At 51.2% G+C, this 121896-nt stretch overlaps 1 long non-coding RNA gene across 1 annotated transcript; it reads right to left on the minus strand.

Moving 5' to 3' along the window:
- Positions 1-4740: 4740 nt before the first annotated feature.
- LOC143144003 (uncharacterized) lies at positions 4741-121064 on the minus strand. The gene is made up of 2 exons (XR_012991319.1): positions 120562-121064; positions 4741-4765 (listed from the first exon to the last, which is right to left on the minus strand). It is a non-coding gene; the product is annotated as an uncharacterized LOC143144003 (long non-coding RNA).
- Positions 121065-121896: the final 832 nt, after the last annotated feature.

Genomic DNA, 121896 nt, shown 5'->3' on the forward strand with positions numbered 1-121896 from the left:
GCTAAATATCTTGGCCCCCCAAGGTCGACCGAGCGCGATCCCTATCTGCTCCGTCGCTCGTGTCCTTTGTCGTTCGTGGCTCCACCCCCTTCTTTGTCTACCGCCTTCCGCTACGGTAGAGTCTGGACTTTGAGTCCCCGAGTACCCCGATAGGTACCCGTACGAGAATCGACGCTCTTGTACGGTCGTATATTGCAACGCGAAGAGTATGTGTACACTTTTGTAATTAATCGTGGACAGTTAACTCCAACCCATTTATCTTCGCGAGAGTATCGAATATCTCGCATCGTCTCTCGCAAGCGTACGCATCAGGCTCCACCCGTTCTTTGTCTCGAGCTTTCGTCACGGCAGAGTCCGGTTTCCAATTTGATACGTATTCATAAGAGTATCGAAACTTTGTATCGTCGAGCGCATACTCTTGTAAGCGACCGTATACTTTGGACATTCGCTCCGCCCCTTTTCTTACCCGAAGCTTGTTGCCGGTAGAGTTTGGGGTTCGATTAAGTAGCTACGAGAGTGTCGAAATTCTTGCGTCGTCCACAATGTCGCGATACAGTACGATATTGGAATCTTGCAAGCGATCGTACGTATTGAACGTTAGCTCCGCCCCCTTGCTACGAGAGGTACTCGTAGCGTTGCATTTTACAATGTATCTGCGCTCTTGCAACCGATCCAGGTCGAGAGGAGGGTACCCGAGCCTGGTAGTGGGGACAACTCGGCGATGGTTTCGAGCGGTCAGTTTATTCGGCTCGATCGTTTTCTCGAGCAATGAATCTGGCCGGTAGAAGACGACAGGCAGCATTTACGCGTTCCACCGGGTTTTCCTTTCGACCGGGGAGATTTCTCGTTCGCATAATTGACGCTGACACGGTTAACCGACGGCGAGCGTAAATAATTAGAGTTACGTCCGCGTGACAAACGACTCCCGATGATACCGCGCGACCCTCGCGGCAATATTCGCGAACCGTTCGGGAACGAGCAAGCGCGCGTTTTAATACACCGCACGACGACATTTAACGTTTCCACGTACCCGCCGCGTAACGAAGTGGCCGGTTCGCAATTGGCACGAGGCACACTTTTGGCGAAACAACGCCACGTAACGGTGCCGAATCATAATCTTCCGCGTGTCGCGAATTAGCGATTAACGGATTCGAGCCCGGCGCGCAAATACTCGTTCCATTTAATTCTTGGCAAACTTCTCGCGTACTCGCGATACAATGTGTTACATTTGAAAAGGTCGAAACAAACTGTCGGTTCCGATCTCGGCCAACAACGATCAAAGCGACAGCCCCGGAGGCAGTTTTTCACGAGACGTTTACGTTCTACGAAGCGTTGATACCTCGAAGTTTATAGTCGGCTGGACCGCTGACGGCCGAGGACGCTCTCGGCTCGAAGAAATATCGCTCGCGAGATTAAACGGGGTTCTAAAATTACGAAGCGTGGATACGCGTCGCGAGTGGAAGACTATAATATTCGTACCGACGACAATGGACAGAATTTTCCATCCGAGATTCGTACGCGCGAGGACGCGTTTAAGAGCGTAAAGGATCGGGCTCGGGGTTTCGCTTCGATTCCCCAAAAATTCGCGAGGAAAGAGAGATCGTTGGCGACGAAGGTAGAAAAATGATCCTCGAGAAAGGTAACCCGTGTAATCCCGCGATACGCTTACGGAAAAATACCGGGAACAATGAACACCGGGGTAACGTGGCTTCGCGAGACCCGTGGCAGTTTTCAGTTGGCGAACGCGATCGAAACAAAGTATCTTATAGTCACTCGGCGGACGTATGTGATGCGCGTGCCGAAGAAATGCACAACGCTCGTTGTGTTTAGCGAAGAAAGGCCGGTGCATGTAGCCGGGAGGACGTTTGTATGGCAAGACGATGGCAGCTCTATCGGCATTACCAATTGTGAACGCCGCGGACTTTTATTCTCTCGGGCAGCGGATAGCCGCTTCTTTGAGGGCTTAAAAAAATTCCGGTATCCGAGTCCGACCGCCTCGCCCTTGCCTTTCCTCTAAGCGGTCCAGGAACCTCCAGCCTCTCTCCGGCATGTGAAATCGATTTGACCAAGCTGGATTACCGAACGAGTATTTACGAAATCTGTTCGAGGCGTTCCGGGACTTGGACCGTGGAGATTCCTTCGCCCGTTATCACGGATTCTTGTCCTCTACGTTACTCACGAGTCGATAATTTGGTAAAAAATTCTTTCCCCTACCGGTGGAAAATGATCCTCGTACCTCGTAACGATCTTCGCTACTTCCGAATCGATAATTTGGTAAGAAAATTCTTTCCCGGTGGAAAATGGTCCTCGTACAGTTCTCGAAGAAAAATAAACCTCGTACCTCGTAACAATCTTCGCTACTTACGAATCGATAATTTGGTAAAAAAAATTCTTTCGTACCGTTCAAAGAGGAAAACGATCCACCGTTTCCGCTTCTTCGCGAATCGTGGACTACCGTTCGCTCGGTCGATCGATCGCCGTTTCGATTTCTCGTATTTCCCGTTCCGGAGACCAGCGACGCGACTCGCTCGCGCGTGAAACGAAAGCCGAGAAACGCGTCGAAAATCGGTCCACCGGTTCCGATGAATCGCGATATTTCTAACAAAGCCCCGAAAACGCAGGAGTGGCAACCGCGTGGCACCGGTGCAGCAGCGTCGGAGACCAGGGGGACTGCCGGATGATTCAGCGCGGTTCATTACTCAAGCAGCTTTTTACTTTAATCACATTAATGAAGCATTTAATCTCGCCGCGTGTTTTACAAGCCGGCGGTGTGTGGCCTATCTCGGCTGCGTCGTTGACGAGGATTTCTCAGCACTCCCCCGTGATCCTCTCGCTCTCTCCCTCTTTCGATCGTCCGGGTTCCTCCTCCTCCTCCGGCAGTTCTCTCCCCCGTTTCTCGTCCTTTCACTTTCATCCATCTTTGGGTTATTATTTTCTTGTTCTCCCACCCTCCCGCGGTGTCCGCTAATAACCGCACCTCGTTTAGGCCCGTTTACACCTGTAGGACCGTACCCAGCGTCCTTTATCTTACTCCGGCCCGAGCACGCACCATTACGGTAATATATTGTATTACAGGTGCTCGGCTTTATGGTCCCCTTATCGCCGCGCGAGTATCGGACGGAGGTGTAATCGAAATCGCTATAAAACCGGATTTCGTATCGACAGCTGCCGCGGCGGCGCGCTCGGGGACACTCGAGGACGCTTCGACGGCTATACCACGGGCATGCTTGTAAAATTGGGAACCCGGCTCTGGATGGCTCCTCTTTCGTGGCGCCGAGCCGACTAACGACCGGCGACGCTCTTACCGGTAAACTTTGCCCCGGACGAATTCGTTTCATCGGTGTCGTAACACTTGACCGATCGCGTCCTATTACACCGAACGCCTACGAACCCTACAAGACACTCGCGCGAATGAAACTCACTCTCGACGACAGATCGAGAAGAAATCATTTCGTCGAACGATTCGTAAACGCTCGTCTGTATACATCGGTGACTCCAAAATCGGTAAAGTACGTCGTACGAGAACACGTCCCGCCCACTTTACGCTTCGAGTTGCGAAGAATCGAGGAAAATGTTCCTCGAACGGTCTCGAACTCGTATCGCGTCCTTTTTCGTAAATCTTGGAACGCGTGTCTGTCGTTTCGAGGGAAACGCACACGAGAAGCTTGCACATCTGCACCGTACGAGTTTTGCAACGATGCAACGAGTTTTGATCGATGGGATTTGTTCGTGGACATTGGATAAAAACAAAACGCGACGGATGTCGGGACAATCGTCGTTCCGGGCACTCGGAACTTCTTCGATTCTTCGTAACTCGAAAAACAAGATTCGCCGGACACGCGTTCGTAAGATATTTTTTACAAGTTTCGGCGCGTGGATTCGGCCCCTGAAATACGGACAGGCATTTCCGAGTCGTTCGGTATAAATCGCGCGATATTAAGATCGAGAAAAAAAGCCAGATTATCGATCAAAGTACCGTGTCCGCTCGCGAACGACTAACGAAGTAATCGAAAGACTCCTTAAACAGAATCGAGAAAGATCGTTTATCGTTATCTTCGATCGTGCAGATAAATAACGTCGAGAAGTGTTCGGAAACTGGACGAATGCGTCGTCGTTGATCCGAGGCGGGAAAAGGTTGGTCCGCGGGGAGGACAATGTCGCGTCCTTCGTCCGCTTGGACGATTACGCCAGCTTTGCGTAACGTTTCCGCGGTAGCTGTGCGTTTTCCAGCTCGCGATACGCGTCCTTCGTTCTCCAGCCGTTGAGCGCGCGATCGAGTTCCGCGGCGCGTTGAAGAATCATCCGCTCGAGAAACGCGGGAGTAAACTCAAAAGGGATAAACGTTGTTGTCGCGTGTGCCACCTCTGCCCCCCTGAACAACCCTCCTCTCTCTCGATAAAATCTGGACTCATTGTACCGAGACGTACGATAAATTCTCAACGGCGCGCGGTGAAATTTCGTAAAAATAAAACGGAAAAAGTAGAGAAAAAAAAAGAAGAAGATGTAAGAAAAAAAAAGAAAGACACCCGCAGGAAGCGGATCGCGGCGGCAACGGCGCGGTGCGGCGCGGTGCGGCGCGACGCGGCTTGGGCACCGCGTTTCTAGGGTTTATTGTTTCCCTGAACGAGCCACGGGCAGAGAGGCTCCGCGTCCGCCTCTGACATCGCTCGTAATAGGTATACAGTGGGTTGCTTACATTATGCCGGGAAAGGAAGATGCACGCATGTGCTCCGCGAGGGCCCCGGGGCGGTGCAACGTCACTTACCTGAAACAATAAATTACATACCGTTACGTTACGCGTACGTATTATATGCGCATATATAGGTAACTGACTGATTTACGATCTCCTCCGCGTTACGTGCGCGCGTACATGTGCTTACCAGCCGCTCGTGTGGCGGCGGGAGCACCTGTACGCGCGTGTCTACGAAAGTATCTAGCCGACACGGGAATACGTCCTTCCGTCCGGATCACGCGCCACGAGAAACCATTTCGAACGGTTTTCCATAGCTTTTCGAGCAACTTTCTAACCTATATTCTCACCGCGCGGTAGCCGGCTAGCCGTACCCACCTTTCCTTCGTTCTCCCCACCCACCCCCTCCCTACGCGGTTCTTCAGCGCGCGCGAAACGGGCCAACCGCCTCCCGTTTAGGTCTGGGTCAGGTGTTTCTGGTATCTCTTTTCTTTCCCGCGCAAGATGGCGCATTTTCCTAACGTTTCACTGTCACGGACGTTCGTACGCGCGCGATTCGACGTACGCTCGCTTCGCCGTGATATCGCCCGAGACGAAATCGGACGAGACGAAAGCAGAGATTCAAATACGGGTCTACGGTATGCGGAGACCTCCGCGCGGGAAAGAGTATCTGCTACCGTATGCCGTGGAGCAGGAGGGAATGCCCCTTGGAATTCAGATTCAACGATTTCGAATTTTTTCGAGAACCGATCGTTTCGTCAACGGACGGGTTCTCGTATCGCGCACGGGAACGTCCAATGGCGTCGCTATCGCGGAAACGGAATTTATGAGTGAAACGACGAGGTTATCTCTCATCGTGAACTTCACTCGGGGACAATCTTCCCAAGTACGCGCAGTAGGTAGGTTCGCCCGTAGCGTCTGGCCCGCGATCGAGTACCGTGTTGCGAAAGGGTCGAGTCTCAATTATCCCCCTCGGGACATACGGATACCAGAACCGTGTTTCGCGTACTCGTAACCTCCTTTTAAAATCTTAATCGTACTCCCTGTACCCGGCCGGCACCTCTCGTTTGCGTTGCTCATCGATCGCGATTACGACCTTGGGATCGACCGACATCGATTCGGTAGTCGATGTCGGTAAAACGCTTACGATTTTACGTACAGTCCGGACTTCGAGACACCGAAACGATCTGTGAGAATCTGTGAGAAATTTCAATGTGTTTACGAGCTAGCCAACTTCTCGATTTTTCGACCGACCTCGATAGGTTCTTTAAAGCTGCACTTTCGGAGCTACGCTCGACACTCGCTGTTGCACCATATTCCAACCCAGACCTAATCCCGAGACCGTACACCGAAGAGCTTAACCTCTTTAACGACAACAAAGAGACCAAATGGTAGACTAGACCGGGTTTGCGGAACACTGTTACATAATTTTTCCCGACGACACACTTTCAAAGCCCTCCACTGAACGCGATCCGTGCCTCGAGAGATCGACTTTATTTTCCGCCACGCTTACGAAATTTTCCGTCAACGACGTTCGACGGAAGCGCGAGAATTTTCCTTCGATCTCGTGCGGAAAGTCTCGCTGTTTCCCGAGACACGTTGTACGCGAAAGAGCTTGCTAGGATTTTCGAGGAGCGACGGTGTTACCGGCCGAATGCCGACGAATCCGCGAAAATGCGCGCAAGGTAAGGTCACGTTTCGCTCGAGCGATCGTCGTCGGTATCCGGAGCGCGGCCCAGCATCCTTGCATTCTCATTGGTCAATGTTGAACACCCGCTCGCACTTACCGAGTCCACTGTGCACGTGGTGGAGGCTTCGATCTGCCGAACATGCCACCGGGTCTACCACGACACCAACACTGACGCGTACCGTGGCCGTATCCGTGTAATTTCGAAAAAAAAACACCGAGCTGGAACCGTATACCGAGACACACCGAGGAAAAACGTTCACGCCTATCGACTAGCCTATTCGCGACTCGGCCGATAATCACGGGCCAAGCGCGCACCAGAAAACGAGCAGCTCGTGGATTCGGAACGGGATTACCCCCCAAAACTTCACCAGCGATCTTTCGTAGGCGGTAGTTTCCTCGACGATGCACACGAGCGCGTAATCGATCACGGTGGAACGTTATCGGGACTCGCGAGGAACCGGCGAGACCGATCGCGCGAACGGAACGATTTCATCGACAGCGACGATAAACATTGACGGCACGGAGAAACCTCCTCCTCGTTGTCCCGGTAGTCGTCCTGGTCCTCGTCCTCGTCCTCGTCGTCGACGTCGTCGTCGTCGTCGTTGTCGTCGTTGGTCGCGTGGAAAGAAGGAAAAGGAAGAAGGACGAGGGAAAAAAAAAAAGAGCGGCGCGAGACAGACTGGAGACACCGCATAAACCTTCCCGACCGCGAGCCGCCACATAAATATAATAGGGAAGGTAAGGCCTCGTGATGGTTGGTCGGCATTGCCCGCCGAACCGTCACGGACTCGGCACGTCGTACGGGTAGGGGGAATTCGCGCGGGGGTGGGGTGAGATGGGTGGACGTGTCAGGGGCAGAGTGGAGGACGAAGAGGGAGGGCAGCGGTGGTCGACTCCTCTCTCTACACGGTGCAACACACGGCGGCGTGAAACACGGGGAAACGGCACGAATGATCGATGGGATTCTGCGCCGTTGCAGGCATGCCATGGGTGTCCGTTCCCCACTACCTTTTGCCAGTGAGCTCGACGCGACGCGCACACCATCGAGGGGAATCCCCGCTCTTCGAAGCCGACGAGCGGCTCGCGCCGTCTGGTGGGGCGGGCGCACGTGGTCACCGCTAACGGTTTAACCGCTCGCGGCACAGATGGCGCGCAGGAACATCGCGATCTCGCTGCCATCTCATCGAGCAGAGAGGAACCTGGTCGGTAAAAAATTCACTCGAGTTTCGACGAACGGACGAAGCGATAAAGGGATTGGCGGGAATCCGTTGGCATACGTTCCGCGATTGTTTTCTATTCGCGATCCGAGTGGCTGGCGTTCGAGGAACGATCACGGTTGGTCGTTAACGTCCGCACCGAGCTACGACTTTGTCTCGAGAGTGGCTCGAAGTCGGTGCTCGGACCACCGTTCTCGAACTCCTTCGGTTGGCAACGCAGATTCTCTGGTTCCTCACGGTGCGCGGATCCAGGGGAAAAACCGTTCCCGGGAAGCGTTCGCGAACGGTTCTTGCGGCAATATAATTTCGTTGGTAAAGGCCGGGGCAACGAAAGGGAAATCCAAAGGTCGATTCCAAGTGCGCGCGAAACCGACGCGAGCGACGCTGAACCGACGAATTAGTCCGAAAAATGCACAAGCAACGATATCCCGCGACCGTATTCCCGAGGTTGTTAAACTTTCAGCTCGAGCGGCGCGCACACGGATACGGTGGTCCGGCCACGTTTTCCACGGACCGACGTAACCCAACGAACGAATCTATTTGCATACAAATTGAAATTTTCGGTTTCCTTCTGGACCCCCCAGGTCTAATGTTTGCGCGAAACAACGCGTCGGTTGCGCGCGCGACGGAACACACGGTCCGGGCCGACCCGATCGGGCGTGTGTTTATTACTTGCGGATGCCTGTCACAATTCGTCAACCTAATTGCGGCATTGTTAAACGACTCACGATCGGCGGTGTCGTGCATGCGCGGATTGTAACGCAGCACGGGCTGCGTGCCGACGGCGCGGCCGGGGGACACTTCTAAAATTCTCAAGGCGAAATTTAGTTACGCGACAGCTCGCGCACACGCGTCCATAAACCGGGGACGCGTCAAGCATTCGTGAAACGCGATCGGAGGACCACCCGCGCGTACATACTCGATGCTCCTTCCACGCACCGGTACGCCGATCGATGTCCGCGTCACGACGCCCGGTGATCGCGCGCCGCGATCAAAATTCTCCGACCGAAAGGTGCGCGTAAATATCCCGCACCGGATATTTTCGTACGCCGAGCGAGAGTCTGTCAGCGCGACGCGAATTCGGGAGAGGAGGGGAGGAGGGGGGGAAAAAAAAGAAAGAAACGAAAAAAAGGTAACCGCGGCACCGAAAGAACCGGCTGGAAAAAGAAGGAATTTTCGAGCGCGGTTGTTACACTTAACGCAAACGATAAATCGTCGGCGAAAGAAACGGCAGAGTCGTGGCGCGAATGAAATTAATCTGGCGCGAGTGACGGCCCGACCGTGGAAGATTGAATGCCTGAAAGTACTGAAATTCCCGAGAACACGATCGTTATATAATTAGTCTCACTCGACCACGCAGTGGGTAGTATCGCGGCACCACCACGGGGCATTGTACATTATAGGACGAAAGTAGTGCAAAGCACGGCAAAGCAATTGATCAATATAGCGCCAACAACCCCTCGTAACCACCCTTCTTCAGCTTCCAGTCCCCGTCGTCTGCCTCGACCGCCCCCCCACCCACCCACAACCGCCCCTTAACCGAACCCCCACCCGCCCTCGCGCTCCCCGAGTCCCAACGGCGCAGAGAGAACGCACCCCCATAACAAGTTTCTTACTCATCTTTTTCGTTCAATAACTCTCCATCCAAGATGGCCACCGCGGTCGTCCCTCATTGGCTGGGGGAAGGGGTGGTCGCAGGGGTCTGTACGGGGTTTGGGTGACCCGAGAGGCGAGGAAACCGAGAGAGACCGAGAGAGGAGGGGTTGGAAGCAGTGACGCCATCTATCTTCCGTTGCCTTGGCTCGGCGTAACATAAGGCAAGATAAATTGCGGGATCTCCCGGGTTCTTGAACCTTTCTGGCAAATTGCATAAGAATATCCACCCTCCGCCCCACCCGGTCTCTCGCCCTTCCCACCCCCTCCGACTGCCCTCGCGGCTCCAATGGAATTGGAATTAACTCGAATAAATCACCTCGGTGGCTCTGCACGGCTACGCAGAGAGTTGCTCGTCTCTTCGCTCGAAGGAGTTCAAATTTCTTTTACAACGACGAGGCGCTCGGCTACGGCTCCCGGTACTAATTCGCCGCCCGTACGCGGCAATTGTTACACGCCGGAGCGCGCCACGGTCGTAATTAAAAGTAAAAGCGCGTCCTACGATTTAAAGCGTCGATGCCGGCGAACTGCGAGCGCCGGACCCACCGCCAAAGAATCGAGGACCAACCAACCAACCAACCACCCCCGCACACCCCACGAACCCCACACCCCCCACACGTCGAAATAATATCGAAATTTCCCCCGTCGATTTATAACCTCTATTCGTTTTATAACCATCGACGACTGTTTCTTTTATTTTATCCGCGTAAACGATACGCGGGGGCAACAAATATATTACCGTCCCGCGTTTCTCGTTTATCTCGATTTGTCGGCCACGGTTATTAATTTTTCGAAACAATGGTATGTGTAATCTAAGGCTAAACACCGCGCAGCTCCCGGTGTTTATTTTACACTTCGGAGGGCGCGCCAATTGCCTTGGCAAACATCCGTGTAAAAACAACAACGTAATGCTAAATAATACGCTTTATTTATGGGCCAATGAAATTTCGCATATTTCACAAAACTTCCGCCGAGCAAATAGGGGGTATTATGTCACGGCAATTGCAAAGGCGAAGAGTAAATGGAAGATAAAACGATCGAAGCGTTAACTGTTGGCCGCTACGAGAGTCATAAAGCAGTGCCGGCATCTGGCGGCATCCGCGAGAACAAACGAAACAACGCACCGAAGACGTAGTATTGTGTGCGCGGGCGCATCATGGTCCATTGATCGAAAGATATTGCGAAGCGTTGGAAAATCGGCGAGAGACCAATTTTTACATTCCTTGCGTTCGTTCCCTTACGTTGCCCGTCGTCTCCGTACGTCCGTTTAACCGCGACGACGAAAAAGAGAAACGATCGATCGTTATCGAGGTGACACGACTTAATCACCACGATCGTGATTCGACGTGAAAGAAGACTTGGGGTGGTGTGTCGAATCTCGAAACGTTGGAAAATCAACGTCTCCGTCGACGAGACCGGAAGCAACAGCGTTCCCCGCGTATTACGCGACCTTGCGTCGTAACGCGCGTACACGGATACCGAGGAATCGTTGTCGCACGTGTCGCAGTTACGAATTCCATAACCCTTCTCCTTGCGCACCTTGCACGATGTCTCTATTGCACGCCACTTGGCGATAATGCCCCCTACCCCCTCCCAGAAACCCTCCTCCCACCGCCGCACCGACTCGGTCGCGGAAAGCGCGGTAGGGGACCGGTTATCATTGCCGAGTGGTTGGCTTTCCGTATTGCTTTCCGTATATTGTGCCAGGTCAGTAAATCCGAAACCGAGCTTTACGATTTGTTTACTCCGCAGTGGGTTATGGGACCCGGTTATATAGCCATAGGTATGCGGGGGCCACGTGATCACGGCCATAAACGCGTCTGTTATGCGCTCGTAAACCGTGAGAGCCCCACTCGACGCTTGCCGCTCTACCGGCGGTTCTCCCACCACGATAGACCATCGTAAAACAAGCGTTTTACGATTGCTGCCTATCGCTGATGATACCGCCACCGTGCGGCCAGAAGTACTTACGCCGCCATCCGTATCGCTGCCGCGTACTATCGCCTTCCGTAAACCTGTTCGCACCTCTTCCACCGAATGCTGAGGTTGACGGTGCAATTGGTATCGACGTTTCTCGATACGCATCGAGTTCGTTCGATTTTTCCAACGCGAGGAACAAACGACCAAGGATTTCGGAACGTTTTATTTCTTCTTTTTTTTTTCTTTTTTTCTTTTTCGTTTCACCGACGCGTCGATCGACCTGTGCCTCTTTCGCGACGTATCGCGCGGTCCCATCGACTTCGTCAAGGTCCGCGAGGTACTTGCGAACCCCTGGTCAACGGAGGTCGAAACGAATTCCGAACGGTTCTTCGATCTTTTCGCGCGCGCTACACAGCCTGTTTTCGTACACCTATTCATACCGAACCGACGCCTTTGTTCTCCCAGTATTATTCCTACTATCCTCTCGTACTATCGAAGGGTAACTATTGTCCACTTTGTTCGCACAATGCGACGCTATAAATTTCCTCGTGTATTTTTCCTACTTGCATAAATTTTTCCCGATATTTAAATCCCACGATGAACGAGACAGGGAAATATATCGAAAGGAATACATTCTCCGTAATTGTGCGATATCGAGAAGAACCGAAGTGCGCTCTATTTTTTTTTCGCAATTTTTCCGCGGATACGATGCTCGTACGTAATCGACGCGCGTCGAGAAACTCGAAACGTGGTTGAAAAAAAAAGAAGTTCGGTAGGGAGTAAAAATCGGTCGAGGTTCGGGTTGGTCGGTTTCACGGGATCGGAGCTCGCGCGATCCGCGTAACCGGAGCGCGGTATCGAGTATCAAGATCGGCGTAACAGTTTCGCGTGGCGATCGGCGCGCCCCTGGCGGCGCGTTGTTCGATCGACGCGAGCGGGTTCTCCGTATCGGCGATGACGCCGCGGGCACACGGCTACGTCACGGGTCCGACGAAAGCGTAGAGCCCCTGACGTCATCCGGTCCCCATAGAGAGGGACGAAACCGGCGACGCCGCGGTTGTGACGTAACCGAGCCTAGGAGAGAGAGAAACTCCTGCCAGCCATGCTGCCGTAGGTAGGGGAAGGAAGAAAAGGGAGCCATTATAGAAGGGGCGCGACTAGGCTGAATCCTCCCCACCGACCGGTCGGCCCACCGAGGAAACAGCTGTCAGCTGCGTGGAGTTGCGGACCCTGTCGTCTCACCCACCAACCCTCCTTGCCCCGTTACTCCACGTGCCTTCCGCTGTGTGCGCGCCACTCTCTGCCCGCGTGTTCGTTCGTGCGTCTCCGCTACGACCACGGTTCTCCTGTGTTCCGTGCCGAACCCATCCCGCGCGCACACACTCGCGGCGGTGGTGGCGGCGGCGGCGGCGGCGGCGGCAGCGGCAGCGGCGGTGGTGGCGGCGGTGGCGGCGGTGGCGGCGGTGGTGGCGGTGGCGGCGGCGGCGGCCGACCCGCCAGCCAGCCACCCACCCCCGATGTTAAAATATTCCGGTGGGCGAGCGAGCGCGGGACGGGAATAGACCGGGAGAGTTATGGCCGCCTCCGAGACTCAAATAACTCTTTAATCCGCGGGCGCGTGTACGCTCTTCGCGCTCCTTTCTACCGCGCGTTCCTCCGCTCGCCCTCTGTGACGTTCACTCGTCCCCCGATCGCGCTGCTCTCTTCTCTCGTTCTCTTCTTGCTCGCTGTCGTCGATTTGCCCCGGCTAGAGGGCCGCCGGTGTGTCTATTTGCGGCACGAACACCAACCAAAACTGACCCGTGAACATTTCGAACGGCTCACCCGCCCGAACACCCGCTCGCGACTTCGGCCCTTTCCAGCTACTCGACCATCTCCTCGCGGACTCGACCTCCATTTCTTTTCCAGCCGGTGATCATCGCTCGTGAGATACTTATTTACGTTACTGCCCTCTAGAAATCGGTTAATCGGGTTCTCTCATCGCAGAGAGAGACTTTTTGTTATCCGGAGGATTCTCAATCTTGCCGCGTTTTCGGTGGGTCGTTGTGATCACCGATCGGTGGTGTTAATTATTTAGAGGAAATCATCGGACGATCGAGAGTCTTCTTAAGAAGAAGAACAATATTTACCATATTGTAAGTACGAAACGAGTACAGCGTGGAGATGTCGTTTCAACGAAGCAAATACAGTCTTCCAACGAAGAGTACTTTCCAGGCTACGTTTTTCTGCATCCTGATAGAATTTATATTCCGGTTGAGATTTCCCAGGGAATTTTATTTACCGTTCCCTTCCTTGGACGTAATTTTATCGATTTAGTGCCAGCCAAATAACGATTCGTTTCAAGAATGTAAACTTGAAAAATTGGGACGACGTCGCGAGATGGAAGGAGAGCTAGAAACGGAGGATAGTGGAGGTTTCAGGGTTGGATCGAGTACTCGTGTACCGAGCTGCGTGAAAAAATGGGTTCCATAATCGAGGTTCTATAATAGACGAAAGTAAAGTACGTTTATATATTTTACAGCGCCATTGAGACGAATATCAAAAATATCTCCAAACCTGGAAAACTGATAAAATAGCCAGAAACGGTTCGTTGTTTGAAAAAAGTACCCGAGTGGTAAAGTTACCTCGGTAGCGATCACCAGCATCGGTAAATATTATTCGTCCGTGTCGAGAATAGAGATCGCGGAAAATACGTCCTGTAATCGAGTGCCAAAAGCAGATAAAGTATGTTTATGACGTGCAGCGGGAATCGTAAGTACGAAATCCAACGATAGGTATGCACGGAGCGCGGCGGCTTGAGGACTCCATCTTCGCGATCGTAACTTTTCGTTTCAACGTTGCTTTGTACTCGCACGAATGATATTTACGACAAACTTGGCAACCGTAATACGCGCGTACCTCGTCGGATAATATGCGTCGAGCGGAGAATCTCGAATCAAGCGTTTGTTTCTTACTGGTTGCGATCGATGCAACGAGTAAATGCAAGGAATGCGCAAATACGTAAGAAACGAGACGCGATCGACGAGTTCCTTGTCGATGTTAACCTCGAATTAAAATTCTTAACTTTATCCGCGAGTATTGATCGTACATTGTATTTAGGATTGAAAAATTTTCTCGCATTTGTCGAGTACATTTCGAACGTTGCTCGATCCGTTTGGCGTATTTCGACGTAATTTCTGGATAAAATTCTTTACCGAAAGATCGATTTTGATTCGAAAATCTACGAAACAACGGTTTCGTACGAAGCTCGCGCGGTACAAAACGCACGATCCGACGGTATCCGAACGTCCAGCGTCGCTGAGCGTCGAATTGAACATCCAACGGAATTATTTCGGTTCCGTCCGTTACCTCCGTGTAGGAACGATCGGTGAGGAATCGTGGTATTGTTGAAAAAATACATATAATTTAAACAAACAGTAAGCGAACCGTTCGATATTTCTGTCATACTTGTTCCTTTCTTCGGGACACGGTTCCGAGATAAAGACTTTCTTCGCGAACAATTAAACACTATCTCCATGGTTAACATTCTAGGTTACGCGTTACTTGTTATGCGCACTGTTATTACACCGATAAAGTGGTTCGCTCGTCCGTACATAGATCGATTTGCATAACCTCCCGAAGAGTTTACTCGCTCCCGCGTGACGTTGCCGATTCTTTTTTTAAGCCCGGTAACAAAAATACCGCGAGTTATTTTCGATGATTTAAAGTCCGAGAGAACTCGGGTAGGGAACGAAGCGCCGGCCGAAGCGTTCCTAGCGTGCTCCGGGCGGAACACGCGCGGCGTCAGCTTCGATAAAGAGACATCAATAAGCCGAAAAAGGAATACGAGGGACGCGGTTGATCTCGATCGTTGATCTCGATCGGCCGAGTAACGATCCAGATTGAGCCGCGCGACACGAGGATACACCGCGTGGGCACACGTTCGACCGTACAAATTTATCGGGGATTAAAAAATTCCGTAGATTCCGTACTTGGTTCGCGCGCGGCCGCGAGCGTAACGCGGCGCGATGCGCTCGGTGGTAATTAAATGCAACTCGGACCCGGCCGCGTCGTTTTTTCTCGTTCGCGTGCAAAATCGCGAGCGAGTGAGCGAGCACACGTCCCGAGGCGTGTGCGCGTCCGCGAGCGCGTGTCGGTGCGCGCGGGCGCGCGTTACCGTGTCTGGGTGCACGCAAATTAAATATCCGAGCCAGTTCGCGTGTAAGAATACAGACGTTCGCCAGGGCGCCAGAAAGATATATCGTTCCACCAATTTGTTCTTCGTGAGGAAATCCATTATTAGGCGAAGCACGAACTTTTGCGACTAATTGCGAGCGTTGTGTGTGCAGCCGTGCGCTCGCGCGCGTACGCGAGCGCGAGCAAGCGAGCGAGCGTTCGTTCTTTCGTTGGTTCGCTCGCTCGCTCGCTCGCTCGCTCGTCCGACCGGTCGAGCAGAAACATTCGCGTCGAACACGAGCGAGTCGCGCGTGCAAGCAGACCGCTCGCTCGCGGACGCGTAGACGCGAAAATAATGTATATTCATGGAGTGTTTGCGACGTTAATGATTCGTTCGCCGATAAGTGACTGACAATATTCCGTTTACGGATACTATGCGATCTTTATCCGCTCGATAACAGACTCGGTTGTTTCTTCGTGTTCCGTTTCAACGTTTCGTGCTTTCGCGTGACCTTTGATAAGACCCTTCGAAGGTTGCCACAACCGAGATCCCGGTTCCGGAGATCCTCGCGAGTTACGGACTACTGTGTTCCGGACACACCTCCCATTGTGCGGATCAAACCCTTCTATCGTGTATTCAACAGCGACGGTGGCTCCTACAGGGAACTCGATACTCTCTCGTATCTACGATTAGGGGAACGAGAGATGTCGGTTCGGGACATATTCGGGACGCGTTTAAATTGTCAGAATCAGCGACAAGCCCGATATTTTCTCTGTTTCGTACCCGCGACGATTACATTAACGAAATACGCGCCCAAGTTCTGTGTATTTGGTACGTACTCAAACTGTCGGGATTAGAGATCCTCGGGAGTCACGAATTATGTGTATTCGGGACACACCTTCTATTCCAGGGAACAACCCTTTCTGTCTTGTACGTGTCAGCGACGGTGACTCGTACAGGGAACTTAATGTTGTCTCGTGTCATACACGCGATGATTACGAGAAGGAAATGCACGCGTCGGTTTGCACGTAATACGTACTCGAACCTTGGGGAGCAAAGGTCCTCGCGAGTTGAGAATCGTTGCGTTCAGGACACACCTTTCATTGTGTGGATCAGAACTTTCTATCTCGTAGTAGCCAACGATGGTGATCCATGTGGATAATTTAACATTCTCTCAATTTCGTACACCTAAATGATGTTTGGGAGCAGAAAAAACACGTGTCAGTTTGCACGTAATACGTACTAGTACTCAAACCTTTGGGAGCGAATGTTGTCATTAGTTGAGAGTTGTTGCGTTCAGGACACACCTCTCATGATATGACCTATGCGGATAATTCAAGATTCTCTCAATTTTGTACACCTAAGCGATGATTGGGAGCAGAAAGAACACGTGTCAGTTTGTACATAGTACGTACGAGTACTCAAACCTTTGAGAACGAAGGTTGTCATAAGTTGAGAGTTGTTGCGTTCAGAACACACCTCTCATGATATGACCCATGTGGATAATTTAAAATTCTTTCAATTTTGCACACCTAAGCCACGATCGACAGAAGAAAATACACGTGTCAGTTTGCAAATAGTGCATATTGAAACTGCGCGAGAATAAAGGTCCTCGCAGGTTAAAAATTGCGATCGTTCCCTTCTATCGTGTACTTGGTAGCGATTGCGACTGGTACGGGAAGCTTAATATTCTCTGAATTTCGTACACGAGACGATTAGGAGAACTAAAAACATGTGTCGATTCGTATGTAGTACAAGCTCAAATTGTTAGGATTAGAGACCCTAGCGAGTTACGGATGGCTGTGTTAGGACACACCTCCCATTGTACGGATCGATCCCTTCTATCGTGCCTTTACCGACAATGGTGGCTCATCCGGATAACTTTATTAGTAGAGTTCGTACACGAGATGATCAGGAGAACGAAGAACACGTGTCAATTTCTATTTAGGACATACTTAAATTCCAAGATGGAAGATTCTCGTCGGTTAGAGACTGTCGTGTTCAGAACACGCCCCCCGTATGAATCAAGCCCCCATGTCGTGTATTTACTAGCAACGATGTTTCACACGGGTAACTTAAAAAAAGGAGTCTATCCAAAAACCAGAAAAGACCGAGGATAGAATCAAGATAACTCTACACTGTACGTACGGAAGATATATCTTTCGAAATTGTAAATCCGTCGAGAAACTTTTGTTACATTTTCCACGAGTCTGAAACCGTAAAAAAATAACAAGCTCGTTCAATTGAACGTAACTCTCGTGACGGTTAATATTTTTCCAATTAAATTCGGACAGAGTATTCGGCAAATAACAATCCGTGGACAGTGTCTATTTCAATCGGTCGTAGTTGTTAATTTTCCAGGAACGACGAGGTTGAAGAAAGGTCGAGGTTTGAAAATTCTAAATTAAAAATCGAATCTCTCTGCGTAGATTCAATTTCGTGCGATCGGATGAATAAAAAATCAACGCGTTCGCTGGTAATTGGTGTATCGCACGGTAAGATGTTCACGGGCGCGATACTTTCGAGTTCCCAGCGAGTGCAGCTCGCCGATTGTTTATTTTAGCGCGAAGAGCTCGAGCACTGAGTCACTTCCGAGCACAGGGTTAATTTTCGCCGCGAACCTCGTGAACACGTGTAGCCCGGGTGCCATCGAGAAACGCGTAAGTAAACACGTTTCCACGTACAGGGTGAGTCAAGAATCCTGTCGGGAAATTTACGGGTACTCCGCGTCTGAAAACCGACGATAAAGATCCAACGGTCGCGGATCCTAGAACCGTGTTGTTTTCGAGGCTACGGCGTGAGTTACGCGCGCGGCTTCGAAATTGAAACAGGAAGTAGAACGTACGCGCGAGAACCTCCTCGAACGATTACGTCCGACCTTCCCTCGATACGAAAGCGTACGATACGAGCCGAGAAATCGTACGACACGGCTTAAGTAATCGCGCGATACGGCACGAGTAATCGTACGATGCGTGTTAAGAAATCGTACGACACGATTGAAGAAATTGTCTCGAGAAGGTTCGTGGGCGTCCGAGACGATCGATGACACGATGTATCGACGCCTATGCGACTACCATTGGAGGCCATTTCGGACATTTGCTGGGAATCGATGCTTCGAATTAACCCCGGTGCGTCTTTTCGACCCACAACGTCCTCGTAATATATTCTTCGCGTATAATTAAAGCCATCCTAACGGACGAACCTGCACGTCCACCGGTTGTATCGTAAATTTACAACTCGAGTTCCGTGCATTCGAGACAGTCTCGACTGAAAAACGTCGAGTGTACAACCGCGGAGACGAACGCTTTTGTACCGTGATGTACTTTGGAAACAAACGGTTCAAGGCCGAGTGTGACAACTTTTTTGTTAAATTTTACGACAGCACCGCTCTCGTACGATCGTTCGAGCGGCAACTGGACACCGGGCCGAGATCGTTGACTTCGCTGGACGACCGGAGTGCAACTTGTAACGTTTGAAGCTAATAAAATTTTCAAGCAAAGCGAGCTGTAATTATTTAACGACCCTCCGACCGGAACTTAACCCCACGGTCCTCGTTCGCGGTGAAAGAACCACGACGACCGCGATAACGTTGCTTTTATTATTTAACGAACGCGTATGGACGAGGAATTGCGACATCCTCGGTGCAAATTCGGCATCTAGCCGCGCGATAAATTCCCAAGGCCTTTCCAAAGAGGCGGTAACCGTCTCGGGCCAAAGTCACCGTGGTTTTTAGCCGGCTTGAACAAGAAGAGACCTCGGGGCTCTCCGCTAGGAGTCAAGGAGGAAGTCGACTTTATTGCCCCCAGGTAAACGCGCAAAAAGTGGCAATGGACTCCTCGCCGCGTTTAAAAAAAAAAAAAAAATCTCCCGTCGATCGTCGTGCCAGCGCAAGGACGAACGACGCCGCGTCCTGGCGTTGCCAACGGCAGATAAGCGAGGCCTAAAAAGGCCCACCCTCGAAATCCTCGCGGTGACCGGGCCTTCGAAGGTCAAACGGATACGCAACAGTCGCAACGATGAACCGCAGCCCGCTGTAAAACCATAAATCTGCACTTGGCACTTTTGTCCCGCTGAAAAAGGCAGAAAGAAGCGCGCCTCCCGACCGAGGAAAAAAAGTGTCGTGAGACTCCTCAACTAAACCGAACTCGAAGTCAAGGAACTCTGCAGAGGCGTCGTCTACCCCGGACGATTATTCGAAACGTTTCTGAAAAGACTATTCGATGGGTATTTCCTACGGTTGGAACCCACGAAGGAACAGAGTTCGGGGAACCACGTTCGATGGTCCTTGATCGAATTAGGATATTTTCGGAGCAGGATCGAGACGAGTCGTAGAGCATTCTACACGCATGGGACGCTCTATTTTCAAAGTATACAAGGTGTATCGTTGTTTGGACTATTTACTTGGGCGATGGAAAGAGGATATGCACGTTTGACTTTATTTCAGAGTTGTAGCCATTTTTGTGCTACGCTGACGACTCTATACAATGCTCGGTAAGTCTTGGATCAAGTCGATCGACTTTGATAAGTCTTTAATTACTCCATTTCGAACACTTTCCATAGAGATTATCTGGCTACTGGGGTACAAAGACGGTTGTGACTTTGGAAAGAGGTCAATTAGGTGTATGTTTCTGTGAATTGTTTCCATGGGTTTTATAGTCCCTTTCTATCGCCAAAGTACACGTTATCAAACACCCTGTACGTCCCTAATTTTTAACTTCCGACCAATTTCGAGTACAGTCGAAGTACATGGATAGGAGTGTACAGTGTACAGTGTTCGAGATCAATCTTGGTGCGTTCCTCGGGTCTTTTTCGACCCATTGCGACCTTACAATGTATTACATTCCTACAATCAAAGATGCACAATTGACGCGAATGGAGATTTCTGCATCTCGTTAGTCTGCTCGTTGCGTTGCAAAGTTAAATGATACACGTTTGACCCACAGACTTGGATCGTCGAACGCAAGAACGCTTTGAGGTCGAACAACGCGACATCTTAGACGCGCACTACAGACAGCGAGCTACGTTGCACGATAAAAAGAAACTAGCGATAAAAAAAGGCACCTAGAACGAAGAATCGAGTAACAGAGTGCGGCGGTCTCGCGCGCTACCATTTTGTAAATGCGTTTTGCCCATCGTCGTCGCGCGATATCTTGGATCTTGTAGCGCCAGATGGCGTTGCAAACGTTGCTCATAAAAATTCAAGATGTCCAGACGGAAACAACCCTAACCAAAGAAAAAAAAAAAAAAAGAAACCACAGCCTCCGAAGCCGGATAGTCGAGGAAGCGGGTACGAAAGTTTGGAAAAATCGTAGGAACCCCGTTTCCTGGAACAATTCCCGAAACGAATTATCGAGCGACGCGACGATCGACGCTTCGAGGCGTCAGATTCGTCGGTATAAATCAGCCTCGTCGACTGACCGTCGGTAATCAAAGGAACGAACGAACGAGTCCGGGGGTCGAGATAAGATACGCGAGCGGGACGAATATCCCCCGGGGATAATTATTTCGCTGCACCGGGGTCAGGTAAACTTATCGCGATGGAAGATAATCAAATCTCGAAAGACTTTTTTCGGTGGGCCCCGGTCCTTCCAAGGTCGAGCCGAGCCCCGTAGTCATAAGCGAATGAGGACAACAGTCGGTCATCGCTGCGATCGTAAATCAACGGTTGGCGTTTTTCGGCTGTGCTAGGCAGGCCAAAAGGGCAAAAAAAAAAGAAGGAAAAAAAACGAAAGGAAGGAAAAAAGGGAAGAAAAGGGAAAAAAGAGAGGAGAAAAAGAAAGAAAGGGAAGAAAAAAGGGAGGCGTCGGGGCAAAAACTCCGTCCGCTCTGTCCGGGCTTGTTATAAGCGGTCCTCCGGTTAGCCGGACGGCGGTCGAGCAGTGGGGTGAGGTGGGCCTTAAAGGAGTCTCCTCGGAGACGGAGGGAGAGAGCGAAAAAGGGAGCGAGAGAAAGAGAGACCGAGAGGGAAGGGAGAGGAAAGGGAAACGAAGGGAACTTTAGCAGGAACAATGCCCAAAGTCACGGGGAAGAATGCGGTCCGTCGGGCTACGAGGATGCACGAACTGACTTCGTGGGTGCCCATTGGTCGCCCATCGATACTCTTTCCACGGGAAGACACACGCGCTCTTCCCAGCCGGCGACAAATACACCAGAGAATTTACTGCTCCGCCGGCCGTTACGTCATTTGGCCTCTTTCAAGTCAACCGCGCTGCTTAAACTCTTTGTTGAAAATCCGCTGGCGAGAACTCGACGCAAATGACGCCACGTTGCTTAACGTTTCGCCCCTTAATTGTCGAGCTCGAACGGTCTCGTGCTCGTTACTCGTACTCGATCGCGGTGTCGTTGCACGAGCGCGTTCTTTTCCGACGTCGCCCACTCTCCTTAGGAAACTTTCCAAAAACTCTGAACGACGCGAAAGCTCGCCGGATGCTTCGATCAACGATCGAAGGTGGTATCCGTGGATCGAGTCGGTGGTAATCGTCGTATCCATCGCGCTCGTGTTCGACGAGGGAGGCTCGAGGATATTGGGAGGATATCGAGGCCGTGTCGGAGATCGTCGAGGACGAATTGGTGAAACGGATCGAGCCGTTTGGAACGTCGAGCAGGTAATGGAAGCCATCGCGTCTACGAGATCGCTGTCCAGGTCGGACGAGTCTCGCGCGGCCCGGTTGCGTACTGGTGGCTTTCGTCGATGCTGGTGAGTTCTCGGGGTCTTTCTCGACCCATCCCCCGTTCCTCCACGATCGAAACTATCGCGTACGATCGGATGCACCTCCGATCCTTCCGTACGATAAAACGAAACGAGTTCCGCGCATTCTCGACCCAAAAACACCGAGCGTACGGTCGAACGGGCCTCGAAGATTCATCGTATCGATCGTTTCGTATGCGTGCGCGTGTGACTCGTCGAAATACGGAAACACTTGTTTTTCACCGTATCGTGGAAAATCGTGGCGCAGAGTTGCCGATACCAGGGAAAACGCGTACGAATGTTACGCGAGTGCGTGCAGAGGGGCCCGGAACGAACGTTTCGCGACGTCGTCGCCTCGATCGTTTCGTAGAATCGCGGATCGATAAACAGCGCGATTGTGCAATTGGCTGTATCCATTGTGCTCGTTTCAGTCGCGGTGCTGCTATGAATACAATAGAGGCGCTCCGTGAACAAGACGTAAGCGGGCTCGAGACGTCGTAACGACGCGTACGGGGAAAGACCGGTAGCGGGAAAATCGTTGAAATTTTCACTGGGAAACGTTAACGAGGGAAGTACGGTGTTCGGGGTATAATTGTCGATTATCTTGCCGGTAATTGGACAGTGGTTCGCTGCCTCGTTCCGACGGACGATCGCGGAACGTATCCGCGGCGAAGACTTTGATACGCGATCGGGGACAAAGGTGTAAAGATTGTCAATTAGGACGTAAATAGGGGCATCGGTGAACGGAGCTGTCCCTGTAATTTCATCGTTCGCGACTCGTCGTTAATGAGCGCGATCATCGCGATTGTTAACCATACCCCCTCGGTAACCTATCATCGGCGAGCGAATTACACGAATTATGGGAACCCCCGTGGAACGCGATGAAGTCGCGAGAGCAGACGCGGACGATCGCGGCGGCAACGCGTCTTTAAGCGATACAACCAGAGAGAATTACCGTGGTAGCGCTAATGTCACCCTCCCGGCCGAGATAAGAACCATCTTCCGCCCTCTTCGCCCTACACTCCGCCAGAGCTCCGTTCCTCTCCTTCTTCTTTATTCTTATTTCGCGTCAGGACCCGTCGCTTGAGTTACGACCGCGATTTTTATTATTCGCGTACACCTCCTGCTTCTCTCCCCTCTCCTCCTCCTCTCTCTGTCCCTTTCGAGCCGTCACACGACCCTCTTTTTCCTATCTGCTCGTAGGCGCCCCGTGGAAAACTTTTTCCAACGAAAGAAGAAACCAGAACGAGTTCTCTCGCCGAACTAGCACCCAAGGGATCGGGCGGCAAATTGATACCTCGAATTCGGTTCCAAGTGGCGTAATTTCGCGGGTTTCGCGCCCCCCGTGCCTACCAATCCTAGCGATACGTAATTTTCGGAGTCGAGGAGGTGAAAAAGAGACCACCGGAACGAGAGAGTTCGTTTCCTTCGATTCACGGCGAAATTGACCGCCGAAATAACTCGACTCGTAACGAGTAGTTCAACGCGTTCTTCGCGTCGAGTTGGACGATTCCGTGTGATTCGAGACGGTACTTACCACTTTCGGTAAGTAGGGGACGAAGGATTCGGTTTTTACACAGTGGAGCCACGATAGCCACGGCTGGAACCAATCGTGGAGACGATCGATCGAACAAGGAGCTCCACTCGCGTGGTTGTAAAGAGAAGACTCGAATGTCTTTCGTCGATTTCGAGTTTTATTCTTGTCGAACTCGCGTTGAACTTTCGTTGGAAAAACGACTCGAGAACTATCCTTGCGACTGCCAGAGGACAGAGTTTAATGCCAGTTCTCGATGATTCGAACATAACGAGAGGTTTGACTATTCCGAGTCGAACACCGGGTGATGGTGCAAACTAGGGGGTAGAGTCCCAACACCTGGCATACGTAGCTGGTATGGACTTGACGTTCCATTCGTCCACAAAATTGTCTGTCTCTTTCCAACGAACTACTCTCGAAATTGGGGTTCTAATTTTACCGATCGGACAACACTAAACGAGGTGTGCCTCGAAATTACTCGAAATCTACCCGATTCGAGTACCCCGTACAACTCCTTAAATAGTGTTAAAAATATTCTTATTCGCAGCACATTAACTCGCAAATTTCCAGAGTTTCTTTTCGTGTCGTAATGTCAATCTTTTTCAAAGACTAAACAGCCACGTACAACTTGTTAAACAGTGTCGCAAATATTTCTCTTTACGTAACATTAGCTCCAGAGTTTTTACCCTTTCCCTCCAAGCTTTCCACAACGACCTCCCACCCCGAATGGTCAACTTTCTCGAATACACGTTAAATATTTCAATTCGCAATATCAGCCTCAAAGTTTCGAGTATTTCATTCCGTTCCGCGTACCGTGACCCCCGACCGTAATTTTTATCGAACGTTTCGAAATTGACGCGCAATCGAGAGAAAAAGAACATTTCGAAACATCGATACTTGGATGTAGTTCGATGGGGCACACCCACTCGTTGTCCCACCTCTAGCCCGTACGTCGATCGTAGAACGACCGTATGCGCGTTACACGATGTATATCGTGTAACTTCTACTAGCGTTCGATCGTACACGCTTGCAGAACGTGTAGAAATAATACACGCGTTTGCAACGCGCCGCGGTGTATAAAGCGGAGACGAATCGGAAAGTGTCGTGCGCTCGCGAACGCGACGCGAGGGAGCGAGCGAGCGAACGCGAGCGTGTGTGTACCACGAGGTTACAGGCAGTAGGCGAGAGGCAGGACAGTGTGGAGGGATGAGGCACACGCAGAGAGTTATGATGCCGCACAATTAGCAGTTCGTGTGAGAGAGATCGATCGCTGCCGAGAACATACATCAACGGTGTAAACGCGGGACACGTATCGCGTTTGTATACGCGGAAACGCGAACGTTTGCGCCTTCACGCACACTCCCGCTATCCGTGGATGACGCCCCGAACTTCGCTAGCAACGAACGCCCAAAAAATTACACATCGCGATCCTTTTGCGATCTTCGACGAGAATTTTTCACGGTGGATGTTTTCGAACTTCCGTGGTTAAACGGAATCAAAATTTTGGAAGTTGTTGCGCTACACGTGACCGTTGCTCCAAATTTACAAAGCGACGAGTGTTTAGGAAATTACATATCGCGATACTTTTTTTTTAATACCGATGAGAATATTTTGTGCTAGAATAAAATTAGGAAATAAAAATTTGGGAAGTTGTTCGTGTTCCATGTGATCGTTGCTCCAAATTTCTAAAGCGACGAGTGTTTGGGAAATTACATATCGCGATTTATATATTTTTTTTTACACCGATGAGAATATTTTATGCCAGAGATTCGACGAAATAAATATTTTGGAAGTCGTCGCGCTCCACGTGATCGTTGCTCCAAATTTCCAAAGCGACGAGTGTTTAGGAAATTACATATCGCGATACTTTTTTTTTTGATATCGATGAAAATATTTTTTGCCAGAATAGAATTAGGAAATAAAAGTTTGAGAGGTTGTTCGTGTTCCATGTGATCGTTGCTCCAAATTTCTAAAGCGACGAGTGTTTGGGAAATTACATATCGCGATTTATATATTTTTTTTTACACCGATGAGAATATTTTATGCCAGAGATTCGACGAAATAAATATTTTGGAAGTCGTCGCGCTCCACGTGATCGTTGCTCCAAATTACAAAGCGACGAGTGTTTAGGAAATTACATATCGCGATACTTTTTTTTTTGATATCGATGAAAATATTTTTTGCCAGAATAGAATTAGGAAATAAAAGTTTGAGAGGTTGTTCGTGTTCCATGTGATCGTTGCTCCAAATTTCCAAAGCGACGAGTGTTTAGGAAATTACATATTGCGACAATTTTTTTTACACCGATGACAATATTTTTTGCCAGAATAAAATTACGAAATAAAAATTTGGAAAGTTGTTTATGCTCCAAATGATCGTTGCTCCAAATTTCTAGAGTCGAGTGCTTAAAAAATTGCACATTGCGATTATTTGTCGATCGTCGACGAAAATTTGTATAATAGACATTTTTGATCTTCCATTGTTAAATGAAGTAAAACTTTTCGAAGTCATCGCGGTCCACGTGACCGTTGCTCCAAATTTCTAAAGCGACGAGTGTTTAGAAAATTACACGATACTTTTTTTTTTTAGCTCAGATGAGAATATTTAATAGCAGAGATTCGAGGAAATAAAAATTTGAGAAGACGTCGCGCTCCCCGTGGCTGACGCTCCAAACTTCGAAAACGACGAATGCTGAAAAAATTGCACGTCGCGATTTTTTTTGTTGTTTACCATCGACGGGAATTTCGATGCAGAATATTTTTGCGTTTCGATTCGCCGGAAACAAAATCTGGAAAGTCGGTGCATGCGCCCCCCGTGGGTGATGCCCCGAACTTCGGAAGCGACGAACGTCCAAAAAAAAATCACACGTCACGATACTTTTTTGACCTCCGACGAGGATTTGTTTACAGTAGATATTTTTACACTTCCATGTTTCGATGAAATAAAAATTGCAAGAGGACAATTATTGTCGCAATTTGCCATTACGAAACGACGAAAGAGTTTACACATTATTCCTTTTATTTCTCTCCCAATTTTTCTTTTTTAAATACCACTGCCGAACTGTCCGGCGACGATACATACCGTTGTTACTATCACGTTGAAAAATTCGACAAGTAGGACGTAAATTTAAATAACGACGTAGTCCGATCTGAACACGCGTTCCAACGCGTTAATCGTGTTAGCCGCGCGTCGTCTCGGTTAATAATTCGGCAAATAAAAGTTCAGGAATCGATGGCATTATTATCGCCGCATTTAACTCGAGTCTTCCCTCTTGTCCCCGGTTCGCGTCTCTCTTCCTCTATATAGCTCGAATAATGGATTTTCGTTTCGGTTTAAATTGCAGCCGACGACGCTGGCACCGTTGCGAGAAAATTGGTTGTTTGTTTAGCGCCGCGGCGATCCGCTCGAGAGGGCCGCGATGATGTTTTGTCAATAGAGGGAGATTTAACTATCTCGCGAAACTCGGCGCCGCTCCGCTAACGTTATTCCGGTACGGGCAGAAGGTGGGGGGTGGGGGGTGGGGGCACAGGGGGGCCTGTTTTGCTTGTAAATGCGCCGGTCCGTCATGTTATCGTTACTTCCGTTTACGCTTCATTAATTTTAATTAATTTCTATAGCCGCTTCGTTCGCCAGCCGGCGATGATTAATTTCGGTCGGCGGTATTATCCCGTATTTTTAACGAATCTATTGTAAATGAACTTTCGTGAATTACGCCGGGAATCCGTGAATCAGCGGCCCGATGTAAAAGCCGAGGCACGCGTGCCGCGCTTACCGAAACGATGGATTTATAATGGGGGCCGAACGAGCGTTTCATCGACGGAAGAAAATAATTGTAAAAAGGTTACGCCTGGAGCCACGATAAACGCAACCTTGACGCTCGAATTCGAACCTCGAATGACGCGTTGGCCGGAATCGTCGTTTAAAATTCGTTCCTTCTTCTCGACGTTTAAGACGAAAACGTGACCACGATTTCCCAAAATTCGAGGCCTCGTTTTCCTTTCTTTTCGTCGTCACCTTCTCCGCTTTCGAACGTGTCACCTTTGCCTTCTCAAATTTTTCTCTCACTCGATGTACAATATTTCTTCTCCCGTTATTTTTAATCGTTTGCGTAATTACTTGGCGGTTTGGTTTACAAGCAACCATTGTGCAAGTTATTCTTCGCGCGACAATATATCTGCGCTTTATCTATCTCCGCAATGAAGAAGCGCGATAACAATAAGCAGACGTTCAAGGACACGAAGACTCGAGAAACAGTCTAATCGAGGAACGGTCGGAAAAATACTTTTGTAACAATATATCGGGCAATACCGCGACCACCGCAATATCTTTAACTTCGAGTACAATTCACTCCGACGTTTTTGCAATTTCGTACGTTGGTCATTACGCTTCGCTTTCGTCTTCGAAGAAAATATTTCTACATTTTTTTCTGGTAAAATCACTCGACCAAGATCTGCAAGGGTTAAATCGTTGTTCGACTTTCCTTCTATACAAAATCGTTGCTCGGAGAAAATTGCAATTACTGTGTTAAGGAGCGCCAAAGAATGCTTCGAACGAGGTACTCGGAGACATCGATACCCAAAGTTGCGCAACGCGAAAGATCCTTCCACGAAGAAAGCAACCCGCTTCGATCGAGGCGATCGGAGACATCGATACTCGAAAGTTACAAAATGACTTCCGATCGCGCGTCTATCGCACCGAATCGTGTTTACGAACCAATAGAAAAACTTGTCACAGAGTGAACTAGTTTCGATCGGGGCGGTGGGAGACATCGATAGAAAAAATTACAAAATGACGCTCCCAATTCTTCGCTCGCATCTTCACGGCGGCGTTGCGTTCGCAAACGAACAGAAAAAGAACTGTCACAGTGTTGAGAAACGCTTCGATCGAGGTGGTCGACACTCGAAGTTACAAAATGACTTCCAATTGCGCGTCTATCGCGTCGAATCGTGTCTACGAAGAGAAAAACTTGTCGCGGTGTTAATGAGTTTCGATTGGAGCGATGTTAGACGTCGATACTCGGAAATTACAAAATGACTCCCAATTACTCTCAATTCGTTCGTTCTATTTGCAAACTCGTAGAAAAAAAACTGTCACAGCGTTAAGGAACGCACTCCGATCGAGACAATGGGAGACATCGATACTCCGAAATAAGAAAATGACTCCGAATTACTCTCCGTCGCATTGGATCGTTGTATTTTCAAACGAATAGAAAAAGAACCGTCGGAGCGTTAAGTAACGCGCTCCGTTCGGAAGACATCGATACCCGAAAGCTACAAAATGGTTCCGTGTTACCTGCTCGCGGCGCGGTCCATCGCGTCGATTCCTCCGGGCAACGAGGCGTCGGTACGTTGAAAGGAGATCCACTCGGTGGAAAATGTCGGTCACTGGTCGCACAGCAAAAATACACTTCGGTACGCGTGGTCGTACGGCGAGTCGAGCGTACTCGGTGGCGTAAAGCGCGCGGGCCGAGTACGCGCGTGTAACGGCAGTATTTCTCAAGGGCGCGTGCCACCGGGCTAAGTTACGAGGCGTTTATGAGCCATAAGCGATTCCACGGGGTAGATAGAGTTACTTAGACGAGTTATTTCACTACTTTCCGTGGCGGATGGCGTCGCGAGTGGGACGGGCCAACGTTGACGCGCGTCTTACGGCAGCCCGCTCGGCTGGATCAGAAGGACCGCCTGCGACTGCCTGATTTACTATGGTGGACCCAACGTGCCATGGACCCGCTCTACCCCCGGCCGCTATGATGGCATTTTCTGACGGGGGTAAAAGGGGGACTGGTTGGAACACCGGGGTAGGGGTTGACGGGGTGGGGCTTACGGAATTGTCCCGGGGCGATTTCGACGCTCGTGTCTTTCACGCGTCGTTGCAACATTTGTAAATAAGAGGAGCTTCTTTCTCCTCTTTCCCAGCTTTTTCTCAATTTTTCGCTTTGCTCCTTCTCACGTGGACTTTTCTCGCCTTTCCCACCAACTTTTCCGCGTTCACGGTCGGCCGTAACCGGACACTGCCCGCGCGAAATTCGACGAAAGAATTTATCGAACCAGGAAAATATTCAGTCTTGGCTACGCGAAGGTCGAATACCGGAGTATTTTTTTTACACGGGTTATCTTGCTCGGAATGTTTCTCCGAACGCGAAAATTGGTGCCTCCCGAGGAGAAATTTCGGTAGACCGTTCCGTTCGGCGAATAGCCGTTTCCATTGGACGGTATCGATCGAAAAAATATTCCGATACGTTCCACCAATCGACCGTACACGCACGCGATCGAATCGTTCGGGACGAAATTAACAGAACGCTCGATACGATTCTATTTCGACGGTGGTTAAATATTCTTGCCAGCAATGCATAAATAAATTTCAAATCGTTCCGATACGATTCGTACGTCGGTGGCTGGACTATTTATTATAACTATAATTTAGTTCGCGGATCGGCGATCAATTTTACGTCCCGCGGTTGGAAATATTTGTTCTCCGGTGGCAAGACTAATTTTCCATAGGCAAATTAGCCGTAACACCGATCCACGTACGGAGACCCGCGAGCGTTTATCGCGTTGCGGGTTTCTAACGGCAAGCGCGGATCCTTCGTTCGCATTTCCCTCGCATAGTTACACGTTGGCAGCGCGCTTTCATTCTTACTTAGCGGCGAGGAAAAAAAAACCAGAAGCGCGACATTCCTGCATTACGTTATCCGACGCATCGCGGCGGCTTTTTTTCCCCTCTTTCTTCTGCCTCTTACCTAGAACCGTTCGCCCTCGTCTAGAACAGCAAAATCCGAGACTCGAAAACAGCCCATTAGAGCTACCCGTTCTACGCGAGACGCAGCGTTCGATCTTTTTATCGCGTTATAAATAGTACATACAACAACCGTACCGTCCAATTAAACATACGACAATGTACAGCGAATGTTCTTCGAAACGGTCTCGCCGGCCATGGGAAAGATTTTAACCCAAAAGGTGAAATCCCCACCTCGGAGGTAAAAACACGAGCCCCGTCGTCGATTAACCGGCCCGAGCTGTATAATAAAATATTGCTCGCGTAATCGGTACAATGGGAAACGATTTAACACCGACGAAACGACCGGTTACGTTGTAAATTTAATAGAAAAATTTTCGATAAGAGATAAAGTCAAGCTTTTCGAACGAGTTCATTTGTTCGAGCGTTCCCAGGCCGACGATGCGCAAAGAAAACCGACAAGCGTTAATCTGTACGAAAGTGTCGGGAAATTTCAAGGTTACGACACGATACACGAGTAACGACGGTCGATTTAATTGACGTTGAACGATATTTTTTCAAGTTGCTTACGAATGTTGGAAAAATTTCACCATTTTCTTTTTTCTTTAGTTCGATCGCGGAAGGAAGATCTTTCATTTTTCGTTATCATCGGACAACGTACGAGCCGAATGGCCGTTAATTACGAATCTACGATAAGGAATTAGCTTTTCGACGTACACGACCGTTACGATATTCTTACCATCGACCGAGAAACGATTCCGTTTTAACCTACTTTGCATTCGCAACGTCACCGACTTCAATTCTTCTCCTATCCGTTTTGTTTACTCGTTATTACGTCGTGCTTCGTTCGGTGCGACAAAATTGTCCTATTCCCGTAAATCCCGGCTCGGTTCGCGCTCGAAGCAATATGGCGGAAGCTTTTCGGCGGGCGACGTGCGTCTTCGTGTTCAATTTGCGACTCGAACGACGACGATCGAATTACGTCGATCCTTTGGAGTTAATATTGTCGTCGCGGCCGTGCAGGGGTCCGTCGTGTATTAGAATATTTAATGAAACGAAATTTATCGCCTACATCTCCCCCTCCCGTACCCCGTGCGCGCACTTTTCACAATTTTCCAAAGTATTAGGGCGGAGTTTCGGGCCACGGCACGGCCTAGTCGACCCTCCCCTGAATAGATTATGGTTGCATGGCTGGTGCCCAGGCCCATGGAATCCAACGACAATAGCCCCCGGGGTGCAACCCTAAGAGAGTCCCGGTAGGTATGCGAGCAGAAGGAGCCTCGCGTAATTTTCCTTTTTTTCCTATTCCGCCGCACGCACAGTCTTTTCACGGGCCGATGGACTCCTTTGCGTAAATTAATAGCATTTATATGCCGATGTCGTCCCTCGCCCGGTCGTCACCCCCCTCACTCCACCCCGTTGGGGTACCCTTTTCTCGCCCCGGAGTGAAAAGACGCGAGCATATGCGCGAGCACCGCTCACAGAAATCCTCGAGAGAGTATTCTTTTTTTTTCTCTCTATTTTTAAACGAACGATTCGCCGCGGAGCATTAATTTCGAACGTTCCCCGTTCACAATGGGAGCCTAATCGATCGAAAATACGGAGCGTAAACAGGCCCCGGTAGGCGCGACGCGTCCAATTTCACTTTTCTACCGGCGAATATTCGAGAATCGTGTCCCGATACAAATGTCCAACGGTTGACAAATTTAGGGACGGATGGTAATCGGAAAAAAAGTAGACGAGATCGTTCGACGTACGTTCGTAAATCAATCCCGTTGGGAATTCTTCTGCGATTAACCGTTCCGGTATCGCGCGTGACTCATTTCTCCTTATTTGTCATACGTGCGTAAACGAAGGTCCTCGGTGACTGGTAACGTCCGTTGCGCCATTATATCGCGAAGGCTGCAAGCTTTGGACGCGGAAACGTTTGGACACTGTCCTACTTGCGCGAATCCGATATTGATCGACGAGGATCGATAATCGTCCGTGGTGGCCCTCTCGCGGAGACCGAGAGGCGTCCTCGCGACCGGACCACCATCGAGAGTTCCGCTATTTCGCGAACAAGTAAGTAAACACGACCAAAGAATTTCTCGTAATCGAGTTTCGTCGATACTCGAGATCGAGAATCATCCCCGCTGTTGTTCGAGCGGTGCGTTTGATTCGATCGGTCGCGAGAAAACGATTCCACGACCATGCTTCGCGTATTGATAATTGTCCCGATTTACGAACTTCGCTGTGAGTCACTGTCACCCAATATTCGTCGAATGAAGTCAAGTGTCTCGCGTGCGTCGATCCAACGGAAAAAAATGCACGCGATGCACGGGGGTGAGTCACTTTTCGAGCTGTGCTTTCGACGAACGTTTCTCGTTCGCTCTCGCGAGTACTCGTTGCGATTTTTTCGTCCACTTTTTGTCCCAAGGGCGAGTCACTTTTCTACATCCGTAAACATTGTACAGAGACACCCTCTATTTTTCGTAGAAAAGGGACGAGACCAGTTTCGAGAAGAATGCCACTCTCGCTGCGCCTTATTTCTGTCCTTGACGCGACTTCTTCGATGTGACCTTTTTCCATACGTCTCTCGAGGATTTAAACAATCTTTTTACGCCAAAAAATAAAAACAGTCGCTCTTTTTCCCGTTGCGAAGATTACGCAATCGTTCAACGTAACGTTCCAACGGATTCCCGCGCAATGGTTACCTGCTTCCTTTACGAAGTAACACATCGAACGGGGGAACGTTTCTTCGAGTACGCGTTACGTGCGTTCGAGTTTTTTCTTCTATTCTGGTCCGAGTTGGTTTTCGGGGCTACCTCGAAGCGTTTCTCGTTCACTTAAGCGGGTATACGTCACACGTGGTCGAGATTTTCCATCACATTGGTACCGTGTTTTCGCGCGGCAACGATCGGGAGATTTTGCTCGATGGAATTTCACGATTCGTCCCTCCCCTTCACCCACCATGGCTCCACGGTCGGTGAGTTTTATTGTTCTACGAAACGAACATCGACGACTCCGTGCCGAAATTATTAGAACGATAAGAACCGCGGTCGAAGTCGATACGAGCGGCACGGTTAATTATTATTCCGCCGAGCAAGATCGCGATAAGAACGAACTGACTAGCCGGTTTCGACCATCGGCATGCGAATTAAGCAATCATAGTCGGCGCAGCGAGCGCGCCATTCGTCACTCACTGTCAACCGAAGTTTCGTCGTGAGCGGCATCGTTCCCCCGTTTTATTAGAATTTTATTTAAAACACTCGCGGTTTCGTAACGCGCCGATGGCTATTCTGCAACGAGACCGTGATTTCCAATGGCGTCGTTCCCGCTCGTTTCGTCGATTTTAATTAACCGAATAATTAACTCCCGTCGGTCACGGGAGCGCGTCGAATCGAGCTACCGGTCGCTCGTTCGCTCTTTCGTTCGTTTGTTCGTTCGTTCGCTCGATCTTTAATAGCCGGTTTTAGGCTCTCCGCCATTATTCGGACCTCCTGCGGTCGGTAGCCAAACGTCGATCGTTCGCGTGTCCCGAGATGCAAAATTCGCGTACTCGTTGCTTTCCCACGTTGAAAGACTTCCATCGGCCCGTTCGATCCTCTCCAACGGCGTTCCCTAAATCCCGTAATTTTCGAATTGGTACCATCGAATCGATTGGAGGTCGTTACGCGCAACCGATCATCATCTTGGATAGAAACCGGCACGATTAAGATGTCGAGAGTCCGGTCCATTCCCCGTTTCTCACGAGCGCTTTATTAAAAGAAAAGAAAAAGATACGAAAAGGGGAAAAAACCGAAGACGAAAGAAAGAGGAGGACGAGAAAAATAAAAAAAAAAAAAAAAAAAAAAAAACACATCAGCTCGGGGCACGCGGTTCGAGATTACGCTCGCGTGCAAATTTTTAATGCGCCAATTACTGCCTCGCTTCCACCGCCGAACCTCTCTCTTTCTCTCTCTTTCTCTCTCTTTCTCTCTCTTTCTCTCTCTCTTTCTTTCTTTTCCTCGGTCTTTCTCTCTCCGTCTACACCGCGCCGTTATAAATCACTTATTTCACCGTGATGGTTTAATTTCTAAAGTGAAACTCGGTAATTAAACGTGGTCGCGTACTTTGCGAAGCCCTATCGGAAATGAGGACCTCGACGCCGCGATGATTGCACGGTTCAGCTGTACCTTCTTCACGGAAAGAGGGGAGCTCGATCTTGGATCTCTTATTCGTCATAGCCACGCGAGATCGACGGTAATGTCGCGTTGAAGTCGCTCGAGAGACTCGATCTTTCGAAAAGTAAATCTATTCCCTTGCTCCGCGTTATTATTTATCAGACCGTGTTATTAATTACCTACCTTCGGTGATAATTCACCCGTCGGTGGAATTTCCTTACGCGCGTCGTTAAATACGAATTTTTTGTACACTTTTTTTTCTTTCCTCGTACCGATTCGATACTCCTAACGGTACTGTACACTTCTCCCGTACAGTTTATCGTTCTTACTACATTCCGTATTAACCTTACCGTTACGGAACTTTGCGTCGTAGATTACACGCAAAATTTTCATACCCATTTCGTACCTTCTGTTTATTTCTATCCGTATTCCACATTTCATCGTTTCCGTTACTTTCTTTTTCTATTCTTCTCGTTTCTATTCCCTCGTACATCGGTGTTATCGTTGGAGATAACCGCGAAACGGCCGAAGGAAAACGATCCTCGAGTCGCGAACTACCACCCGGATCGATCCTCCCCCGCGCGACTCGTCCACTCGAGTGCGAAAACTGCGCGTCCTCCACCCCCTGGACGACCGTGTCCCGAAATTAACCGCAATATCGCGTCAAAGTAACCCCCTCGACTCAATTAGCCGGGCGCATCAATCTGAATTCGCGGCTAGGTTCGCCTCAACGGTTGATTGGCCTCGGCTGGAATTACACCGCGTCAGCCCGTGGTCCCGGACTCGGTTCCCGGGGTGTAATGTTGTTGCGACTAACGACGAGAAACCAGTATATTAACTACTCCGTGTAGCGAAGCCGGCCGGGCTGTCAGACTGGTCGGCTGTGTAGCAGCAGCGCCAAGCAGAAGAGGAAGAGAGTGTTCCGAACGCGGAGGGGTCGAGGGGCTGGGAAGGTGGAAGGTAGACGACGGGGCAAGTAGAAGGGGGGTTGGTCTCTCGGCTTGATATCCTACCTGGCGCGCGGTAATATGGTGGCAGTGCATTACGTAACGGTAAACTCGGTATTCAGGGTTAGGCGAGCACGTGTGTACAACGTTGACGCGCTTTCGGGGGTTACCGGTGGCGGTGGTGGCGGCGGTGGTGGCGGCGGTGGTGGCTCGTTGCTCGCCCGTTCGTATCGCGGCCCGTCGGGGGCGGGGAGCGGTGTACGTGGCGGGGGATGACAAACGACGTCCACCGGTTGGCACCGGGCGCTACGATGCCCGAGATCCATAACTGTCATCGCTTCTGAACTGGATCTGGGAGGATTCAGATTGCCCGAACGCACCTCGCCGACAGGTTGCGAAAATCGCGAAACGCGCTGAGTGATTGAAACGTACGCGCGACGATACGACGGTGATCTATCGTCCGAGACTACGCGCGACGAGATCACCAAATGAACGACCCGGAAAGACTCCACGGGAAACGAAACCGATCCTCTTCCTCGATCTACCTGCCCGGTGGCGTCTTCCGGGGACGATATCTCGCGCGCGATACGCGTCGCGGTTGTTTTTTACGCTGAAGATACCAAACGGGTTCCTTTTAGACAAATTTAGCCAAATTTTGTGTAGATAGTAACGCTCTCGATCGGCCGAACTCGTTTCGTTATACGCGATAAGGAGTATATCCGAACGATGTAACTGTGGGAAATATTTTCAGTTCAAGATTCGATACTGGAACTACCAAAGGGGTCCATTTGACTCGTTGCAAACTTTCTAAAATTGCTCGATTATTAACAGTATCTTCGTTTACAATACTCGCGGACGATTATCGAAATGGACGACCAAAGGTACCAGTAAATTATTTTCTCCTTCCTCCGTCCAACTTCGGTAATACGTATGCGAACCGATAAAAACGGTAAGATCACCGTCGATAGTTTTATCGTTAACACGGATTCGAAAGCTGGGTTAAAAGTTGAAAGAGAGATCGCGAAAGAATAAAAGCGCGGTGACGAGCCCGAACAACCGGGGGTAACCGTCACCGCGACCCTGTTACCACTCTCTCCCCCGTCCCCGAAAGAAACGGGGCTCTCGAATCGGCCCCGCGATCAGATACCGGGCTCGACGGTGAATAATTTTTTTAATTAAATCCTGTTAATTAAATTCCAGCTCGGCGCGTAACGGGGAAGCCCCTTCCGTGATACGACACTATTATTCTCCGTAAGTTACCCGGCTCGTGTAAGAAGCGTTCGCGCGGCCGGGGGCAAAAAGTTCAGGACACTTTCGTCGCTCGGATCGTAAGAAGAGGAACAGGTAAGAACAGGTTGGCAAAGAGGGTAATGGAACACGACTTCTCGTGCGCCTCGGCGAAAGAGCGAGAAGAGGGAAGGTTAGGCGGGAGGGAGGTAGGGGGGAGGGGGTGTACGGAGGGAGGGCAAGTGCGACCGCAAGGCCGCAACCGCAGTGTGGGAAGTGAAACGAGCCGAGTGGCGTAGCTTTTAATGGACCGAGGGAAACAACATTAAGTTAAGAGCAAAGCACGGTGTGAGAATTACACGGAAATAGTCGTGGCCCTCGTGGAAACGGGCCGAAAGCGGGGTGCCGAGCGACCGGAGGTTGCGCGGCTACGATTCATAAACCGCCAATTACCCCGTTGACCCCTTCTAGGACCTCCCGGTGTGCACCAAGGACCCCTTTCGTCTACCCGAATACCCTGGCGGGTGCACCTTCGCGATCGCGGTCGTCTCGGTTCGATTCTTTCCTCTCGACCCGGTCCTCGCGACGTTCCGGACGAACGCGGAACAACGCGAACCGTAGAGGAGAACGAATCGCGGTACCTATTATAGCGACGATTCGAGTATAGGAACGGTAACCGAGATATCGACGGAACAACGCCTGAGAGATGTTCGACGTGACGGGTGGTTAGAGGGGGACGAGGCAATTTATCGAATGATAAATTCCAGGAAGATAGGATCGCGGTTAGATTAAACGACGACTCCTGCTCGTCCTCCCGATGGTTTCTACCACCTATTCCATCCACAATCCCCAAACCAGCGAAATTAAATATAGGGGCCGAATTGCAGTCGCGGCGGCTGCGGTGATATAGCCACCCCTCCAACCCACCCCACCCCACCCTCACCTCCCCACGCTTCTTCTCGCCCACGAAAAAGTGGTTCCAGCGTTTCCACTCCCTCGGCAGCACCCGCTACTTCTTTCGCCCTTATCTGCCACCGCAGACTTTCCCCTCTCTGCTATCGTCTTGACAAACACCTCCCCCTTGTATCTGAAAGCCACTCGGTTCGCCAACCCTCCGATTTAGATCCCGGCCCTATGGCAAAGGCAACCGCTATCGCGCAAAAAAGGCCGCTCTTCGGATAAGCAATAACACCGGGCCTCCGGTATCAACATCCGCTATCCAGCCAATCGGAATGATTTACTCCCAGCTACCGGTCGGGGGAATATACTTCTGGAATTATAACGCGAAGATGCGATTTCGTTCGACGAAAGTAACGATCGAGATCGACTGCATCGAGATCGGGGGCGGACCAGTCCCATCATTTTGTGGACGAGGAAATTCTGGAACCGTCGACTCACGAGTCACGCGTTTCTTTTCCGTTGCCTGGTCAAAATGCGGGATCAATTTTCGTCGATTATTCTGGGCAGTATTGTGTACTTTGAGGACACGACGAACACGAGAGTCCTTAGTCTCGATTTTGCTCTTCCTTAATTTTTGGCATAGAGAGATGTGCGAGGAGAACTGTTTTCTTTTCAATAGAATAAATACGTAATACGATCATTATCGGAGTAGTATTGTGTACTTTGAGGATGCGCGGTACTAATCAGGACGAACACAAGTGTCTTTAGCCTCGATATTGCTCTTCCTTAATTTTTAGTTTAGAGAGATGTGCGAGGAAAACTTTTTCTTTTCAATAGAGTGAATACGTAATACGATCATTATCGGGGTAGTATTGTGTACTTTGAGGACGCGCGGTACAAATTAGGACAAACACAAGAATCCTTAGCCTCGATATTGCTCTTCCTTAATTTTTGTTTCAGAGAAATGTGCAAGGAAAATTGTTTTCCTTTCAACAGAGTGAACACGTAATATCATTATCGTAGTAAACGATACATCGTATTCCTCGTAAAGTTTCCAGCTTCGTGTAGAATCTATTTAGACGCAAACTGGTGCACATACTTTTGTAATTTCGCGCACTGACAATTACTTATAGCGGTTGCTAAACAATCATGCTTATGCAACTCTCCGGACACGGGATCGACCTTCCGGACTATACTTTCCAGATTGAAATTTTTCAATCCATTCAACGCTCGCTAATGGTGTTTTCGTCATACGCGCGACACATTATTTCGTTACCAAACGGTCTACTCTGCGCGCAATATAACACCTCCAACAGAGACGGGCAAAATTTGCCTGGAATAATAGACGACGAATAGATACAGTGCACAACGATGTAAATGTTACGTTCGTTCGAGGGAAGCTGTTATTCGTTCGACTCGAGATATAATTTCAATCCGTGATACAGATTGTAACGTTCGGACGAACGGATCAAAGTTTGTCTTCTGTTCGAAATATTCATCCAGATAAAAATTTACTTCAACTCGAAGAAAAACTTCCCAAGTCGAGTGGACAATAGCGTAAACGAGTCGAGAAACAAGGTCACGTATACGTGAGAACGGCCTGTAACCGGTGGCTGGCAAAATCGCGTACGCGAAAATGGACGTCGGTCTCGTTGCACAGAACGAAAGAAAAAAAAAAGCGCTCTCAACTCTCGGGATTGACGTGCTCGCCAAACGGAGCGTAAAATCTAATATTTACAAAGTTACGACTACTATTTTCTCTTTCCATCCGAGTGACTCGCATCTCGTCAAAAGCTATCGTAACGGTAATAAAGAACGATGTTTCCGCTCTGTACGCGTATCGTAACGCGGGATTATCTCGTAACGAGAAAAACTCGAAAACGGAGAAGCACTCTCCATTGTTTCCGTACGGTACGATGGCCGTCCGAAGCGTAATTCGGAAGGTAATTTTTATCGTAGCAACAACGCGTCGAGAATCGTCGAGCGTTTTTATTCGTTGGTGGAAATTTGGTCGTTTCGGATAAGAATTCCGGTCGTCTCCGTCAGGCGGCCACCGAAGCGCGCAACGATCGTTTTTCTCGACGAACGGTCAACGATGGCGGTGCGGATAAAATCGTCCGGTGCTCGAAATCCAGGATCCACCAAGGCGATCCGGAAGATAACGCTAATTCCGGATATATTCGCACCCCGGGCCGGCGATACGTCGAGGCCACGACTATACCCCGGTAGACATACCCCTTGCAAACCCCTATCACGGGAGTAAAGGGCGGGTAGGTAGAGGGTGGCCGAGTGGTGCGGGTGAGTGGAGAGCGGAGCAGAGCGGAGCAGAGCAGAGCAGCAGCGTGCTGCCCGCACCAGGCGCCCCTTCGCATATTTCACCGGGAATTTACGAGCCTCGATACGACAGGGAAATTGCAAGAATGGCGGAGTAATCTATCTCTCCTTGCCTCCGTGGGCTCTCTCTTCTTTTCCCAGGTTCCCTCTCTCGAACAGTCCTCTTCTCGTTCGTTCGTTCGCTCGCTCACGCCCGCGCCAGCGCCCGCGCTCGACCGTGTGCCCTCTCGTTCTGCCCGTCCGGAAGAACCAAGAAAATTCCTCGATCCGTCCCAACCACCCCGCCACCCCTGTACACCCCCACCACCACCCTCCTCCTCCTCCTCCTCCTCCTCCTCCTCCTCCTCACCCTACGCGCAGATAAAAGAGATTTGTCCTTCCGGTCCGAGTTACCGCACGGCCACCTAATTGTGTTATCGAGATAAGCGGCCGATTCGTTATCCCCTGCCAAAGGATTCCAGCATCGAAGTCACGACGGAAACGACTTCCGCTCTGCCCCCCGGGGAACCGTAAATTCTCATACTTGTCGCGGAGTTTACGGTTCTGAATAATCAATGTCCGGACCGTGAAATAACGTTGGACGACGTTACCGTATCCGCGGCGAGCAGTTTCCTTCGTAACTGTACCGGTTTCGCGAACTACGCCACCTCGAGACACCGTGTTTTCGGGTATCGCTCGAAATCGGTTTTTCGCCACGCGGAGAGGGAGCCCCGACGTAGGAGGCATTGATAAGTTAATTAATTGGGTGGATATATCTCCTCTGGTAAGCGGCCGTGTAAATCACGGACGGGTCAAAACAGCAGGGACCCGGCAACACGTGCTTCACCCTCTCTTATTGCGCAATAATTGCACGGAAGAGTGCCAGGACCATTCAGCCGGCCTGTTTTATCGCTATTTTCCATCCGCATCCTTCAGCCCGCCAAGTGACTAACGACTGATACGCCGTTGGACGCAATTACGCGGAATATATCGGGGCCTCCTAGAGGCGAGACCACTTCGCTCGGATTGTTCTCGGGCGAGAGAACACCGCGGGACTGGATTCTCATCCGTTATGCATGGCTGATATCCACGCCGGCCGGCCGACCGGCGTAACAACGCGCCGCGTTCATTATTGTTGCAATAAAGTAATTCGCCGCTCCCGGCGCCCGTGACGAACAAATATTTCACGCGTTTCATTTCCCCCGGAACCGTCCGACCGACGAATCGCTATGACTAGTTTATCGGGGTGAAAAACTGCCGCTCGTCGCTCGCCGTTTCGTCGACCAGGCCGAATTCGCTCGAGTCTTCCCTCGGCCGTACGTTTCGTCGATTATTGTTGCCCGTGCTTGCTAGACGCGCGAAAATCCACGTACGAGTGGGTACAGTGGTTGAAACAACGCGAACATTCTTTAAATATAGGGTTTCGCGAATATTTTAACCGCTGGCGTCTTCTGGGTCCTTCTAAACCCATCGTGACAGTGCAGTGTACGGTTCTTCGGAAATTAAAACTGCAGAGAGTAGATGCAACTGGATCAACTGGACATTCGGTAGGTTTTTAATTTAGAGATTTTGAACGCAGAGTCGAAAGGATACTTTGAGAATGGTGGAGTACACTCGAGGTCGACGATACGGTTCCGGGTGGTCGAGTTAAACAGGAGCACGTTTTGCTTGCAATCTTTGCGCACGTTTACGAGTATAATTATCGGGGAATAAATTTTGGTAGTAATTCAGGACAGGGGATATTCCTACCAATGATTAATTCAGCAGTGACGAGGTTAATACAGGGTTTGGGATTTCGTTTGCCTTCGATGCAGCTCCCACTTGTTTTAAAATATATTTATGGAACCTGACCCAGACCTAACCCATACTGCACACAGTCGATATTTGAATCGAACGACTAGACTAGCCAAGGATGAATTTTTGTAGCCGTGTGTACGGGTGTATTGTCATCCGTAGAAATGACTCCATTTAGAATATCGAAATAGTCGGTGACGGTAATACGATCGTTCGGGGAATGGTGAGGTTCACCGAGTGCCAACATATGGCCGCTGAAATCATCGTACAACTCTCGTGTTTAATATCTGGAAGCAATTCTATGGAAATCAAGAAACAAATTCTTACGATACGGATTAAATAACCGAGTATTATAAAAAAGAGCAAAAAAATTAATTAGCGAATAATAGATCGAGACGATGAAAGGTAACGATGGAAGAACGACAAGATGGTGACGTTAGAAAAGGTGTAACCAGCTAGAAACCTTGTAAAACGTCTTACGTTTCGTCAGAGAAATTTCACCGTGCTTTCGCAGAAGGTAGATCGAAGGAATGAACCGTAGACGGTCGATAAAGATATAAATAATTACAATCGTGTACGATACAACTCTACTATACGCACCTACTCTGGGAACCGATCGAGAAACACCTTCGACGCTAGCTATCCAGATGACGTTATTTAATATTCCACACCCGTGGGTTATTTTTTCTTTCCGTATTCTTGGTAAGATAAGGTTCGCCGAATAATTACTGGACTTTACATTCTCGTCGCGGCGATCTTAATAATAGATTAACATATGCCTCGCACGGCCGATGGTACGTCGAGCTTCGATTAATCGTATCTGTAAAATAATCGAGTCCCCGCATCTAAGGTCCCGTAGTGGCGTACTCTTCGTTTAAACGGTGAAGGGGACGGGTGTTTCCGTGGTCGGTGTCGATTGCTCGTAGGCAATCTCGTCGAAAATGCGCGGGAACGACACCGTGTATCGACCAGAGGCCCCGATTTGGAAAGTGGTATACGATCGTACGCGTCCAATCGGCGGGTACCTTTTCAAGAAGTGTTCGCGAGCAAGGTCGTGAAATAGGACGCCGGACGGTGTAATTACAACGAGCAGCGAATACGCGACTGCGTTAACAGGTATTACCTAAACGCGGCCGGGTTCATTCTGTTCGCATAATTCCGGTGGATATCCGGAAAGCGAGTCGGATTTCCTCCGTGGCGGCGGTGCCGTTATCTCGTCGTATCTTTGGAAGTTCGAGTCGGAGGCGGTGGAGGAGGCGGAGGCGGAGCGGTGGCAGGAGAGCCGATACACGTCGGCGGAAATAATTACGCGTAACGCGGCGGGTTTCCGCGAATTATATTCTGTCGGGAGAAGAACACGCTTCTGTCGGACCCGGGTCTCCCTGGATGGAAGGGTTAGAGGAGGGACGAAGGGACGAGAAGGGGTTACAGGGGAGAGAGAGAAAGAGAGAGAGGGGTAGTCGGGTGTTCGGGAGGGCTCGGGGAAAATACTATAGGTAACTGTACTTGCTGTACATGGGTAATACATAGACGGAGGAAGGGAACCTAACCCCCCTGCGCCACGGGTTAGCGTGCAGCTATATCTACATAACGTACTGTAGCGTGGCCGCGGCCGCCGGTCGGTTTAATTTAACACAGCAGCTGTAATCCCATCCATTACGGCCGCGGTAATATACGATCGCTCGAGATTCATACTCCGTTTTTTCGCTAATTAACAGACGGGACAAATCGCTCCGCCGATTCACCTCTCCGCCCGGTTCCCGCTACCGCGTCCCGACCCACCCCCTCGTCCATGCTCTTCATTCTCTTCTCGTCCACCGCCGGCAAAACGCTTTGTTTCTTCGCGCTAAAATTTACCCACTGTTTTACACGAGTTTCATTCGGCCCATCATTTTCCCTGCCCGTCTGTCCGTTCGTTCGTTCGTTCGTTCGTTCTCTCGTCGACCGTTAAATCTCTCTCGAAGTAATATTCCGTTATTTAAAGAGACCCCCGCGATACCTCCAGGGACCTTGTACCCTTGGATACACACCATCCAAGGAGATACTCGACGTTCTTACCGAGCGGATTCTTGCATTTTCTTTTCTCCGAGACTTTCCAGCGACGGTTTCGTGCATCCGGGGGAAAATGGATCGTCGAGACTAGCTTGCTACCGTTTAATTGCAGTTTTTGGTTGCACCTTTGCACGGTATTGTTCTTATCTACGAACGGGGGAGGAAACGTTGGGAAAAATTGAACGATTTTGTGCATCGTAGACGCGCAATTATGATTTTTCTTGTAAAAAGTCGACTGGAGGTGATTCTTTGTGAAAAAAGAAGAAAAATAGAAAGACTACAATTTTTTAGATTTCGATTTTAGTTTTCGAGATAGTCGAGTTCGAAGATTAGCTTCGCGTTGGAAGTTTGCTAACGAACGGGATCACAAACTCTTCGCTGCGATTGAAAAGAATTTTCAAAATCAAAAAAGCTTCTTTCTATTCTTTCCTTATTCTTTCGAAACCCCTTCGATTTGGATATAGCTGTCTGTGATATCGAACCGCGCCAAGACAAAGCGCAAAATTTGCTTTCGAATCTGTTCTCGAAACTGATTCTCGCGCGAGTTTGTATCTCGCTCGTAATTAATCACGTTCGTGAAGAAAAGTCGCTGATTCTCGATTTTACGACTCGTTACGCGGCGCGTCGAAAGAAGTCCGACGTACTTTCGGTCTCCACCGTTCTCTGCTCAGGACCCGTGGATCGCCTTTACGAACACCGTTTCTCCGGCCATTAGGGAATTAAAGACTCATTGTACGCGTTAAGCGTCCGAGTATTCTTGCGACACGATACAGGGACCGAGCAATTTTTTTTCACATTCCTTCTCGTAAGTAAAAGCTGTACGACAACGTATCGCGAAACAACTTCGGTATCTACGAGGGTCGTTCCCCGAATAAAGGCACGGGAGATATTTATTTCGGAAGGCTGCGTTTACTTGGAATATTTATCGAAATAGTTTTCCTCGAAGCTAATGTACTCGCGCTACAACCCTATTGGCTGTCGCGTACCAGCGTTGAAAAGCTCTTTTCATCGCTCACGGCGCCGGAGCACCACCGATCATCTCGATCGGTAGACGTCTCTGATTCGTTTCAAGTTTCACCGATACAAGCACGGCTACCATTCGGTAACGCGTTCGACATCGAACGATAATCGCGCAAATATAAGTCCTACGACAGCACCTTTCCGTCTAGCTCGGTGACTCGCTACGAATGGAGTTGCGACATCACTGTGTACGCCGATGATTCGACCTGGACAACAATAGCCACGTCGCGCAACCCGAGTAAGATTTTCAAAAGTACGATCGATCTGGAAACTTGGTACCTTTCCGAAACAGATCACAAGATACACAAAAATCGAATTTAACTAACAGCAATGTCAATGTATCAAAAAAAAATGTTGTAAAGTATTGTACAATCGATCCAACGTGTACTCGACAACTGGCAGCGAGTAGAACATTTCGTCAAGTACACAAAATAGTTGCACTTGAACGGTAGCCATCTTATCTCCGGTTCTACGTTAAAATGAAATTATATATTAATATATTCGGCAGCTGTCAACGAGTAGAACGTTACAAACGTGGTTGGATTCGGTCAATAGCGATACCACGTATCCAAAGACAAAATTTCCAAAAGAATACAATGTTCCCAGATTCGAGCAACGCGGATGATTTTCTTGCGTCTTCCCGATCGAATAATCCTCGCGCGTAAACGTTTCCGTGAATTCCCTCGAAGAAGTTTGCTCGCGATCGTAGCAAGGGACGCTATCGAACCATAGGGTCGGAAGATTCGATTGGATACCTCATCGTCGCGACGGTGGTCGTTTTTCCCCCGCGTCGGGAGGAATAATTAAGGATCACCGATCGATCATTCCGCGCGAGCATCGCGATGCTCGCGGTACAGCGTGCTCGAAGTGGTCGGAATGGTATGAAGTAATAACTCTTCCGTCAATACGGGAGGCGTGACGAACGCGCCACGCCGCCGACTGGCTCTTATAAAAACGTTTCGAAAGAAATAATTAACAGCGCGTTAATCAAGCGACTTGGTCGTTGAAATTGGAATGCGTCTCCGCGGCGGGGCACGGAGGAGCACTCCATTAAGGGGATCCGAAAGGGGAAGGAAACGCGTTGGTACGCATGATTTGTGATACCGTGCAACCGATCACACGCTGCAGATTAATAACAAATCCGGTAACCGACGATAAATCGACGAAATTCTTTCCCCGTCAAATTTTTTCCCTACCTCGAAAACTCTCCGCCTCGAAGTCCAACGGAGTTACGATTGCTCGAAGATCTTTGCACGAAGTAATTAAACAGCTAGAAAAAAAAATCTTATTTAAATACGCAAAGATTTTCTAACGTTTATCGATTCTTGGACACCTTTCCATCGAGTTAACTTCGATGCAGTCGGATTGTAACGCGCGATAATTTTTGACAAGATTCTACTTCGACGTTCGCGATATTACGATAAACTCATTTGTAACAAATGCTCTCTAAAATTAACCGAGCTCGACACCTACGAGTCTCTCGGTTGCACAGTCTCGGTTCGAGTAGTGCACCGCGAGTCCGATTGGTGAGTTAATCCAAACGGGTGAAAATGTACGAAGAGGAAAGGATTTGCTCGTTTCGAGCAATTCATGGACACTTGTGCGAGATCAAAGAACGCGGAGCTTTCGCGGAGCGTATCCAGCTACCGTCAAAGCGGTGCAGTTATCATTTTCGTTCCCATTAACGTCGCGAGATTGTCCGCGGTACTCGATTTCGACTCGGTGAACGTTTCCAAGGAGGGTAGGGACGGATGTTTTCACGTAACGTTGGACATCGGTGACTCCAGGAAACCATCGTAGGGCCGGGCGTCGAGGGGATGAAGGAGACGGTATGGGAGACACGTGGCATTGGGCGACTGCACGGCACACAGGGGACTCGAACTCGTACTCGAACTCGTGGATATGGAGTGCGCGAAGATGAAAGCGGAAGAGGACGAGCGACGAGGGACGCGAGGTGAGAAGGGGATGGCCAGAAAGTGGCAAAGCGAGCCGCGTCTACCGGTTGTCGGGGCCTGCGCATTCACCGCCCGGATTTAATTGGATGGACACCGTCGCGCGGTGCTTAATTAACTAATTAATTTCACGCGGTATACGAACGCGGAAAGATACCGCGACCGAGAGCGGATCCGGTCCCGTTCGACGACTCGCGACCACGGAATCGTACGTTTTCGCGCCATCGGGACCACGAGAGAGTTAGGGGAGGGTTAGGGGAGTCGCGAGTTCGATTCGGATAAACAGGATACAGGATACGGGACCGCGAAAAACTTGGACGATTAAAAGTTCGCGGAAACACACCGGGAGAAGTATGGACAGATTGATATTTTTCGTCCGTCGAGAATTCGGAAAATATCGGCTCCCGAACCGAGATACGAAATCGATGCGATTGCATAATCGAAGCCGATTTTAGCCGCCGAGAACCTACCGTGGAAGAAAAGAAACGATTCGAAACGATATCGGGCGTGTTCCCCGCGGTACGGGGTACTCGAGCAATTTGCGTTCGAATGATTTACGGGACGAGATTCGGTCACACGGAAGTGGACTCCGAAAATAGGCAGAGCACGGCGCAAAAGATTTTTGGAAGGTCGAGACGCGCGACACTACCGGACAGTCTTTCAGGGATTCTAACGGTGGGTCCATTAATTCTCTTTGAGATTCTCTCAAGAGATAAAGACGGTGGAGAGACATTTAGTACGCGAGACATCCGAGTCTTCCATTTTTAGCGAGCGTTCCGCGGATTTACCGTACGCCGAGAAATAACCGCGTTCTTTTCAAATTGGAGAACGCAGAGAACGCGTTCCAAGCGATCATCGAAGATTGTTCCTCGCTCGGATATCGAGAGTCACCGTTCGCTACGCTCGCGGATGCTCAATTATTTTTCATCGATTCTATCCCCGATAAATGGAACAATTAATCCTATTCACGTTAATACGATCGTTCCGAGATAAAGTCCTGTTGAACGCAACACCTAGCCTACCGCCTCCGAACAAGGTGCGCGTCTACAAGGATAGCAGGAAACCGTAAATAACCGCGGTAAAGAGACCGACAGCCCGTGCGAATTTAAAAGCGTTCGTTCGCCGAACCGCGTAAATTCGTCCCGGTTTAATTAAATTTAAACGATTGTCTCGGGTTTCGATCCGAGCGGGCGCGACCGTTCGTCACGCGGCCAAGCCGGTCCAGGGGCCACCGTTCGTCAACGAGTTCCCATAAATCGTCGATATGAACATCCACGGCCGTCTAACCTCGCTACGGAGTTTTCTCTCGGCAATTAGACTCGCAGCCTTTACTCTGGCGTTGAAGAGAAGACGATACGCAGAGCGTACTTTCGGTTTTCCGAGGGTTCGCCGCGCGCGAAAACTCCGACAAGATTTTCATCCCCCCGACCTTGTAAAACGTATGTCCCCGCGGCACGAGAAAAAAGAAAAGAAAAAAAAAAGGAGAGAGAATAGCCTCTAGCTTTTAACGGTAGAGGGAAAAAGGCGAGCTCTCGAGCCGGGGTGAGCGCAAAGGGTGGTACTCGAGGGCGCGGAGACCCGGAGGGAGAGGACGTCGAGGAGAAAAAGTTAGTTCGTTACGGATAAAGGATATACTTGAGCGAGCAAATGAGGGAGCACCTAGACGGAAAAGAAACTGCCGCGAAATTAACCCGCCATCGAACTCCCGCGCAATTTCGGCCGAAGGCGAAGGGATTCGACGAGAGCGACCAAACTTTCCTCGACGATTCGTGTCGAAAGTCGTCGAGATAATTTTATCGTACGTAAACGTTGGGAACCTCGAGCATCGGTAACACCGATACCGTGAATAATTTCGGGATCGATATCGAAGTGCTCGAGCCTTACCGATCGCGGCAAATTCTCCATTGTTCGACCGCGTTTTCTTTTTTTTTTTGCACGAAAACGATCGATCAATGTACGTTCTATCGGTCGTTATTTGAACAGTTCTCTCGTTGATCTTATTTCCTCTTGTGCTAAATTTTTCAACGCTAGACACCGTATTATATTTATATTTTCGATCTAACCGACCGAAGCTTCGGTTAAGCGGAAGACTAGTCTACTCGGAATGTACGAAACAAGTGAAAGAATTTTTCAATCGTACCGCAAGCGAGAGATCACCTCGTCAAGGACGCAAGCGTTACGGACGATCGCATCATCGATCCGTAATCACCCCAGGTCACTTTCCCCGTGTGAATCACGCTCGTGCTTTTATGCCTCCTTCTTCGACCCTTTCGCTATCCAACCCTTTGAAGCGACTCGATCTCCTCCAGCCGCTCTAAAACTTTTTTAATTCTTAACCGACCATTTTACGATGCTACGACAAATTCCAACGACTCGAGTTCCATAGTGGTGGAACCAAGATCGTTGAACACCGAGCGCGTGTTACACACCTAAGCACCCAAGTACCTCGCGCCTATAACCCCTTCGATCCTAACATCGCGAGATATAAATGACGTCGCTCCCTAGCGCAACCACTAGAGGGTTGCACGACTCGGAATAACTAACCCCCTCGTCGTTAACCGAGTCCTGGAGCGACGACTAGACCCAAGACTACAGCCTTCAACAGTTGCGAGGATGTTTTCTCTCGAGCTATTTTAGTTGCTGGACTCCGATACGATTCCATCAGGGGTACCTTGATAGTTGAACGTGTACAATCTGTCCCATAAGAACGTGTTGCCGATATCTTGAAAACTCGACAACCACTGAGGTGGAAACCGTGATAATTTGAACATATACGTTAAGTTTCTTTCAGAAATTGGAGAGAAATTTAAGAAGTTAAACATATATGCTAAGTTTCGTTTCTATCGTTGTCGAGAACGGATCTTTTCGAGACGAGTACGCAAAACGGTTCGAGGCGATTTGCCTGTTGAATCGCCCAAAAGCGTTAAAAATGAGTTTTCCAAGCGCTGCAAAACACTTGCACGAGTCACTACGGTTTGTTAAGAAATTGGTAGGTAGGTACAAGGAAACGTGTATTAAAATTAAGAACTCTAAGAGATCCGATGACCGTATCGTACGTAGAAAAATTGATAAGAAACGTGCGAAGGAGATGTCGAGCTATTGTTGCTAATAGAGAAGATTTGACTATTGAAGTAAGAGCGTACTGGTGTTTTTCTCGCGAAAAAAATTATATTTACGGAAACATCAACGACACGCTTTTACGAGGCAGACCGTACTTGGGAATCGAAACACGATCGGAATCGAACGAAGCATGGAAGACAACGATCGAAGAAGCACGCGCAACACCGCGATTAATTCTCTTTATTCTTGACGGTCTTATCGCGCGGGGAACGACCGATCTCTGGTAGCGATTACAGCTTTCGAGCACGCATAATCGAGTGACCGCACGACGTCGTTTCCCGTCGATCGTTCCTGCTTTGCCCAGAGTATGCTGGAAACGTATTCCACAGGATGGTCTCGTATTGTGCGAAGTGATTCTCTCGTCGGTGGACTCGGGAACAATACCTGTGCGAATGTCTCGTATTTCATGGGTCGTATTGTCATCGGAGGACTCGAAGTATCGGTATCTGAACACCCTAGCGATAATTATCGTGCACTGTAACTGTAATCGGTAACGAACTAAGAAAATTAAGACAGTGATCACACGAGTTGGTTAACGATCGCACTTGGTTCTTTTCTTCGGAAATTCGACACGAGTTGTCGAATTGTACCTTGTCCCGCGAGTTGTCCCAAGTTTACAAACAACGCATAAACTTTTACACAACGAAGCGATCGATGTTGTAACATTTGCAAACGAGAAACTAGTCCTACGCAGAATTATCGTGCTCGATACTAGCACCTTCTTCCGATTCATCGGCAAGAGAATCACCCTGTACCGAAACCCTGAACGAAAAACAAAATGTTTCCTCCCCGATCGTCGTAAACCCGCGGTAACTCAACGAGAGACCTGTTCGATAGGGTAACACGATGCTCGATCTTTTCCCCTGGCTGGTCGCGCGTCGATATTAATGTTCGCGGAATCGGTCCCATCACCGCGAGCACCCATAACAGTCCGCGAAAACGCGGCAAGAAACGAGGCCGTGGATCGATGGCGGCACAACAGGAAGCTCCGTGGGTAGGGAAAGAGAGACGTATGCCGATAAACAGGGAACGGTGGGGGCGGAGTGAACCAGAGGAGCGGAGAGGGGGTGTGGGGGACCGCGTGTACATTTAACTTGACTTATAGAAGTCATTTTCGGATAGACGCTCGGAACGTTCTCGGCCCCGTGAGCGTCGCGAAGATGGCACCGACGCGCGGGGGGAGCCACGATGGGCCACGGGTTCCGGGGTTAGGGGGAACGGGAGGATGGATCGAAGGAGGCAGGCGAAGGAGATGGGTTCGAAAAAAGAAAGGGAGGAAAGCGGGCGATACAGGGAAACAAATCAACTCGTCTGTTGGCTCGTCTCGAGTTTTTAGTGGCGTGGCTCCAAATATTTGCTTTGCTCGTCGGAGGCCGCGGTGTCTGATTCCGGCTCGCAGTAGACGCGCTCGCTCGCGCGTACACACGCACACAGGGAGAGAGACAGGAGCGCTCACGCGAGCGCTTGCGAATACGCTCGCACAGGCTCTGGAAACGCGGTAGAGGAGAGCGAGAACGCCTCGCGCAGCTTCCTAGCTACGCTACGAATCCGCGCGGTTTAGCCAACAAAACCCCACACCAGCCCGGGGCTGCTTTAGTATCGTCGGTTCGAGTTCGAGTGCCACCCCGCAACCTTCTCCCCCTCGCGCCACACTCCCTCCGGGCCACCCCCGTTCGATAGCTGGCCCCGAGAAGTCGCTGCCAAGAATACGCTGGAAACTCGTCCATCGCGAGCATTATTACGCGAAATGCTCGCGATACCGCCGCCGCGTCTAATACCCCACCACCACCCACCCCGACCACCCCACCGAGCGCCACCCCTTCTGGCCAGTTTTTCAACGCGGTCGTCGTTGTCGCGGACGAGCTTTATTCCCGACGTTTACGACCGCGTCCTCGTATCTCTTTAAGATTTGGCAGCTGGACGGCCGCCTGCTTCCTCGGACCGCGTAACTCGTCTTCGCGTATACGCGTGACGCACAACGATCACGACGTATGTACGTTGGGGTGACATTGGGTGTCGATGGCGCGAACGGCGCCAACGCGACCGATTTAATACGCGATCCCGTTAACCTACCAGGGAATCGGTTCCCGGAAAACCTCGAAAGCGTGTCATTAGAACCGGAAAGACGGATGGAACTCGAAGCGACGCGTTCGCGGAAATGGAGATCGCTTCTCGCGTCAACGAGACAGGGAACGAGGACGATCGCGCCACGAGATTCGTGGGGAGAACCAGCCCAACGGGTCGTCCATTTCCCCTTTCTTTCTCTCTCTCTCTCTCTCTCTCTCTCTCTCTCTCTCTCTCTCTCTCTCTCTCTCTCTCTCTCTCTTTCGTTTAAACGGATCGTTGGGTGCGTAGTTCCCAGTTGAAACACCCGCGGGTTCGAGGGTTTCCGCTTATCACGGACAACGAAAATTTCGGTCGCGAATAGGCATCTCTATCGGGGTCGTTCCACCTTCGATACCGTGGCTACGGAACTTTCTGAACCCTAGTGTTCGACGATTGCGAGAAAGTTTACCCTTGGGCCGTTTTTGTTCCGAGTTCGGCGCAGTTTCATCGGGGATAAGATTCTTAGCGAGTGGGAACACGAACAAAGAGTTCTCGAGTACCTAGGACGCTCAGTGTAATACACTATCGATCGAAGATCAGGAATCAAGTGTAACTTCCTCTCGGTAGACACTTCTATCGGAAGATCTGACTCGTAGTAACCGGTCCTCTGGTCTTCAGCAGTCGTTGGAAGTTTGCTCTCGAGTGATTTTTGCTACGCGAACAAAGAGTTCTTAAGTGTCCAAGCTACTCGGCCTTTAACCGCGTAATCGAAGGTCACGAACCAAATTTACCTACTTCTGGTAGCCATCTTTACCGAGCGTCTTCTCGTCGCGTTCTAACCATCGAGAAAAGGTACAAAGAAACCTAGACCGTCCAGTTTACGGTAGTTAGGAGCTAATTTGCGCATGCGTAATTTTTGCTCTTGGAATTCAGGAAATTTCACAAGGCGTAAGATCGTTAGCGAGTAGGAAGAGCGCGTGTTAAGTTCCGCGTCGAAGCATCGATCGTTCCAAAGATCGAATACAGCATCTACGTCCCGTTATCCACCACCATGGAGGGGTTCGACTCGAAACGAGCGTTCCTCTTTTCTTGGCGTCATCGAGAACGGAGGACCCTGGACTCTAATCTTCGGACGATCGCGAAGAATCGTTGCGTAATTTTTAGCCGCAATTCCAGCGTGGATAAGACCGTGGCGCGATCGCGTTGAACTCGAATAATAACTCGACGCGGCTTGATATCTCTCGCACGGTACATCCTTTTCACCCGTTGCATTAACCGGCCGGTTGATGTTTATCCGGCGCTACTTACCTACGAGTAAAGGTACCCTCCGCGCGGCGGCGGCTAGCCGGCCGGAGACGGAGATGAATTATTAAAACGCGTATGCAAAGTTATGGAAATGCGAGCGCAACGAGTCTGCGCGTCGTCTCGTTGTTAAGTCATTACGAGAAATTTCCATCGGGAGTCGATTCCGCCTTGGCCGCCAGAAGCTATTCCTTCGAAGGGATCGGAAGCGATGCGCCGCGGCGAACTCTCGCTTCGATCGGAGTGGAACGAAACGGAAGACCCTGGCCAGCTCGTCCACGAGCAAAAACTACACCAATCGCGAGGATTACGGTTCTCCGTGACCGTTGTCTCCCCAAGAAATTTCCTCGAGAAATTTCCCCGAGAAATTTCCCCGATACGGTGAACGAGAACGGAAGATTTCGAGTCTTAGAGCGGTACCGAGGAGGTTGCCACGAATAATGTCCAAAAGCTAGGAGAAGCAAGGAACGATACCTCGAGGCTCGTACATCGCGGAGGAATTTTTCCAAGATGGTATAAACGGGATCACCAGAGGGCTTCGAACGTCGGAACGATATCCAAGGGGGTTCCCGTGGAAAACGGAAAACGTCCCATGGAGAACGTCGAAGTCGCGAGAAACAGTAAACGATAGGTTAACGCCCGAAGCGACCGTTCTAATAAATTCCAAGCACCTACTTCGCCGAGTGGAAGTTTCGCGCGGCATCGCCGCGACGGAAACTTCGAAAACGAGCCACGGTGAACAAGAATTTCAAGGTCCGCCCGAGACGCGAAAACAATGGCGACTTTCGTTTATTCGATTCCACGGGCGATCCCGTAAAACGTTAAAACCGTCTACGATATATACGGTCTAAAAGCGACGGTGCATTTTTCTTCCGTGCGACAGCGACCAGGGGAATTTTTAACCACGAGAATAAACCCCGACGTGGTTTATTCGTGGTTCCGCGCGAAACTCGATCTATTTCTAATCGTGGCGCGAGGGAATGTCCTTTACCAAAGAGGGGATTGCACGACACGCCTAATTTGCGTTTATTCCTCGGAGCGGTTGCCGCGGAGAAGAATGGCGGCGAAGGGAGCGAGACTTGGCACGGAAACGGGACCGGGAACAATAAGAACGAGCAGCGCGCGCGTTCGGATGCCCGAACGGAGATGCCTCGCGTTTCGAGTTAGCGCGCGACCAAAACGTATCGGCTGGAAAGTTCGCGCGACTTTGTCGCGACAGAGCGCGGCGCGGCGCGGCGCGGCGCGCGCGTCGGACCGAGTCGGTTTATCGCGGAGCGTAAAACGAATTGTCGTCGTTGCGTACGGCAAAATTGATTTATCGTCGCGCACGCGCGACGCTGCCTCTACGCCAACGAATACTTGCTTCTCGTGCTCGATCGCGTTTATTTGCGTAAAATTTATATTTACACCTCGAATCGTTGCGTCCGACTTTTTTCCCGTACTCCGCGATTATGAGCAAAGTTTTCAGTACCTTCCAACAACGAGCGAAAGCGACTGCAATCGTTCCAGATTCTTTCGCGCGTACCGTGGACAATTTTTATCGAATTTCACGCGAGTGAATCCAACCTGGGGAGACTTTAGCGAATTTGCAAATATTTTCGACAAAGTCCTCTCGACGAAGATCCCTCGACGCGTTATCGCGTAATTGTACGGAAACATTCCAGACGGTGACGAAGAAACTAAGCGAACGTCGCTGTTAAGATCAAAACTCGCCGAAGCTGCACAATTTCGAGCTAATTTGCCGGAGAGCAAAAGAACAATTAATCGAGTTGCGAATAAATAGCGAGCGGGTTTGATTTACGCGTATCTCTCTCGTCGAAATTACGCCCGGCGTTGAACAGCTGGTCGCCAAGAATCCCTCTGCGTTCGTCGTCCGCTTCAACGAACCGTTTGAAAAGCCACTTCGTGTCTCGGGAACGAAACAGCGGGTGAGAAACACGCGAAGATCGGTGACCAAGAGTCTGCGCGATTCGACGTCGAAGATGAGGACGAACACTGGCCACGGCCGATAGTCACGTTATATACAGCGGGTAACAACGTGTTCGGATGTCGGCCGAGACCGAGTCAGCGATTTCGACTATCCGTTCTTACCAAGGGTGGCGGTATATTTATTAACGCTTGGCACCTTGACAGCTGCTTCAAGCGCGGACTGTGTCCGAATACCGTGAGTTTGTCTTTAACAAGTCGGCTGACGAATGGGCCCATCGCCGACTGCCATACAGAAATAGAGTCGGCCAACACCGTACACTTTCTTTCGAGGGGAGGATCCTTCTTCCTCCCTCCAGGAGTCTTTAAACGCCTCTGTCCTCGCACCATCGGGGGAAAATACAAATATTTAGAAAATTCGAGACGTTCCCTACCACCACTCTCCGCTCCTTGTCCCGAAAATTCGTAACCCCGTCCGTGACTTCTCCAAGAGAAACAAACACTCGTATCCGCTCCCTATAAGTATTTTCCCTTCGAAAACGCTAAATAAATGATCTTTCCTCTCTCAATCCTAAAAACTCTCCTACACGTTGAATCGAAGTCTCCGTAACGACGAACAATGGCGGAAAGATTCCGATACGAGTTCGTCGGACCGAATTATTTCACATTCTCTGTTCTCGTCTCGCGCTACATAGTTCCTCGTCGCGAACGCATCTTACCTCGTCGCCCTCGGTTCTATTCTTCCGAACGAAACTTTTCGACGCGGTTACTCTCCCAATTATTCTCAATCGAACTCGAACCTTTCGATCACTCCGAATAACCGAAGGAGTATATCTTTTCTTGAAATTTCTTTTCGAAGGATAAAAAATAATTCCCTGAGAGAGTTTGCGGTAGAAACGAGAGACGAAGACATCCCTCCTCGCTTCTCCGCCGGGCAGGTCAGCTCCAGTTGCGTTGCAACGGCAAAAATTTGTCCCGGGTGAGTTATGGGAGTTCCGATTTGCATCGATTCGGTCGAAACCGAGGCTCGAGCAATTCGTTTTCGCGCGGCTTACGCGGGTCTGAGATCGGACGCGGCGCTTGTCCGGCTTGTTGAGGACGGGAGGGCAAGAAGTTTCGGGAGAGCCCGGGTTTATCCGCGGGCGAGCGTCGCGCCGGTGATCACGTACCGGATACACGGGTGGTGGTGGCGGTTGGGTGTGCATCGGCGATCCGCGCGCGGCTACGCGCGGATGTGTTGGTACCGCCGGCGCAAAAAGGCAAGAAGGCAAGTAGCTACACGACTACGGGACCGATCGATCAATGTTGCCGTCCGACGGTAAAACAATACGATGTTGCCTCCATAATTGACGGGAATCCATCATCCGCGTTTCGCGACTTCTCCCCCCACCGGTACCCCGCCTCGATCGCCTCGGGGCCCCGGCCCGCATTTCACCGCGCGGCCTCGATTCCGCGCCCGGAATTTCTGCCCCTCGCGACATGGAAATTTCATATCCAATCAGGACCCGATCGAGAAGAACCACCGCCCGGTCGCCGATCCCCGTTACACAGGGTGTCCCGAAACGATGGGCCTCGACTGGAAGGGTCTCGAAAGTCTACCAAGGATCTGGTAAATCTTCCAATTTGTGGATCGGAAAGTTGTAGAACGGATCGAAGACCTAGGGTCGTAGGTAGAGAGAGTGAGTCTCTTCTCAAAATTTGTTCAAGGAGAACAAAAATTATGAGTTGGTGATCTTTTAGACTTTCCTCTGTGGAGATTTACAGAGGATTGCGAAGTTAAGGATAACAGGAGGATAAGTTGTTCGGAAGTTCTACTTGTCGCGACATGGAAATTTTATATATAATCAGGGCCTGATCGAGAAGAACAACCATTGGATCGCCGATCCCCGTTTTATAGGGTGTCCCGAAACGATCGGTCTCGGCTCGAAGGCTCTCGAAAATCTACCAAGAATCGAGTAAATTTTACAATCTGTGGATCGGGAAGTTGTAGAACGGATCGAAGATCTAAGATCGTAGCTATCGAGGGTGAGTCTCTTCTCAAAATTTGTTCAAGGAGAACAAAAATTATGAGTCGGTGATCTTTTAGACTTTCCTCTGTGGAGATTTACAGAGGATTGTGAAGTTAAGGATAACAGGAGGATAAGTTGTTCAGAATTCCTACTTTTCGCGACATGGAGATTTCATATAGGGTCTTGAAAGTCTACCAAGAATCTAGTAAATCCTCCAATCTGTGGATCGGGAAGTTGTAGAACGGATCGAAGACCTAGGATCGTAGCTATCGAGGGTAAATCTCTTCTCAAAATTCGCTCAACGTGAACAAAAATTGTGAGTCGATAATTTTTTATATTTGTATACTTTGCGCGCGAATACCGTGGAAATCGTACGGTTAAGGACAACAGGAAATTTCATATTCAAACCTTGGGCAGGACCGACTAGAAGGCTCCTGAAAAAACAAGTCAAAAATGTAAAGTTCTAATCTATAGAACGGGAGTTCCAGTAACCAAGAGTTTGCGCTTCTCCGATTCGTTGTGCAATGTAAAAGAAATCGAACATCGTGCCGATATTGTATAGATACTTCGTAAACGAACATCGCAGAAGATGTAGAGTTAAGAACAATGGTGAAGAAAAGAGCATGGAACTGTATAACGGAATCAATGTCCCAGAATTCCCTATTAAAGCTACCAAGGGTTAGCGCTTCCTCGAATCCGTTCATCGTTCGATACAAAAGAAATCGAAGATCACGCTCGAACCGGTGACAAGTTACACCTGCAAACCATTCGCGTGAACGTCACAAATGCACTCGAGAATTGCAAAATTAAGTACGATAAAACGATACTGCTAATTTTCACTCCAACTACTTTCCTACGCTTCTAACTACAAACTCGCGTCGCTGGAGCGAATCGTCGACTCCTTCCTCCTCGCGCGTACAAGATTCAACAACAAGAACAACAACGAATATCGACGTACCTACTTCGCGCAGCAACGAAGAATCATCCACCGTAGGAACCGCGAGACGAAAACAAAGGAAGAACCGACGCGAGAGAAAAAAACCTTTACCCATTGTTCGATAACGGAATTATCCAAGATCGCGGCATTGTTTGTTTAAAATGCGTTCCGCGGCGAGCGTTTCCAGCATCCCGTTGCACCCGCGAAGGGTTAACGGTAGGTGAAAGGACGAGAGAAGGCTCGCGCGATAACGGGGGGAAGCGCAACGGAAGGCGAAGGTACCAGCGCGAAAGAGGGAGGGATTGGTAAGCCCGAAATCCTTGAGCTTAACTAATTCCTGCATGAGTTACGAGCAAGCCGCGGCTAATTCCTAATAAATATTCGGCATACAGATTATGTTAATCGCCGTGGATGCAAATTAGACGGCCAGGGGAAGACGTAACCTATCCCTCGTCAACGCTGGCTTCTTCCAGGCACTTGCTTTTCGGTGAACGTCATCGGTTCGCGCTACTCTTCGACGCAATGATTCTTCTTCTTTTTCTCGCGGATGAACGATCCATCCTCGAAATGTCCAAACGCGTTCGACGTTCGTCTCCTACGCGTTGAGTGAACGTTCGTCGAAAAAGGAAAAACGTCGTATCCGCACAGGTCCGGATCCAGAGCCGCGACAGTGAATTACGCGGCGAGTCTAACGGGGTACCGGTCGGGGCGTCTAAGTGGCAAGTAGGTAAGTAACTTGGAAGTTAGGGGGTTGGAGTCGCCTCCGTGGAGCAGATACACGCTCGCCGAGCGTTGTTCGCCGGCGTTGCGAACGCGCGCGCTTGTACGTACCACGTAATGCGGCCTGGCCACCTTTAGCCGGAGTTTACCTCGGTGGTAAACTCTAGTAGGTACCTACGCCGGAAACTCTACTCTAATGCAGAGTAATGTTGATTTATGCCCGCGTTGGTCTCATTCCGCCCGTCGCCTCCCCGCTTCGCCCACGCCTACGGTTACCTATTCCCGACGCTATAATTCACCGTGCTCATCAGCCGAACAAATATTACGTTTTTCCATTATACGTCGCGAACTTCCGATCAGATACCCCACCGCGCGTCAGATTTCGAACCCGCGATCTTGAAAATTCCGCCCGGAGATTACGCCGCTACCGGAAGAACTGTTGCTGTTGCGCGATACGAACGATAACCGTTTAGGGTGAGTTGGTTTCTTTCGGAAACGGCTACCGTAGCACGCGCGCCAAACACACGGTAACGTTTTCCAACTAGAGCATTCGTTGGAAAATAATGTCGCGGATTTTATGGAGAGTCTTTTTTATATTTTTATTTCGATTCTTCTGTCCAGAATCGTTTAGAGGTCGTATTAATTGGACGATTGTGCGTACAGCCATCTCGCGTAGGAGTTCGTTGTGAGTTCCAAGATGGCCAATCGACGGAGTAGAATTTCACTCGATCGATTGGAATTTTTTTATTCTTTTCTTTAGGTTACAATTTTTAAATTTGCAAAGTTTCTCCAAGCTCCAAACAGTTAAGAATTATTTACCCCGCATCAAGGGCATATTTGAGAGATTTGTCTATACCGAGTGTAGAAAATGGTGCTAGGGATAGTTTGGAAATCGGCGAGGCAATTACAAATTTCGAGCGTTCGTTTTGTTGCTCGTGTTGAATCCGCGGGCGTTCCACTTACTTTTACGTTTAACGAAAACGTGGTCTTGCGTTACCGCTTGGTACGTAATTTATATTCGCAGTTTGTAGGTTAGATTAAAATAACGAAAGAAGTTGCTCGTTCGAAGAAAGGAAATTACCAGCCTACGTCGCAACACCTTCGATCGGCACGACCTGGATTCCAAAAATAGGCGGGGTGTACGTTTTATTCGACCGAATATCGAAAATCCGCGAATCTTGCCAGCCGTCGCAGATATCAACAATTTTTAACATCTTGTTTCAAAAGAGATACATCGAACGCTCTGATGTTATCGTCGGTTAGGTATAGTACTTCTTTATTATCAAATTTAACCATTTTCTTTCTTCGCGTTCTTCAAATTTGATCGATCGTAGCATCGATCGATTTTAACGTAACAATTGCAAACGTAGCACTTTTAAAGAGTGCTGTGGATTCGACACCCACTGTTCTTTCTTTTTCACGAGTCCTACGCCGTGTTATTAGAAAATAAAAAGGTTTTTGGAGACAGCAGAAAAGTGCGACTGCCTTAATAACGTCGACGATACATTGTTGGTTGATGACGAAAATCTTGAAAACAAAACCAGTCCCGAAACATGTCCGCCAAAGTAATTCAGGTAACTAGGATCGCACCTGGTCACGACCGAGCTGGAATCACCGATAAAGTAAACAGTCTTCGTGGCAGAAAAATATCGATAACCGATCGGTGCGCCCGTTGGTCGTCAAAATGTTGTATAAAAAGTACAGAGACGCGAAACGTCTCATCGACCACCGTAACGACCAGTATCGCTGTTCGATCCGTATAAGATTTCAATCTCGATCGTCAATACATTCGTACATCAAAGCGATTCGTATTCGAGCTGAGCGATTTAATCCAATATTCGCTCGCGATTAATTTGACGACGCAAAGCGGAACGATACCCGAAAGTATCTTTTACCAAGTTCGCGAATCGACGATTATTATTTTCGTAGCGCGTGTCACGAGGAGTCTCGTATTCGTCCTCTAGACCCTCGTCGAAAACAATACCAACGATATTTCCACTTGTTTACTCGTTAGCGTGTTCGACGTCGAACGCGAACAAAGACGCGAGTAACGTCTTCCACGAAGCGAAGAGAACCTTGGGCTCGTTCTAGAGGCGAAAAAGTTCCGCAGAGTGAAAAGTACCGCAGCCGTCGCGCGTAATGCGGGCCCGATTAATCGGCCCATCGAACGTTCGCCAGAAAACAACGTTCGCAACGAAGCGTTTAGCCGGTTCGGTGAGATGCGAACCGCAACGATTACCGAAACGAGGTTTTCGCCGAGGGCGAATATGAAGCGACCGTCACGAGCAGCCGTTTTCGAGGCACGGGAACAGGCCAGGTTCATACATATTTGCAATGTGCGGCCAAGATGGACGATATGCAATTGTATGCACGAAAGCATACGCGAACGATATCGCGGAGAGGATGAGGATAGATGTGCATACACAACGCGTGGGTAAATGCTTTATTGCGGGTCCGTGAATATCCTTGCACGGCCGTAGGAGCCCTGTCTATTGGTTGGAAGTATCCGCACACAAGACATAACAGCGCGTACACTCGCGCCGAAACGCGCCACGACCGTAGATAAATCTGTGCACGAGGTGTGGAGTTCTAGGTGCACGTGAACGTGATACCGAAGTTCCTTTCTTCGCGGTGTACTCGAGGAAGTTCGTTCCCCCGGTTTACGTCCGTAAAACGTCGAACTTCGAAACGCAGAAGCGGTGGTACGCGATGTCCCGCTCGAAATAGGCCATCCGAGAGTTACCATTGGTCGTCACCGTGGGACGAAAATGTTCACCGCGCTTGGTTTTAATAGTTTCGAAGAGCGAGAAGCTCGTAGGAAAAATTTCTTTGAATTTTCATGGCCAACAACGGTCTTTCGTTTCAAGTGCCTCGGTTTTGGAACATTTTAAAGTCGCGTTGTCGTAACGAACGAACGAATAACAACGTCGTCGAGTGCAACGCGAAAGAGAAAATATCGACGGTGACTCCTTCGAAGGTTTCTCTATTGGAAACTTTAACCTTTGGAAATATTCAAATTATCCAGGATACAGTTTCCGCGTTCTCGAGGCTAATGGCGACGAGTGGCCCGTTACGCGCAGTACACCCTGTAGAAGTATTTACAGAAGAGAGTCAAGGTAAGAGGAAAAGTTTACTCGGCTAAAATTCGCGACGTGGGCTCGATTTGATAGTTAAATTTGCGTTCGCTCGTCGGGTAGATATTTCATTCGACGATTAAGATTCTAAATTTTTATTCAACGAGTAACGGATAGACGGTTGTTTGTCTTATATTCGTTGCATAAAAATGTTAACCATCTCCGGATAGGGGTTACCGAAAACGGTATTCGTCTCGGTGGATCCCGCTAGAATTTCAATTCGAAGCCGCGGGTTCGCGGGTTCCGTGGCGGCGTTTCTTTCTCTCGAGCGGTCGTGGAAAAATCGACGTACGCGGGTAAGCGTGTGGTATCGCGCGGGAAACGGGTACGCGAGCGTAACGCGCGCGTATCGCGGCACAATACGCGGGAGGATCGAGGGCCTAGCGATACAAATGCATCAGTTTCACGGCTCGTCGGACAAGACAACGAGATTCATGCCCTCCTCATGCATGAATCAACAACCTTTTCCATATTTACATAACAACGGTTGATTCGCAATGTGCGCCGTGTACGCGGGTGGGAGGCGGTTGACAGATTGAGAGTATGGATAGGCTTTATTCTCCCGGAGCGGTCGTCCTTCGGAACGAAAGGGGCCCCGTGGAAGCGGAGGAAGGGCAACAGAGGGAGAAGGAACGCGAGGTTGAAGGGAAACAAACGACGAATAAAGAGATGGGAGAGAAAGGAGGGTATTCCTGCGCCGTGATCCGAATATCGAGCGTCGAACGAATATGACGCGAATGTACGAGCTCGGTGTATACGAGATTCGTCGTTTTTTCCTCTTCGAAAGTTCGCGACGAGGTAACACGAACCGAGACGATGCTCGTCGATCGTTCGTTGAGTCACGGAGGTAGGAGTCCCTCGCGAAGATTTTCAATTTCTTCCTTCGTCTCCCGAACGATCGTTACTTGGTAAAACCTGGCGAGGTCATTTTTTACGAACTCGCGTCCTCGTGGAGATCTACGCGGTGTGGGCACCAACGCGAGGTTACCGCCAAATATTTCGGCCGCTCGAGGCCACCGGGGTCCGACTCCCACGGACCGGCTATATTGCGTTGCCTCGCTCGTCGTCTCGCGTTCCTTTCCTCGATGCCAACGAGAAACAATCCTGGACATCGTGCCGAGAAAACAACGAACCTACGAGGTAGAAAGTGAAATTCGTAATCGGGCGTCGTCCCCACCACCGTTTGCGCCTCTTCGACTCGATTCGTCGTCCTTTTCGAGCGGTCCGTTACGACAGAAAATTCCTCGGCCATGCTTCGCATATTGATAATTGGCGGTTACAATTTTTGAACATTGCGCGAGGCACTAGGAGAGCGACGGAGACAAGCACGTAGGTTTCACCGACCGTTCGAAGACGGACGCAGTCTTTACATCGAGGTAACGTTCTCCTATGAGTTCGTGCGCTTACTCGATGTTTATATACCGTAAAAAATTCTCCACCCATGCTTCGCATATTGATAATTGGCGATCCCGAGTTTCGCACAGTGCGCGAGTCACTGCCGTATAAGAGCGAACGAGACGGGCAAATAGGTTTCACTGGCAGTTCGAAGACGGGCGAAAGTTACATCACAGTGACATTCTCCTACGAGTCCAAACGCGCCTGCCTACTCGAACCTCGGATACCGTAAAAAATTTTCCACCCATGCCTCGCATATTGATAAGTAGCGGGCCCGATTTTCGAACGTTATGCGAAACACTGGGAAAGCGAAGGAGACGGGCAGATAGGTTTCACCGGTGGAAGATTAACGTTGCAACATTTGTTCTCCTTTCTTCGAAGCTCGTGCGTCGAGAAAGATGCGAGAAAGTGACCTCGAGCGGTCAAAATATTTGGCGCCGACTTCTCGATACAGGAATCGCTGTCGATCGATGGCCGTAGGAATCTCGATTCGTTCGAAGGAAACGCGAGGTAGGTGCGACTCGTGTTCGAGGGAATTACTTCGAGCGGCCAAAATATGTAGCGTAAACCTTTGATGCGCATATCACAGTCCATCGACTCGGCACCTCGATTTCTCGGCAGGGAAAATCCTAGAAAATTCTAACGAGACAAAAGAGGTAGGTGCGAAAAGCGATCGCGAGCGGCCAAAATATTTGGCGCGAACCCTCGATATACAAATCGTTGTTAATCGACTCCCGTTGAAAGCTAGATCGCTCGACAAGTATAGACGCAAAGTCCCAACGAAGCAAAGTAGGCAGTAGCTTTAATTCGCGCTCGAAAGAGTGACCTCGAGCGGTCAAAACATTTGGCGCCGACTCCTCGATACACGAATCTCTGTCGATCGATGTCCGTAGAAACCTCGATTCCTTCCAGAGAAACTCAAAATAGGTGAGTCTCGTGTACGAGAGAATCACTTCTAGCGGCCAAAATATTCGGCCCAAACCCTCGGTATACAAATCGCCGTCGATCGACCCTCGTCGAAAGCTCGATCGCTCGACGAGGAAAACGAGACGAGATTCGAGGAGAGTAGGCCTCGTTCTCGGACGACTCGCGCTTTTACCTCGATTAACGCGGAACTCGAAATCAAGGGGGCAAGGGAGGGGGGTGTTGTCTCGAGGATGCAAAAGTTTCGTCGATTCGTTCCTTTAGCCGTGGTCACGGAACGGGGAAGAGCGGACCACCGTTGTCGGGTGTCGGTCGATACAGAAAGTTTCGCGCGGACACGCGAATAGCGAGGCTCAGCTGTCGCAGGTCGAGCGAGCGTTACGTATGCACGCCGAGCACGGGGAGGAAGCACTGCTTCATGCAACGTGCTACGTTGCAGAGGCGTGGCGATGAGTTACGTCCTCTCAGGCCGCCGGAGAGCCTTTGGCTTCTGCGACTACTAACCACGGTCCACCGGGAAGAATTCGGGAACCTCGGGGACTATTCGTCACGACCATTGAGAGCGTGTGCAAGATCCGGTGAACGTACGCGGTGGAACGGGTTGGCTCGGCTACTCGAGAGATAAACGAGGCTGGACGTCTTGTTTCGCGCGAAAGAAACTTTGCGAACTTTCGTCGCGACGAGTCCCGGCCCGGATGCTTTAAAGGTGTTTAGCGATTCGCGAGAAAGGAAGAGAGAAAGAGAGAGACAGAGAGGAAGGGAGGGAGGGAGAGGATTGCGCGTGAGAAGAAAAAAATAAAATCGGAGCAACGACCCCCCGAGTCGACCGAGAAAATGGAAACGTTTCGGTCGGGGAATTGCGGTATCCATCGTGGACGAGCGAAGACGAGGTTACAAACTTTAATCAACACGGTCCGCGTCGAACGACGGAGCTCCGTTATCGAGCTTCGAAATTCGAGCGTGCACCCTCCCGGGGTTAAATATCCAAATAAAACCGTTATTTTTCGCGTAATTAACGTCGCCGCGAAGAATTGGCTTCCCTCCACCGAGGGGTTCGAGCAACCCGAATGATCGTAATTTTATCACCGAACGAGGATTCGATGACCCGTTCGTTGACGCTCGGGCGGGTTTCGGAGCGTCTGGAAATCTCGACGGTATCGCGCAAGTGGTCGTTATTTATTTACCGATATATACACACGCCGGAAGACGTGTAATGGTAAATATAGTTTCCGAGACAAAGTGCCGGCGAATAAATCGTCGGTTTGGACGTCCGAAACAAATCAGTACCGACGGTAGCCGGCCGCGTCCGTGTCGGACACGGGCGCCAAGATTAAGGGGTTGAAAGCTCCAACGCGTTGTATAAATTAGACACTCGGTAAACACACCGGTACATCGAATTGGGCGCTATTTCTTTCATCCCCCGATGCTTCTTATTCCCCCGATATTCTTTCCGTTCGCGAGCGTTTCGAGCGATGCATCACGATCCCGGTCTCTCGAAGAGACTTCGAACACCGCTCCTCCTCGTCGGTGATGGACGACGCGTAACGCAAACAAAATACAAGGCGTTTTATTATTTTTCCGATAGCCGGCAGCAGCTGGGAGCGTCGGTCGAACGGGACGGGGGGAACGGAGAGGAGGGGGGGACAAGGTACCCGCGAGTGTCGGTGTCTCCTCGAAGGACGCGGAGGATGAAGTAATCCTCGTTATGGAACCGGTACGCGTGTGCTCCACGCGAACCATCCACGTGAATGCCTCGGTGCGTAATTTCTAAATACGTTGTTCCCATACACGGGGGAAAGGAGCGACGGGCGGTCGCGGTCGCGAGCGCGAACGCGAACGCGAACGCGAACGCGAGCCGGAGATATCATCGAATCGTTCCAATTAAGCCCCACGAGAGATCGATCGCGAACGCGATCTCGAGGCGATCTCGCGGCGAAAACGAGGCGAAAACGAGGCGAAAACGAGGCGAAAACGAGGCGAAAACGAGCTCGAGGAGAACGGGCCGGTGGTGGGGATTCCGGTGGGTGGAAAATCGAGACAAAGAACGGATACGGTAAGACGGCGATTCGCAGCCGGATTCGGTGCGTACGATGTTTCGGGTCGAGAAAACGCCGGAGGAGACCGGATACTCGCGACGTTTGCGCTGAAACTCGAGAGGAAGAAGAGACCTCGCGATCTCCGTAACGGGTACAACGACCCACGAGGCAGGCGTTTGTTGGTGCAAGTTGACGGTGGTGCGCCGAGCGATATTTTATCGCTGGGCCCCACCGGCCAATATTCGTCCTCCGCGTATCCACCGCGTACCCGCGCGTTGATATATCGCGGCTTTTCGGAGCGCGAACCGACCGCGCCGGCTTCGTGCGAGCAACCGCGCGCATCCGGCCGTCCGCCGCGGAAGACGCTCGCCGCTACCGCGAACACGCCGCGCGATCATAAATAGCGCCGCCATATTTCCTGCTCCGGGCAGGAGTAAAAAATACGACGTTTCTCACGCGACAAGGGGGCGCGCAGGACGCAATTAAATAAAGGATAATTATAACCGCGAATACGGGGGAAGACCGAGTACGTGGGAGGGGAACTCGAAGCGTACCGCTTTCTGCGAACGACGAGACATCAACGCGCGCAATTGCGAACGATCGCACCGAGAATTTCCCTTCTCGTTCGTTTATACGCCCGACGACTCTTGGAAATTACGGTACGGACTACCGTACGGGGAACGATTAAAGTTTCTTTCGTAGGGTGTCAGTGTGTCATCGGACCCCTAACGAACCACCGCAACGTCCCGACGCGAGTCCAGGAGGAAGCGAAACCTGATTTTTTTCGACAACACCGATCCGGTTTGCGGTATCCTCGCGAAACGGTTGCAACGAGAACTGGGATTTTTGGAAGTTTTACACGCTAGCGAGTTCACGAGCGGAGAGTACGAGAGAGACTCTTCCGTTATCGTCCATAGGCTTCATCTTTCGTCCTTGGTTCGTACAGCGGAGCACATTGCACGATCTTCGCTTCTTCGAGAGTGTATGTACAATTTCCCAGCGAGTCGAATCGAAAGGATCTTCGAAGATACCTTTCCAACTGGTCCGTGTAACCGTGATGGCTTCCAATGGGTGTGACGGAGGAGCGAACGAACGAAAATAGGAGAAGAGAGGAGATAAGGCATCCAGCAGGACCTGTTTTTGGGAAATTGGTAACCAATCGTGTACATACAAATCGTAGCTAGGTACGGAAAACTCGCGGGACATGGTCAGCGTCGGTTTCCCTCTAGTAGCGAGTACAGGAGATACCCTGTACTTATCCCTAGAACGCAATGCGTACTCTTCCAATATCGCTCCACGGGAACTCGCTACGCGAAAGTCTCCAAACTTTCCAAATCCCGAGAAGACAGCTCGAGCTGCTCCAACCTCCAAAGTCACCCGAAAAACGAACTCGTAGCTCTCCACGATCTCTGAGAAATCTCGCGACAGAGACCCTGTTTCAACGTCTTCAAACGTCATCGAGTACCCGTGAAAAATCACCGATTTCCGAAACGACGAATCTCGAGGATGGTAAAACGGTGTCAAAGACCAGGTGCGCGTATGACCATCGTCCCGAGGCTCGCTACTACCGAAGCTGCCGCCTCTAAAAGCGATCCCGTTAGATTCAGTTACTCGCGCTGGATCCGCGTGAAAAAAATGGCTCGCTCGCAGATGGAACGGCTCGTATCCGGGATCTTGCCTTATCAGTCGGCGGCCTCGGTCGCGGCTGCGCGAGATTCCCGGGAACGCGAAAAACGGCCACGGCCGGTGTAAACGTTCCCTAAGGTCCCTCGATCGGTCGGTCGGTCGGTCGGTCGGTCGCTCGGTTGCTCGTTCGCTGGTTCGCTCGCTCGCGGTTCGCCATCTCCGCTCGTATCCACCGGCGGGCATGGAAGGGAAGGCGTGACAAGACTGCAAAGTAAAAGGAACCAGGCATAGAGTCACCCGCGCAAGAGGGTGACATGCTGCCGAGCCGGTTACGGGCCGACTCCGACTCAGTCCCAACCGATCGTCCAGGCAGGTGAACATAACCTAACTGCTAACAGAAACCCGCCGGACCGTTCTGCGCCTCGCCGCGTGCACGCGCGCGCGCGCGAGCGAACGAACCGACCAGCGAGCCAACGAGTACCCACTAGCCGGGTCTCCAGCGATTCAACGGTCCCTGTGTAAGTACGATACACCGGCGCGTTTACACGATACACGTGTGCCGTTGCTCGCGAATAATCTCGCCGCTGATACACCGTCCTACGCGGGATGCGGTTAATATTCGTCCCTCGCTCGCTCCGCGGACAGGTGGACGCGGTTCCGATGTACCCCGCGTCTTCTCGGCCGGACCGGACCGGACCGGACCGGGCCGCGAACGCGAGCGTATACGCGCGCGTGTACCGCGTTCTCCCTTGGGTCCGGTTATTAGAACGTCGCTAAAAGAATGATCTACGAAGGACGAGATGTAATTGGCCTGGTAGTACTCGGGACCGGGTGTTGTTAACGTTGATAGCGAGCGTTCAAACAGGTGGACGCGCGGTTCCGTGCCCGCTTTGCATCTTTCCACGGGCCGAGAGCACCGACACGCGCTCACCGCGTGCAACTACGCCGGCAGGGTCCGGTTATTAGAACATCGCCACGTTCGATGATCTACGGAAGGACGGAGATGTAATTGACCCGGTACCAACCGAGCCCGGGTGTCGTTAACGTCGATAACGCGCCGCTCCGAACCGGTAGACGTATCTCGACCGAGCGCTAACGAGCTGAAATCCGCTATCGCTACGCTCGTAAGAACCTTACCGAAACAATTATGTACCAAGTACGAGATGTAATTGGGTTAGTGGCACTTGGGCACGGTGTTGTCGATGCTCGTGGCAAGGATTCAAACGGGTAGGCAGGCCCCTTGACCGCGCTGTGCCACAAAAGATGGAGCCCGCTCTGCCTCGGTTCTGGTTACGAGAACGATCGCGAAAGAATCGACGGTGAAACAATTGGAACGCAATTGTCCCGACGTCCTCGCTTTCACCCGACGTTAGACGACTACAAGCAAACCTCCGTCCCGTGGATCCTCTCCCCGGAACGTTATTGACCCTTCGAGGTTACCTTGTCAACCCTTCGAGGCGCCCGTCTAGCGTTCACGATCGCTGAGGACGGAGTACTTTTTCGCCAGCGTGAATTCTGACCGTTGAACGCACAAGACAAAGTTACGATCGCGATTCTTGTACCCCGAATTAAATAATAGGACAATGTCCATAATCCACGCCGATTCTCTGAACGCGGTCGTAGCGCTCGAAGGGTTACCGGTCGATTGGACGGGGATGCGATTAGAATCGATAGTCCGATGAACCGGAACAACAAACGCAACACCGAGCCAGGAGTCTTCCGATATGGAGCAATTAGGGCCGAGTCGTCGAGGCGGTCTTTCAACAGAGATCGGACAGGTGTAGATTCGGGCGTACCTTGCAATTTCGGGCGTATCCCGTTAAAGGGACAACCTACGAAAGACCAAAAACGTAATTGGCTTGGCACCGCACGGATAGGATGTCGACACGCTCGATAACGAGTTTGACGATGTAAATTGAGAAATTACCGCTCGGTGTAATTTCGGTGTTGCCGCTAGTGTCGCGAAATTCTCCCGGAATTCCGACGATACTTTCCCGGACGAGGCTACGAACTTTGGATGAAAGCGGTTACCGTTTCGCTTCGGCCTTCGACGCGTTGCTGGAACAATCCACCAAATGCGAGAAACAACTTGTCCACGGGACGCGTCGTTACGGCCCGATAGCATCTCCGATGAACCGAAGCGAGAAGAATGCATCGAATTACGAAGTTCGGGGAACGAGCAATTAGAGTACAGTTGCCGGCCGTTGACAAACGCCTCCCCGGCTCGAATTACGCGTTCCATCGGTCCGTTTATTTCCATCGATTTACCGGTAACAATTATAAATAACGTCTCGATCGTTCTCTCTTTTCATCCAAGGACTCGTCGTCGTCCATCCGTTGGCTTATCGGTACCTCGAGTGCAGAAGTCGGGAAGAACGAAGGTCTTCGGCGCGTCGCTGGTCTTTCGCGTACGAGGTTCGTGCACGCGACCTATTTCTCCGCTACGCTCGCAATTCGGTTCGAGGAGGATTCGACCTTCGTTGGTTTCGCTCTCTCGCACGACGTTGAACACACGCGCCCGACTCACCGATCGTTTCTAGTTTGTAAACGCGACGAGTCGCGAACGATGGCGTCGTGTCTCCTCGCCGACTCCCAGGTCACTCGGGCGGGTTATTCTCCGCCAGAGTTTCTCGAAACGCGGTCTTCGAGTTCGAAACTCGGTCGTTTCGCTCTTCGGGAAAGATTCGTTTCGTCCAACGGACGCTCCGTTGCGAGTACTCTGGGAAACCGTACGGTCGAGTCGCTAGGCAGATTCTATCGAGTCGTCTGCGGGCGTGTTATTTCGCACGGTCCTCGAAGTCAGTGTCCTCGGTCCGATCCGAGTCGCAATTCGGTTCGAGAAAAAGGAAAAGAAAGGAAAAAGAAAAACCAGTCGCAAAAGCTACTGGTCTACGTTTCCCCTGTGTTGCTCTCGGAAGCCACATGGCCGAGCGTAATCGCGACGACTAATCACCCGACGTGGGTCACTTTCCACGAGGGTCCGAAAAACACGGTCTTCGAAGTCCGAGGTTCTGCGTTCGAGGCTTCGAGCGTACTTCACGCTCCGTCCACGCTCGAGTTGCAACTTTGTTCGAGGTAGATCGCCAGGTACGATCCCCCCGTAGTCACGACATGCGCGCGTACGTAGTTTTGAGATTTTCCCAACGTTCGCGAACGCTGGTCGCTGTAAACGGAAGGTTTCGCGGGGAACGCGAAACGTTACGGGTAGACGGGCCGCAGGTGGCCGTGGTCGCGCAACACCGTTGCCCTTGCCAGTTCCACGCGCGCAAACTTCTCAACTCCGGATTCCTAACCCAGAGCATGCGGTATCGGGAACGGAACGGTGCCAGTGTGTTCTGGCAGGAATTCGCGGAAACGGTAAAAGTGGCTCGATCGCGCGACAGGCTTAACCAGTCGGCCGTCTCCTCTTCTCTTGGCAACGCGCGTCCCGCCGGAGCAAGGTAACGCGCCGCGTGCAAATTAAACGCGCCGTGAATCACGAAGCAGCCACCGTAAGCCCTCCAGAAGCGAATCGGCCGGTAATCCGCGCGTGAACGCGGCACGCGCGACAACCAACGCCCTCGACTCGTTCCGATAGGATTTTAATCGTCTCGAAACTTTACCGTCTCGATTTTCTTCCGCTCGCGCGGAGAACCGAGGAGGAATCGTCGTCGACGATCAGCGCGAAATACGCTCCCTCGGTTCTCGCGACCTAGAAAATCCTTTTAGCCGGAACAACCGGCCCGTGGCTCTCCTCGTCGTCCATTCTGATTTACGTCGCCCGGATTCTCGCGATCCCCGTGGCCCGATTGGCCATGGAGCTGGCCCGCGATAGGCCAATGCGTCGCCAGATTAGCAGCGCGCGCGCGGGGAATCCCCTGCCCTGACGAGAATAAACCAAAACCACCGAGAACTCAGCCGTCGCGGCGCGACGCGTCGCGTGTCGCGTCCCGGATCTTACGCGACCGCGTTTAATCACGCCCGAATCGAACGCCATCGCGACCAACCGCTCTTTTTCGAAGACGAGCTCTCCCTACTCGCGGCCCACCCAGCAGGCTACTCCCTACTCCGTCTACCGTTGATATTGCAACGCGATACACGTTTTCCTTTCTCTTGGTTTTTCCATTTTCCAAGCCGGACGAGTCAACGCGAGCTCCGAACGAGTCTTCGTCGAAGACGAGCTCTCCCCACTACCTACTATTCTACTCGCGGCTCACCGGCCATGGTACTCTCTACTCGATCTACTGTTGATATTTCGACGCGATACACATTTTCCTTTCTCTCGGTTTTCCACTTTCCAATCTGGAGAAACAACGCGAGTTCCGAACGAGTCTTTTTCGAAGACGAGCTCTCGCTACTCCCTATTCTCCTACTCACAGCCTACCGAGCAGGGCATTCCCTACTCTATCTACTTTTGATATTCCAACGCGATACACAATTTTCTTTCTCTCGGTTTTCCATTTTCCAAACCGAAGAAGCAACGCGAGCTCCAAACGAGTCTTTTTCAAACACGAGCTCTCGCTACTCCCTATTCTTCCACTCACAGCCTACCGACCACGATACCCTCTACTCCATCTACTTTTGATATTCCAACGCGATACACAATTTCCTTTCTCTCGGTTTTCCATTTTCCAAACCGAAGAAGTAACGCGAGCTCCGAACGAGTCTCTCTCGAAGACGAGCTCTCCTTACTCCCTACTCTTCCACTCGCAGCCCACCTGGCACGCTACTCCCTACTCTATCCACATTTGATATTTGAACGCGATACACATTTTCCTTTCTCTCGGTTTTCGATTTTTCAAGCCGGAGAAAGAAGCAAGCCGAGCTCTTCCCTCTCGGCGATCGCAACCGTTTGCTCCCGTTGAAACGGACGACGCACACGGGGACACGTGTTCGACCACGGACGATTCTCGCACGCGTTACGCACCTTTAATTATCCGCGCGTACGTGCCCCGCGCGCTGGAATTCGCCCGCGCGAAGTGGCTGCGAAGCTTCTCGCGACTCCTCGGTTCTGGCCGCGTTGTTATCGCGTAACGAGGGCAACGATAATCGCGATGCAGGAAACGGTGTTCTCCTCGTACCTGACCTTCTTACGACCGGTCGGTGGCGAAACCAGCAACCCCGCGGTATCGTTGGAAATTATCTTCGACCGTATTTTGAATTTTTATCGCGCGCGTAACGTCGTACAATTCGGCCCGACGACGCTCGGGGAAAGATACGGAGAGACGGATCGAGAACAACGATGCGCGTTTCGCTCGTTCCCGTGTCAGCGTTATCGTTCATCGATCGTAACGGGTTTGTTTTATATAATATACAATTACGGAGCGCACGAATACGCTCGACGCACTTTGTACACCCGAGAGAAAATCCACCGTGAGTCGGTTTACTTTGCCCGAGAAAATGCGGAGCGTACGCGGAATATAGAGCGTGTAGCCGAAGGAAATTGTTTGAAAAACACACCCAACCGTAGAACAAATCGACGTTACGACCGTGAGGTTGTTCACAGCGAGAAATAAACTGTATTTCTATCTCGAGCGAAATTTGATCGATCTCCATAAAGAAAAGTACCGAATAGAAATACAACACCGAACGTGATTCTATCGATCTCGAACGACACCTAATCGAGCATTATCGACGTTACTTCGTAATCGCGATACGAAGACGGTTCACCTTTACTCTCTTCGTAGAGTGGATCGTATCTCTCGTGATTTTTGTTTCGCGCCACGAACAACTACCCTCGTCGGTATTTTCAGAACCGGAATAAGGGTTGGACGGCGAGCGTCGGATCGCGCGCGGTGCGAAATTCACCAGTTTCTCCCCTTCTCCCCCCTCTTATTTTAAACGCGTTCGCGTCCAATTGTCGAGCACGCAAGAAAGAGAAATTAACGCGATGATAAAGCCAGGGTGGATGAATGAATATTAAATTCCACGGCGAAGGAACGTAAAACGCTAATGCAAAAACAAACCGGAATGAATTACAACCACGGTAGACGGAACGCGTAGCATCACGGGCCGCGGAGCGTAAAAATCTCACGCATCTTAAAACACCGGCACGTATAATTGAATTAAGCACATATAACTCATTCCACGTTACGAGGATCGTTTGCTAATCCGAGACGATCGTGCGCGCGCCTCTTCCTCCGCGCGACGGTCAAACATTTCATAAATCTTTCTCGATTCACCGACGTATTTTACGTCTACGCGGATCTATCGGCTGCTATTAGCGATCCGTTTCGTTCTAATGCGTGTTGTTACAGCTGCGCGACGCGAAACGACGTCCACGATCGGACGAAATCTACCTCGATTTCGTACCGTACTCTCAAATTGCTCTACGAATCGAAGCAACGATCTCGTTACTTTCTTGCTCCGTTGCGCATTAATTAGCGAGCAAGAAAACACCGAGACCGAGCCCGAGAGCGTATCAAACTTCAACGTAGACCGTGTCTCGAACGTAGTGTTTCGAAAACACTACGTCCTTATTAAATTTCCCAAAAATCTGACGTTAGAAATTACGTAGAATCACCAAAGGTCGAAGATAGTTCCGATGCGAGTCATTGTTCAAAATCTTGCACGATTTTGTACCATATTTCTAAACTAGTTTCAAATCGATACAATGGTAACAATAATGCACGCGGAAACGCTCGAGTAGATCAAATGGATAAATGGAAAATCACTCTGTTTGGAAAACTTTGAAATAAATCTCCAGATACGATTCCCTGCAAATTCGACTTTTCTCTAAGGTCGAAAGTTGGTGTTTCTAGCGCGAGTTATCGCGAGTGTGCGACAGTTACGAGGCTGCTCGATCGAAATTTTGCACGCTTTTGTATCTTATTTCCAAATTGAGCTACAAGTCGAAGCAACAGTCGCACCACGAGGTAAGAAAGTAGCGAGAGTGGGTCGTATAGAAGCCCAACGTGGACTAAATCGAACGACCAACTATTCGCGGAATCGCGTTGTCTCGGGGACCCTAAAATTCCCCTGTACTCTATACTCTCGCTTTCCGCGCGGAACTGCGCGGGATGTAAGAAATTTCAGTCGTCGAGAACTCGACTGTTCGCTAGAATCGCAGTGTCTCTTTCTAAAATTCACCCGGTTCGATTCTCCATAACTTTTGCCTCTCCTCGAAGCTGACACTGAAGCTAGAAGCTGTTCTCTAGATAGAGCTCTACGAGATATAGATGTAAGGATTTTCAATCGTCGAGAACTCGACCGTTCCCTAGGATATCTTTCCCTGAAATTTACCTCGTTCGATCTTCGATAAGTTCCACCTTTCCTCGAAGCTAACATTGAAACTAGAAGCTGTTCTCTAGATAGAGATGTAAGGATTTTCAATCGTCGAGAACTCGACCGTTCCATGAGATGTCTTTTCCTAAAATTTACCTCGTCGATCTTCGATAAGTTCTACCTCTCCTCGAAGCTAACACTGAAGCTAGAAGCTGTTCTCTAGATAGAGCTCCACGAGATATAGATATAAGGATTTTCGATCATCGAGAACTCGACCATTCTCTGAGATGTCTTTCCCTAAAATTTACCTCGTTCGATCTTCGATAAATTTCACCTCTCCTCGAAGCTAACACTGAAACTAGAAGCTGTTCTCTAGAGCTCCACGAGATATAGATATAAGGATTTTCAATCGTCGAGAACTCGACCGTTCCCTAGGATCCGTCTCTCCCTAAAATTCCCCTGTTTCGACTCCAGACGAGTTCTACCTCTCCTCGAAGCCAACACCGAAGCTAGAGGTGCTCCCTACACGGAACTCCGTAAAGTCTAAGAATTTTCAATCGTGGAGAACTCTTCGTTCCTCGAGACTCGGCTCGCGAGGAAGCGAAACTTTCCGTTCTTCGCGCGTCTCGTGGCAAGAAAAAAGAAAAAAAAAAAATAAACAACCAGCAACCAGAACCGTTCGCACCGTGGACGTTTGACCCCCGTTGGAACGTCTGGTCCGAAACTCGAAGAATTTTCGTGGTCCCCCTACCCCCTTCCCCACCGTCTCGTTCCCCGTTACGTCGCGGCGGGGTAAAAAATTTCGCAAGCGGAACTCTCGAGCGGAGTAGCCCGGCGAGTAGAAAGGTAGGTATATAGGGAGCAGGTTCTCACGCGAGGCGAAAGAGACAAACGGAGAGGGGAAGATGGCGGCCGCCAAAGTCGCGAACCGGTTGGTCTGTCTCTCTAGATTCTCCTAAGCTCGCGCGGCGTTCCAGTACCCGCGCGGCCTAACTTCGATCGGATAGTTACGGTAGCGGGTTTCGCCGTTCGATAATTTTCCAGCTTGGACGTCGAGCGTCGGGCCAGGAAAGGCGCAACCAAAAGGCGACGCGTTAATGCTCCCCAGCCAGCGTAAACGTGGTCGGTGTTGCGGTCGGTAATCGACGCGGTTCGCTCGTGGAATTTCCATCTTTCTCCTCACTGGTCCGGAGAGTTTATCGTTCCGTCGCGACGCGTTGGACAGGGGCATCCACGATCGGCCCGATCTCGCGGATAGAATTCAACGGATACAACGTAGGTACGCGGTGGCCGAACCAACCGGCCGGTTCCAGGAGGATTCTTAATCCCAGAAATACCCTGGCGTCACCGGTTACCCGAAAGCCCGAAAGCGCGCGGTAGGTGTACGAAGCGCGTTGCTCACGGCCGGGGAACCAGAGAAAGAGAGAGAGACAAAGAGAGACGGAGAGATCGGTCCGTAAGCTCTCGGGGTACTTACAGCGTTGCAGTAGTGGTCCCATTGTGCCGCAACGACGCAAGTCCCCTCTCTGCTTTCCGGCAGAGTCCGCTCTGCTCCGCGCCGCTCCCCGCCGCAGTTCTCGAGGAGCTGAGACACTGGTGCTGCCGGTGGTGGTGCCGGTGCTGGTTCTGGTGCTGTTGGTGGTGCTCACACGCACACGTACACGGCTCGCAGCGCCATCGGGAAACACACCGGCGTGGTCCACGTTCCGTAGGGAACCACGGGAGGAACCACCACGATCCCCGAACGCGTACACGTCCGACGGCGAAGAGGATTTCGGGGCGAGCCGCGGCGGAACGCGGCGACAACGCATCGGCACTAGAGAAACGCCGGAGACCGTCTATGGTGATCGAGGGAGCCGCGGCCGAGAGCCTTGTAGAGCGGCCATAATGCACTGCGGCGGCACAGAAAGGAATAGGTCAGCACGAGGCTTCAACCGGTGACCACTCCCCCTTGGTACCCCTCGCTCATCCACCGAGCGATCACGCTCACTTTACACCTACACCCGGCTCAGCCTATCCCCACCTTCGCTCCTTTCGTTCACCTGCGCCACACTTCGACCCTTTTTTTCGCCTATCGCGAACCAACGCGACACCGTTCTTATCAATTACGGACCGGGGATGCTCGACCATCCCTCCTCCTACTCGTTTCGGGTTATTTCGACGACCGGGAGAACGTACGGGACGTCCATCCGGTCTACTTGAAACCGCGCGCGAGGATAACTCGAAACGATATTTCGCGATCCTCGCGCACGGCTCCCTTTTTCCCGTACAAAACGCTCCAATCGCGCGGGATAATTTCGGAGCTGTTTCGAATCGTATACGAGAAGACGATCTCGAAGCCGTACTATTTTTCCCGTTCCCAATTAGCGCCGAACTCGACGGAATTTACGAGAACTCTTTGGTAAACCGTTCCGTGTGTTTCTTTCGCTGTTTACGTTTCGAACGCGCGTCGACCTTCTGCGAGAATAGGTACGCGAAATAGGTAAGTTTACACTTTTTCCTTTGCGTTTCCTCGCTGGGTTTCCAAGCTTCCGTATCCGCCAACGCGCGTTCTCGGTCCGAGGAAAGTGTTTACGTTTTCGAACACGTTTCGTGCGAGCGAGACGTTCGTAATTGAAAATAATCAGCGTCGAGGGATTTTCGATCGATCACAGACATTACCCACGGTACCTCCGTGTACAGTAATTCGCTCCTAATGGTTTCTTCCATCACCGACTCGCGCACTACGTCGGTGATGAACAACGCTTCCGTAGTCGGAGCAGAATTGCTCGTTCAAGGCCACTTTCCCCATTTCGAGCAACCTCGAGCTCCGACTCCTACCATTGCTCCGTCGTTTCTGCGCGTAGGGGACGGAGGGGCCGTATGGGCCCGCGCGACGTGACCAGACGAGGAGAGGGGAGTGGGCCAGCAGCGCGGTGGAGAGAGTCCTCGACGACCTCGAGCCGCCGGTTGTATTTCGTTCCGACTATAGCCTCGATGGTGCCGTTTTCTCCGAGTTAGTTCGGCATCCGATAACCTTGTACGACCTATCACTCTCACTTCTGCGTTACCAGTTCCATTGGCGGCTGTTAAAGGCGCGTGCTGCGTCGTCGAGTCGCCTCGAAAGAAGCTACGAGGGACGCGTTTCGAAAGTTTGGCTTTTACAGAACGCAACCTTCGCCGCTCGATAACGTTTCTCAGCGAATATCGACTCGAAACGTACGACGACCCGTGGATCGAGCTTTCGACGAGTTCGTTCGAGAGTCTTCGAGCGCGTACGATCGAACTCGAAGTTACTCGCGATGGAAGGCTCACCGTACCGTTTCGGATGGGAAATTTTGTTTTCCAAAATGGAGAGTATATAATTTAATAAAATGTTTGTACACTCTAAGAAAATCGTGTTTCTTTTTCAACAAAAAAAAGGAAATGACTTTCCGAACAACCCAATATGTAACGAGGAGAAAGATTTCTTTCGTTCAGATCCGATCAGAGTCGTCCACGCGGAAGAGACGACCGAAGAATCTTCGACGGGATTTTCAAGGGATTGGACAAAGTACGGATCGAGAAACAGAGTTACCTATGTTGGATACTGAAGTTGAAACGTTGAATAACAAATGATCAAGGAATATAAATATTTTCGTTGGAATTACAAACTCGCGAAAGACGAGACGAGAGGGAGATACGATTGACGCGTATTATTTTCTAAATAAAACATCGAAGAGAAAGAGATTGAAGATTGTACTTTCGACAAGGTTGCAAAATTTTCAAAAACCGGAACAATGTTACCCAGGTTTGTGACTTTCGAATCGGAAATTTCTAAACTGGTGCGTCGTACGAAATCGAGGAAAAAGACGCTCGATTGGGTAACGACTAAAAAATATACGTTCGACGACGTTGTAAAGTTTGCAGGAGACCGAGCAAAGTGCAAGTCGAGAGACAGAGGTACCTCGAGTTCGTGGCTATCGAACCACGGTCTCTTTAATTAATACACCGTGTTACTTACAGAGGAAAATATCAAATAGAAAGGTGCTTGCAGTCATTGCGTGTACACAGACTCGATCTCTCGTTTTCGGATCGTCGAATCGGCGCGAAAGTTTCTTCGCTCAAATTTGATTTATTTACGGGTGATAAACCTATCGATTTGCAAAGAAGAATAAACATAGTGTGTAAATTTCAGGAAAAAGATTGTGAAAGATTGTTTAACCGCCAACGAAATTCAGCGGAAGATACATTGAAAAATTCGAAAGAACAGACTACTCGTTAACCAAAGTGCAAATTTCTTTATCGATTCACGAGCAATAAACCTATCGATTTACAAAGAAGAGTAAACACATTGCACAAATTACAGGAAAAAGATTACGAAAGATTGTTTAACCACCGATGAAATTTATCGAAAGATACATTGAAAAAATCGAGAGATACAGAGTACTCGTTAGCCAAAGTGCAAACGGAAGTAACGAAATCATAATGAAGGAAACGAGAAATGAAAAGGAAATCCTTCATTGGGACGAAATTGCGAGGTAAACCCTCGAGATCTCTTTGGGTTTCGATCCGGGACGTCAAAGTTTGCGGCTAGAGCCGCGTCAACCAAAGGGTAATGGCAATCGGCGACCTCGGCTAGAAAGGAAGATAAAAACATCGCGGCAAGTAGGCGCTACGACATCCGTATCGCGCTTTACGCTCTCCCAGCTTGCGACATACGCGAGCGCGTTTCAGAAATGCAAAAGACACGCGCTGGCTAGGAGCCGCGACGGTTGTGGATCGATCGAGAAACCACCGAGCTACGTATTCAATTTTTCGCTCGGGATTCAAGGTTTCGATAACGAGTGACGCGTGAAAAAAGAAACGGCCGGTTCGCGGAGTTTCGCAGCGGCACGAAACACCGCGAAACGAGAGAAAGAGAACGATCTCTCGATTGTCTTCCATGGGGGCAGATAACACGCAACGCGGACCAACGGGTGGAGAAGAAGGAGGAGGGGTGTTGGTATCGCGATGGTGGTGGTATCGACGCTCCGCGTTGCAAAACGACATTCCTACGCGAGCAACGCCGCCTGGAGACGCGAATCGATAAAATCTGTAGAATTTACGGTAAACCGTGCTTAACAACGGGAACGCTTCATAAGACTATGGTGGTTCACCCGTTCCGAGTGCCGTTACGCGTTTTGATTCGTCGCGAGCGAATATCGGTATTCCCTCGATATTCGCGAGGACGCGCCGCGTCTTGGACGGGGAACGTCGCGCTCGTTTTGTCGTATAATCCCGGGATAAATCACTTTCGTCCAAAGCGAGTGCAACGACGGTATCCGGGGACGAAACGAGCACGAGAGAGAGAGAGAGAGAAAGAGAGAAAGAGAGGTCGCGGATAGCTGAAAGGTGTCTTTGACGTCGGAGAGATGGGAGCAACGACGAATCGTGCGCGTAACTCGAGGAGCCTGAAATCGTTGAACGGTGGCCATTGTTGTCGGTCGTGGGCTATAGACGAGACGCGCGGCAGAGGAGAGACCGTGCGGCGTATCCGTGGAAACGTTTAATTAATTTCGAAGACAATCGGCGCTCCTCAAACGTCGGACAACTTAACTCCGCGAGGGAGCAACAGCTGGTGCGCCCGTAAGCGTATGCGCCGCGGCGAAAGAACAACGAGAAGAAGGAAGACCGTCAGAACCAGTTTCATCTCTTAAACGCTTAATTAAGGTGGTTCGAGAGAGAGTGAAACCGGGGGATACGTGAATCCCTCGAGTGACGCGAGCAACGGGAGGGAGGGGACCAAGAGGACGATCCCTCGTGGTGGTTCGAGAGGGAGAGATATCGATATGGCGCTCGCGCGTATCGTACGTTCGTTCGTTCGTTCGTTCTTGCGTGCGTTCGTGCGTTCGTTCGTGCGTGCATTCGTTCGGTTACGCGGGTCTGGGTACGCGTACGTGTACACCCGTGTGTGCACGAGTGTGTAGGTGTAGCCCCGTAGGTACACCGAACCGCTCGCCGTCGTCTTCCACCGTCCAGTCCGCGCATTTCGATTTATCGTTAACGGCTCTATCGCATGCGTGGCCCTCGAACCAGTTTCTCGTTTTATCATGGTCAACTCGCGCGGTGTGCTCCACGTAACCGGGTAGCGGAGTAATTATTGCGAGGGGGCATATATACGTGCATACAGAGCGCCCGGGAATTACTCACTCGCGACAATAACGAGATCGCGCTCGCGAAACCGTTTGAATCGAACGCTTCTGAGACCGTTACGCGCGCGCCAGCCTTTAAATTGCGCTCGTCGCCGGCGCGTTTAATCGGCCGAGGCGAGACCGCGTCGGGGATCGCCCGCTCGCTCTGTGCACGTGAACGACGATCTTCGCGGCCGGGAAATTGCGGAAAGTAATTTCCAGAGGATCCAACGTACGGAGGGAGGGAGGGAGGGAGGGACAGGGATCGATCGTACGTGTATCTCCAGCGGCTGTCGTTCGAATACGTTAAGTCGAAGCTTCCTCCGCTGATATCTCGTCTTGTTCTCCCTCGGAGTTGCGAGCAGCGGGGAGTGGCTCTTTCGGAACGCGTTGGTAAACGGGACGACGACAATTCTGCGTGAAAAAAAAAAAGAAAAGAAAAAAACAAATCGAAAACGGGGAACGAATTATTTTCACCAGAGGTTTCTCTAATCGCACTCGAAAGCGGGTTTGGGGGTACGCGTACGAATAATTTCGGTACGAGGCGATACGAGCGTCCTCGTTCTCGCGGACGTGATCGTAACGCGCGATGGATTGTCGTCGATGTTCTTCCGGTTTTCTCAACGAGGAGACTCGAAACTTATTTGGACACATTCGAGCGCCACGTTCGCGCGTAATCGCTTCTTCTTCTGTTTCTTTTTTTTTCGCGCGCACGGTGTCCGTCGCGGAACACCCTGTATACGGAATATAATATACGTAATGGGAATACCATAATTAGAACCGGGTTAAGCGAATGCTAACCGCTATCCTCCTTATCGGAGGCTCCCTCATCGGATAAGCTGTTCCAGGGGATTCCCATAAACAGTAACACCTGCCAAGGCACATAGGAAACGTTCCGGTGTGCGCGTCGTACGTGCAACTGCAAACCCGAAGGCGTAAACACTGCTTTATTTCTTATAAGTTAATTCCGTCAGTTCTTCGAAGACGTCGATTCTTTTCCTTTTTTTCTTTTTTCCTTCGCTCCTTCTCTCGTGGATCCGCATAATTTACCCGTTCCTAATGGAGAAAAATGATCCCCGCCCAAAGTCCCTGAACGAGCGTATATAAGATCGTGCGGTTTAACGATCATTATCGGGTTTTATGACTCAATGAACGTCGAATATGAAGTGGTCGTTCGAAGCCGGCCATTAATCGTTCGTTACAGAAACATTAAACGCGCGGAAAGAACGAAAATCTGTTCAACGTTCGCGGTCTACCCGGTCACTGGTCCCGAGAACGGTTTCGCGCGCAATTAGAGATACGTTTTTACGATAGCTCGACGACCGGCTCGGATACGGTTTCAGAAATATTGAAAGGGACATTCGACGAGACACTTCGCAGCCACCGATAAGAAACGGTCCAAACAACTTGGCTCGCGGTATCGACGAAGAAGAACCGAACGTCGACACCCACTTCTGTAACTTCAAACTTTCCAAACTCTCCCCTCGACCGCACTTTACCGTGCCCACTCGACTGCTCTGCGATTCATAACTCGTTCGCCAGAGCCACGCATCTGCGCGCGGTAATAATTAACAAGATCGTCCAATCGGGTCTCAAACGCAACAGCGTCGGCCGGCCACCGACGGCACCAACGAACGCTACAGCTGTTCGAACGCTCGGAAAAAGCTTACACTCGTTTCGTGGCGTTTCGAAACCGGCACTCGAACGCGTACAGTTACTCGCTACTCGATTTTTCGAGCTACTCGAGTATCGGAGTACTCGATTCGATCGATTCGATTCGTCTCGAGTCGAATTTCAAGCCACGCGAAGAATATCGAGGCACTCGATTCGATGGATTCGTTACGTCTCGGCTCGAATTTCGAGACACGCGAATACCGGAGTACTCGATTTGAAAAATTAAATCTTGAACTTTTCGAGCGAGTAGATAGGTTCGAAACATTTCAAGCTACTCGAGTACCGAGATACTCGATTCGAATCTCGAGCTTCTCGAGCCGGTGCTCGACTCGGTTCGACGAACCGTGTGTTTTCTCGACTCGAGTTTCAAGTGGAATACCGGGGTACTCGATTCGAGGAACCAGAAGCTACTCGAGTACCGGAACACCGGATTCGAAGAATCGAGTTTCGCGCTGAACGCGGCTCGACGATTCGAATTCGTCTCGGTTAAAGTTTCTCTCGGCTCGAAGAGCGGAGTACTGGATTCGAGCTTCCCCGAGCCGAGTACTCGGTTCAACGAACCGCGTTTCTCTCGGCTCGAATTTCACAAGCTGCTCGAACGTTTCCTGAACGCGAGCCTCGTGGCGAACTCTTCCGCGAGTTTTCACGCTTCGAATGTGTCACCGCGGGACCGATGGTCCGCTAGAAGTGGCGCGATGCTTATCAAGCAGTTTTGCGAGCGTCCAGCGGCGAACCGAGCGACGAATAATTATTCGCGAGAGAATCGAGGCACAGGTGTTTCTGGCGTCTCATGTTAATCGGACGATGCGAGCGTCCCGTCGTCGTGAGCAACGAAAGCCGCACGAACGTATGCAAAACGCATTTCCACGGTAGCTCGCGCGCATACGCAGACCCGGGTTTCACGCAACGAGGGATTACGATAAAATATTTACCACGCGAGCCACGCACTTCTTTAAACATTTCAACTTCTCGTCGTGCGTGGACGCTATCAATGGAACAATTCTAATTAGACGCAACGTTCCGTTGGGCAATTCGACTTTCAAAACGGCACGCTACCGCAAAGCCCGACGCGCCGAGCGTTTCCTAATCGGCGGCGATCTGTGCGGGTGCACCTTGGGCCCCGCTAACGAACCGCTAATTATTAATGCCCAACAAATTGTTTTGTCTACATCTCGGTAATTTATCGCGCGTCCGCGGTGAGCGATGCGCGTTTTAATTGCTCGCGTTAAATCGTTCGCGATGCTATCTGAGCGGATCGCTACCGCACTTGCAACTGATATTTGGAACTCGTACGTGGTTCTTTTTAATCTACGAAAAAGATGCATTAATTTCTGTAACGGGTACGCAATTAATCGGACGCGCTCTGATTGCCACGGTATCAATTAATATAATGTGTAAATGATACACGGTCGAGTCGGTGAAACAGATGTTAATGTTATGTAAGACGCTCCTGCTACGATCGGGGATTTTCTAACTTCCGAAACGATGTATCATCGTTTCGGTGCGGCCGCGGTGAAGCTTTTCAAACGCGTCTACTTGTTACTTGTTCGCTCTCCGTTACGCGAACATTATACATGGGCCAGTGAAATATCTTCGCGTGTACACAATTTTGCCTTCTGTCTCGAAACGCGCTTGTGTTTTTTAACGGCTCGAGCCTCGGTGGATCGCGCGCGTCGACGAGCTCGGTCGGGCCGGTTCGGCCGATGTAATTTTTCCACGTACTTCCTGTATTTAAGCTCTCGATCTTGATCGATGACAGTTTAAGATCCTCGTTGGTCGCGCGCGTTCCGTATAATTCAGCGTTTCGAACTTTTAATATCGGCCTCGGTAACGCGGATACTTTCAGTACGTGCGAAAGAAAGAAGCCTCGAGAACTCGCGTAACGATCCGAACGATCGAAAATTATCATCGCTATTGTTGCAACGGCTTCGTTCGGTAAATACGAGACAGCGTACGCGCACCGTAACGGTGAGTTATCACTCGAACGCGTAAAACCGAGAAGCCGGGGAACGCCGTTCAACCTAAACCCCCGAAAGTTATTTCTATGAAACGGAAATACGTAATATAAAACAAAAGAAAACGAACCGAGCGAACTGAGGAAAGTTGGACAAGGCGCTGATGGATAAAGGATCCGGTAGCGCGTTTAAATGCAGAGTAGGTCGGAAGAGCACATATTTCTAGAGGGAAGGAAATCGTGACGGCGAGAGCGTACGCGGAAAAAGGATGGAGCGGAACGATTTCACGAAAATAGTTTTAAAAATCCGAAAAAAAGAAAAGAAAACGCTCGAACATTACCCACGCTTCGTTTCGAATTCGTTCTATCAAATTCCCAGTCGTTCCGTTATCTCCGAATGATTGTTCTCTGCTTCGATTTTTCTTCCAACCTCTTACTTTTCCACGATAAATACCGTTCGTTTTGAACACTTGGAGAACTTGAATTTTTCAATATTAGCGCAATACCGTGAAATCGTTTCGCGACCGAGAACCCCGCGTTTATCGCGCGATCGTAGTATCGCGAACGGTTCGATGTCCCGCGTACTCTCGTCGTTTCTCGAAGACGAGCCAGAAACAAGATCGAAACGCGTCGTCCGGCGTTCCCTTATTTATTATATCGACGCGTTTAACCTTTAATACGGAATCGGAAAATTTACGCGTACCGGTGTCTCGGGAACGAACGGGCGCAAAAAGAGCGTAAACACATCGTGCGCGAATGGGAAGAGGAGGACGAGGTGGTGGAGGAGAAGGAGGAGGAGGACGCAGCTCGGAGCGCGAAGCAAGTCATACGGCGAGGCCGGCTATTAAGAATCTCCGTGTAGCTAAGAATCGTCGGCGACACCTTGAGTATATTCCGCGGTGTACGATGTAATCTCTGTGTGCCATCGCGACAACCCCGGCTTAAACTAGGCACCGTGTAGCCGATGTCCGGTGCCTCGTACGGTGTTCCCTCTCTCGTTCTCCTTTTCTCCTTCGTTTCGCTCGCTAAAGGGAGTGACATCATCAGCCACCTATGTCCACCTCTCGCGCCCATCCGGCAGTCCGGGCACGTACGTTTCGGACAAAAGGAGCATTAAAACAAAAATATTGTCCGTCCCGGAGTTGAACTTATAAATCAAACGACGCCCAACAAACGGAATCGCCCGGGTTCTTCGTTGTATGCCCGTCCATTATCGTCCCCGGCGTGTTCTTCTGCCGTGCCCCTCCCACCCTCCTTCAACCACCCCCACCCCGACTAACCGCCACCGACACTCGTCCCCGCGAACCCAACGCAGAGGACAACGACGACGACGACGACGACGACCAAGGGGCCGAGAGACTTTTCATATCCTCGTGGCCCTCCACCCCCGTTCGGCGTTCGAATTTATAAATAATGCTCTTAACGAACGACCGACCGACCGACCGATTCGTTGTCATAATTCAACTCACAAATGAGAGTGGTTTCTTCGTGTCTTATCTCGTTCCCGAGTCGAATTCATTAATCGATCGCAAGGGGGCCTCGCGATACGCGTCTCGAAACCCCCTCCGGACCCCCTCTCGTTCTCGCGACGACGCGATCCCCCGTCGGTTCCTCTCTGCTCTACCCCCCTGTAAACCCCCCACGTACCACCATCACCACCATCACCACCACCACCACCACCACCTTGGTCTTTGCCTCCTTGCGTCGTTTTGCTCGCGCTGTCGCGCCGTATTCTTTCCGCCCCGCGGCCGTAAATCATCGACGCGAGACGCGCGCTTAATCGTTTTAGCGTAAACGTCGCCCAGAGTCCTCCCCCCTCTACGTCTACCTCGCCTCGATCGCTCGGACCTCGCTTGATTTACGATTTACTCGAAAACTGGACGTTAAGCTTTTCCGAACGATCCTTCGAGCGCGTTGGATTACCTGCCCCCCGTCCCGGTTACCCCGCCCCGGATTCTCGTCGCTGTTCGTCAAATTGCAGACACGTTCCCGCGGCCGGTCACGTCTCTCGGCGAGCCGAGGGAGGGGTTTTTCTTTCTTTTTTTTTGTTCCTTTTCTCTTTATCGTGAGCGCGCGAGAACGACGAGGTCGCGTCGATCGGTCCCGAAAACCCTCTCGCTCTCTCCACGGATAATCGAGGAGGAATTCGCATCGTGGTTCGCGATCGCTCGATAATCGTGACCGCCAGGGGAGGAACGCGAGCGGAACGTCGTCCTCGTCGTCGTCGTCGTCGTCTTCTCGAAGTCCCGAACCTAGAATCCTGCACCGCTTCTGGAAACGACGGAGCAGCCCCCCTCGGTGACCTTCGAGCGCAAAAAGGTCGTCGAATCGGCGTACCGTTACCGAGGGGGCCCCGTCCGCGACCTCGGGTTTTCGCTCGTTTTGACGTTTTATCTCCGTTCCTGACCGCTCGAATTTATGGGAACGAGGGGTGCGAGTGGGGGGTACGGGACTACGGTGGTTAAGGTCGTTCCCGAGCGTTAACTTCGGTCAGGTAGGGCGCAAGGTGCACCGGTGACTCGCGCCTCGACCTTGCTCCAAAAACATTTTCACACCCTCGCCTCTTCCAACCCTCCCCCCTTCGCGGTTCATGCGTACCCTTGCGCCCCCTCTCTCCGTCGGTCCGTTTCCTCGCAGCACGGACCCGAGTCCTAGAGAGAAAGAGACAGAGAAAGAGAAAGAAAGAGAGAGAGAGAGCAGTGCGCGCTTCCTCGGGGCCACAAAGGAATCCATTGTACTTTCAAACGAAGCGATTTAAATATTTTTTGCTATGGTTAAGGTCACTCGTAGGCGACACGGTTTTAGGTTGATCCGCGAAGAATGCGCCGGTGCAATTTCAAGGTGGAACGAAACACCGGCCGGGAATGCTTCGGGGGGCCCCCGTAAAAAATCGCAGCGCAGAAACCGTTCCTCCCTCTCCTGTTGCGTGTTTACGCGGGTCTGGGTCGCAAGTTTTTGAGCCGCGCGGAACCGCCGCGGATTTATGTCCTCTAATTCGGGATTTATTCCCGTGAATGTTGCACGAGCGGGAAAATTGCGAACGCTCGATCGCTCGCGGAACGCCATTCAATTATTAATCGTGCTCGGGGGGTGGGGGGCTTCTCGTTCGCTCGCTAGCGGCGAAGGCTTGTAAATTGGCGCGAACGAAACGACGTTGTCTCCGCGAACGCGCTCGAAGACGGATACTTTCGACACCGCGAACAGGAAGAGATAATTCGCGCCTAATTGCGGGCGGTTCGACGAGATTCCGCGATCCGACGTTAGGGCCGACCACCGACGTTCGGAGATCGCGTACGGGAGATTCGAGGAGTCGATCGTGAACGTGCAGGATGCTTCGAGGAGTCGATCGAGAACGTGCAGGAGAGCTTCGAGGATCGATCGAGAACGTACAGGAGAGGTTCGAGGAACCGATCTAACCGAAGAACTCGCAAACGGTCGATCGAGAACTTACAGAAGAGGTTCGAGGAACCGATCGAACCGAAGCATTTGTAAACTGTCGATCGAGAACTTACAGGAGAGGTTCGAGGAACCGATCTAACCGAAGAATTCGCAAACGGTTGATCGAGAACGTACACAAGAGGTTCGAGGAACCGATCGAACCGAAGAACTTGCAAACGGTCGATCGAGAACTTACAGAAAAGTTTCGAGGAACCGATCGAACCGAAGCACTCGCAAACGATAAGTATTATTACGCGCCTTTATCGAGTACGCGTCCAGTGTGAATTGCCGTGCATGAAAGTGCGCGAGGACGAGGGATGACCGCGAACGTAACCGCAAAGTTATCGCACGTAGGTTCGGTTTTGAATCGGTAACGACGCTTTGGACGCAGCTCATTCGCGCGATCGTCGGACGCGTTTTGTTCGCGTATCTCGACGCGTTCACCTCGACGTGTGCGCGCAATAAAGACGTCGGTTAAAGTGAAAAAGATCCCCGCGCGAAAAGAAACGGGACAACCGCGAGGAAACGGATCCAGACAGATGGAAATCTCGGGAAAAAGTTAAACAAACTTAAATATCGTAGATACCGGGGCGTCGAGGAGTTGAAAACTGCTTCGGAAATTAATCGTCGGCCATTAATTCGAAATACCCGCCCGGCGCGTGTGATACATTCGCAGTTTAACTACCCGATCGTTAATTTACTTACTTTATGTAACAGCCCGGCGTGCTCGACGAGCATATTTCTTGCTCGAAATTATATCAACCGGTAAAGAGGCTGGAGACCGCTTGTCAACCGAAGTATGCGCGGCCGCGTCACATTTATCGGCGACGCCGAACAAAATATTCAAAAGTATATTTAACCGGTACGATAAATCCGAAATATCGCCCGCGGTCGCGGAAGACGCGGTCTAAGCTTCTGTGCGGGTATTTCGTGGTTAACGGTGGCGGTTACATTGTGATTTCTTTGGTGTTCGCCAGCGTCGCCGGAGCCACGTGCTGCGATCCGACGGCAGCCATGGACGCCGAGGCGACTCGATTCGCGCGTCCCGGCGCACCGATCCTTTCTCGAAATCGCGGAAAAAATACTCCGTCTTCGATACTTCGGCACGAATTTTCTCCGAACGATCGACGTTTCCGTTCTCGCGGTACTAAATTCCAAATCGAGGCGAAAGTTTCACGATTTTCGAGGTTAGGAACGCCTACTCCCAAACGGTAAACAAAAGCGTTTCTTTGAGAATTTTTTACATGGAAGTTAACGAGAACTTGTTCGAATTTTGCGTACTCGTTCGCGCGTATTTTATTTGGAAAAAGGGCGTTAATTTATCGAAGGAACACGAGGGAAGAATCTCGGTGAACCACGCGCGCTTCTCGCCACCGTGTTTTCTTTTCGAATTCTGTCGATATCGAACAAAGATTGTCATTGTTTCGCATTCAACGCAATTGTATCAACACATGCGAGACGGTAAAGAGAAACAAATATCGAGGACCCTCGAAACGACGACAGTTTAAGGAAATCTGGCCAAATTGTTCCGAGAGTGAAACATTCTTTTAAACGAAAACGGTGTGGTTGAAGATACCGTGGTAATCGTGGCTCGGGTAATTAAGATACACTTACTCCGCACGCGTGCCAAATTTCGCAAAGATCGGTTCGTCGGTCTCGGAGTTTTCGAGAGCGCAAGGGGAAGAAAGTTTCTCGAGATACGGCGTTCAAAATGAACACGCCGCGTACGCGACGATCGAACACCGGTATCCAGTTATTAATTTACTCGTTCTTCGTTGCATTTAGCGGAGGATTCGATGCGATTAACCGTCACATTGGGGTGGAACCCTCTAAAGGGCGCTCCGAACCCGACGAACTCCGATCTTTGTCCGCGCGCGGTTCCTTTGCAATTTCCATAACTCCCCCAATTTTTCGAATCGCGATCCGATAATTTGCAACCGTATCGTCGACGGGAGGAACCGCGAGAAAATTCACCCGAAAAGAGAATTCATTTTCCGCGACGCCCGTGACGGAAGCCCCCCTCAAGACCCGATGCAGGTGCGGAATTCGCTTCGCGCGATCGTACACCTTTTCTCGTGCTTCCGATCAAGGACAACCGAAAACAACGAAGATAGACGTGCGTTCGCAGCGGAAAAAATTTGAAATCGGTCACCGTACTCGGTCCCCCGTGATCGTTTCTCTTCCCCGAGAAACTCGGGATGGCGAAGAAACGCGATTGAAAAGAACGTCGACGTGATTCGAAACGCGAGTCGGATCGAAAGGATTGTTGTTCGATTGGATAATTAAGAGCGCGGCTCGTTCGGCACGCTCGAGATGATATAGCGCGTCCGCGTTTGAGTTATCGAATTCAATAGGAATACGCGAATTCTCCGCGCCCGACCGGAAGATTGGGACGAATTTATGCGGGCAATGCGCTCGACTCGCCCATCCCCACCCCTTCTCGCCCCTCCATTTAAAAATACTATCTAGGTGGCCATTTATCAGGCTTAACTGTGTCTTGAAACCGTTACTTTTTATCGAATAACGCGTAACACCTGCGAAAACACTTGATTCACGGGTTCGGGACGATATATATCGCGCGGGTCGCGGTATTAAATTCGGGGAAATTTAGGAAAGACGCGAGCGGAGCGTACCCAGGGTGGCGTCGTCGGCGGCGGCGGTGGAGGTGGTGGAGGTGTCGGTGGTGGGAGTAAAAACCACGAGAAACGATTACGATTTAAATGTCCGAGGAGCAACGACGTCGAATCAACGCGGCTCGATCGATTTACAAGCAAAGGGAAAAGAAAGATCGGCGATTTCGCGGGGCGCGCTTCTCCAATCGAACAACCGTTCTCGCACGTGATACTTTATAATCGAATTTCGCACGGCCTCGCTCGAGTTACGAAAACAAGGGGGTGGGGCGCACACCGCGTCGTGTCGGATTACTAAACTTAGATACGCGACGCGAGTGGAATCGTGATAGTTTATCGGCGTTGGCGGATGAAACACCGCCTTGTCCGCGTTGTCGAGGGGCGATCTTCCCAAACAACGAACGAGGAGGCAATTCGGTCACGGTGGGAGAGGGGGAGGGAGGTGATCGCTGACCGTGAGGTGGGGCAAACGGAGCGAGGAGGGATGGGTGTAATCTTTGGTAAGACCGACCGCTCACGGATCTCCGATAAGGCGGTTTCGCGCAATCTCTCGACCGGAGTTGATCCGAGAGGTCGCGAGGCCCTTCATCATCCCGAGACCGGGTTTGTTAAGTTTTGGGCATCACTTATCTCGCCGCGCCGCGCCGCACCGCGCCGCGGGCAACTCGGCCCCGCTTTAGGGGGTTGTCGAGCGACGGAGCGGGCGAAAACCGGTGGGAAAGAGAGAAAAACGTGCTTTACGCGCGCATCTCTCTCGCTTTCTCTCTCCATCTTTCTCTCTTTCGCGCCGTGCGCGCGGGTTTCGAAGGGGGACGCGATCTCGAACGTAAATGGAACTCCGAAGTGCGAGATCGAGAAGAGAGATGGGGGAATTTCGGGGGATTTGGGGGGATTTCGGGGGAGTCGGGTCGGTCTCGGAAAGGGAGGAAAGCCCGTTGGCTCGGGTAAGGTGTTGCAGAAGAGTCGGAACAGGGTTGGAGGGCTCGGTGGGTAGACGGTCGAGAGGGGGAGGGGGGTGGCGAGAGGGCAAGAGGCATCGGGTGACGTCGCGACGCCCCGGGCTCTCCGAGCAAGTTCTCGAAAGTGTCGGCTAAACTGATATGAGAAATGGTCGCTTCGTGCTGCCCGTAGGGGATGAAGGAACCCGGCTACACACCTATATACGTCGTTACACACGCTAGGGAAACGTTCGGGCACCTCGTGCGTTTCCAACCCCTAGTTGGCCCCCGATACGATACAACCCCGAGTTACCGTCTCGCGTTTACCGGGAACGTTGTCGCGAGGTTCGTCGCGGCGCGCGAAACCCTTCGATTCCGGTCTCGAAACGCGGTAGCTGTTCTAGAATTTTCGATTTCGACGAGCACACCTCACGGTTCCGGTTCCTCGCGGAACCGTCGAATCGCGGGTCCAGAACTCGCGACTCGCCGTAACACGGTGGACGTTGAAAGAGTATCGCGTCGTCGCTTTGACAAACTAATTACGTCCGCGTGTTAGGGGGTAGAGAGCTGTGCGATCGTCTCCCGTGGTTCCAACGGGCCTCGGTTATACATTTTAACGGAGTCTGGGAATTAATTCGAAGCCGCGGTATAATCCAGTCGCGAAGCACGAGTCGCAATCCCCTGCCGCGGCGGGCACGCGATTTCTCCAGTTACCGGAGTCTCGGACTCGGAGGAAGACGTTCGCCGTGGTTCGAACGGGAAGCTTCTTCCTACGAAGAAACGAGACTCGTTCCACCCTTAAGGGACCCTGCGACCGCAGCGGAAGGGGTTTCCGTGGACCTTCGAGCGGAAGGGGACCGCGAAGAAAGTCCAAAGAGGGTTCGTTGGTGGGGGCAAAGGAACGCTTATCACCGGCTGCAGCCGCACCGACCGTCGGATCCTTATTTATGGTCCCCGTCAGGCGTCGGTGCGGTACACACCGGGTATTTTACCCTCGGGCCACGCGATACGGAACTCGCGTCGTTTTCGAGGCCCGGTTTTTCCCGCTCTTGCCCCGGGAAAATCGAACGGTCCGCGATCGATTCCGCGAGGGCGAGAACAACGTACCGAGACCCCGAGACGAGGAGGAACGATCCTCGCGGGGAGAACACGGTCGCGCTCGAAGGCGCGAGTTATCTCGCGCAACAGTGTCCGAGAGATACGTGGAAACGTCTTCGCGAAGGAGTCTCGGAAGAAACAGCGACAAGATTAAACCCCAACAAGCACGTTGTTAACGCGGCCAAGAGGAGCGCGGAGCTATTAGGTTCGACCCGGCGATTATTTACCATTTGGCACGAGTCCTGAGAGCGTTCGCGAATTCCACGGCGGATAGACGCCTAGCGCATTTATCGCGGGATGTTATTATGCCGTGGCGCGATGCGTTACAAGCGTATCGCGTTCGCGGCGGTTATAGTTCTTCATTAACGCCGGCCGTAAAACACCCATTTGACAGAACGAGATACAAGGAAAATTGATGCACGCCGCCCCGACCGAGATTAATTCCGTAATTGATATCTATACGGTGCGTGCGAGCGTACGCGGGATTCGCGCGCGGAGACACGGAACGGAACGGAACGAATCGAAAATAAAAGGGGGGCTGAAGGGGGAGAGCCGGAGAAAAAGCGAACGGGAACGAAAAGACGGGGAAAGGAAAAAGAAAGATCGTCGCGTTTATCGGCGATCGCGGGAGAACCGCTTCACGGCGTACGTTCACGGGAACCACGTGCACGGATTTATTCTCTCTCGCCACGGGTAGTCGCGCGGATCCGTATCGAGGGTATCCAAGATACTCGCCATGGAAACAGAACCACCGAGGAAGGAAGGGTGGTGGGAGAGGGAACGCGGATCCCGGGATTTTTCGCGGAACGCGCGGCCCGTGGCCGGATCCGATCGGCCGTCACTCGGTTCGCGGACGTCTTCGATCACCGGAGCATGTGCACTGGGACTGTTGGAGCTTTTTGGCGGGAGGGAAATTTTTCGCGAGGGTGCTCGTGCGAACACGCGCGATGTGAAAATTTGAATCGATGGACTTACCGTAGCGGCCGGTCGAGAGTGTTCAACGAAAGCGGAGCGCCGTGTGCGGAAGGGTGGTCCGCGCCCGTTTCTTCCAGCTCATGATTAGCGGCCGTTCAGACCGTAATCGGTTGTCGCATCCGGAAGTCTCGCGATGATCGGACTGGTCCGGAACTCCTCTTGGCGAGTCCGCGGCGTATCGGTTCGCCGTTCGAGACGTTTGGGGATAATCGTGGTCGTTGGGAGACCGTTCCGCGCGACGGTGGAACGATTTCCCGGGCGATACGCGTCTCGTGCGTCTCGTGCCGACGAGAAATAAAAAAATAGCCGGGCACGATTCGAGGTGGCTTCCCGCGAGGGAAACAACAACGACCACGACGGTATCGGTGGCTACGTAACGTACCGCGGATCAAGAGCCGCGTCAAGTCGAAGGCTCCTCGCGTGTTTCGCGGAAGGCTCGCTTCGACGACGTCGGACGCTCGCTCGGGTGACGCTCTCTCGCGGGCCAAAGCAAACTTGTCGGATGGCAATACGTGAGTTAAATGTTCACCGCGGATGGTTTACGGCCCGATAGTCCCCACCTCGTACCGCCACGCGGCGCTGCCCGCGTTCTCTCTCTCCTCCGTACGCTCTGGCTCGCTCCTTCGCTCCTTCGCTCGGCGCTCCCGCTCCAACCACCGGGCAATTCTCCCGCTCTCTCGCTCTCTCCCCCTGACACGCGTTCCGTCTCTCCTCCGCGGCAGGCATTCTCTCGAGCGCTCTCCCGCTCTCCCGCTCTCCCGCTCGCCCGCTCGCCCTCTCGTCCGCTCTCCGCTCTAACCGAGCGCTCCGTCTCCCTCGGTGCCACGAGAACCCTCCGAGTCTCTCCTCTCTCCTCTCGGCAGCGCGCCTCGTCCCTCGTCCCGGCTGTCCTGCGGCCAGTGCAAAGGCGGGGAATCCGGACCGAGGGAGCGAGAGAATTAGCGACGGAGAGAAAACACCAGCGAGGAACGAAGACCGAGCGATCCCGGGGACGCGCGATCAAGACGGAGACGAACGATTCGCGCAAACACATGGCCGACCGCACACGGACGAGACGGGGATTTATATGCAAGGGCGTTGTTAATGGCGGGAGGGGGCACGGCGTAGGGTATAGGCCTGTTGTCTCTTTCTCCGTTCGTCTTACTCTTTCCCGTCCCGTCTCGTCCCGTCTACTTCGGCCTCGTTCCTCTTCCAACGAGCATCGTTCGCCTCTTCCTCGGTTCTCGGTCTATCCTTATTTACGAGAACCGCGTCCCGTCCTCGTTCCTCGTGCGCCGGTCTCCCCTCTCGTTCCCCCGAACCTCGCTCGCGACGTCTCTCTCCGGTCTCCCTACTCCGTGCTCGTTCCCTCCTTCTCTCGCTCTCTCTCCCGCGCGCGCTCCCAGAGCACGGAGAACCGCTCACGAGGATGGCCACGATGACGTAACGGAGCACGTGACCCCCCACGGGCCAATGGTACGCGACCGGTTTGAATCTCGCGGGCACCCGAGACCCCACCTAGTGGCCCACCTTCGGGCCTGGTTATCATCGCATGCACATGCAGGATTGAGCCATTACCTGGTGCTTGGCGTTATAGGTATAATTATATAGCGTCGCGATACACATCGAGTAATGGTGATTTGTGGCCGTTCCTCCGCACACATGCTCGATTCTCTGTGCAACCACGTGGTGGCCGCACCGCGTACCCTCTGCTCTCCTCTCTCTCACTCCCTCTCTCTCTCTCGCTCGCTCTCTCTCCCCACTTCCCTCCACGTCTATCCGTCTCTGTCTTTCTCGCCGCTACCGGAGTCGCGAGTCTGCCTCTGCGCGAATTATCGACGCGCAAGGAGTATGCGAATTTAATTACTCCCTTATCTCTTTCGGCTTTCCTGTTTTCACGCAGACGCTGGTCGCGTAACCTTCTTTTTCTTCGCTCTCTTCCCTTTTCACCGGACCACCACCCCTCCGACCGTGCCCTCCCCTGTTCTTTTTTTTCTTCTCTTTTAATTGCACGGATCTCCGGCGAGCATCGAGAGATAAATGGAGATTTGTTAATCGAGAAATTAACGGGTTTCCTTCGAACCGGGGGAATACCGACCGATAGCTCATCAGATTTCACAAATTGAACACGAGATTCGTTCCGTCGATTTTTTTTTTTTTTTTTTCTTCCTTCTTTTTCTCCTCCGTACGTCGATCGAATACGACCTTGCGACGTCGCGGCCGAGAGACCGACGAGCCCCGGCCGAAATATTTCGCTCTCCTCGATGTCGTAAAATCACGAGGCTTCTTCGTCGCCCCGTTAGAATCTCACATTTTTTTCCAACCGTTCGATCAAATTCGATCGGCAATTTATGCGCGCGTATTCCCCTCCTTCGCGATCGAGGAGAACTTTCGACCACGATCGAGCATAATTTCCCGATTGATACCACTCTGTACGCGTCTATTGCGTTATCGATCCGGTGTACCGAATTTTGCGTCTTTCGCTCGTCGAATTTCCTTCGGGTTTCGGTAGATTTGAATTCGTATCGAAAAGTCATCCTGCCCTTTTTTCTTTCGTGGGTAAAGAAACTTAACTTTCTTCGGGACGAGGTCGGGGGAATGCGGGTCTAGGTATGTTTTCCTATTTCGGGTCGAAATATTTCTCAAACGACCACCCGAATTGTACGATCCGAGCGTTTACGAGGAAACGTTCGTTAAAGTCACGCCTTCGATTATTCGGTTTTTTGATTACACCCCTGGAGAAGTTTGAAAATTTCAAAAATGGTCGTACGAAAACCGACGGATCCTCAACGAAACGTTTGTTCTCGCTTTGGACGAGTGTATTTGGATTTTTATGAACGTCTGTGCAAGCTTTTGAATTTTTTAAAAGTCGTCGCACGAAAAAACGGTGAATCTTCAATGGAACGTTTGTTCTCGTTTCGAATAGATGTACTCGGATTTTGATTAAGTCCTGTGGAAACTTTTAAATTTTCTAAAAATCGTCCTACGAAAACCTGTGAATTCTCAACGAAACGTTTCTTCTCGCTTTAGATAAGTGTACTCGTATATTTAATACCTCCTATATTGACTTTTAAATTTTCCAAAAACCGGTGAATCCTCAACGAAGCGTTTGTTCTCATTTAGAATAGTTCTACTCGGGATTATAATAAGGCGCGTGGGGACGCTCGAATGTTCCAAAAATCGTAGAAAAATCAATGGATAGTCAACGAAACTTGTTCTCATTTTGAATAGTTGTATCCGAGTTTTTAGCAACGCCCGTGGAAACTTTAAAATTTTCCAAAAACCGTCTTACAAAAACCGGTGGATCCTCGACGAAGCGCTAGTTCTCGGTCGGGCTAGGTGCAAGGGTCCCAAAAAAGGCTGAAGAGGCGACCCGGAGCGTTTCAGCCGCGCTTTCGTCTCCAAGGTGAGCAGTGGCGCGGTCGCGGTCGCGCGCAACCAAGGGCGTTCTTCGAAGCGGAGGCATCATCGGTCGGCACGCCGGCAATTTCATCGGAAATTCTTTTCATTAGAGGGAAGCACGGCCGCTGAAAGTTCGTTCGGCGGGCCCGGGCAATAACTCAGAAAGTCAATTCGTACGTCGTCGCATTAATTCGAATTCGCCGGGAGAATGAACTCGCCGCGAAATTGTGTTTCGCCACGCGGCCAATTCCACTTCTGGCAAATTTAAATCGAGCCTCAACCTACTCGCCGGGGCGAATTTAGAGGCGGAGGTAATACCGTACCCTCGCTCGATGTTGCGCCCGTTTTCTCTCGTTCTCTTTCGTGCTCGCTCGCTCGTTCGCTCGGTCTCGCTCGGTCTCGCTCGCGTATATCATCCGCGTACGTTCGTTCGTCAGCGTTGCTGAAGAATTTAAAGCGACCGGGCCGATCCTGCCCCGGCATCTACCGTCCTCCCGGCGGGCAATGAACAATTTTGAAGAAGATACCGTTATTATGGCGCATGACGCAACGAATGGTATCGACAAGCCCGATATATTGGACGATAAATAATGCGCCGCGACGTAAAATCAATGAATCGTAGCCCGGGTCTCCTTTCTGTTTCGCGTGTTTGTTTTGCCGGACAATATTAGCTCCGAAAAAGTCCGCAAAAACACGCGAACACGCGGAATAAATATAAACGGCCGGGCTGGCAAAAAAAGTTCGCCGCGAAGATATATCACGGAGCCTTTTATTAGTCCCCACCGAATTACACGGGACTATTGCTCTCTCTCCGGCGTCACAATTTCTACCGTGGCGCGCACCTGGTGCCGTATATCCGTCAAAACTTACAAATAGCGTTTAGATCGCGGTCCACGAAATCGTAGGGGGAACTCGAGTCGAAGAGGGAGGGGGAAGGTGAGATCTTACGATCCATCGGTGGATCGTTCGTACGCGTAAACGATCGAAAAGGGAGAACCGCGCGCAAGAGAGGGGTGCACGGCCACGTGGCTCGCGGAACGTTTCCAGCCGGCTTAGGTTGGGTTAGAAGGTCTAGGTACGTGTTCGCAGTTTGACGGAATGTTATTGCGGCCATAATCGCAGGCGCCAACAGGTGCGAGCTTGCACAAGCCTACGCGCGAACGTGTAGGTGAGCGTTGTAGGAGCGTATCGGTGAGTCGGTATACCTATATTACCGCCATAGGGCAATAAAGACCCCATCCCTGTAATCTGTGGCGGAAACAATAACTAAACAGCCGGCCAACCGGTACTGACCCAGTGCGAGTCGTTCGTAATGCTAATGGCCGCTCGGTTGTCAATATTTTGACAGGAAATTAAGATGTGTCGGTTTCACCTCGATGGCTGCACGGTTTAACTACCTCCCTCGTTCGCGATTTCTCTTCTTAAAAGCGGCCCCGATACGTGCGATTTCGACGCGACCCTACCCACCCCTCGTCCTTTTCCGCGTACGCGTTCTCCTCCGCGTTCGAGTCTCTTTCCAAATATTTGCCCAGACCTTTTAACGACCCGGCGGAATCGAATAAAAATATACGTCGCGGTTCGCGCGACTGGAATCGATTCGACAACCTCGTAAATATTGATCCCGGCGAACGTTGCTTCGCCGGATACTGCATGTTTCGAACCGCGGACCGTGGAACGCATCGTCGAGACACTTCCTTTGTCGTTTGTTCCGTTCGTTGGATCTCGAGTTCGTCGATTATCGTTTCGTTCGACGCGAGTGCCGGTCATTTTTCGACCTTCGCGCGACCTTTGAGTTTCACCTAGAGCGACTGAACGAAACGAAACAACGCTTCCGCTCGTATCGCGGAAACACCTCGAGGGGCGTTTCTTTTCGAACGGCTCGTGCACGCTTCCGCGACGAGAGAGACGCTCCCCGGTTTCACCGCGTGAAAGTCAATGTCGCGTTTATGCGAATACGAGACGCATATCGTCCGCGTGGATTCTCATTCGCGATCGATCGTCCGTCAACGCGTACGTCGAATGTTGATCGTTCGTTTCCATCGAAGTCACGACTCCTGCGGTTCGTGTCGGCTATGATCGCGGAGGAAGTTATAAATTATTGAGACACCGCGAGCGAGCGAATTACACCGCGAAACGATTTTCTACAAACAAGGCTAGGTAATAAAACCGAGACGCAGTCTACTTATTATACAAGCTGTGTCTAGTTCTGGATACAATATAAAAGACGTACGATCAATACCCGTGTACAGGGTGCTCCAACGCGAGCAACGTTTCTACGTTATCGTCGATGGTTTCTAGTCGTGGACGAGTAACTCGGGTTAAAATAATTTTCATCCGGGAGGATCGGTTTATTTCCGACTGGAAATTTTACGCGTAAATATAAATTTCAAAGCACGTTGCGACTCTGTTCTACGCACCATTCGTCTCTGTGTTCCGTTGTCGAAAAAGGACAACGGTACATTTACTCGATCGATCGATTAACATTTCTCTAATAAAGTTCCTCGAAGAGAGCACGAAGAATTACCAACCACTCGGTACGAGATTGTGAATGTTTCCGTAAAGTTACAAATCCTCTTTCGCGAAGCAACAGAACTTAAACAGATAAATAATCATTTCTCGCGTGAAGGTCTTCTCAAAAAGACTCGTACGCGCGCAAGGACAAATCGAAGTCACTTCTCGTAAATTTTTACATCTGATCGAATCATACGCGCGACAGTTGTCGGTAATTCGACAATCGTTGCACGAGCTCGAGACACAGAGTGCCCGAGAGAAGTATCCTGGCAACGGTCGCGCAAAATCGAACGTGGGTTTTCCGAAAGTTCCTTCGTGAAAAACGAGTTACGATTGGATAGGACGCATGCTCACCGGCGCACATGTGCCGTCTACGCTCGCGAGTAAAAGAACTCTGCGCGCGAACGCGTCGCCGCGTCGCCGCGTTCCCAGGGCGCGCACGTGCCCGCGTCACGGCGCAGCCGCGGTGATTCCGCTCGGACGAGAGGCCACTGTTCGCGTGTACGGGATATTCTTCCATAAAAAGGACTCGCGTCGCGAATGACGCGGAACGGCTGGATAAAAGTCCAAGTAGATATCGAGGTATAATTCGGGGGCTTGGAAAGTTGGTCGCCGGTAACGACGTATGGGGTAGAGAAGGGGGTGTCTACTGCCACTGACCCACTTGTCGTCCTCCCCCCGTTTAATATATATTAATAGCGGGATCGTGGAATCCAACGGATAACGCGTCTCGTTCTCGGGATTCCACGGTACGGTCGAGCCTCGAAAAAAGTGCCAAAGCGACAACCCCACCGTTCCCCCTCCCTCCACCCCGCGGAAGTTCCTAATTTCGCGAGAAATACGTTTAGCCGTGGCGCGGGTGGTTTACGAGCGCTCGCGATGCAACGGCGTTCTCGCAACATCCTTGAATGCTCGGAGGACGCGCGTTTCTACACGTACACGCGTTATATACCGCCGGCGAGTGTGCGGGACCGGGCGTGTGTTCGCACAGAGAAGAGGATGCGGCGTATCTGGTGCCTCGATCTACTTCCTTATCGCAACGAAATTGTCCTGCCCGCCGTGGCAGGTCCCCAGCCTCTTCCTTCCCCCGTGAAAGAGGGAAAGGGGAAGCGAGACAGACGCGCCCGGAGAGCCAGAAGAAAGGGTGGGAGAGATCGTACATTACCGCGCGCGAAAAAAGACCATCTACAGGACGTTTAATTTCCGAAGCCCTTCCGCCAGCCTCCATTCAAGGCGTCTGCGAATCCACGGCCAGGGCATGAATCCCGTCATTCAGTCGGTTACTCCACCCCACCCTCCTCGCGCGTTGCACCCCCCCTCTCTTTTTCCAACGTCGTGCCCGTTTCAGAGTTACAGCTGCGGGGCACGACGCTGAAAAGCGTGGTCGCGGCCAATCTTCCCTGCGATACCCCCCGACGACCCTCGCCTATAGAACATCTCCACGGAACGGGGGAGTCTAGCGACCCGAAAAGGACACGATACCGTCACCTCGCGAGTCCTTTGTCGTCCGTGAGCGATACGCCACCTTCCGTGAGTTCTGTGACGCCGACGGGGATGAGATCTCGTATATTGCGGTTACTTTCTTACCCTCTGCGAATGCATCGAGAAGAGGAGCCTTTCGAACCGTATTGGACGTAGCTTTCTCCAAAAGTATCGCCTCACCGATTGGAAAATTAAAAGAGTGCTTTCGAGCACGATCGAATCCTCGAGTAGTTTCGCATCTTGCGGATGTTAAACGGAGGTTTTTTACTCGAGTCATCTTGGATGTAGATCTCTCCAAAAGTATCGCCTCACCGATTGCAAAATTAAAAGGGTGTTTTGGAGCACGATCGGATTTTAGAGTAGTTTCGCATCTTGCGGGTGTTAAGCGGAGGTTTTTTACTTCAGTCATCTTGGACGTAGATCTCTCCAAAAGTATCGCCCCACCGATTGGTAAATCAAAAGAGAGCTTTCAAGTACGATAGGATTCTCGAGTAGTTTAGCATTTCTTACGGATGCTAGGTGTCACTGGGGTGTTACCTTCTGCGAACGCATCGAAAAACGGAGGTTTTCCACTCGAACCGTCTTGGACGTAGATTTCTCCAAAAGTATCGTCTCACGATCGAAACAACCAAAAGGGTGCTTTTAAGCACGATTGGATCCCCGAGTACTTTTGTATCTTGCGGATCTTGGCAAAGACAAACGAGCCCTCTCGAACGTAAATTCAAATTTTCGAGGATCGTTACCAATCCACGAGTACTTGTATAATAGATACCTCGAAGAGGAATCCGGTTCGAACCTTCCAGGAGTACAGCGGAGACGTTACTCGAGATTTCCGTCAGGGATGTACATCTTTGAGTTCCCGATCGGGTAGTTTCGTACCCTTTACGACCACATCGAGGAGCAATACTTTCTCCTCGAAGACGAGCATAGATTTTTCCAAGAGAGCTCCGCGAGACGAGAATCGAGAACGATCGAGTACTTTTGACCTCCCTAAGAATATAGTCGTCGTTCGAGATTTTCGAGTACAACACCAGCGATCCTTTGAAAAAGGTATCCGACGTTCCAGCGGCAGCATCAACGGCGCGCCGATTCGAAGCGTTTTCCTGTATCGGCTCGAGGATCTCGCGATGCGTTCGGCGATACCATCGCGCGAAAACACGGTTAATTTGTTCCCGGATCTTATCGTTACGGTGTTTATGCGAGGAGCGTCACTACTTTCACCGTGATCTCATCGAGACATCGGCTCGTGTTCCGTAGCTCGCGAATTCGCGACACGTCGCGCTCGCGCGCGATGGTTTTTCCCGGCCGGAAACGCTCGGTCGTCCGAGGAGATTTCGATCGCGTAAATCTTCGACTTAATTCGGTAAACAACGAACGTCTTGGATCGAGGAGACCCTTGGCGGCCCGCTGCGTTAAACAGACCGTAAAGAAAAGGCGACAGCAATTATTCCCCTTGTGCCGACGCCTGTACGCGCAATCGAGCTAATCCCGCGGACCGACGACGAAGGCTTAGGTCCCCTCGAAGTTACACGGCGTATTTGTCAGGGGTTGTTGGTTAAAGAAGCTCGAGCCGCGAACCGTGAACGATCTTCCGCTCGGAACGGTACAACCAAGATCATCGGCGAGCCGAACGACTCGTCGATCGTAACGAAACTTTCTTACGGATTCGCGGAACGGACGAAAGTAAAAGGGTTCGAACCGACGCGCAAAGTTCCGCTTGGAGAACCGCTCGAGATCCAAAGGAATTCCCGGAAAGAATTTCGAAGAAACCGAGACCGTTTCCTCGACGATGAAAGATTTTTCACCGTGCGTTTATTCACCCTCGTTTTCGAAGTTTCTCGAGGACGTTGACAAATCGCGGCGACATTTTCCGTTTCCCGAGGAAAGTAAGTTTATACATCGGGGAAACGATAAAACGTTGACGCGAGTCGAGTCGAGGCGTATTCCCCGCGTGGGGTGGCGCGCGACCGTATAAAACGGGACGTGAGCAACGATCGTAGCATATTTATTTTCCGTGCCATTTAATAGCCGGCTCGCCGCGACAAGACAATCACACGAGTTTGGAAAATCGTCGGGCTAACTTAACGGCCCTATAAAATCCGGATTCAGAGGGGGGGGGGGGTAGGGCACGCGTGTAACCACCCCCGCGTCACAACGGCCACCACCCCACGGTCGTACTTACCCTCCGCGACGCTCCGCGACGGGACGATCCCGGGACACTCCTTCCGCCACGTATATTCTCATTTGGCCGGCGTGTTTTACAACTCGACTCTCGTTTCACGACCGCTAAATGTGATGGATGCCTAGAACTTGCACGGGCCCACAAATCATAACCATCGCCCGTGCTGCACGCGCGCGGCGTTCGCGCCGAGGCACGCTCGCCGCCGCGGCTCGTTATTCGGTGAAATATATCGCGTTACGCAGTTACGCAACGGAATATAACGCTTCCGCGTTTGAGATATCGCAGCGCGGAATGCTCGCGCGCCGATTAATTAAACCGCGGCAAAAATTCACCGACTTCCATCGCCGCCGCCGCCGCCGCCGCCAGCAGCGAGCGTGCCCGCGCGAGCTTCCAACATGCCCGCGTGAAATTTTCGCGCGACCATCTTCCCGCGACCGTGGAAATATCGAATGACGCGCGAAAGAAACCGAGATTTGTGGCGGTGTACGTTTCAGCCGGTCGCGCGGACGTTCTCGAGTCTCGAGGAACTCTGGACGAGAAAATAAATCCACTCGGTCGACCCCTCCGCCCCTCTGCCCCCCTGGGGCCGCTCTGTCCTTTAACGCGGATCAACGTTTCCCTCTCGAACGCCTCTTTGACGACGAACAAGCGCGATGGACCTCCCGACGCCAATTCGCGCGAACCTATCTTCGGTACTTTGAACGATAATCGCGGGGAGAAGAAGGGAGAGATAATACAGCGACAATTGTCTTCGTGAGGGGCACGTAACGGAGGCTCAACGAGATCTTCGTTGGTTTAAATAATAATTGCAAGAAAGAGCGGAAGAATACCGCGCCGGTAATCCTTTCGCCGTGGGTGGAAGAGTACCCAACCCGGACTTCGATGTCTTCGTCACTTTAAACTGTACGTGTAAGAGGAAGAGGGGGCAGAAGAAGATGCGGTAAGGATGGTCGGAGAACGTTTGCACGGAAGATCGAGTGTGACGAGCGTGTGTGAAACATTTCGCACAGAGTGTGCGCGTATCGTGTCTACCTAGCTAGTGTACGTACGCTACGGCTCGAAAGGAGAGAATTAATCAGCGGACGAGTTGATCCGTTGCAAAGACATTGAAAAGATGAATTAGAGACAATTGCATTCGTTTGTGAATAAATATTAAACGCGGTAAAATGGAACAAGTAACAGTTTCTGCGTAGGGGGAGGCATACCGAACTCGGATCTCGGTATTTTCGTTCCTTTGAGTAACGATAAGAAGAAAAGTAAAGATGGAGGTAATAGAACGGTAATCACTGCGAGTAGAGGCGTGGAGTCATTTTCGGGTTTTTTCAATGGAATTTTTTTTACAAAATTCTACAGACGAACGTCGAGTTTAAGAACACGACGTTCGATGTCTAGAGTACCGATTGTTCCTACTTCCGATCTTACTTTCAATCGCGTTAGTTTAAACGAGACAACGACTCGACGGTCCACGAATTACGATTCCAACGCTTTGGTAGCCGTGTCTCGAAAACTTCCAGACTAGGTAAAATTCTACATTTATATTCTCAAAATTCAAAATTCGAAATCCCCGATTTGAAAGATCAAAGTCGACGATCGAGTCACCGGCCCGGAGGAACCGTTGCCAGTGCGTAATACCGCGCTCTCCCGAAGACTGTACGAATTTTACGCACGTCGCTCGTTCCCGTTCCGTAAAAGAGCGCAAATATTAACGGCCGGTTCTTAGTGGGACGCCCTGTAGTTCGGCGTAATCCGTGGCGCGCGTATCTGATTTATCGTCGCGGTAAATATAACGTCTCTCCGGTCTCTCGGTCTTCCCTTCGACGAATCTCGATGTCGGATAAAGAGTACGCAGGGGTGTAAAAGTTCGATCGTGAATCACGTCGATCGTGGCACGGCGAGGAGGAGGGGAGGAGGATTTTTGCAAAACGGTCCGAGAGATCGAAGTATTTCCCGAGTATCGTTTCCGTCGAACGTCCTCGGTCCGAGTCACGATAGCGGGGGTTGCCGCGTTTAAACGGACCGAGGATTTGCCGGTTGTTTACAACGGCCGAGCGAAGTTTACGCGGTCGAGATAAATTTCGCGGCAAGGTGGCTGCGGGCGCTCGAAACACCGTCAGGATCAGCAAGATCCCTAATGAATCTGGCCGAAGGACCGCGTCGGAGGAGTTGGCCTCTCCACTTTTCAGAGGGTGCAGCGAACTTTAGCGCGGTTGCTGGTCCCGCGGTAGCTAAGACTCGGGTTTCGAGTTTCCAACGAGCCGGGGATACCTTACAAGGTATCGTTCCGCCTTCCACGAACTTACGACCGTTTGCAATTACCTACACTTATAACTGTACGAAAGCTACGGATTCTCTGCGGTGTCCGCAGTCCGACGCGCGTTCCATCCGCGCAAGTATTCGCCAAGTTACCGTTATTCTTGCAAACCTCGAGACGCGTAAATAACGCGGACGGCCCTCGGACGAGCTCGGGGACCGAGTCATCCCTTCGCTCACCGAGGAAAAACTACCTTCGCGCGTTTCACCGTTCTCGAGGAACCGTTTCGCGTTCACCGCCGGCGATCCATAATCGGCCGAGTCGTTGAATACTCGCGACGGAGTCTTTCGAGACGAGTCGAATTTTCAACGATAGTTCCGAGACGATCTTCGACGTAAAGTTTTATCGTTGATAGCGCAAAATATCGCCACGCGTGAAAAGAGACCAGTAGAACGATTATCGAACGATTACCCGGCGATTCACGGAAGTTGGTGAACATTTATCAAAGGCAATTTGATAATTGTGGACCACAATTTTGACTGCTAAAGCAGAGAGATAGTAAACAGGAAGAGTATTTTCGTCTACGTTCGAAAGCCCGAGTACACTTTCTCTCGCTACTTTCTTCGAATGTTGAAAAATGGACGATCGTCGATATTCAAAATCGTTAGGAATCTCATAGTTTCTTCGAGTTCTCGTCTCTGGGTGCGTTCAACGAGGGAAAGTTCGAGTCCGCTCGCGACACCTTTTGCAACTTCCCGATTGTTCGTTCACCGAGGTCGGTAAGCGCGCGATAATGGCCAAGGGGGCGAGGGCAACTTTTGCCGCATTTTGTCGTCCATGCGCGCCGCAGTTATAGTTCCATATTCGCGTCGACCGGGTCCATTTCGACCATGATGGTGGCGATACGGTCGCGTTACGGTTCACCGAGCGATTTGACGACCGAGAGTCGTAGAGAGTCCGTGGACCGCGGACGTTACCGCAGCCGGACGTTAATACGCGTTTCGCTTCGCGGCTGTTAATCTCGCGGCCGTTTTACTTTTACCGAGGCACCGTGTACAGACGGAACAACGAAGGTTTCGTCTCGAGGGGTACGGGGGTACGGAGGGGATCCCAACGCCGCTCCGCCCAATGAGTAGTCGTATTTCGGGAAGGAGCCAACGAGGGCGCGTCCTCCGAGACGAGAGGACACATCGGTGACGCTGTTTATAGACGCGAGTCGCGGACCTCGCGAAGGCGGTCGACTCTTTCAGCGAATGAGGATTCGAAGGAAACGCACCGCCTTCTCGGGACGCGTTTCTCGAACGTCGAAGATCCATGATCGCTCTTTGAAATTCGAATCGAACACGGACGTCGTCGGTTTCAAGAGCGAGTAGACCCGAGAGTGCGTTACACGCCACGAAAAGCTAAACAAAGTTCGGAGCATGGAAATTAACAATATTATCGCGACACCTATTACCTCGGTACACAGGTAATGCGTATTGTCCTAGCGACATCTGTGGTCACGTTCGCGCCTATTAGTTTCGGATGTACATACCCTCCTCGTGTCGACAATGACAGCGAACGCACCGTCTTTCTTGTATACCGTGCACCATTGCGCGAAATACGGTAATTCGGGAATACGATCGGTTCCGAATGATTCGTATCCCGAGGAAAGAATTCGTGCGCGATACAGATCCGTGTTTCGTGACTAGAACTTGTCCACGAGACGAAAAATCGGAGTACTCGAATCCGAGGAGATCGGAACTCGTCGGAGGGCTGAGAAAAGTCGCAAGAGAGAGAGAGAGAGAGAGACAGAGAGAGGGTAACGAAACTCGAGGCGAAACGCCAGAGACAGAGCGGTTGGAGTTCGTACGGGCGAATAAATTTCGCCGGTTCGTGGTCGCGCGAGCGACGAAACGCATTTGCAATTGGCACGGATCGTTTCGAGCTCGCCGCCCACGCGTCCGCCAGCGACGACGAGAAACGAGCGAAACGAGCGAAACGAGCAGAAACGATCGTCGCGGCGGTGTGCCCCTCGTAGAGCTCGAGGGCGGTAACGCGCTCGATCGCGAGCGGAGCCGCGCGAGCTCGACGCGTACGCCCGGACCGTTAATTCGATCGAGTTAAGCCGTCTGCCGGAAGAAATCGTTTTGGAGCGCGGACGCCTCGCCGATCGGGACCGGTTCGCGCGTTCCGTGAGAAAAAGAAGCGGGGGCCCGCGGTGCGGAACGACGCCGGGTTAATTTCGTTTGCACGGGTGCCGGTTCGGAGCGACACCGCGACCGGCACGGAATAATACCGCGGCCGCGGCCGATAGATCAATTCGAAAATGCCGAGTTAATGATTAGCTCGCTCGGTCCTTGGCAATTTATCGGCGAGCGCCCGGTAACCCGGTGCCGGGAGTGACTTCGATAGTTAATTCACAGATAAGCACGCATTGAAAATGACGGATCGCTCGCTAGCGAGCGCGCGGCCGGCGAAACGAACGCTCAAGAGAGTTTCTCGCGCATAAATAAAGGTGGCGGACCGTGGAATCACGGGCCTCGCGAGGTGCCGCCGCCGCCACCGCCGCCGCCGCCGCCACCGCCGCCGACGACGACGACGACTACGACCACGACGACGACGACGACGACGACGACGAGGACGACGTCATCGTCGTTTCGCCGTGCGATACGTAGGTAGGTGGATAGTATATATTCCACGACTGCTGGCCATGAGAGTCTTCAACCCCCTTTCTCTCCTCCCACTCGCGCGGGAAGACACGCTCAAGTACGCGAGAGATAGCGCGCGAGGGGGAGGAGACGAGGGGACGATAGGGAAAGAAGATCGGCTACGCTGAAGCGTAAAACAGAGAAAGAGTATAAAGTTCTCTCTGGACACACGGACCCGACGCATACGTAGTCACGGTGCCCAGGTATGGCGTAGTGGCGAGGCGGCGTGTTGGTAGCGATAAATCATGGGTTACCACATTGTAGCCCAGTAAATCATCGGACGCGGGGAACGCGAGAGCTTCCCAGCGTGAAATGAAACGAATTCATCTCTGTCAGCCCCCACTACCTGCCCCCTGCCCCCTCCCCACCCCCCACCCCACAGCCGCCTCTCTTTCTCCCTCTGGCCCGCGAACTCTCCCCCTCGGCCCGCTCGTTCGCGCTCCCTCGCTCCTCAACCTCGTTCCCTCGTCCCCTCTCGCTTCCCCTCGTCCGTTACCCACCATCCCCTCGGATCCGCCGCCCACAACCCCCTCGATTCTCCCTTTGCCTCGTGTTTTCTATCCTTCGCACGCAACTGGATAGGGTGGATACCCCCGCCTATGTACACCATCGGCGCGGGCACATATTTACTTTTCTCCCGGTTATACATAATACTCGCTTCCACATACCCTCGTCACGCTTCTTTCCCGAGAATCATCCCGAGAGTTTCGCGCGCGGGATTCCTCCTCCTCCTCCTCCTTCTTCTTCGTCCTCTTCGTCTTCTTCCTCTTCTTCCACTTCGTCCTCCTCCTCTTCCATCTCCTCCGTCTCCTCGCCCCCACCCACCCTTTTTTCTTCGCTCGGCTCACCTTCGCCATCGCGCGGAGGTACCTCCATCGTTCTTTTCCCCGACTATTCTCCGGGACCGATACACCGACCCGGTTACGCCCGCGTTCGTTTTCATTTTCGGCCCGAGGGTTTATTAAATCTCCGCGCTGTCGGGTCTCGTTGTTGCGGACGCGTTTCACGCGGTAGGGAATCGATCGAGGAAACGATTCCGCCGCGATTCGACCGGCCGCCGGCTCGACCGCGTAATCGGGCTACGGTATTGTTCCACGGACGCGTTCGTAAATCAGGCGACATTTGCGCGCGATTCTCCTCGCGACGCGCGCCGAAGACGACAGCGTTTCGAATCGCGGAACGAGCACCGCGCGACCAACGCGAGGGGGACCCACGTAGGTCACTCGCACCCCTTTCGAGACCCCCTTCTCGACGAAACGCACACTCGGGATAACAACCGCGAAACGGCGGCCGTCCATTTTGTTCGGGAACGCCTTCCCGAACGCGTTGATTTTCTTTCCTCCGTGACGTTAAGTCGCGGCGGTGGCGGTGGCGGCGGCGGCGGCGGCGGTGGCGGCGACGGTGGAGGCGGCGGGGATGCACGTCGGCACCGCAATATTTATCGTAATTTGATACAAGCGGGCCACGAACAAAAAATTCCTTCCAGCTAGCTCGAGACCGGCCGCGAGGAAGGGATGAAAGGGTGAGAGTGGGGGGTTAGAAAGGAGAGCCATAGATCGCGAGCAGCTCAGACGCAGCCGCGCCCCCGCCCTCCTCGAAACCCCTGTGTTCCCTATCGTCCGATACTCCTCGTTTCTCCGGCCCCCACGGGTGCTCCAACTTTTCCCTTTCCCGAACACCACCGCTGCCACCCCCACCCCCTACGACCACCCTCTGTACCCTTTTCCGCCGTATTATACGCTTTTCCCTGATCCGGTCCTCGATCATCTCGGGTAAACACACACACCGGGTGACCGATGACTCGCGAAAGCGAGCCGGCTTCCTGACTAGACCGGTAAACACGAGCGTATTCAGGACGCGAGGTAATTTAATACGCTTTTCGTGTTTTTCCTTTCCTTCGTCTTTTTTTTTTCCCCGTTTTTCCTTTTTTCTTTTTTTTTCGTTTTTTTTTTTTTCTCCCGGGACATTTTTACGTCCGAGCACTTCGGCGCGAGTTGAACTCGACGGGGCACCGGCGCGAGTTCGAGGCTGATACCGAAATTGCGCTCCGTTACATCGTAAATTTCGCGATAAATCCACGCGCGCGAAATAGTCAGCCGGAAATGCCGGCACGTTGCCGTTCGGACGAACGTAGAAATTGCCGCTGACGACGACAAATATTTCGCGCGGGCTCGTGTTTTCCCTGTAATTCTGGTTGATTTAATCGCGCGGCACCGGCCACGGTAGCGACGATTTTTGGTCATTTCCACGAGGGGTTGATACGCCTCGTCCAGCGAGAAACGATGGTAGCCGCAACGAGATGCGCGCGCGATACCTCTTCGGCTCGGGTACGAAGGAACTGGTTCCTACCGAGCGAATAGATCTTAATTAATATCGGGTAGATTCGAAAACGTGCCGCGCTATTTATCATTCTCAATTAAGCTCCGAGCGCGAGCGATAAATAGTACGGTTCCGTCGGTGACAAAGGACGAACCTAAGGATTATTATTGATACCAGCCGGGATCGGAATCATTTTTAGACGTTTAATCGTAATTAGTCGTTGACTCTTTGTTGTTTCGCTAAACGGTGACGAACATCCAACCTCCGGAACGAAAGATTACTCGTGAGAATAGAATTAGAGAACGCGAGTCGTTGAGGGTCCAAGTATAGATGGTACAGTTCCATAGGTGGCAAAAAAAGAGGTTGAAAAGATTTTCGGAAAACGTATGTTCCCTAGTTGCACAACTTTTTGCGAAAATTGTAACGGAGTATCTTCGAGAGCGACGAACAGGTTAGTCGAGAGGGTAGGTAGACTCGATAAACGTATACCGCTGTTTATCGTTCTCAATTAAGCCCTCGGTGCAAATAGTAGAGTTCCATAGATACCGGAGCACGGTTCTCAGGGTTGATTCTAGGTAGGTTGGAAAAGATTTCTAAAAAAATTCATCTCTGCTCGTTGAGACGGTCGTCCTTGAACTTCGGGACGGCTAAACCCGAGACGCTGAATTCGAAAATGAAAATTCGAGCGCAAATAGTACCGCCTCGCTAGATGGCAAAGCTCTCGGATTATTAAGGTTTCGAGAAAATCAATCTCCGCGTGTTGGAGAGAATTTTCCGCGCGCGTCTTCGCTAGGAGAGAGGGTTACTTAAGAGGGTGATCGCGGTCGGAAGAAAATCAACCGCTCGAGGCCACTATCCCCGTTATAGCGCTTGGCTCCCGCTTTGGATGACACGGTATAAAACAGTGTTGCCCAATTTATGCTCCAGAGTTTATGGACCTTCCACTCGTCGCTGTAACGCAAGAACTTTGGTCGATGACGCGTTGTGCGCGCGTGCCCTCGTACGAGCACCATGGAGCGCGCGGAGGGTACCGGAATCGCGCGTAACGCTCCGCTCGCGAGTTACCATTGCTAACGTAAAAATGAGAGTTAGGTTTGATACGATTCACAGTCGAGAAAATGGTCTCGAAAGACCGATCGTGATCGCATCTCGATTCGCGGTGTTTCCGATTTATAGAATCCTCGACGAATCGAGATTTCTTGGATTTTTAGGGCCAAGATCGCGCTCTTTGGTTCGTCGTTTTGTTTTCGCTTTCAAGGTCGTTAAAAATTTCGAAACGACTATTTCCTCTGACGAAACGACGAACCGCGATTCGTCGTTCAAAACAACGATTTAAAAATTTTAAAACGACTTTCGTTGTCAATTTGTCGCGATGGTTCGCGATTCGTGAATTCGATGTTCGGAGATTCCAACGGGACGAGATGGCCGAACGTGCTCGAGAACGCGGTGTTTCTTCTTTGAATTAAAAACGAGATCGACGGTGGCGCAGGGGAAGGAGAAGAAGGGAGGGGTAATTTAGAGAAGGAACATCGCGGTCGACGTAACGCACGAGCGGAACTAATCCGCGAAAGGTCGTTGGTCACGGGGAGCAAGAATGCGAGCAAGTAGTGCACTAATTAGGAGTCAGCTCCGTTTGTTCTTTTATTTAATCAGTGCAGCGCGGAGGGGGTCGAAGGGACGGAGGTGCGCAGAGGCAGGGGGTGGTCGGAAGGGCGGACGGAAGAGGAAAAGCCGAAGCAGAGAGGAAGAACGACGACGACGACGGGTGGTCGGGTGGGTGGATGGGTGGATGGGTGGATGGGCGGTTGGGGCAGATGGAAGGGTGCGGGGAGGGGGTTTCTCGCGTTGCGGTGGCAGACTATTACGGGACTCCCACATAAATTGGATTGTCGCTCGGTCCAAATGTATGTAGCGATAAATCCAGCCGGCAAAAATAATGGCGACTCATTTTGTAAATGGCGTAAAACTTAAAACTGTGCCGGCCCTGTCCGGGTGTTTTATGGACGGGGTGACAGCGTCGCTGGCGCAATCGGTATCAGCGAACCGGCTTAGAAAAAGAGATCGATAGCACCGGCTCGAATAGAATTGGTTACGCGAGCAAAGGAAAGAGATCGCCGCCGGAGGGGTTGGATGGGTCCGGGAGTCTCACCGCCCTCGCCGATAAACCGTTCTTCCTCGGGTTTGCGCGTCTAGACCGGCCCCACCCCCTCCGCCCCTCGTCTTTCGGCGATACGCGTTCACGGTGAACGAAACTCGACGAAAGAACTCGACGAATATTTCCGTTGATTAATACTATAGATCGACCGTTCGGTACCCGCGAAAGTTACGCGGATTTTTGGGAGGAAAATACGGAGCATCGTGACGGTACTGTAAATATATTCGGCAGTTTCGGTAGACAGGGAAGAACGGAACGAGATTTCGCGCGGATAATTTGACGATCGTAGCTATCGAGCCTATCGGGCCGACTCACCCTCTGACGCGCGCGAGAGCCCTTAACCCCGTCGAATCTCACGACTATCTGCGCCGAGAACCGAACCTGGGACCACCTTTATAGCCGACTTCATTGAACGCGGAGCGCGTTTATCTCCGAGCGTGTACATCTTCCCCTCCCCTGCTCCGCTCCGCTCCTCTCCTCTCCGCGCAAGCAATCCTGTCCTCGCACCCTCTGCTTCCCTCTCTCTCTCTCTATCTCTCTATCTCTCTGTCCTCTTTGTTCCGTCAACGTGGCACTCAGCCTCGGTGCATCTTCCCGCGGTTCAACGCGAGAGGAACCGTAAACTCTCGGAACGCTTCGTCTTCGTTTACCAACGTCCAACGTTGATTCTCGTTCTTCCCGATACCGTTGTCGCGAACCGGCGTTGAGTTAAAGTAAAGGGCCCGGCCAGCACTATTCGTACACAGAACGGACCGAAGAAAAATCGGAATCGGATTTCAGGTATCACGGTGCACCGCGAATACACGGGAAGAAGCTTCCCGAATTTTTCGCTCGCGCATCGGTCGCGTTCCTCTTTCGTCGACTGGGCAACCGAAGCACGGTCTCGCGAAAGAAACGAAGAACGATTCTTCGAAGCAACGGGGCGAAGATCGAGCGAAGGCAATTCCGTTTCTTGCCGCGAAGTAATAAAAGCCCGGGGAAACCCAAGGAGGACCGGGTCGACGGGAACGCGAGCGCAGGCGCACGCGCGAGACCGCGTGCTCGAGATAGATACGAAATCTAATTCCGGGGAAGAGGGTGGTGTCCAGATCTGGAAGATCATCCCTCGGTGTATTATTTATACGCCGGCGAAATTGGTGGTCGGGCACGCCAGGCACGCTCTTCCGTCTCCTCTGGATACAGAGCGAGCAACGCGCGTTATTTCCCGCCCTTTCGATGCGAAAATTTCATATACGGCGCGACTACGTTATTTAAATTAATATACATCCTCCGGCTCGAATTTAATAGGTTAATATCGCTGTTTGCGAGTCAATTTTGGGCTTCATATTTCTCAAGGTCGACCCGTTTACGCCGATGCTCGAAGCAACGCGTACGCTAGGTCCTAGAAGACGAAAACCGAGGGGAGAATTTATCAATTATTCGTATCCGTCGACCGTGTTCGATGTCCGAGATGAATTTACGCCAGTTCCATTTTCACCGATCGTCAAACATCGGTACACGAACTCGACGAATTCGAGAGGTAAATATTCGTTAATTGCGCGTTTCTCGAACAGAGTTCGATGTTCGACACAAATTTCCATTTACGCGAGTTCCATTTTCCCCGATCGCGATCTTCGAGACGCCCTACGCCCTCAAAGCTCAGTCTCTGGTATCACCGATCGATCCACGAACTCAACGAGCGAAGGTAAGAATTCGTTAATCGCGCGTTTTCGTCGATACGGTCGCACAGTTCGAGACCAATTTCCGCATTGGTACTTTCCATTCTCCTCGATCGTTTTTCAAAGCGTTCTAGATTTTAACGGTCGAGATGAATATCCATTTGCGGTTCCATTTTTCCAAATTGTTATCTTCAAGTCACGGGAGGGCCATATTGCGCGTATTAAACCGGGGACGTCTTCTAGCTGTCGGGTTGTTCGGAAAGTGATTTCCTCTTTTTGGTGAAAATGAACCACGATTTCTTTTAGAGTGCGCAAACATTTCATCGAATTATACATTCTTCATTTTGGAAAATGAAATCACTTTTCGAACAACCGAATAGAATTGACCGATAGCTCGTTCGGTCGCTACCGTTGGTTGCTCGAGTCGTATTTCCAATTCGAGTTCTATTTTCCAGCTCGTGATCCCGCTCGGTTGGGCCCTGCATCGACACACCGGTCCATTAGCCGGTGGTGTCCCTCGTCGAGCGTAGAGACGGAACGAAGAGCGCGCGGGTCCACGGGGTTGGCCGCGCGTCCTAAATTACGCGAGAGGGATCATCGTGCGAAAACCGGGCACGTAAAGCGGCACGGAAGGCTGATCGAGAGCCAATAATTGGGATAAACCCCGGTCCCCGACCGGCAGTTTCCTGGGAGATCTCGTTTCACGGCTCGATTCTGTCACGAACCGTGCAAGGAGTTTCGGGACCGCATTCTCGCCGAAGGGATAACTAGAAAACTTCTTTTCCAGCGCCCTCCAGGCCACCCTAGCCCAACCCCCTCGCGACGCGAAACACTTTCCGCGGTGCTCACCCTCCTCTCGCTCCTGACGAGCCCTCCCTCGTTTATCCTTATCCCTTGTACCGGTCGTACGGGCGAGGAGGCGCGCCGGGGGTGGTACGGGTGGGTATCTTCGCGTAGCAGGGACGTGTTCAGCCAAATGCGCTGTTAAAATTTTGGACACAATCTCACCGTTTGTCTTGCGGGACCTGGGAATAAATCTCCGGCGGCTCAGGCGGACTAAGAAAAACGCCTCGGGCCGCGTTACACGGTCTCGGTGGTGTCCGTGTGGATCAAGCGGGAGCGGTTGGCGCGAGGAGTGCGTGCTCGACGGTAGCCCCGAGGGTTTCCAGCTCTCTCTTCTCCTTTTTCTTCGTTTCGGCAACCCCTACGGACGCGTACCGTAACACCGAAAGGTACACCACCCTCCGTCCGGTTCTCTCGGTCTCCCTCGGTCGCTCGTTCCGTGTCTATCCACCGAGCGACGTTCCATCGATAAATCATAATATTCGTATTAACATTCCTCGCGCTTCTTTCGCGCCACGCTCGGGGTTCCTCCTCGCTCTACGCCCGCCAGGATGGATGACCCGTCCGACCCACCGACGCTGCAAAAACTTTCCGATAGAGGAGAGCGTGGGTGGCGGTTCGCGCGAGGTAAGCAAACCGAGGGGGGCACGGATAGAGCCAGGCGCGAGGTACCGAGGGAAATCGAATCGGTACCGCGATAAGACGCGCGAATCGTTCAATAAACGGAGACCTGTTATTACCGACCTTTTCCTTTTTTGCGGCAGGGGAAGCACGAAGTCGCTAAAACAGGCTGCCGCGGCCGCGGCCGCGGCCGCGGGAATATTTCATCCCGGCTGACGTCCGCGCCGCGGTAAATCAGTCTTTGCCTTATTCTTGACTCCGTGCCTTCGATACCGATCCCGTCCGAGCGAGATTTCGTATTTCTTTGCGCCGGATCGAGCCGGACCGCTCCTACTGCTCTCTCCTAACGAAGAATTCGAGCGGGCATTCGTTTCGCGAGCGGAGGACTGTCTCGCGCGTTACCACCGAACCGACCGCTCGGCGACACTTTTCTCCAGCGTGACGCGTGTCGTCGAGATTTCCGCGTCACGATCGCGTTCAACGCGACTGGAATTTCTTCCGAAGCCTCGAGCCACAACGAATCGTAACTCGCGGCGTTACCGCGAAATGCACCGCGCCCCGAAGAAGCTTCTTGCGCAAACGAGATCCTCCATCGCGACTCGCTCCTCTCGAACGAGACGCTCTTACGATTTTCGAGCAGCGAGACTCGTTCGAGTTCTCCGTAAAAATGATTTTTCACTTTGTCCTCGAACTTTGCTCCACGCACCCGTCACGTTTCCAACGCTGGAGGATCCGTCTCGCGGAATATTTCCTTTCGTTTCCGTCCTCTTCCAAGTATTTTTCTTCTTCGTCCGTGTATACAAAGGGAATTGTCAACCGTAAGTCGGTAACATCCTTGTTCTTGTTATTCTTCTATCGTCTACGGGTGCACGAGTATGCGTGTAAGGATGAGCGTTGCGCGAACCTATGCCGTGAGTCATTACTCTTTAAGAAGCACGTTGAAACCACTAACGATCAAATCGTTGTTAATTCTAAACCTTCGTTCAAACTTATCGGTGCAGTCGGTTAGAAGTAACAACGTCGCGGCGGAGGAAGAGATGACGAGCGAAAATTAACGGAACAAAGTATATTTGCAACACGCGCGGTATTGTTTCCGATACATACGTCTAGACCACGAAAAGACCATAACCATAAGCTTTGCTCCGTCTTCCGCGAATCTCGTCTCTTCTTTATCGATTCGCCCAAACGTTTCGAGACTCGCGAACAAAATGTCGTCCATTGTCTCGCCCTCGGAGTTTTTTCACCCCGTATGTAGGTTGCTCGCACTTTGCCCTAATCTTCGACGATCATTCGAAACCCAACTTTTTCCAAACTCGAATTTCTCGCGCGGGTTTACGCGAGTACGCGCAACACCGAGCAAAGGGGACGATCAAACACCTGCAAGGTAAGTATCAAACGCCATAACCGATTCTATCGTGCTCGATACACAATTTTTTCTTCGTTTTTCCATCGAAAGCAACGAAAACGTACGATAGTAACGGACCGAATCGTTCATTCCGCGTCGCTTAATCTTACCCAACACGATCGACTGGTTACACAACTCGCGTCGTTTCTTATTCTCTATTCTACTCCGTTTCTCTTCTTTCTTCTCTTTACTTCTCGTTCTTTTGTACACGGTACATCCGAATGCTCCAGCGTACGATTGTTTACGCAATATATCTGTCCCGAAGACCCACAGTTCCGAGATATTCGAACGAACTGTCCATTCTTCTCCTCTCTACGCGCAAAGTTTAACATCGAAGGAGCAATTGTTCCGATACACGAACACCTTGTCTTCCTGTTCGGATACTGGAGTATCTTACAGTCTTCGTTCTAATCGTACCGTTATATTTCTCCATTTTAACGTATACTAGGTTGTTCGATAAATTCTGTCGTTTTTCCTATTGTAAAAAAATACTATGCGATACACGTTCACCAAACGGTAGTACAATCTTTCGAGAAATAAACCTAATAGCTCCGTTTCTTATCGAACGAGGAAACTTCTCGAGAAATCTAACACAATTTCGTTAGGATCGATCATGACGGGTGCACGTTGAAAAATTCCGTACAGTGGAACACTTGATCCGAAGCGACTCGTCCTGGAAGCAATTGGAGCGGTTCTCTCGGGACGATTCGCCTCGAGTAGGGTAGCACCGCGAGGAGGAACGAGTCCATCGAAAAAGCCTTATTGCGAGGACACTCGACGCGAATCGTATCGTCGAGGCAGCCTCGGGGGAGCACCGAAGACGAACGCATCCGCGTTTCGGCGCGGTGCGTCGTGGCGCGTCGTGGCGCGGCGCTTTATACGACGATAACTCATCAGGCGACATCGCCGCTCGGTCTCGTGGTCGCGCGTCGCGCTCGGGTATTCCCCGTCGGTGAGGAACCCCGGCGTAAAATATGCGTCTGGTGTCTTATTCTTCGGCCGAGTTCCTTCGAAAGGCAACGGAGGAGAGCGGAGCGTCGCCGTAGGAAAGAAAGAAAACAAAGGTCGGGGGTGCAACGGTGGGTCGAGCCACCGAACGGAGACGTTTCGGGAGAGGGTGCTCGTCTTTCTTCGGGTGCTCGAGAAACGTCCGTATCGTCGTTGCTCGCGTTTCCGCGTTGACCCGCGTGGCGAGTTTTCCACACGGACGGAGTTACGATTATGATCGCGGTCGACCAGGATGGCCGCGAAATGCGGCCGCTGTCGCATTAACGTTTCGAGCTTGGACATCACCGACCCGGGGGATGGTTCTGGTCTCGCGCGACGACGCCGCCTACCGATATCCTGGGTGCCGTACGGGCGCGCGAAATCAACCGCGAGGAGTTTCCATCGGTCGTCCGCTCGGAATACACGGCCATACGTTTTCCCACGCGAACGCACCGACGACGATCGTCGAATGGCGAAAAAAGTAGAATCGCTCGACCGAAGAGAGTCTCTCTCTCTCTCTGAATCTCTTTCTCTCTTTCTCTCTCTCGATCTCTCTCTTCTCGAAGGTCTTCCCCGCTGGAACGTGTTTCGAGGAATTTATCGCGAGGGGGGCACGCTGTTAGACTCGTCGACGTCTCGGGCGAGGAAGAGAACTCTTATATTTTCGCGCGGTTCCCGGGCGTTTCTTTCGACCGGAGGCCCGTGGCTTCCATTAGTTTCCGGCATAATATTGTAATTTGTTCGACGCCGGGAGGACGTTAGACGGTAGGCGTGCGCTTTTATGCCGGGCAACGACACGAGTCAGTTCTTCATGACGATGAAAGGGAGATTACTTCGCAGTGGTTGCTTTAGGAGAGGGGCGGAACGTGTTCTTGCATACATTTAAAATATTCTGGTTCAGAACCTCCTCGTAAACCTTCCCGCGGCTGTATGCGCCCAATACACGCGACGCCGCGTAAGGGAAGTAATGTATGCGGTTCTGGTAATGCACTTAGGTAGATAAGAGTTTCCCCACTTATTCGGGAATATTACCACCGCCTCGTTGGAAAAAAACCAACAGACGCTGCAGAAAGGACGAAACACGCCCGGTGCCGCGCGCCACCGTCAACCTGCCGGAAACGATAAGAATTGTTTGTAACGCGAGCAAACCGAGAACTAAATTTACCCGATTCGATTTCGTTGCTCGAAAGGATTTCGGTAAACAACGAAGAATTCCGAACCCGAACACCCGGATAGGTGACGACGCCGCGTAAACACTTTCGAGGCCTATGAGGAGAAACGCTTCGAGGTACGACGATTCCTCGGAAACGGAAGTCTCGTAAAGAATTGAATGAAAATTTTCAGAGGCTACTCGAAAAATGGACAACGAGATTAGGAAGAAGTGACAGAAGTAACTTATGTACCTATTCTGTTACTATACCGGATACAAGGTACATCGGTGTACCCAAGTACGATACAACAGGTACACTCTCTCATTTCTGGTAGGTGAGATTCGACTTGTTCCTTTGGAATTTCTCTACTGCTTTTCTCGATATATTTCGGTACTTTGTAACTTAATATTTCAAGACCGACACTCTCGACGAACAACTTGGAATTAATTCACAGGCGTAGAGTGAAAGAAAATCGAAAAATGAAAGAAAAGTCTCGCAATGGAGAGTCGATCGTGAAATTTCACGTTCAGTATCGCTCGGCGGTACCGGAACCACCTCGCGATAAGAACGTTTAAATAAAAGATACGTAAAATTCCTCCTCGGTTCGTTTCGACCTTGAGAATCCTACCTACCTTTGACTCGTTCACGGACAACTCGATAAATAATGCAGGTGTAATTTCGAACGGTTCGATTCGTTCACCCCCGTGAATATTTACAATTGGTCGTCGACGTCCCGTTTTCCATTGGCGCGAAGTATCCGATCGACTCGTTTCGGGACTCCGTTAAGAGTTTCGACCGCGAGCGCGTGGCTGAACCTTATACGAGCTTCTAATGCATTACCCCGACTATACCGTGGAAGGAGTCAGTGGAGGTGGAGGAGTTTGAGGAGGCGGAGGAGAGGAACGGAGCGAGAGAGGCTCGTCGTGGAAGCGGCGCATGCAAGCTCGCAGGCCGGAATGGAGTCGTAGGATAGCAATTTCGACCGAGCAGTAATAAAGCACGTCTGCGCGCCGAAATCCTGATGAATGGCCGCGCTTAGGCTTGAAATGGAGAAGCGACGAGCCACTAACACTTACTCTGCCGTTGCTCTCGCTCCCTCTGCGTAGCTCCATCTCGCTCTCTCCTCACCGTTTTCGTCCCCTCGCGGTACGCGTGCATGATCCTTTCCCCCTGTCTCGTCCCTCTCTCTCTCGTCCAATCCCGTCTCGCTCTATCTCGTTCGAGCATTCCTCTTCCTCTCGTTCCGTCGTTCTGATCATTCATGACTCCGTCCTCCTCTGTCTCTCGATTCGTTCGCTTTATCCCACCGTCTGATCCCTCCACATTTCAACGTGGCCGGGCGCAATTTATACATTCGATTTACTATCGGCGTGTTGCGGAGGTGTCATTGTTTTATCGGCCAGGGGTTTATAATGAAGCGGTTTTTTTTTCTTTTTTTTTTTTTCGTTTCTCGTTCCTTCGAGCGAACGAACACCGCGAACGGTGACCCGGATTATGATGGATTTCCATTTTGTATACCGGGTATTGTTCGATACCCGATCGCGTTACCGGAGGTTTCGTTCCTTTGGTTATTTTTCGTCGATATTAACCCCTCGACGACGACCTCTCGCCTTTCTCGCGCCCTCCGCGTCGCGAGTGTCGCGAAGAATTTCTTTTTTTCAGAGGGTGAGCGTTTCAAAAAGCCATTGTTGTTCGCGAGTGTAAACGTTTCTTGGGTTCAGGTCCGGAGTAGGTTGCATTGTAAATCTAGAAACGATTCGAATAGGAATTGAATCGAAGGTGGAGAAGAATCGTGCAGGGATACGAACATTATTGTTCTTCGTTTTATTTTGTTAAATCAAGAGCAAGACGCAGCGATGCGTTAAAAACGATCGCGAAACGTACCACCCTTCTACGGGATGTTTTTGCGCTTCGCGAACGTTATAAATAATAACACGCTCGCACCGAATGTGTTTATACTCTACACGGTTTGTCCAATCTGCAACCATCGATTGCAATTTTATTCCACGTATCGAAGTCGCGCGATAAATCATACGATGACCCAACAGGGCTGCAACTTTCGCGGACGAAGTTTCATTCTCGATATTTATCTTGCAACCGGCGGTCTTCGTTCCTTTAATAACTTCATTCGCGGACAACTTTGTCCCGACGAGATTGCAAGCGTTCGTTTCTCTTCCGTGATGTATATTTGCGTCCATTTTGACGATAATACACGTTTAATCGGGCGACGGAATCGTCCCGCGATTTCCCTGTCATTATCAAAATTATTTAAATTACACACCGCCACGCGGCTGATCTTCTCGCGGTTGTTTTTTCGATTCTTCTTTTTCCTTTTTTTTTTCAAACTTCGCTTCTCGCGAAAACTAATTAACGATCTTCGAGGGTTCGATCTTTGGGCAGCAAATCGCGAA

Source organism: Ptiloglossa arizonensis, chromosome 3, assembly GCF_051014685.1.
Source record: "Ptiloglossa arizonensis isolate GNS036 chromosome 3, iyPtiAriz1_principal, whole genome shotgun sequence".
Taxonomy (NCBI): Eukaryota; Metazoa; Arthropoda; class Insecta; order Hymenoptera; family Colletidae; genus Ptiloglossa; species Ptiloglossa arizonensis.